The sequence below is a fragment of the Amblyomma mixtum genome, chromosome 2 (genome assembly GCF_055824585.1).
Source record: "Amblyomma mixtum isolate Tamu chromosome 2, ASM5582458v1, whole genome shotgun sequence".
Classification (NCBI taxonomy): Eukaryota; Metazoa; Arthropoda; class Arachnida; order Ixodida; family Ixodidae; genus Amblyomma; species Amblyomma mixtum.
In genome coordinates this window covers 60,571,248-60,692,187 of record NC_143013.1, presented here as the reverse complement: position 1 = coordinate 60,692,187, position 120,940 = coordinate 60,571,248, and the positions used below count along the sequence as shown (strand labels likewise).

General features: G+C 47.1%; 5 protein-coding genes across 6 annotated transcripts in view; 1 reads left to right on the top strand and 4 right to left on the bottom strand.

The window, feature by feature from the left end:
- LOC149359491 (sulfotransferase 1C4-like) overlaps positions 1-3,518 on the bottom strand; it is a 10,095-nt gene extending 6,577 nt beyond the window's left edge. Inside the window, exon 1 of the mRNA XM_089569060.1 lies at positions 3,144-3,518. The gene's annotated coding sequence lies outside the window, so the exon portion shown is untranslated. The remainder of the gene's footprint in view (positions 1-3,143) is intronic.
- A 12,763-nt stretch (positions 3,519-16,281) lies between these two features.
- LOC149359488 (sulfotransferase 1B1-like) lies at positions 16,282-64,132 on the bottom strand. Of its 2 annotated transcripts, none has more exons than XM_089571700.1 (2): positions 64,038-64,132; positions 16,282-17,382 (listed from the first exon to the last, which is right to left on the bottom strand). In XM_089571700.1, the coding sequence occupies exon 2, from the start codon at positions 17,320-17,322 to the stop codon at positions 16,375-16,377; it is 948 nt and encodes a 315-aa protein (XP_089427826.1). In that variant the 5' UTR covers positions 17,323-17,382; positions 64,038-64,132; the 3' UTR covers positions 16,282-16,374. The 2 variants fall into 2 exon arrangements, with proteins under 2 accessions (XP_089427826.1, XP_089427825.1); XM_089571699.1 differs by lacking the exon at positions 64,038-64,132 and adding an exon at positions 30,620-30,722.
- Positions 23,775-30,729, bottom strand: LOC149359490 (amine sulfotransferase-like). Its single transcript, XM_089571698.1, has 2 exons — positions 30,620-30,729; positions 23,775-25,458 (listed from the first exon to the last, which is right to left on the bottom strand). Exon 2 carries the CDS (start codon positions 25,403-25,405, stop codon positions 24,458-24,460), a length of 948 nt encoding a protein of 315 aa, XP_089427824.1. The 5' UTR covers positions 25,406-25,458; positions 30,620-30,729; the 3' UTR covers positions 23,775-24,457.
- On the bottom strand, positions 39,996-40,949 carry LOC149359489 (sulfotransferase ssu-1-like). The gene has a single exon (XM_089569059.1). It carries the CDS (start codon positions 40,947-40,949, stop codon positions 39,996-39,998), a length of 954 nt encoding a protein of 317 aa, XP_089425185.1.
- On the top strand, positions 58,939-101,399 carry LOC149359487 (neprilysin-1-like). The gene is made up of 4 exons (XM_089571696.1): positions 58,939-59,106; positions 60,662-60,784; positions 64,060-64,369; positions 99,589-101,399. Exons 1-4 carry the CDS (start codon positions 58,939-58,941, stop codon positions 101,397-101,399), a joined length of 2,412 nt encoding a protein of 803 aa, XP_089427822.1.
- The last annotated feature ends 19,541 nt before the right edge of the window (positions 101,400-120,940 follow it).

Here is a 120,940-nt window from a genome sequence, read left to right as displayed (position 1 = left end):
TCAGTCACCTTAATCGCATCTTTTCCACTCAGGCTTCTATCGGTGGCCTTTTGGTATCCCAACTTAAACTTTACCTTTTTTCATTTCTTTAAGTTAACTTTCGCATCTGTACTATGATGTGTACGAAGAATCATCCAGTTTGGTAGGAATGACTAGAGTCACATCGAACTAACACAAACCCAAGTTTTAAAAGTCACGTACGATACGAGTTCATATTAGTCAGTTACTTGCTTGTTTCACTTGCTTGCAGTAAGAAGCGTATTGTCATTCAATCATACCAGAAACTAAATATGTCACTGCCTTTCTTTTAACACGTATGCTCGTTGCATCACGGCAACTTTACTTACTGTCCGCCCATGCTTGAAACAGGTGACTGGACGCGGAAAAGAAAGTGAAAATGCTAAGAACGGGAAGCCCACGACGTGTTCCTGTACTTTGGCCTCAGTACTGTCGACGAACAGAAAGCATAAAACTAGGAACTGGACTCTAAACAACTTATTCTTTAGCATGCAGCCTTGTATGAATATCACGCCTGAACATGCTGGTATTTTACAAACTCCTTCAAGCAAAGGTGGCTAACAAGAGAGGTTTCGGGATAAATAGGGGAATTTTCGGGTATGGTATGGAACACCGAAGTCAACAACATGTTTATGAGATCGTACCGGCATGACAAAGCGCCAGCATAACCCATTCGTAAACACGCGAAAGAACATTTTACCCATGCTGCGTATACACCATGCAGTTGCTGAGTCGGTTGCCAACCCGGGAGAACTGGGAGGCGACCCTGCTCGGCTGCCACGACTTACAGGCCAAACAAGCCTTAGTCGGGCGCGCCCGGGCAGAGGCCACCGCCAATGGGGTCCCATACTAGGGACCTCCACCTAGTGCTTGTAAGGATCGGTCTCTTACGGGCTTATCCAAACATACCTCCTGTCCCTTCTTAATAAATGTTTTCGCCACCACCACCAGTTGGTTCCGATAAGGTGAAAGAATTGAGGGAATCATCGTAAAAACTCGAGTTCCGGCAATTCATTTCGTTTTTGTGCACTTTCTTCGTTGAAATAGAGAGTCCGGACCTAGGGCAAGCTGTGCAGATTGGAAACGTTGTGCAGCCATGCCGCTATATGTGGGACTTTTCTTCCAATAAAAGGCGCCGGCCACGACTGCAGTCGTCTAATACGGTAACCTGAAACTACCACATGCACATACGAGATAATGGGAACGTTATTCTGCTCGGTTCGCCCCACATGTACTGTACAGTACATGTTCAAATACGAACGCGTCAAATACATGCGGCCCCAAGGATTTGCTTTCTAGAAGTGCAGAGCGGCTCGTTTTTTATCGTCAGCATAGAGGAGAACTCGTCATCGCCCTTCTGTAACTGAGGACCTCCATTCGTGTATAGAGCCTTACTACAGAAGGGCTGAAAAGCAAGCCCTACGGGCCGTCTATTTTTGATGCAGACTGAGCCATATTGACAGAACAGCCGCCTCAGAGAATGCGCCTTTTGTGGTCATGTGAAGCGGGAAGTCTAGGGGGGGGGGGGGGGAGCTTTGTGCGGGCTGCAATACAAGTATTGTCGTCACCTCAACGCCCATTGATATTGCTTGCGGTTTAACGTTCACAAGCTGCACACGGAATATGTGGGGCTCCACAGTGGAGGGGTCCCGATTCGTCCGGAGCTCGTTAATGTGCACTAACATCGCACATCACGCGTAGGCCTTTCGGATCTCGCCTCCATCGAATAGATGTGGCCGCCGCGACCGAAATTTCACCGCGCGAACTCGTGCTGAGAGCCAAACACGAATGTCACTGAGCCACAGCGTCGAGTTCATTGCCTTTTGGAAACGGCGGAGAGAGTTCTCACCGAGGGATCTCCGAAAGTACGTGCGTGACAATCTTCTTCTTCCGAAGCAAGTTCATAAAAAAAAATAAGGTATACTCAATAGCTGTGATGTAAGCGGAAGGCGCGGCAACACTTGAGGCACTCGCTGTGCATGCGTAATATTCTGCGCGTGCGACAGCTGCTCTCGCACGCATTTGTAGTTACAGCACGTGGCTATGAAGGTAATTTTCCGGTAATAGCATTCCGAAAGCGTCGTTATGTGTAAAAGTAACAAAGACATGTCGTGGTAGAGGGTTGCTTCAGCTTTACGGCGAGCCTATTTCACCCTGTGACACGCATATAAATTGTCTCAGGAAGCAGTTTGTCGCATTGATTTCCGGTGCAGGGTGCCGACGAGGTCACGACAGGAATCTTTGACCCAGTGCTCAGCAGAGGAAAAAGAAGGGTTGGTTGGTTTATGGGGTTTAACGTCCCAAAGCGACTAAGGCTATGAGAGACGCCGTAGTGGAGGGCTCCGGAAATTTCGACCACCTGGGGTTCTTTAACGTGCACTGACATCGCACAGCACACGGCCTTTTGGCTAAGATCAAAGTGTGAAAAAGAAGGGATCAGCTGGTAACACAGGCTGCAAGCAACCTGAATTGTGTTGGGTATTTATGTGATTGCTCACTGATGTTCGCTGTTATGCTGAACACTACTGAAAGTCTAAGCGCCACCAAAGAAAACAGTGGCGTCGCGGCCGCACTAGTCCTCTATGTTTTTATTTATTGTTTTGTGGCGACAGCTTGAAGGTGAGAGCGAGAAGCCCTTTAATAAAAAAAAAACGGAATTTAGCTGGTGTCTAAAAGTCGCTGGCATGCTACTCTGCGGGGACATGAATACATGTACTACAGCGCTCTGAGTGCTACGTACAATGCCAGATAACGAGTGCTGATGGGCATTTCTGTAATCGATCGGCTCCCAAGAACAGAGTAGGAAACGCTTATCTGAGCGGCTTATTAGACAACGCTTATTGAGCAGCCCTTTCTGCAACCGCTGCCGCCATCTTTCAGGCGTACAAGTGGGCGGGATTCAGTCGCGCGCTCAATGGAATACTTTCTTTTTGATCATATGCGCTGCGGTTTTGGCGTTAATTGATGCTGCATAGCACTATACGCACGGGAACCATGCAACGAGCACATGCCACATCACGACTTCCTCCCCGCAGATGCCAAGAATAGGCAAAATGCTCACTGCTGTCTCTTTTGCATTTATGCAGTCGACAAGGAAAATGCCAGCCAGCCGCCCTTGAACTCACCTTGTCGGAGTATAGCACGTCCGGCGGACGTCCTCGGTGAGCTGGCTCCAAACAAGCCCGTTAAAATCGCAGATCGCCGGCAAACTTCTCGCCGCTTCGTCGAGCGTTAGACGGCGTTTAGTGCCTGCTCGTAAGCCGCCGAATGGAGGCCGCTCCAAGTGCTTATGCACGGCGGCTATCGCCGTGTGTCAGTGGGAGACCGGAGGCGGCGGCTTGGGAGAGGAGGAGTGTGGAACGCGGTCGCTGGACTCTCGCGTGTCTGAGGAGGTGCTGTTACGACAAGTGCGCCCTCTCCTCACATTGGAAGGGGAAAAAGAAAGCAAAGCATCCCAAGGAACGCAAAGGCATGTGCAAGTAGTGCGCGCACTGCGCGAACGAAAGCATATCACTCCGCCACGTAAAGCTGCGCAGCCCTGGCTATCATGCCGCTACCTCTCGGTGCCTCGGTGAAGGGTAGAACGAAAACGCGGTGAGGTGCAAAACGAAACGGCAGACCTTGCTGATCACGGTACTTAGACATCAACGCAAATAAAGATTGGTTCATCTATATCGCGGTGGTGTTCAGTTATTGCTCATTGTGATTCAAGCGATGTATAAGTTTTCCTGCTCGCACACTTTCTGAGCGCGAATGTAGAAAATGATGGTACGCATTATAGCTTTGACAGCGTTGCATGCTACGTTGTGAAACGGTCGTGATTTATGACGACGTACTGTAACGCAAGAGAGTGCGCTGAACGTTCCGGGGCGCCATTTGAGCCTCGTTAAAGGCTGAGTGGCGGGAAAGAGAGGCGAGAGAGGGGTAGCGAGTTTTCGTTTTTCGCGCAGGCGACTCTCACTTTCTCAATACCTCTTGCATGCACCGATAGGCCCGCGCACCGCGGCGTGCGGCGGTGAACCACGACCGTCGACCGCTGCCGTTGTTGACCCAGTTGGTGAGAAACAGGAGAGATCAGCTCAGTCATCCGTGCCGGACAATAAACCGATTTCCCTCCGCAATGGCTGCCGCAGAGGATGCAAGTATTTGTAGTGTTTACCTGGGGTGGGGATAGTGGCGACCCTTCTAAGAGCAGATGTAGATTAACGGTTATTCAAGATTAAACGTTCTCTTGCATGCCAAATGATGCATCCCTAATGAAATGAAATGAAATGTTTATTGGGCCATGGTTACAATATGCCCCCGGGGACAGGCAAAAGGAGGCAGACAAAGCATGCCTCCTGACGAGGCCAACACCCCCGCTAACACATCAGGACAGAGGTGACTAAACGCCAAATCACATATGCAAAAAAAAACACACTTTACAAGAAAAGAACAGCATACATTAGTGTAACATGCGTAATCTCAAAGAGAAAAAAAGAAAGACACTCCTAAAATCTTGAAAAACAGAAACATCACACCATTACGCCCGAACTGTCTAACGAGAAAAATACAACACAACTAAAACTAGCAAACTGAAAATCTTTTGCAAAATTGAAAAAAGACACTGGAGTACAAATATGCAAGAAAGAGAGGAATCCACAACACTGATAAAACAAACAAAAACAGCAAAAAACAGTGCCAACTTACTGAAATAAACTCAAAATTACAAAACAGGGAAAAGCAACTTCAATTTCTTTTTAAAGGCAATACAACTCGTAGCTTCTTGAGCTATTTCTGCTAAAGATGGGTGCGCATTACATAAAGCTGCAATTTGATTATTTACACTTTGCGTTTCATAATTTGTTCTGGATCTTATGGTAGATAGAGAAACCGCGCGCAGTTCGTATTTAATGTTTTTAGAAGACACATATTTCGGAAAGAAGTGAAATCCTCTTTAATTTTATGAAAAATATGAATCGCTCAACTAAAGTTGTAGGAGTTAAGGAAACTGCGTGAATGAAATGTTTCGAAGAGGTTTGTTTCATTATTTGTACTTGGACATAAGGCACGTAAGGCTCTTTTCTGGAGAGAAAATAAACCTGGGAGTCAACTAGGAGTACGCGAAAGCGTTTTACAATAGCTTTAAGAAAGGCTTTCTTTGTAGTCATAGCGTCGCGGTTAGTTTAGGGAAGAGTGGGGCATAGTGCATAAATTTTTGTTAATTACCGCATATTTTTTAATATTCGTAGGTATCAACAAACAAATATGACAAAATTATTTGATGCCCTACTGGCATCCCGCTCAATGTGAAACGCCCAGTCAGAGAGGCACACAGTTACAATATTAGAAAGTTCGAAATATCGAATTTTGCCTGCGAGAAAATGCGAAAGTAAGGGGTGCAAACTGAGAGGCCCTTTAGAAATCAAAATAATATTATTATTTATTTATTTCATACTTCAGATCATGTTACAGATCCAAGCAGGACAAATACATATTAGATAACACAGATACACGGGCGACAAGTAAAATAAAACAAAAACTAAAAATAAAAAACGCATAGAGGTTGACTATGCGCTTACATTTTATCGTGTCAGAAAATTCCACTCGGTGATGGTACACGGGAAAAAGGAAAATTTAAATGTGTCAGTTCTAGCAAAGTAGGGGGTAAGTGAACCGGGATGATGGTGACGCGTGATGCGCGTAGCTAAACACGATAAATAGGGTGCAGGATCAAGCGCCAATTTGTTTTTTATGAGCAAGGAAAAAAATTTGTCGAATATTTTTTCTTCTTGCCTCAAGAGGTTGGATATGGTTAGATTTCATTAGGTCAGACGGAGAATCAAAAGGTGAAAATTTAGAATAAATAAATCTTACGGCTTTTCTTTGGATTCTTTCAGTTATCTTAATATTGGTATTGCTATAAGGATCCCACACCACGCATGCATATTAGAGCTTAGGCCTGATTAGTGAGTGAATATTACTCAGTGTTGGATGGAATGCACGCTGAATTGGCTCCATGGGTGTTTGCACAATATTTTTTGAGCGCATCGGAGTGATACCATGTACTTTCAGAGAGTTTATTGCAATGTTTTGTTCCAAGATTCGCAGTCTATCCAGAAGTGAATGGGCTTGGACATGTTGGTAATACATTGTTACACGGAAAACATAGAGCGGAATAACGACAGAACGAAGACTAGACAAGTGACAAGACAGGCACTAACCTTCAACTACGGTTTTCTTGCTGATCTGGGGTGTCTATATACACATTTAAATCTGCAACATAAATAAAGAAGTCCAAAAAAAAAACCCGCCGAAACACTGCAACGTGCCGTCTATGCCATGGAATCAAGCTCTTTCCTTGAGCTTAAAATATCTTTTTCCAGACTTCGGGGTTTTGGATATCCTCAGGATATGATGGTGACGATAGATTTTTATGGCTTAAGGGAATCTGAGGCCAAAAAGCGCCATGGCACATGGTGTTTTCGACCGCTCAAGGTGGGGTCGACGACCCATTTTTAAAGCATTTCACCACAGATAAGCCGAGCTAGAGGCAGGGGAAAACTTGTACCCATCTCAATAAATATATCCTGAGGGCAGGGACAGTCACATCCAACATACGCAATCATTGCCCAGTCTTCGTGACACTTCCCTGTTCCCAAAAAAGCGTTTGACATATGAATTTACTTAGCCTATTTCTGGAAGTCCTTTAGAATCATTTAGGCCGATATTACTGCGCACGACTGGAAAACTGCAGTGGAAGAGAATGGTGCTAACAGAGCCTATTCGGCATTCCTTCCAACTTTACATCTCACCTATAATAAGCATTTCCCGCTTAAAGCGGCACAGCAATCTCGCAAAGCTAAGAAACCTTGGGTTACCTGAGAGCATGTCAAGGGTATCAAAGAAAAGAACAGCTTTTATCCCGATTTTTTTTGCGTTCGCGATATGAAGAGGAACTGAAGGATGTTAAGACCATGAGAACTAAACTTGCGACACTTAAACAGGCAAAGTGTTTGGGCTACAAATTCTTTTCGCTTAAACTACTGCTAAGCACAGACTTCCTCTTTGCTAATATAGCACCGACAGCTAATTTAGGCCCGCCAAACATAAGCACTCTGAACTGCAGTCTCACTATTAGTTTTTTTTTGAGTCCAATAACACCGAGGGAGTCTACCATTTATTCATTAGCATGAAAAATATTAAAGCATTAGATGCCAGTAACACAAAAATGGCGCCAGTGAAAATTGCAAAACAATACATTGCACCTATTTCATCAGAGATTTTTAACTTAGCGCACGAATTAAGCTTTTTCGCCGATGACATGAAAAAGGCTTGAATTACTGTAGTGCACAAAAAACGCGATATAAATGTCGTAAATTATTATAGGCCAATATCTATCCCCTCGGTTTATTTAAGAAGCCTTGGAAAGGCTATCTTTCATAGATTTTATAGCTTACTTGAGAAAAATCATGTAATAACTGACTGCCAATGTGAGTTTAGAAAGGACCGATCAACAGAAGTGGCCTTACTGCTGCTTAAAGCACCGATAGCTCAAAATATAGATACTGGTCTTCTTGCTCTTGGTCTCTTCATCGCTTTTCGCAAAGCCTTTGACCCCCTTAACCATAGTCATTTGATAGGTAAGCTATCACTTTATGGAATACGGGAGCGGCTCCTCAATTACATTGTTCCATACCTGAACCAGAGAGTCCAATGCCTACGTGTAAATACTGTTAAGCCGTCTTTACTACGCCAACACAGTCGGGTACCGCAGGGTAGTGTACTCACCACCTTCAAAAGTGTCATCTGAATTTGAACACTTTCTTCCATAACATGTTCTCACGACTTGCACAGAGCGCTCCCCAAGGAAGAATGGAAAATGTTTCTCTTTACCAACTTTAAATGCACAGAGCTGTACGGCGTAAGAGGCTTGCTGACTCTAGGCTCGTAGAACCAACGCTCGTGAACACCTTTAAAAAACGCAGGTGCAAATCTAGAAGCCTAATGCTGTACTGATTGGGAAATTTTCAGATAAAAGGGAGCGGCCTAAAACCTGCGTTAAAAGTTCCGAAAATACGCGAGACAACAGGTAAGTAAAATCCAACGAACAGTCTTAACATGTGCTGAATATGGAGTCAATAAAAACAGATCTATCTAAAACAATTCAAAATAGTCAATGAATCCGAAGATCTTTATAAGACCACCTATCAGCTAAAAAAAAATCCTGATCCCATGGAGCTAAAAAGAAATCACTTAAAATGGGCGCAATACACGGTGCTATGTGAACACCTTGCTTGCGCAGGTAAGTGTTATTGTCACAAACAACAAAGGAAGAAGTCATATAGAACAATAAAAACTATAAAAACCACCCTAAATTGCACTACAGGCCTTCTTAAAATCTACTGCGCCATACTCGTCAATCTCAGCCTCAACGCAGGACAGCAGACCTTCATGCAGAAATCCGTACTACAGATCTTTTATGCTAACAGAAAAAGCTGCGATATATTTGTGGTCACTAACTCTTATAAAGTACTAATAAAGTATTTCTTTGAGGGACAGCGAAGGAAAACGTGTGACCCCACTCGGCGAAACTTGGGCCTGCAAAAAGCCCCTTTGGTCACGATCACGTTTGTCTCAAGGCTAGCACAAACGAGAAAGAGCGTTTATAGCTACATACTTTACTTTAGACCACCATACAACCGGTATGTAAGAAGGTGAAGATTAAAGAAAAAATGTACACTCGTTGGAAACAGTTCTGATAGATAAAATCGTAAGGAGAGGCATTGACGCATGCCGATGACCTCAAGCGGGCATTTTTTTTTTTAGTAGTAGCAGAACCTATTCCAGTTATAGAATGCAGACTGAAACAGACCTTTCTTGGGGCGTTAGAGTAGAGCTATGTAGGGTTTAACGCCAAAAAAGCTAGACATAGTATATCAGGGATGCCGTAGTGGGGGGCTGCGGAATAATTTGAACACCTGGGTTACTTTAAAGTGAGCTGAAGTCGAGAAGAACAAAACCAAAATCCAAAATCAAAATCAAAAATGAAAACCCGGCCGCCGCGACCGGGTTTTGGTTTAGGGACCTTGGAATCATTAGCCGAAAGCTTCACTGAAGCCACATCACCCAAAGTCATCTAGACTAGACAGGGCCTGCTCGCTGCTCCTCTCCACAGGAGCCTACGCCAGACTAGTGTGCCCGACCGCGAACGACGGTCAGAGTTCTATATTGTTCATATATATGGCCCTGTTTTTGATCTATGTATTGTTTTTTTTTCGCTGTCCCACCCCCTCTGTAATGCGAAAGCCCTGAGGGTAAAATAAATGAATGAATGAAACGCAGAGGGAGGCAATACAGATGCATCGCACCTGGGAGGCAACGCAGGAGGTTTATTTTTATTTATTTATTTATTTCATACTGCAGATCATCTTACAGATCCAAGCAGAACAAATACATATTAGATAACACAGATACATGGGCAACAAGTGAAATAAAAAGAAAAACTAAAAATAAAAAGGCATGCAGGATGGCTATGCGCTTACATTTTATCGTGTCAAAGAATTCCACTCACTGATGGTACGCGGGAAAAAGGAAAATTTAAAAGTGTCACTTCTAGCAAAGTACGGGGTAAGTGAAACGGGATGATGGTGACGTGTGATGCGTGTAGCTAAAAACGATAAATAGGGTGCAGGATCAAGGGCCAGTTTGTTATTTATGAGCAAGGAAAGAAATTCTCGTCGAATATCTTTTCTTCTTACTTCAAGAGGTTGGATACGATTAGATTTCATTAGCTCAGACGGAGAATCAAACGGTGAAAATTTAGAATGAATGAATCTTATGGCTTTTCTTTGGATTTTTTCAATTTTCTTAATATTGGTATTAGTATAATAATCCCACACCACGCATGCATATTCGAGCTTAGGCCTGATTAGTGAGTTAAACGCGATAAGTTTAACCTGAGGGGGAGCTTTGGAAAGTTTATTTCTTAAAAAGCAGAGTTTGCGGAAGGCGGACGAACAGATATTTTCCACATGTGAATTCGAGGACAGATTGTTAGTTAATGTTACACCCAGGTATTAAAACTGGAAACTTCCTGTAGTGGTGTTTGTCCGAGATGATACCTATGCTCAAAAATATTTTTTTTACGTGTCACGCGAAGGAAGTTTGTTTTTTCTTTGTTTAAAGCCATGTCCCATTTCCGGCACCATGCAAGGATGTTAGTTAGGTGTTTAGGTCAATCTGGTGATTATAACATGTAATATCTCTGTACAGCAAGCATTCATCCGCAAACAATCGAATCTCAACGCCCGGAACAGTTGTGTCGACGATGTCATTAATATATAGTAAGAACAGTAAAGGTCCAAGTACACTCCCCTGAGGCACTCCAGAAGTGACTGCAAGAGCGCCCGACTCCTCTCCATCAATCGAGACATACTGCTTACGGTTAGTTAAATATTTTGAAATCCAGATATATCTCAGGAAGGCCAATAGATAGGTTCTTGCCACTCTCTCATGCTGCAGTTAGGTTTGGCAGCGAACGTTCTGACATTTATCTTTTCCGGCTTCTCGGTTTTTGAGCTGCAGGATGTCAAACTGTTTTCTCTTGCTTGTGCGCGTTGAAACGATGATGCGGTGCTGAAGAAAAGCACACTCATTGTGTAACCGCTGCAACATGGGTCGATGCTGTGTGCCTGGGTGCTTGCCAAACAGAACTGCTTAAAGACGGAAGGACAAGAGGCACAAAGACGCACACACAAAGCGCTGAATTACGACGGTGGCCCAAAAGCTGGTTGTTTGTTTTTCCTAAGAATGAAGCCCACAGAAAAGCTTCGGTGAGAGAAGTTCCTCGCAAGGATTTTACGCTAACTATGCATTCGAAGGTAAGAAACTAAAATTCAACCCCTTTTGATAGCCTTAGCTTATGTACCATAAAACCTAACATAAAGCAACAACCTTCTGTAAATTTAAAAGTTATTGAATAGCGGTTTGGAGAAAGCTGGATGGTATTGTAATTAAGTTTCCTCGTACAGGTATGAGAGCGCTCCATTTCCATTTCAATCACCAAGCCCTGACATCATAATAAACAAACGGGAATAACTCTAGCCCTCAAGCGCGATCGTGTTCAACTTCTAAAGGAAACAGTGCCGTCAGTGTTTCCCAATTGACCTTCGTACTTTTCTTCTACACCTTCATCTCTCGAATCCCTGGCAAGAAACAGAGCACATCTGGAAAATAACGCCATTCAGGGAGAAGTAGCGAATGCTATCAAGACAGGCGAGATAGAAAAACGCAAAAATTGAGTGTCTTCGTTTGTTATTTCAGGCCACCCAACCAATCAAGAATTGCAAAGCACGCTAGTCAACCTTTTCGAACACCAACGAAAATTCATCGTTGGTTTTTTATGTTGGAAAAGTGACAGATTGTATTTCTTGAATACTGGACATATTGTTTAGACGAAAAAAATTTTTCGCAGTGTAAACAGTGATAATTGCCAAGTAGGGTTAGCCCAATAGGGACCGGGGCCCTTTTTTAGGTGGTCCACTGGTCGATTCATAAAATTATACCACCTGCGAACGGAAACACGGAAACGTTGACACGGGACTAATGGGCCGATTCGATGGCAGTGCGTAGCAATACAATTTTAGTGCTGTATGACACGACATACCACATGAATTTCTTTGCATCCAACTTTACATCACACTCAGTAATCTTTGTACTACTTTACACTTGAATCCCTTGCATCCTTTGTGCACTTGGTCTTCTATTCTGTGTCGGATCTCCAGTATCCATCGACACTCGGTACTGCATGGTGGCTGACACACGACCACTTACGCGGAACAGTAACATCCGGATTGCAAGCGCCGTTCCTCTACCTCCGTTCTTCTTCTCAGCTCACTTTCCTCCTGACCTCCCTCTTCAGTGGAAGCCATCAGCCGGTTGTTCGTGTGGCACCCAATCTCAGGTTGCGTGTTTATCTGCCCCCGTCAGAACCTCCTCCGTCCACGGTAGCCCTAGGCAGCCACCTTCCAGTCTCTCTCTCTCGCTCTCTCTCCACTCCAGTAAAAGTGGAGGGGCGAACCCTTTTCCACCTGCCACGTGTGTCAGGTGGCTCACGGTTATCGCAGGCTTTATAGAATGCCGGACAGTATTTCCCGACATGAAGGCACCAATCATAATGCACTAATAATTATCCCGTTCCACTTCAATTTGCCCCCCCCCCCCAACCTTGAGCAGCTAATCCTAGGTTTTTCTTAATTTAGTGCCAATGGGTAGAAGTTTCAAGGTCATAGATACTGCTTAGCTGCAAAAGTCTTGGAGGCCACGAAAGGCAAACTGGGATGTGTGGGGAAGGTATCCGTTGTGAGCCCATCTGCGGTATGTGGTTCTGTTTTCTTCGAGCTTCTTCTAATTCTCTCGTGTAAAAAAATTCCAGGGGGATTATGATACTTCATAATGTGAAATTGGTTTTGATTTCGCAATATACTGAGGTGAGGAATATGAGAGATACGTGTATGTATGTGCTGTTACAAAGCACTCTATTTTCCACGGACACTCTTTCTTCAAGTAACACTCTCCTCCCACTCTTTGATTGTCATGAAGGTGGCTTTTTGATCGGAGAAATGACGATACTCGTATGTTCAGCGTGATACACCAGTGCATGGGACCATAAGAAGGTAGTTTATACTAGGAAGACAACGCTATGGAGGGCGTGGCCCATGCGGACAATCTATCGCATGCAAAGAACGCCTTTAGGCTTCGAGATTCAAGTTCTTTTTTTTTTCTGCACCAGGGGTGGCCAGTTGGAGACGGCTTGTTGACTCGAAGGCTGAAGGCGATCTTTGCACCGCAGGTACCCCGTCAGGGATGGTCCAGCAGAGAATGTCGGGCAACAGACCACTTGCCGGGGATATAAACTGACACTTAATGTGCATGAATTTGCATATTTACAACAAGTTCAGCAGTGAGCACAACAACCTGGAACTGGCTAACACTAGGGGAGGCCCCTACTCGGCATAGTGGAAGATGCATGACATCTGACCAGTAGCCCAGAACCCTTTCCCGGGCTCCGGGACCCAGTTTTAAAGACCTATGGCCCCTACCCACATTCTTCAGCATCCATGTCAATCATGTCAAACCCTTAATACGATTGGTTATCAGCCGTGTGGCCCGGCCTCCAATTTCCGTAAGGCACATAACCCTCTCTCAAATATACATAGTGTAAAAAGGACATCAGTTTCACTTCAAAAATCGTACATTACGATAACGGGCGCAGAAAAAGATTGGCTCTCTGGGTTACGTGCCACGCCCCACACTTCCACTGTAATAGACGAACTCTCTCCTTTATGAAGGAAAAAGCAAAACACATAAAAACACAAGGAAAAACACTTCCACGGGTGCGCCGGTTTCCCCAGGACCCGTGACCCTGAATGCTCTCGGAATTATGGTAGTTATCGTCCCAAACACGAGCTGCGACCGTCGCGAATAACAATCGGGAGCGCCGAACCGTGTTCCCATGCGAGTCGGATTACCGCTGACTGCTTACCCAGCAGACGCCCCCGGAGTCTGGCCGGCGTCATAACTCAACTGGCCGTCACTGTCTTTAAGCGAGTGGCAGCATTCGCTCTGTCCGGTGGTGTCTCCTACGCAAGCTCGTTTCTCGTGAACTGTTGATGTTCCGGCTTTCGAGCTTTGGCGCCATCACCGAACCCCAGCTAGCCGCACCGTTGCCGACAACTGCCATTTATCTCTCCCCGTCCAGAGTGAGCGCCTGACTCCGCTTCGTCTGGCAGTGTTCCGTTTTCAAAAGATTGTCAACGTACGACACACTGTCGGCGCAAAACTCTTACAGCTTTTTGTACATCTTGCGCGAAGCGGCCCTGACGAGAAACAAACCCCGCGACCCCGCCACTCGCGTCTTTACCGAAAGGGGACATTCGTAGCCTCAGGCGAGCCGGCCACTCCCTGCCTGCTTTGCTTCTCGCCTCCACCCGCCGGGGCAGGGGTCTCCGGCAGCGGCGGTACTTAACAGAAAAAAGGACAGACTCTCGTAATGATCCCGCGCGCATTCATAGATCCCTTTGTGGCCAACCGCTCAACGGCGAAGTTGACTTCTCTTATACAGAAGGAGGGGAGAGGGGGGAGGTAAATATGCATAGTGCATGCTAGCCCTCTACACGCCCCCTACAAAATTTATCTAAGGGTTGCTCCGCGCTTTGATAAATAAACATAGTGCACACAAAAAGTGCTAGTCACTTAACTACAATGCCAGCAGTCCTGCAACACGGCTACAGCTTACACGTCACGTCATATTCCCGCTGCTACAGTCAGACGGTCCCACCCGCGTGGCCAACAAACAATGGCGCCTAAATACATGGCACGAGACAAACAAGAAACGGAACTTTCACACTTGTTGTCCATGCCAGCAAGAAATTGCCATTCAAGCCGTGCTGATCAACGTGCATACAAACAAAGAAAGCTTCCTCCCCGTCCACCACCACGGCCCGTACACCACTGTCCAAATGCCAGCAACAGTTATGCAGCCGAGATAATGCGTCAGCGTTGCTGTGCGAGCTACCTTTGCGGTGCTGCACCGCTACATTGTACCTTTGTAGCGCTAGTGCCCAGCGTGTTAGCTTAGCCCCGTGTGGAGTGCTGAGCGTTAGAAACGCAAGGGGTTGTGATCCGATGCAACTGTTACCGACGCGCCGAAGAGCCAGATGTGGAACTTATTTAGACCTCAGATTACTGCAAAGAGCTCCCTCTCAATAGTGGACCACTGGGTTTGCGTCAGAGAGAACTTGGGGTTCACAAAGGCTCTCGGGGCCTCTGAACCATCCTCATCCCGCTGAGAAAGGCACACACCGGCGGTGAACGCGGAGGCGTCGGCGTAAAGCCAAAATGGCATGCTCAGGTCCGGCGTCCCAAGCGCAGTGACCACACTAAGCGCAGCCTTAAGGCGCTGAAACACGCTGTCGGCCTCGCTAGACCATGTAGTTTTGTTTCCAACCCTTTTTCCCGTCAGTGCTGTCAACGGCCTCGCCATCTCAGCGTAGTTGCACACATCCTCTCGATAGTAGCCGCACAAACCGAGGATGTTGCGGAGCTCTTTCTTTGTCGTCGGCTTAATCGTCCCCTGCGAGAGCCCGCGCGCCCATCCCGTCGTCTGCGTATCCAAACGAGATGGCAGCCTAAGGTTATGCGTAGACTTCCGCATGTTGAATGCGGGTATGGTTGCCGACGTCTACCCTATGAAACCACCGCAAGAACTTAGAATGAGAGTAGGTAGGGCGAGATTTATCACACTCCTAGACCTCCGAAGGGGGCACTGGCAGGTGTCGTTTACCCCCTCCGACCAGTCCCTGAATAAAGTATCACTTTATATCCCCTGTAAATCCTCTGTTGTTGCCTGACATTGTCTCCTAGACCATCCCTGGCGAGGTACCTCCGGTCAAAGACCGCCTTCAGCCTTCGAGTCAACAAGCTGTCTCTGACGGGGCAACCCTGGTGCAGGAAGAAAAAAGAACTTGAACTTCACTCGCACCATTGCCGAATTAGATGAGAGGATATAGCAGAATGTTCTGTTAAAGAATATGCAAAATAAAGTTATTGAACAATGCTAAATCATTCCACCTTATGAGACACAACAGGTGTCATTTTGTATTTAAACTTCGTGTTCCCTTGTCGCATAGAAGCTCTGTAACACAGTGCACTTGATGCACTGGCTAGCCGTTGACGATGACGCCGCAATCAAAGTATTCGGTATCCTATGCCATGCGTACCAAGGTAGTAAATGAATCCTCTTTGTCTTTACGCTTCGGAGACTGCCTATCCTAATTGTCCTGGCCCTCGATAACCAGATTCAGTGAAGTACCACGAAACATGAGCGCACAGTCAAGGTTGGCAGAAGTCAAAAGAAATTAATCACTAAGACATGGCTCATAAGAGTATACACGCAGCCCTCACGTGTTTGTTCCACTTGATGGAGCTCGCCATTTCAGATCACATAATTAGAAAACCAATGTTTATTAATCTACTTCCGCGTATCTGATTAGCCTTCAATTTCCGTGTCCTTGCATGTATTAAAAATGCATGGCACAAATGGATTTAAACTCCAATATGAACCAAGAAAATCCAAGCTGTAGTCAAATTTGTTAAACTTCGCACAGCCCGAAATAATGACAGCAAGAGACCATTTTCCTCGTCGATTACATTTATTTTTCAGGATAATATAATAGATCTCGCACTTCTGAAATGCAGCAGCCGATGTGTCCTCTCCTTACACACGTTCACTAATCTACCATGCGCACCTACAGGCTATGCACTGGAATAATAGCCAGGTGACAAAAAGGCCTACACAACACACTGTTATGGAACTCACAGAATGCCATAACTCTTCCAGATGTCAATGAACTCCGTTCCGGAAAGCTTATCATAAATCTTTTTTTCCATTCTTGCGCTCATATCTTCCGTGATGTGGTTCTTCCAGTCTCCTACGACACCTTTTCGAACGAAATCCCCACTTCTAGGGTACTTCACCAAAGTTTCCATGTAGTGCCTTAACCCAGGACCGAGGTTCTCAGTGTTCCCTGGTGGCTTGTCGAAGAAAGAATTTAAGGTGCTAGCTGTCTTATCCTTCATGTAGTTTATGGCACTGAACCTGAGGACGCGGTCTAGAATTTCCGGCTCTTGGGCGAGTCTGCGGTGGTACTCTTCCCCCAGAAAAGCCGCAAGTCTCATCACCTGACTCCGTGGGTCAGCCTTGATCTCCTCGTAGTGCAGGAGAAGCACGTTGGGGTCGTTGCGGTGGGCGTACCATGAAAGCGTGTAGTCGAAGTAGTCGCCGAAATCGTTAGCGCCTCCCATGAAGATCTCGAAGTAGTCTTCAAATTTTCCATCATTGTAGTCGTACGCTGTGAGAGCCTTCGTGTGGTAGAAAAAAGAGACGCATACATCTTTGGGGTTCCTGCAGACACATACATACTTTGCTCTGGGGAATTTCGGTACCAAGCCGTAGTTAAGGTGTGTCGTGATGAGGCCAGGGCGCACAATTTTCTCCACGTCTTCGACCCCAAACATCTCGAGCGACGGTTGGCTCCTGTGCAAATCGAGCACGCTGGGAGGAGGCAACCCGTCGTGAAGAATAAGGTAACAGATGTGTTGCACCCACACCGTTCCGCTTTTGGGAAATGTGGCGAGAAAGATGTCACCAGGTCTCGGCTCGTACTGCAACCCCGAACGGAAGAGTCCGACAGAGAAGTGCCGGTTAAAAGTAAGGCCGTCTATGATTCTGTATATGGGTCCACGAGGTGTCCTGACGTCCATGGCGAGGCTTTTCAAACTATTCGTTCGTTCCGACCTTTGCCCAGAACCAAAGCGATGATCCTGCGAAGAACAGAAGTGCACGGAGAGAGTGTTTCAGATATGCCGTATATTCTAGATGGGCCTTTTTGGGAAAACAATGACATAAACTTAGTCTCTGCTTAGAGATGTCGACATGCTCCTAGAAATTTTTTTTCTGCACGGAAATGCATAGGTCTTATATCTATAGCTATAACTCAGGTAAGGGCTGGCACACACCCTGCCTACAGGTATAACAGCGGTATAAATTAGATACATGTGTCGCCATTTTCCTCCAGGAGAGAACAAGGAGTCCGAAATTTCATGCAGCATTCAATTTTCGCAATTTAACGTTATATTGGCACTTTATTGGCAACTCATGTGGCCTAGTCAGAGAAAACGTGCATGTCCAGCATTTTGGAGAAAAATTCTGATTATTGGAATATTCTAACGCACTTTACGGAGATATTGAAATTAATCATTTATTAGTCGGATGGCTAGCAAAATTGTTCTTTTGAAATTTTACCAACGCTCGCATCAAGCACAAAATAACGGCCGCTTTCCAGTGTTAGATAAGCCATTGCAGCAGAGGCACTCCATCTTGCTATTCTTTGAGCAAACCATGACGTTCAGGTATGCAGCAGTGACCCTATCTGTTTGAGAGCCACACCCAATCTTTTCGCAGAAGATGCATAGATATGGCAGCGCAAGTCAGACAGTAACCTGAAAACTCCGATTGAAAATTATAATTGTTCTGTTCGATATTATGCTCTGGATATGTTATTATCTGTCACCAGAGGGTAAAGTACGTCGTGTTCCATGGGCATGACATGGATATGGCGTCACCAACGCATTTATATAATGGTAGCTCTTTTGGAAGTGTGCACGAGCAAGGAACAATGTGTAGTTATCTGTTTATGACAAGTCAGGATGCAAGACAAATTAATATCATTTGATAAATGTAGCAACAGTATGTGCCGATCTATCTGCAAATGGAGCAACTTTGCAAACCTTATGGGAATGTTAAGAGCGGAGCTCAGAACATTGGCTCAGTTCAGCACGAATTATAAGGTGAAAAAGCTGCGCTTTTTTAATCTGGTGTTTCCAAGGGGAACCTTAAAAATTCTCATCTTCCCGAATCCATGCTCTGATCAAATGCTGGAGCACTTGCGTTGCACGTTCTGTGGGCTGTGTCGAAAAATTGAATCACAAGAGGCTTCTCAGCGCGCTAGCACGAGCGCCCGCAATTTTGGGACAGACTGCGGCACGGATTTTGCCGCAGTCCGTCCGAATCGGCGCGGTGACCTTGAAGTGCGACAGAGAAGCACTCGGCGAAGCATGCCTCACGTGGATTAGCAAATAAGGAGCAAATACTTAAGAAGCCTGTTTTTGCAGAGCAGGTGTGCTTCTTCTTTTGGCCCCTATATATCTGTCTAATGCCAACTAGAATTTTGCCGCACTGTTAGTGTACTTCATGGTAATTTGGCTTGGGATCATGTCTACAAGGCTCTTAAGTAAAACTTTGGCATCCTTTTGATCAAGCATACTCCTATAAAGATGCTTAGACCAAAGGTGCACGATTAAAAGAAGGAAAAAGTTTAATAAACAAATTGTAGTTGCTTTCAATTGTAGGCGTATGCTGGTGTAATACTCCAAAATGCGTCATTAAAGCCCCTTATTGCCGGAAGTATCTAAATTCTCTGTGTATGCCAGCAAGCCACAACCTGCTATGTTCTCAGAAAGTGCAAGCGCTGGCGAAGCGAGTTAATTACAGTATAGTCTCGTTATGACGAAATGATTTATAATGAAATATTCGATAGAACGAAGGATTCCCCTTTGAAGCTCGGCCAACACGGACTATAACGAAGCTGAGCGATAACGAAGTAATCGCAGGGCCACTTCCACATCGTTATAAGGACGTTCAACTGTATCGCCGGAGACAAATTTGAATTCAGCAGTCACCGCGAGGAGTTGAGGACAACTTGACAGTCGAATGATATATCGCGTAAATGGTCTTACTTTTTCACTGTATAAAAAATAACTGGCTGAGATCTAAACTTTACCATCTAGATCTAGAATACTTAATTCCATAAATATATATGCATATATAAGGAAGAGATATGAAAAGAAACCAATATTTTGCATTTTACCTTGCTGAGTATTCTACACTTGAGTTTTGAAATGCAGAAAATGCGTGTCATGCGTCATGTGACAAAAAAAGGCCATAGCTTGGGCATGATTTGCTACGCAAAATTATTTCACGTGGAGATTCGCCATTATTTGTGATGATTTATCTGGCGAGTAGGCACATGCGGGAACTTGCTCTGTAAAGATCAAAACGCGGCTTTACGCCCACATTTCGACTGGCATGCAATTAGTGATTTTGAGGAAACAAAATGGCGCAGCAACTGTATCACTTGTCGGTGGACTCCTCAACCAGGCCCACTGATATGCGAAACCGAAAGAAACTTTTGCCAATGACTGGGCTTCCGCTCAATTTAGGAACAAATATTAGTCGCACCAGATCTAATACAAGGAATGTCAAACTACAAAGCTGTGTTTACGGAGCCAACACATGATTAAACCGCGTACGACGGCAATGGAAGGCTAATTAAGAACTGGGCATCTCTGTCGTTTGTTAATGAGGGCCTAGAAAGCAACAATGGCATCCAAGCTGCCATCGGAACAAAGACTAAACATTATGAGCATTCAGTGTCTTCGTCACAGTAAGCTTAGCTATTCGTAGGACAGAATAGAAGAGTGGAAAAGGGCAAATAAGGTGCCTGAAAAGCACGGTTGCCATTAAAGCACGGCTGAGGTGTACACTGTTTCAAGAGGGCAGTTAGGCGCCTTTCCTTTGCTTTCCAAGCTCAACGTCATTTGAAGGTCAAAACTAGGCACACGGTGATTGAAGCACGATGTCCCGTGAAGCTTTCGCTTCAGAACTGACCGCAGGCATCCTTAGTTTTAACAGATGGTGGTGAAAAACTTTAATACTCAAAGAGAGTTTGGGGTTGACAGAACCCTGCTGCATGGTTGGTATCCTTAGTCCGGGACACCGCACGACGAGGCCCCGTCTCGCTCCCGCTTTACTAGAGCCCTTTGGTACTCCACTGTAGAGCAGTTGAGGAGGGAAATCTCCCATGCCTCTCGGGTGGGAGAATGGGGAAGCGGGAAGGTGAGGATTCTGAGTACATGCCCACACCATGTGAAAGATGTTGCAGATCTCTCCGCAGTGCAGGCAGCGCCCATCTATGTTCGGATCAAAATGTTTTCCTATGGCAGGACCGAGAAGAGTTCCTGTCTGCAGGCGCCGCAGAGTTCGCTCCTCCGCCTTACTAAGCCCCTTGGCAGGTGCTGGGTAGAGGCGGTGGCTGTCGCAGTAATGAATTAAGATTTCGCGAAGCCACAGAAACGGTTTATGAGCTTCTGAGCCAGGAGAGCTAGGATGAGGAGCCCGGTGTGTGAGCGCTCGGGTGGCCGCATCAGCGGCCTCATTGCCTCGTAGACCCTGGTGGCCAGAAGCCCAGATTACGTTTGTGCAAGTTCGATCGGTGGGAGCCCGTCTTAGAATTTGGGAGGCAAGAGGTGATATTTCTCCTGCACGAATGTTCACAGGCCCGGCGAGAGTCTGTGATTACCGTTCTCGATTTTGGATCGGCAGCAGCGAGAGCTGTTGCAACTTCCTCCGCTTGTGTTGAATTTGGGGCCCGAAAAGATAGCCCATTGACATTCATCCCGCGGTGGACTACGCCAGCCGTGTAGAATCCCGCGGGCGACGGCCCCGTGATGTCGACGTAGTAGACGCCCTCTTTAGACCTATATTACCGCTCAAGCGTGCGAACCCGCGCTTGTCGTCTGCCTTCATGTGAAGCCATGTCCATGTTACGCGGGAGCGGAGCGACACAAAGCATCTGGCGCCACAGCACCGAGATGTTCTCCGTCCCCTCTGGTATGCATGTGTGTTGGATGTGCAAGCGGTTTGGCAGGCGGCGCCCAGGAACCGTCTGTGATAGTCGCGTATATTGGTTCACGAGGTGGGCCTCCCGCAACTTCTGATAGGAGTTTACCACTCCCAACGCCTTCAGTTTGGCGTTGGAGGTAGTCACTGGGAGGTACAGTGCTCGCTTTGTTGCCTTCCTGATGATGACGTCAATGCACTCGTCTTCTTGTTTGGTGGTGCGTAGGTACGGCACAGCGTAGAGGATCCCGCTGGTCACGAAGGCATGGGCGAGCCGTAGCGCGTCCCTGCCCCGCAGACCACCCCGCTTGTTGGAAACGCGGCGGATCATGCGCCCTACCTGGTCACCTATGCGCTTGAGTTTCAATATAGTAGAGTCCGGCCTAAGCTTATTATTGATGAACAGACCCAGGATCCGGAGCTCTGCCACTTCTCTGATGGGACCGCCCGACAGAGATATGTGTAGAGTCGTGATGTCCTTGTGGTTTGTCCTGACATGTAGAAGCTCTGATTTGGCGGGAGCGCATTGGAGACCACAGTCGGCAGCATATGCATCGACTATGGAGGCGGCCTGATGAAGGCGGTCCTCCATCTCCCCAAGGATCCCCTCGGTGGTCCAGATTGTAATATCGTCTGCGTAGCGTGTTTTCTGCCCTCCACCTGAGCCAGTCGGCCGGGCAGGTGCATCATGGCGATGTTGAAAAGGAGCGGTGATAACACCGCCCAATGTGGTGTACCTCGTGTATCCATAGAGTACGGGCCGTATTCCTCGTCCTCGATCCGGAGGAATGCCTGACGCGCAGAGAGGAAGTCTCTGACATAGGCGAAGACCTTCGCCCCGCAGTTAGTGGACGCCCCCTTAAGATCGAGGGCGAGAATGGCCTTGTCGTTTTGTTGCATGGTTGTGGGTCGTATTATGTTCCTGTGTAGTTGGAGTAGGACATCCTGTGCAAACATGTGCGGGCGGAACCCGAACATAGTGTCTGTAAAGAGGCCCTTACCCTCCATGTATGGAGAGAGGCGATCCCGTACCATCGTCTCCATAAGCTTTCCCACACACACGAGGTCAATGAGATGGGTCTCAAGTTGTCCGTAGTCACGGCTTTACATGCTTTGGGGAAGTTTTAACAGAGTGCCTAGAAGGTTACTAGGTGTAATTTTACCAATAAATGAGTGCCTTGCTGTGACCCACAGACTCAGTTTACCTTATCATACCTTTAATATGAATAATGCAGCATTTATATCTACAAGTTAGTTGGTTCTTTCGGCTTTTCACTTCTAGCCAATCCAGCTTTCTGTGCATTGTGGAAAAGTAAACTGACTCATATTACGCAATAGCGACACGAGGTAGTTTATCACAGAAATGTGCGCGCAACGTTTTGCGTTATTTTTGCCCTATCTCCTTGTAATATACGGTATTTTTGTTGTTTTAATCTTGCTGCAGTTTACCAGAACTTTGCAAAACACAGCTGCGAAGAATATGCATTGGATTTGCCCTTCCTTAAGATGTAAGCCATTTCTCTAAACAATAATTATTCGTAATGGTAAAAAAAGGAAGCGTATTACCATTCAGGTTGGCCTCCATATCTGAACTATCAGAAGAGGTGTACAATTGTCCTGTTCCCTTCTTCGTCTCAAGTTGTTGAGAACGAATGTGGCCAAGATAACATATCTTGTTCTCATCCCCCAGTGCCGCGGTGGTGCTTTATAAATTTGCCGCGAATTAGCGGGCTCTCCAAATGCATTCTCACATGTTCTTCTTGTCCTGAATAATCTTAAATAAAGCAATGACACTATTTATGCCCTTCATCAAGTGCTGTAATTATAGTTTATAGCTGCTTTTGCAAGACTGTGCTTAGCCCAGAGCTAAGCTGGCGCTGTAAAGATTTCCTAAAATTCTATGTATCTGGGCAATTTTCGAGTGCAGTCAGCTAGGTGCCGTTGCCCTGCAGACAGACAGTTTTTAGTATGGTGATCAATAGTTGGTGCTTAGGTTGCTCTCTGTGAGTTACGAATAACCGAGCGCAACCATGAGGGTTAATTTAGCTCGAGTTGCCAAACTGGATGTCATTTATTACATGTAATGGATTGAGACACTGACCGTGTGGTTTAAGAATTACAGAACATTTATTCCTAGTGCCCTTTATTACAAGCATACTGGTGATGTCAACAGTTGCGAGCGCCGGCGGGAGAATAGAAACATAAGCATACTCTTCCACTGCCGCGTCACCATATTACATATGCAGAATAACCACGCATACGAGCTGAAGCACGCATATAATTAAAAAGCAAACAAGCTGATACCTTCAATTGGAAATTCACTTGTCACGCTGTAGCTGTGCCATGGCTCTGCCTCTAAGTATAGTTTGAGGCCAAACCCACCAGGCCAAACCCATCAGGCCAAACTCAGTAGGTGCTAATGCGGAGGAATAGGGAAGGGATGAGGCTGATGCCAGGATTTTGGATTTTCGTTTACCTTCTTCAGGAGCTTCGTGCGGTACCATACTCCACTGTCGTTCGCCCGTTCACTTCGGCCTGCACTGGCAAAAATGAAGTTGAAATTTATATCTGCAAGAGCCATCAGCACAATGCTGAATGTGCCCTTGTAGATGGGGAACTAAATTCTGTTTTTGAGAGGTGGGGTGCTGACAACTGCTTTCCCGTCAAGGGCGACAACGCATTTGGGGAACTGCCATAGCTTCTCAAAGCCTTGGGGTACTGTTTGTCTTCTGCATGTGTTTCTGGAGTCTGTAAGAAAACAGATCTTTGGTAACACGAATAAAAAAATACTCCGGAATAAAAAATTTGCTGTAGCTCTCAAAAAATTCCAAAAAATCATACGAGCCCTTTGAGACGTCTTCAATACATCAGATCGATACATTGGTAATCCAATGCGTATGATAACTATATTTTTTATACATTAAAACATTTTTAATATTCACGCGGCTTCTAAATAAACCCCATCGGAGACTTTTCGCCCCTCCACTCAATTTTATTTCTTGAAAAAAAAAATACCATTAAGGAAATCTTCGAGAAGTAAGCGATGAAGGGTACGTTCTTGTCTTATTTCCGCATACTGGTATACCATGCCGACACGAGAGTGTGACAAACGGAATAGCCTCGTTGCAAGATGGCCTATGCCACAAAGTACTCCAGTGCTCACAAGATGCCGTGACTCTTCCAAAGATCAATAAATTCCGTCCCAGAAAGCTTGTCGTAAATCTTTTTTTCCAGTCTTGCGTTCATGTCGTCCGTGAAGTGATTCTTCCAGTCTCCTAAGACACCTTTGCGGATGTAGCTTGAATTCCTAGGGTACTTGGCAGCAGTTTCCAAGTAGTGTCTTATCCCTGGACCGAGGTTCTCGTCGCTACCCGCTTGACTCTCGAAGAAAGCCTTGATGTTAGCAGCTGTCTCATCCTTCATGTAGTCAATTGTGCTAAACCTCAGGACTCGGTCTAGAAGTTCCGGTTCTTGGGTTAGTCTTTGGTGGTACTTTTTCCCCAGAAAAGCCGCAAGCTTTAGCACCTGACTCCGCGGGTCGGTCTTGAGTTCCTCGTAGTGTATGAGATGCACATTTGGGTCGTTGCGGTGGGCATACCAGGAAAGCACATAATCGAAGTAGTCGCCAAAATCGTTGGCGCCGTGAAGGAAGACCTCGAAGTAGTCTTCAAATTTTCCATCGGAGAAATCATATCCTGTAAAAGCTTTGGTGTGGTAAAAGAAGGAGACGCATACGTCCTTAGGATTCCTGCAGACCCACACGTACTTCGCGTTAGCACTCTTCGGGATCATACCGTAGTTGAGGTGCGTCTTGATAAAGCCGGGTCGTGCCATTTTCTCCACGTCTTCGGCCCCGAACATCTCGAGGAATGGGGAGCTCTTGTAGAATTCGAGCCCACTGGGAGCTGGCACACCGTCATGAAAAATTAGGTAGCCGATCTGCTGAAGCCATATTGTTCCGCTTTTGGGAAAAGTGACGAGGAAGATGTCATCCGGTCTGGGCTTGTACCGTAACGCCGACCGGACGAGTTCGACAGAGAAATACCTGTCTATTGTGAAGCCATCTATGACTCGGTAGACGGGTCCTCGAGGTGACCTCACTTCCATGACGTTCGGTGAAATACAGCGTGCGCCTGTGGCAGAGAACCAAACCGCTGAGCCTAGAAAAGAAAGAGACAAGAAACCGACTGTTTAGGGCATTGCTTGGATCTGATGAGGGATTTTTGCTGCATGACAATATGTGACCTTGGAGGCTGCTTAACCTGTTCAGCTTGTGAACTTCAAGTTTTTTTTTTCTGCGAAACATTGCAGGCATAACCTTAGCAGTGACATGCCAATTATAACAAATACAGCTGGCTTAAGAACACGAAATCAACGTCGTTTGTGATGTTATTCCATGCATATTGTAGTGGACAAGCAATGACTCATCAAGGAGATTGCAAGAAGTTGTTTTCCTTTCTTCTCACAACTTGAGGCTAAAGCGCAGCAAATGGAAACGAATATTGCTTTCCTAGCTCCCGCTTCATGTTCTCTAGGTAGGAATAAAATTTTTTAGTGTGTTCATATTTTTTTTGGGCAGCTATACTGTGTTGTCCGGTATGGAATAATCTGAACATGACTGCACCGTAGAGTAGTGGCAATAATTTTAGGCTTACATCCTCAAGTAATGACTAGATATGCCGCTGAGCACCAATGGCTAGACTGATTGCCCCTCATCTTAAAGAAGTCCCAGTGGCCGCCTTCATAACGATGGTCGGTGGCTCAGTGGTTATGGCGCCCGGCTGCTGATCGGAAAGACGCGGTTTCGATCCCTGCCTTGGCGGTCGCATTTCTATGCAGGCGAAATACAAGAGTCTCGTGTACTTTGCGATATCAGTGCACGTTAAAAAACCCAGGTGGTCAGAATTTCCAGAGCGCTTCACTACGACGTCCCTCATAAACTGAGTAGCTTTCGGACGTTAAGCCCGCATAAACCAGTTATTGTTGTATCGTAGTAATGCTAATTAGCAATGAAACAGTACACGTAGCATACGGTCGAGCCGATCTGTATTCTGCTACTTCGTCGTCTTCTCTACTCCCGTGCGCGCGAGTGCGTGCAGCGCACTTGCCACACTTCATCTTTATCACATGTCCGCCGCACTTAGAAAATAATGTCTATCGGATGTGATAGTCTTTGAACCACGCGGGCCGCTTCTTTTTGCGAGTACTTCGGCGAGGCGGCGCAGGAAGTGAAGCCGCAGTTGCCGCAGTGGATGCACTACACGAGGGTTGAGGAGCGGCTGCCGATTCCGGAGCGGGCGAAACCAGGTGCGATGAAGGGCCCGGGCAGCTAACTTGAGCGGCTGGCATCAGATGGATTGAAGGGGCGTCCGAAGAAGAACCCTGGACCACGGTTCCGGACTGTGGACTGGGCGGCGGCATCCTGTTGCCGTAGATAGGCGGCGAAATATCAGCGAAAAGGGCCGCTGGAGCTAGGGAGGGCAGTTGCTGCTGAACTACTTCTGGGCGAACCGCAGAAAACTTGGACGAGTGCCACACTCGCCCATCATCCAGCAGATAAGATGCAGGTCCACGCTGCTCCACAACCTTCCGAGGCTCCGAAAATCGAGCTCACAGTTTGCCTCGCACAGTTGGTTTGCGAACACGCACGTACTGACCAATCTGAAAATCACGACACTTGGCGCCACTCCGCTGGTCCGCATAAAGCTTGTACTGCGCTTGCTTCTCCTGAAGCCTCTGCCGCAAAAGCTTAAGCGCTTTTGTCAGATCCGTTGAGAAGCACTGATCCGGCAGTCCTACGACGTTCAGTCTTGTGCGGGGCAACCGGCCATGAAGTAGGATGGCTGGTGCAATTCCTGTCGTGGCATGGGGCGTACAGCGGTAGACACCGAGGTAATCCACAATAGCTGTACGTAGGTCGCGTCGCTCGCACATAGCTAACTGAATATAGGACTTAAGCACTCGATTGAATCGTTCCACGAGTCCATTAGCTTGGGGATGGTACACTGAAGAGTAGCAATGGCGTATCCCCCGTTCGCGGAGGAAAGTTTGCATGGCCATCGATGAAAATTGAGGTCCGTGGTCAGAGACAATCTCTTGAGGGTAACCCTCACGAGCAAAGAGGCCAAGCAGGAATTCTTGAACGGTTTCAGTTGTGATGGCATCAGCGAAGAAAACCTCTGGCCACTTACTATAATAATCCATTAGAGTAATCGCGAAGCGGCAGCCACTGGGAGCTTGATCGAAAGGCCCCACAATATCAATGGCAACCTTATCCCAAGGTTTTTCTGGGAAGGCGACAGGTTGCAGAGGAGCAACTCCGAGTTCCTTGGAGAAGAGATGTTCGAATTGTGGACGTAGCTCAGGAGGTAACAGAGGCGTATCAGGTGTCATGGAAAGACATTCCAACGATGCACTTTTGATCTTCATTTGTAGGGCTGCAATGGAATCCAGACCCAGCAGCGTTGTGCCTCCCGAGACAACGTGGCAACAAAACAGCCTTGGACTATAATTCGAGACTTAGAATAGTCCAATAGTTGAACTGCAGTTGGTTTAAGCGGGAAAATTGCAGCGAAGAATCGGTGGTATAGGTCTTCAGAAATAATTGATACAGATGAGCCGGTGTCAATCAGGAAGCGGATGGACTTGCCTTCAATCAGGACCGAGGCGAAAATTCCGTTTTTTTGACTTTCAACATTGAGAATAGATGCACTGCTGAAGCCATCCGGCATCGACGATGTGTCAGCAGTATCTGCAACTTGCTGAACTTGAACAGGACGGTCGGACGACTTGCAGAGAGAGTCGAAATGGCCCATCTTGCCGCACCGACGACACTTGCGGTTGCGGGCTCGGCATGCAGGGTTGTTCGCCAGGTGGGCCGTAGAACCGCAACGGTAGCACATGCGCTGTGGTATTGCAGCAGCAGGTTGTGACGGTTGACTTTGGCACTTGCAGCAATGGACCTGAGGTGGTGGTTGTCTCGATCCGCGCTCGCATCCCACACGATGTACTGGAGCGTCCTCCTCAGCCAATTCCCTGGCTTCACGGGAAGCTTGCTCGCACTGTCGAGCAAGGAGCACGGCGCGCGACAGAGTCAAGGAGGAGCCTTCCATGAGTAGGCGCTCACGCAGATGGCAACTCGAGGTCTTCTCCACCAGCTGGTCCCTGATCATATCGTCCGCCATGGTCCCAAACCCGCAGTCGCCGACAAGGCTGCGAAGGACAGTGACGTACTCACCGGTTGTATCTCCTGGAGCCTGAACTCGACGGCGAAAGCGATGAAGTGCGGCGATTACATTCACGGACGATTTGTAATGCGCCGACAGGATGGATATCGCCGCATCAAATTCGTCAAGGCGCGGCGCCTCGTCACCGGAGTGCGATGCAGCTGCTGTAGGCGCTGGAGTGGACGACGGCGGCGCCAAGGTATAAAAAATGCGCTGACCTTCCAGTCCGATGCAGTTCAGCAGGATGGCCTTCCGCCTGTCCGCGCCCAGAGTAGAGGCACCAGAGGCCAGCATGTAATTCCGGAACGCCAGCTCCCATTGCTCCCATGGAAGGGCAGGACGACCAGGAGTCGGCAGGAAGGGCGGTGGTGGCTGAAGCCCAGAAAAGCTCATGACGGAAGGTGAGCAGGCCACGTGAAGGTCCCGAATCAAAACAGCATCCTCGTCGCCAAAATATGTTGTATCGTAGTAATGCTAATTAGCAATGAAACAGTACACGTAGCATACGGTCGAGCCGATCTGTATTCTGCTACTTCGTCGTCTTCTCTACTCCCGTGCGCGCGAGTGCGTGCAGCGCACTTGCCACACTTCATCTTTATCACAGTTATAACGATGTAGGTTTGTTGCCTGCTACTGTAATGCCGGACGCGTTGGCATCGATGTTGCCCGTCTTATTTTGTTTTTGTTTATATCCTTCGGCATTTAATTGCGGAATTTTTGCTTCGGCGGCCTGATATACTTCAAGCGAGGAAAGCCTGCGGTTAGTTGGTATTTCGTATTTGGACCGGAATTGCGCTAAACTGCAAGAAGGGACAAGGGGCAGCGGAAACAAACACAAACACCTGAGGAGCTATGGTGGCCGTGTTTCTTCTCTCTATTCTTTGTCGCTTTGTGCAACTTAGCGCTATTTCGATTCTGAGACGATTATAGTTCATTTTCACCGACGCATAATACACACAGAGACCAGGAGAAAGACATAAAGCTGGCATCAGGGGAGAGAAAAGCGCCATAACTTATACTAATAACGCTGTAGTAACGGTCCTGTATGTGCTGTCAGTAATGAACTATAGGGGTCGCGTTCCGGAGTACTCGGTGGTAGGCGTAGAGTATTATTGAGTTCATGGGCAATATAACTAATGTGTCGAAGAACGGTGCCCTGATGAAATTCTTGATTTCTTGCATGCATCACTAGACTATATACATTCACAAGCGTCGTATGCCGGAAGTGATCGATATGCTTCCCGCGTTCTGAAAGGCGTTGCAGGGAAGCACTACCTTCACGCAACTGTTCGCGCATATGACGAGGAATCTTGTACGCTTTCAGGCGCCTGTCAGCTTTGGGGCCGCAGCTAGAGGCTATCGCTCGCTGATTTGACGGCCGATGCCGCGTCCTCGCAAAGTCCCTGGTAGCAAAGAGCGAAATTATGCACCTCGAACCGTGGGGCCAAAAATTGGAGGGGGCACTTAAGCTCTGTCTTAAGGGTATAACGCGATAGGTAATGCGTTAATTGTCCATATATGCTGAATTGGCCATTCTCTACTCAACATTCATAGATTCCTGAGTGCCCCCATAGCACTACTGGCGCAATGGTGCAGCGGTTAAGCGATGCGCCACCGCCTTGCGATGGCAGGTGCTCCCAGCGGTAGGCCTTGTGCGAATCAGGTTGCTGTTCCCAGCTACCTCTCGCGACCAATCATTGCCTTAACTACCACCTGCAACGGTGGGCAGTTCGCTCACAGTCCGGGTTCGCTCACAGGTTGGGATGACTCCACTAGGTCAGGTGACCTAGCTGCCAACCTACACCCTAGGTTGCCTCTATGGAGATTTTTCAGAGATTTTTCGCTCACGGCCATCGGCGCCGAGGCCAGTTTCTCTGCGACACGAGCTTTCGCTACCGAGCTAAAAATCTGCGTTCTCTCATTCTTTTTTTTTTCGGTGCTGACGTCTTAATGCCAGTGCTGGGCTCTTATCTACCAAGAACGGTCCTAACCAATCATCAGACAGCCTCGAGAATTGCAGTTATTGCGCTCTCCAAGCGGCGATCGCGATCAACAAACCGCCGAGTGGGACAAAGCCAAGAAAGAAACGTCTAACCTGTTTTGAAAAGGAGCTGCCGCCGCCACTGCTGCCAGCGCTGCCGCGTTCAGATATCTGAGGTAGACGGCTGCAAGCTCACGCTCCGCTCCACGCCTTGCTCCTTGCCGGACAGGAGAGGGGACAAAATGCAAATTACGACACCGCGCAGAATACCAGAAATGCGCAGCAAGGAAGCGGCACCTGTCGTTGCGTTTTGGAAGTAACGATGATAAGAAGAGCTGTAAACCGGCGGTCCTTGAAAACTCTTTGGGACCGTTATAAAAGATAACGCTCTTCCGACAACCACTTTGTTCGGCACTAAAGTGCATGCTCCTGTCTGTAGCGGGAAACATGCTTCGCAGAGAAATGCTAATCTAAAGCAGCTTTTTCGTGCAACCCTTTTCCTGGACACCTTGAGGGCAGGTGGTTAATGTAAATCCCTAAAGCTATGATGTACCACTCCGTAAGGATAACGTAGGACCACGTAATTTGTTGAATTGCCCGAGCGTCTTCGCAAGCTTTTAAATTCGCCTGCAAGGAAAGTCAACGGAAAAGTAAAAAGTCCTTGGCAGCGCACAGGACGAAAGTGAAGGTTTTCTGTAATACGCTTAAAGTGCGTGCTTCGATCCTGAATTACATGCATACAGACACGTACTACATCGCAAGGTATATACTTTTTTTCAGCCTGTGTGCGCTGGGTTTAACTCGAGCCATTCTTGCTCGAAAGAAAAAGAAACACTCCGATGCGTGGTGCACAATGTGTAGTGAAGAAATGTGCGTGTGGAGCTCTATTCTCACACTAATTCGAGTATGGAAATCATCTAATTCAATCTCCTCATAAAGGCGTAAAATGAAATTGCACGCCTTCCTTGCTGGCTAGTTGAATATTCCAATCAATTCTCTTCGCGATTTACTTCTTAAGACGATGCGATAAATTTTTGTCGGGCAAGAACAAGTTACCTACGGCGCACCTTCCGTCGCACAAAACGCAGATTTGGTCTCACCCTGTAACTCGCTGGTGATAAGGATTCGCTGTCTCTGTGCATGTTGCGACAGGAAGGAGGACGGCAGGAGAATGGCTGTATATAGCACGCGGTGTTCTTACTGCATTATCAAGAGGCTTAAAGACCCTAGATAGCCAGGTTTGCACACGTGGGCATCATTCTAAGGAATAAACCCGCTTATCCTGGGCAGGTTTGAGAGGCCGAAGAAGGTCACCCAAGAAACAAATTACTTGCGCTAGTGAGCGTAAGGCTTGCTCACGCATCCTGGACTCAGAAGCGTAATATATGGTAAGCGCTCCGGAGGCAGGCTTCGCGTCCGGACGTTGTGGACGCCGAAGTTGTGATGGTGTCCGCATTGAGGAAAATAAAGGAGCGCTTTATAAGCAGATGTTAGTATATCACGATGTTTAGAACATGACGTCAGAGGAGAGAAAAGTGTGCTAGTGAATGCATTTACACTCATTAAATATTGTTCTGTCCAGGGTGAGGTTATCTATCTGTATTATCGTGCAGCGTCCGCGAGAAGCTTTCGTGCGGATCTTTACTGAAAAGTCGTATGAGGTCGGGAGGTCCATGAGTGATTGTACGACACCGCAGCTGCCCTAATGAACACCAAAATCAGGGAGGGCGCATCTGTCGATTAAAAAAGCAGAAAAGTAGCCAGGCCTTTTAATAGCCAGCACCGCTGGAAGGTGAGGATTTCGATGTCGGTTGATGAGTCTCGACAGCTACTACACCCAGGTACAACAGAAGCGAAAAGGCTTCGCGGCAGCCACCTCCACTGTCCATTAGAAGCGCAAGAAGTCCTTCATTCGCAGGATTATGTAAGCCGGGGAAAGTTCCAGGTTTCATATAGCTACAGTGCGGCGTCTTCGAATCATACTGTAGTTCATGGTCACGTCCTCGACCGTTCTCCAAAATACTTTCCGTCCGACGTTGTGGTCGGCAGAGGAGTAGGTGAGCCCGTGATACCTAAAAAGAGGCGTTCACTGAGGCTCAATTTCTTCCATGCTAGAAAGAACATAACAGCCCGTCGACAGCCGAGAAGACACCGCAAAGTGGTAGCAGTTGCTCGATGTGCTACAAAGGGCTGTCTGTCACTAAAGCCGTCGTGCACACGAAGTTGCGTGGATTAAATTATGAATTTTGAAGAATATTTCCTATAGGTCTCTCTACTGGCTTCTGAATAGTTCTCTAACTTAAATTAGCACGAGGTTAAAAGGTCTGCTTGCTTTGGACAGCCAACAACATTTAGATGGTTTCGTACCAAGTCCAGGCCGAAACAGCAACTACCGTTGAATTACATGGAACAAAAAGAACATAAAACGGATCCCCTTCTTCTTGCGTTGCTATAATTCTACCAAATATTCTGCTCTTCAATAGTTTGCTATCGTACTACTGCTCTTCGAATTTTTGCAGGAACACAAATATATATAACGAATAAGTTAGATATACGGAAAAACGGAACATCACTGAGGAAGGCCAGAAAGTTTCTTTTCCACCAACCTTCTTGCAGTGGTGCTGATATGTGAAGTTTCAATTCGACCCCAAGCTGCACGCTGTCTATAAGATTAATTAGCTTCGACCATCTTCGCATTCAATGACCTCGTACAATTCACTTATTTTGCCTCAGTGATATTCTATCGTGCAGTGGCATTCGATCCTGCTGTCTCACACCCTAGTCACTGCGCACCACCACAGGTCTTTTCTTTCACATCGGCGCCGCGGTGGCTCAGTGGTTATGGTGCTCGGCTGCTGACCCGAAAGACGCGGGTTCGATCCCGGCCGCGGCGGTTGAATTTCTTTGGAGGAGAAATTCGAGGCCCGTGTACTGTGCGATGTCAGTGCACGTTAAAGAACCCCAGGCGGTCGAAATTTCCGGAGCCCTCCACTACGGCGTCTCTCATAGCCTGAGTCGCTTTGGGACGTTAAACCCCATAAACCAACCAACCAATCTTTCATATCGTGCAGTAACCATGCGTTAGGCTATGGTGTGGGAGTACTGCTTTGTTCTCGCTCACACGGATAAGCAAGCAGAAAAGGAAACACGTAATCGCAGACGCCGATGCGTCGGTTCTAGACTTACCAGGAGATTTAATGAAAGGAACGCGAACCTTCTGAGAGCCCACGTGAAGCGCATGCTCAACGCTTCTGCGCTCTTCCGACGCTCCGCGTTTCTGTATGTCAGTTATGAGGCCGGGACCGCCCAGTCTATGTCTGCTAGGTATGTGTCAAGTTTTTGCTTGGGCTTTCGTCACGTGCATCTAAAACTCATTTAATGTAATATATACTGCACTGCTTTTACGTGAGCGAAATGGCCAAAACGGTACTGATGTCAAGAAAATGGACGCCACGTTAATGCTTATCCCCGGATTAGGCTATTCCGGCAGCCTGAGGCTGATAAAATAAGTGTGTCCAATAAAATTTGCAACTTTTCAAAAACTTTTTAGATGAAATTCCCAAAAGGTGTCGTTATACAGAAATTTGTTCTCAAATTAACCACTATTGTTTTTATAATTAAATATTATGAGAAGGTTTAATTAGATTCGCCACTGAATTATGTGTTGATATCGAAATTTTCAGGGAAGTAAATGTCGATTCAAATAAAAAAAGAACTGCAATAGAGAATAAAGCTTGCAATCAAAACCCAGCTACCTACCCGATAGGGAACCCTGCAAACTAAGCTGCATTGTGGCTTCACTGCATTACAAGCATGGACCAATCTTGAATTGCTTTCTGCAGTGTCGTCGTGAAATATTTCTGCGTAAAAAAAATTTATAAAAAAGAATGGAGAGCGCCATTTGTGAGGGTTAGCAGAATAAGATGTAAAATTGAACAGAACCCCGCTGAAGCAGAGCACTTCACCAAGGTTCTTCTGCCTCCTTTTATTGCTTTAGGATTTATTCGTCCTCCTAGACCTACCTGAACCGGATCCTTTGTTGGAAAAAAGAGGTAAATACAGTAGACTTTTATCACCAAAACGTCAATGGATGAAAGATTCTTCTTCGAACAAGCAAAACTTCAAATTATTGAAGTCATTGAAAAGAAGCGCAACAAAGCAAACAGTAGTGTAGTGCATAACTGCTTTCGCATTCATAGCACGTAAGGAGAGTAAAGCGACGCCTTTAATTTTTTGCCCTCCCTAGGTCAGAGGCGATGCCAGCATGCATTGCTATTGGGCCGTACTGCACACAGCTTTTTCTGAGCTGAGGCCGCTATTCCAAAAAATACCGATTGCACACTATATATGAGGTTTGTATCTTGTGTATAAGAGCTTGATGGAAACTGCAGGTTTTATAATTGACGATATTTTTCTAATGTTTCAGAGACTACCCGTGGAATTCAGGTGAAGATAGGACTAAAGTCAAGCAATAACTCGAGAAAGGTAAACAAGCAATATGGCAAGTTTTACGAAGCTTGACGATAAGGGCAGAATACGGAGTTGGTTGTTTGCCATAAAAAAAAATGGAAATGTGTCCAGAAACGAACGAAACAGGCACCTCCGAGCATCTGGCTCGAGAGAACTTCAAGCAATTGTGGTGGTTTTGCACATTAGATTAAGACTGATTCTTTCTCCCTTTTCCGGCGGTTACAAGGATCGGTGATAAAACATGTCAAAATAACGTTTCCATCTTCTGTCTGCATATATTTAGTCCTTTTTGCTTGTTTCGATTGCTGATCATAGAAGAAGAGGAAGTACTCGGTTCAAGTTGAAAGCTGAAGTAGTCTTAGGAACATGACATAAACAAATTACCGGTTCAGGATGAGAACAATACGCAGTCATGTGATGCATACGCCCTTTCAGCTGCGACGGGCTTAAAATCAGCAGAGAAACCAGCTTTATTACCACACTGTGGAATACATGTCTAGAGCATGATAATTTAAACTTTATGTGTCCCTTGGAAACCGCGATTTCAGTAGTTTACTGTTTAGTGTGTAGCATGACTGCATAGGTGGTAGAAGAAGAATGGGGTTTAGCCACGGCTTGGTCGGGTCAGCAACGCCGTCATTAAAATCGGTTGATACTATCATCTGGAGGGCATCCTTTGAAGAGCCTCGACCCCTTCGTTCTTGAGTTGTGTCCGAACATATATATACGCGCCGCGCTGTTCGCATTTCTTTTTATCGCGACTGTACGCACCCATTTACAGCGGCACTGTGAAACTGCATGGCTGTGTTCCTCTGTTTCTATGAAAGAACAAGGTTCTTCAACCAGGGCTCACATTTCTCTCATTCAGCTTTCTTATTCCTTTCATATGAAAACAGGTATTCCGCGAGAAAAATGCAAAAAAAACTGCGAACGTAAGGATGTGCACGGCTTTTTACCTTGAAAAGCGCAGCAGATGCCCGACTTCCGGGGCAAGCCGTCTCATACCTTTGTTACACGGTCAGAGTTAACCGCGGTTAGTGTAACTGCGGTTACCGAACTTAACTGTGGTTATCTCAAACCGCGGTTCGCTGCTGTTACACGGCTCGCTACCGTTCTCGGTTTCGGCATCCACCGGCCAAGTGCAACGAATGAAGTGAAGCGATGATCGGCAGAGGGACGCAGCATTTGAAATACTCTATAGAGTGCCGTCCGACGGCGCCGTCCGGTGGCAGCACTGCCTCCACTGCCGTAGTACATACATCGGCGCACCTCCTGCAAGCCGTCCGCGCCAAGCCAACGCCTTTGCGACGGAGCCCTGGCGCCAGCGTCTGAAAACCGTGCTAAGCTTTCATGATGTCGCAAATAATAAGCCCTAGGAAATGTCAAACATGATTCCTCTTCGAGGATCGCTGATCTATACCGAGTTGACGGTAGGAGTAATAACTGCGATACAAGCTAGGGCGTAGCAGCTGCCCCTGGTGCACCGCGGCTCACCCGATCTCTTGTACGCTAGCTCCGCTGCTAAGCCGTCGCTGAAATCGATCATATATTTTCTTTTAGCATGAGACAATGGGGTAGTTAGTAAGGCAGTGCAATGAATAGACCGTTTACTGTAGCGCTGGTCAATGCAAAAGCGCCGTTCGCTGTGGCTTCGATGCAAACAAGTTATACCTAGCGACGACTAGGGAGTAGCACACTGTCAGAGCTCCGTCGTCCGCCGCGCTCGCAGGCGGCACCACCGCAGTCAGCTCGCGAAATCCGGTGCAGCGAGCGTTGCGCACTTCTCGCCTGCTTTAAAGATGCGGCGCAGGGAGCGATCCTTTTTCGATATTACGGCGCTAGAATGTGCAGCAATCATCGCGGGACGGTGCTGCAGTAAGATGTTGCTGCGCCGTCGGACGGCACTCTGAGGCTGCCCCAAAGCGCCGTCGGACGGCACTCTACGCACTGCCTTATTTTAATGTGTTGCTCTCAAAACGTGATTTCGCGCGAAAAAAGTACGTTGCTGAAGTGCGCCAGCTCGTACGCTTTTCGAAACTCGGACGCCTACGCGCGCTTTCCGTCCACAGACGCCGCCATATTCTCGGTTAACGACGCAAACCGAGGTCGCCAAGCTCGGTTCGCGATAACCGCAGTTAGTCGCGTAACTGTGGTTTGGTCCGCCGAGTAACATACGCTAACCACGATTACGCTTGACCGCGGTTACGCTAACCGCAGTTAACTCTGACCGTGTAACAAGGGTAAACTTCCGGTGGGTTCCCGTGCTTCGCTGTAGAGGTAGTTTGCTGACACTAGACAGGAAGCCGAGAATTGAGCCCATGCATTCCAGAGGACGTCGAATCAGCGCGGTTGCGTTCATACTGTTTTGTCGCGTGAGTGCGCGTTCGCGTTTTGCAAACCTGCTCTTTCGCTGGCAGTGCAGCTGTAAGCAGCGTTTAAAGAAGTGGAACATCGTGTTTGCAACATTTCAGTGAGGCTTGTTTTTCTTATTAATTTTTATGCCTCATTATAAAATATATGTAATAGCGGCTAATGAAGTCGCATATCCGCTCTAAAGTTGTCGGCTAGTATTTGATTGTTCTGTAGGCGTATGAAGGCAAATATAAGAGTAATCTCCCCGTTATATGGTCTGCACTTCGTGTATCAGTGGAGCGCTCATGCATGAACTGCTGCAACGCAGCCAAAGCGTCTCCTAATATCGATCTTTGGCGCACGGCACGAGGGCGTTATCAAAAGGGATCATGTCAGCCACCTGAGCAATGTATCCGGCGTGTGCGCACACTGGGCGAACTAATTTTAACGTCCAAAAAGCGTCGATAGCCGACATACTGTGGCAAGCTGCATGCAGTTTATTCTGCGTCGGGAAAGTGAGCAGAATATATATATATATATAGCGCAGGAAGGGCCGATTGTACGGCTAAAAGAACATGCAAGGAGCAGTCGTGTGTATCACGTGTTTATGGAGAAAGTACGGAGACGACTTTAAAACGGCGGCATTAGAACTCGGAACCTGTAAATGCTAGCGTTTTCCCTGTGTAAACGTTCTTGGCACGGGATTAGGCTTGAACGCTGGTGCTAAGTCCCGCAGAGGAATGAAGGAATTGACAGGGCCTCGAATAAGTTTGATTCACTGACAGTCGCTTTGCCTGATTTGGTTTGGTTTATGGGGTTTAACGTCCCAAAGCGGCCCAGGCTATGAGAGACGCCGTAGTGAAGGGCTCCGGAAATTTCGACCACCTGGGGTTCTTTAACGTGCATTGACATCGCACAGTACACGGGCCTCTAGAATTTCTCCTCCAAAGAAATTCTAGCCGCCGCGGCCGGGATCGAACCCGCGTCTTTTGGGTCAGCAGCCGAGCACCATAACCGCTGAGCCACCGCGGCGGCGTGACAGTCGCTTTGCACTCAGCTACTTGTTCAGTTTTTTTTCTTCTCTGAAAAAGGTTTCTCAGTGTATGTCGGCTGGCATGCCACTCTCACTTGGGAATGGCGGTCAAAGCAGACCCGGCAAGTGACTGTTGCATTGATGTCACCTTACTCATCCCTGTTCTTCGCTTAGCTTACGAAAGGGAAGGAGTCGCCTGTTGAGGCACCATAAGAAAGAATGCTGCACTGAGAAGAAGAAAAAAATCAGAAACCGAAACGCCAATCCCCCACCGTTAGGATGTGCCATCGTTTTTGAAGCGACAACAACAATTGCAATTGTATCCGCTGAGGCGTGCGCAGTGATTACGTTCATAGTACAGTTAGAAATAGAATTCTTAGATATTTTAGGCACATAACTGCGTTGCACATTTGTTTTGAACTCGTTTCGCTATTACAGATGCTCAATTTCTGCACGATATCTTCAGTAGGCAGGGTGTAAATTCCAGTCGTCCTGAAAAAAAGTACTCGGACCACAATCAGGATTGCAAGATATCAGCGCGCCAGCGTGGACCACTTGTCGGGCTCAGCTTTACCCCTCCGGCGTTCACCTCGAAAAGCGGGAATGCGCCATCCAGCCACCTAATAGATATCAGGGGTACACCCTTCTGAGGCGCTTTATTTCTCAGTACAAGGATGTTTTTCGCGAGCAGATGCAGTTTCCATTAACGGTGATCACCAGTCACGTCCCCGAGAACAGCGTAGACAGAAGCGTCACGTTCCAAGTGATGCTCGCGATTATCTTCCGTAGAATAATTACGCTATTTTTCTATTCGCAAACACCGCAAGGTAAAAAAAAAAGGGTAGAAACATTCCCCTATGCTTTCCTTAGTTTCCGCGTCTGTTGTCTTCCTACATTTGTATGTCAAAACGAGCCCCTGATTTCCCTGCAATAACACTGGTTTGCTGTGCGGTGTCAGCGTATGTTAAAGAACTCCAGGTGTACTAAATTAATCCGGAGAGCTCTACTACGGCGTTTCTGCCTATTCATTGTTTAATGACATGGAAGCCCCACAGTTTCCAAATTTTGGAGAATCTTAACCTCTTGGTCTAGCTTTGTCCTTTGCCGTTGCTATTCCAGTTTGCCCCTGCAGTTGCCCCAGTTTGGGTGTGCTTTATAAACACTATTCCTTTCGTTTCAACCCAAGCAAAAACAAAATTTAAAAAAACGGTTGTTAAACTTTAACTTGCCAAAGGCGATGGATACCTTCGCCCGTTTCACTCTTTCCCTTTCTGACGAACGCCACACCTTGTTCAAACAAACCCCAAAGATAAAGTCAGCTTCCACTTTCGACTGCTACTAAACAGCGAAGCTCACAAATCAAACAACGATGGACGCAATGCTACGCCTTTAGCGTGATTTTCTTTATTCATTGTGAAGGGATTTTGAGAGCCACAGAAGCCACGCAGTTTACAGGTGTAAAAGGAAATTTTTGCTTTTCATATTCTCGCTCCGTCATGCGGCTTAGATAACCAAATGAGTCAAAGATTCAGTGAACGTACTCCTGGTGCCGAGACAAACGCTGCTGGGCAGCTGACGTCTTAGACATCAACAGCTGCACTTTAAGAAGGCCTATGCGACATTCGATTCTCGTGGCTAGAGAATTCCGTGCCTCTTCCAGAGATCAATAAACTCCGTACCGGCAAGCTTCTCGTAAATCTTTTTTTCCATCCTTGAATTCATATCTGGCGTGAAGTGGTTTTTCCAGTCCCCTAAGACACCTTTGCGGATGAAGCTCGCATTCCTCGGGTACTTCACGGTAGCTTCCAGATAGTGCCTAATGCCCGGACACACCTCTTCATCGCTTTCGAGGGCTTTGGCGAAAAAAGCCTTGATGGTATCAGCTGTCTTCTCCTTCATGTAGTCTATTCCACTAAACTTGATTACTCTGTCTAGAACTTCCGGCTCTTGGACGAGTTTCCGGTGGTACCCTTCCCCCAGAAAAGCTGCAAGCTTTAGCACCTGACTCTGGGGGTCGGCTTTGAGCTCCTCGTAGTGTATCAGAAACACGTTTGGGTCGTTACGGTGGGCATACCAGGAAAGAATGTAATCGAAGTAGTCTCCAAAATCGTTGGCTCCTTGCATGAAGACCTCAAAGAAGTCTTCAAATTTTCCATCTGTGAAGTCGTACGCTGTGAAAGCCTTTGTGTGATAAAAGAAAGACACGCATACATCTTTGGGGTTCCTGCATACCCACACGTACTTCGCCGTGGCGCTCTTCGGTGCCAAGTCGTAGTAAAGATGCGTCTTGATAACCCCAGGCTGCCTCATTCTGATGACGTCTTCGGCGCCGACCATTTCAAGAAAGGGTGAACTGCTGTAGAATTCGAGCCCGCTTGGAGCCGGAAACCCGTCGTGAAGAATGAGATAAGTGATCTGCTGCATCCATATTGTCCCGCTTTTGGGAAATGTGACAAGAAACGTGTCATCCTTTCTCGGTTCGTACCGCAACGCCGAACGGAACAGTTCAGTGGAGAAGTACCGGTTTCCGGTGAACCCGTCTATAATTCTGTACATGGGTCCTCGAGGCGATTTCACGTCTACGGCCATGGTCTCAAGAGTATAGTTTCCTGCCGTTCGATGCGAAGAACCAAACTGAAGAACCTGCAAAGAAAGCGGCGCATGAAGTTAATACTTGTTCGCGACTGCACGAGTTAGATGCAGCCTTTTCCAATATGACAAGCGTTGAAATTCTTCGCTTCTAAAATTTCTCGCCTAGTTGAATTCCGGCTTTCGTTAACTGCGGAGCATAGTAAAAGAAAGTAATGCGTAGTAATGCGCTTTAGATATGTTGCTTCATCGCCAGGAAGAAAATGTGCTAAATATGAAAAAGTTCTACGTGACCACGCGCGCCGCGTTCCGCCACAGCAGCGCTCACAGACACGGAGTTCGTGAACGCCGCCGCTTTCAAAGGTGGCGTGAATATGACGAGGCGAAAGAGGCACTAACATTACGCGGCTACCTTCAAGAATTCGGCGTACGAGGGCGCTACTGCCTCGGCGCGCGAGCACGTGGTCAAATGAAACTCCCATATTTCGTGCGCTTCCTATGCAGCGCAGAACAAACTACTCTTTTGCACGTATTTCTTTTTGGATAACTCTACATTTAGCCATTATAACTTTCGCTGGAAATGCTACTACTATAAAGAGATTGTTGGCAATTTATCAAAATGAACAAAATACGATAATTAGGCAGTGGCTTAGCTCTGGTTAAGCTTGGTTATACAGGCGAAAAGCTTCAGTTATGCTTGGTTTGGCGTCATGGCTGTCGCAGTTCGCGCATAATCCACTGGGAGCACCACGATAACGGTGGAGTAGTGATGCAAAACTATCGAAGATTGACTATCGATAGTATCGATAGTTTTTCTGAAACTATCGATAGTGTAAAAAAACTATCGATAGTGCTACTATCTATAGACTATCGATAGTATTATCGATAGTCTACTATCGATAGCAAGACTATCGATAGCAAGACTATCGATAGCAAGACTATCGATAGCAAGACTATCGATTGGGAAACTCTCGATGGTAAGACTATTGATAGTAACAATATTGATGTGCATTTGTTGGCCAGCGATATAACGAAACATTTGCGATACCTGATTGGTTTCACGGTCTCATGAGGCTTCACGTCCCAAAGAGACTCAACCTATAGGGATGCCGTAGTGGAGGCCTCCAGGTAAATTTCGACCAGCTGTGGTTCTCTAACGTGCACTGGGACAGCTAGGAAAAATACCTGGAACTGCATCCGATGAAAGAACATATACAGCACAAGTTGTGCTGGCTTACACGACACTATCGTGCACTGCAGACGTCGTCTTGCTGACGTAACCGCTGCAGAAATGCTTTTCGCACACATGCTTCGAAACTAGGCCATTCGCACGCTAACATTTTATCCAGCAACTTTACGTAGGGAACGTCTGCAGCGCTCGGTGACGCGTAGGCCGCGAAAACGGGCGAGTCATGTTAGTTACTCATACCATCACCTCAGTACCACACACTAGGGAAACCAAGTTTAAGATGCAGTGGGCACGCGTGGTTGATTTTATAGAAGAGGTAGTATTATATATAACGAGTAGTATTGATGCGGCTATCAATAGTACTATCAAAAGAAGTATCGAAAGAAGTATTGAAAGTACTATCGATAGTACTACCGATGCTACTATCGAAAGTACTAACTATCGATAGTACTATCGATAGTCTTTTTTACCATCGGCAGTTCGATAGAGACTCAACTATCGATAGTATCGATAGTATTATCGATAGTTTTGTATCACTACGGTGGAGGCGTTCGGCCATCCACACACTGCCTGTACGGAGGCAGAGGAGGAGACGAAAAACGACGCGGTTAAAACTGCCCGCAGGAATGCGGAGAGGAGGGTTGCCGGGCTGCGACGCGGGCAATACGCGGCTGCAACGAAAGATCAAACGGTTGGCGAGGATATAGTGTACTAGAATATGGGGTAGTGTGTTCAGGCGCCGCCGCTCACCATGCATTGGCGTGTCGCGGCGCGCGTCGAAAGTGCGGCGGCGCTGCTGTAGCATGGGCTGTCGGGAAAAGGCGCGCTTTTCGTTGTCGTCTGCTAGTCAGTGACGCGTACGCGTGCATTGACGCTGTTGCGTGGTACGCGGCTCACAGAAAGTTTTTCATGTGATCCCTTTCTCGTGCTATAATTGCCGCTGGCCGTCAGACAGTGAAGAAATGCCGAATCGTCGGCGGCAACGGCACTGCTTTACACCTGGGTTCACAACAGGCTACCATTGGACTAACGGTGAGCAGCCGTCGCTTTTCGCTGTTCCAAAAGATGAAGCGCGCAGGAAGATCTGGGAGCGGAATTTGCACTGGAAAGACAAGACCCTGAATGAAACGTACTCGGTATGAAAACTGCACTTCGAGCCATCGTGCATTCTCAGAGATTACGTTCACGTTATAAGCGGAGGAGTCCGCATACCACGCGGGAAACCAGAGTTGACGCCGGACGCCGTGCCGACGTTGCTTCTCAATAACCCAAGCTACTTGTCATTTTTTTGTCAAGGGCATCAAACAGTCGCGAGAGGCAGGGCGAAAAGGAAAAACTGCATGCGAAAATCAGACGATGTTCTTAAGTATGCCACCACGGCCGTCTGATCATGAATTGGTAACGATTTCGAGGTCGCGTTTCCTGCTCGCTGCAGTATGCACAATAGTTTGTTCATTACCCTTGTGTTCAAACTTTCCTCGGCAGCAGTACCCGCTGTAAGTTCTCTGCGCTTGTACACAATGCAGCTATTGGAAGAGAATTTGGAGCTGCTTTTCCGCACTTTTGGCTGTTTCGCGGCCGTCTGCTAGTCACTACTCTTTTTTTTTCTTCCGTGTGCGACTTGTCCTATCGCATTTAATTTTATTTGTCGCGCATGTACAATAACAAACATTTACAGGACACGTTATTGAAGTGTTGGCTTTTGAAAGGACCAAAAATACTCTGTGCGATGTACAGAACGCACCGCCGCGTATCGGGAGGAGTGCATGCAGTGACAGCCCATGCTCTGGTGGCGCCATCTCGTGGCTTTCGACACCTTCTGAACAAAATACAAGAATTAACAGATCTGAGTGCTAATGTCTCTAAGAACACGCTTAAAGCTCTGCTGCTCGAAAATAACTTAGAATTCAATTAATCTGCGATGTTTCTGTCCATAGTTTTATTTTCTGGGAGTGCATTATCGTTTTGAACCTTGCTGGCTGTTGTGTGTTGCTATTATGATTTTGCTATGTTGCTAAACTTGCAACGCCCATGTTTCAGAATTGTGTACTTGCTTGTGCTTCTTTGTACTAAGTATTCTGTTTTGGCATGTACGGTCTATTGTTTGCTACGTACGCGTTTTTTTTTCTAACATAATTTATTTACCCTTTTTTTCCCTCAGTGCTGTGACTTTTTCTTATTTCCCCCCGAAGACCTTGGTGTGGAACTTTTCGTGTAAAACTATGTTAAATGAATGTTTGTGCCAAACTGTATGCGGGGCAAGAGCCATCGTCAGGCGTTCCGCCTTTTGCTCTTGCTCCTCTTTCTGTATCAGAAAGGAAACAAATAAATGAAATAAAAAAAATCAAACAGCGACAGCCGCGAGTCCCCCTGAACACACTACCCCATATTCTAGTACACTATAGCGAGGAGGCTAAGCGCGCTGTTGTAGCTGCGGTGAGAAGGCGGCGCACATGCGCAGTAGCGCGCGGCTGCACCTGCGCTGCGCGTGACGTCACTCGGTCTTGGCATCGGCTTGCGCGAACCTCGGCTCCGACCCTCGTATTGAAGCTTTTCGCATCAAAATACTCGGACTTAGAGCATACAGTGGTGAACAGCATGGTTTGAAGTTGCCGCTAGGTATTTTTTCCAGGTATATTTTTATTCTTTGGCTAACTTAGCTAGGAAGCCTAATGAAAAAATAGATGGGCCGCCTGTTGAGTAAATGATTCCTTCAAATTTGCAGCACAAAATTTAAAGCTGTGCGGGTTGGTAATAAATTCATAGTTTTTGAAAGCAAGACATACAATAGGACCCTCTGGCCTGAAAATGCAAGGAGGCAAGTAAAAGGCACACTGAGGGCAGCCTCATCAAACACTTGGTTTGATGAAGTTCTATCTGGGTATGTTAACATTTTTCCGGTACCAGAATGTATTTTTTTTTTGCCGACAAAATTTCAGTGAGAATATTTCATGCCAATAGATTAAAATTCCTCATACATACACCGAAAAGGACTCCGTGACCATAGCTTTTAAGTTAATGGCGGTGTTGCCTATCTTCTGGAATATGTGCTCAAGATACTGCATGCAGTGCAATTTAATTTCTACCAATCCTGCGTGTCATTTTCCTATTGCTCACACGAGCTCTAATTCAAGTCAAAAGTAGCGTCATTGCCATTACAATTCCGTCATGTACCAATGCAGTTCAGTTTCAATTTGTCATCAGTCTCCCTTCAAGTTCAGGTAGCTGAACGGTAAACAGTGAGAACAGCTTTGGGCCCTTTGTTACGATTATTTTGTGCAATGTAGTCCGTCTTCGTGCACCATGAATTACTTAGGCAGAAAAGACAAGTTTGATAATAGGAAAAGCGGAAGAAGAATGAATTGAGATAGTATATACATTATCATTTTTCTCCGCCCGTATCGCTCTTGCGATAGCTTTCCGGTTGTTCTTTAAACTGGTGTCGTTTTAAGCACGACGTTCAACGGATACTATTATCGCGCTCACAGAATCTTAGGGTTCCTGACGATTCGTCATGAGACTACTTTTTAATTTTTGTTTTGCTGTTTTGCCGCTTCCTACCGTCCTTGCTGCGTGTCGCTGATTTTCTTTTGCTTGTTGGTTATCACGTCCCAATAAAGTGCTGCGACAGTGCTTTTTTGTGTGCTTTTGGCATTCCTGTTTTTTTTTTCGCGCTTCCATAACGTATGTACTGTCGCGATCACAATATTGCGGGACGTGGGAAAGCGTGGCAAAACTGCGTTTTGCGCCACCTAACGGCGCACTCCCTCTCGTTCTTTCTTCGCAGGCATCTCTGTACACTCACTGCTACGTTTCGCACAGCGAACGTAGATCGGAACCGGCGCCAGGTGCCGCTTCGACATCCGGCTAGTGTATGTCTGCCCCAGCCGCTGAGAACGGCGAAAAAAATTGTTGCCGCCTTTTGCTGCGTTAGCATTATGAGCGACACTTCCCCAGAACACCGACTCGTGAAGCCTCCATCATCTCCGTAGATCAACTACAACCAGTAAGCAGCGTCGACGCCAAGTTCACGGGGCATTATCTTGGCAGAGTGCTGGACACGCGGAACACGCCAGAAGGAATTGTTGCCGAGCGTTGTTATACATTTAGTTTTTTGTTTCGCGTTACTGCATTTGTCGCGGAGGGTTTGGTGTACAAACGGTTTTCGCGACCATAAGAAGTTGGTCATCCCGGCATTCGGAACTTTGTGGCGCGTGCGTTCAGCGCTTGCGCATTGCAGTTGCTGCGCCGCGAAAGGCGATACGAGATGTGCATCACCCATCAGCGGCGCTTGACAGATATCAATGCGGCACCTGGCGCCAGTTCTGAGCTACGTACGGCGCGCGTAAGGTAGGAATGGCAGTACAGAGACGCCTGAAAAGGGCGAAAGAGCGAGGGTGTGCCGCTGGATGGCGCAGAACGCAGTTTTGCCACGCTTTCCCACGTCCCGCAATATTCTGATCGCGACAGTACGTATAAACCAGGTTTTTCAAGGTAGCCTGCCACTAGTGTTTAAAACTTGGCTTTGAGTTAAAAGGATGGCTTTTTCGTAACAGGAACAATAGTGTAGAGCACCCCGGACAACGAGTGAATCGTGTTAACTAGAAAGCCGATTACCTAAATTGTAATAATCCTTTCTTGCCTACAAAATCATATTTTTAAAAATTGGTGGCGGACTTCCCTGAAACGCACCGTATATTGTTTGGGTGCGCGGGCACTCGTAGACACCAGGATGCTGTACTTATTTCACTCACTTTCTACGTAAGGGCAAGGAATGATATCGGGAAGGCGGTTTTTTGGGGGTGCGGCATTTGATCGCCCTCTAATATTTCGGCATTTTGTTCCAGATATCTGTTCCTTTTTGTGGCGGAATGTGCAGATTAGGTTAGGAAGACGCCTGCACCTTAAGTAGCGAAAAGGCATTAGTATAGCGACCGCGAAATTGTTACTGATTTTCGGTATACAGTCCGGAGGCTATACACGTCTAAAGGCTGAAATTTTGCACTTGGCGTGGTATCCGTGGGGGAGTGACCGTAGAGTATCTTTTTTTTTTAAATATTGCCGAATATAGCAAGAAATTCCCAACGCTTATTTTATTGCTGAAGTTTTGTGATACTTGAGCTTTGTGCGCACGTATATTTTTGCGCATAGATTGCACACGTGACTGCTGCTGGCTTTGTACTTTGTGCGGGCAAACAATATGAAAAAAAAACGGAGCCTAAATCGAGCCCTGCGGACTTCGGATTTTATGCCTGAAGTTACGGAAATAGTCTTCCCACCTTGTACCAATTTCAGCGTATTTGCTGGCAAGGGGGTCATTTTTTTTTTAATTTCTAAGGTTTGGTTGTACGGACATTAGGCTTACACCGAATTTCCAGTGCTGGTGGGACTGAACGACTTCCGAACCTGCTTCTTGCATAACGACAGCCGTTGCACTCACGGTCCACACCATGCAGCTCTATGCCCTAACCGTGAAGTAGGAACGATATAAATCACAAAGTTCACTTGCTTTTGGGGTGGGCGTGGCAGCACGCTGGGCGCAACAGTATTTTATAGAGGCTCGTGTAATTGAAAGTCTGCGGTGCCGCTTTCACACTGCTTGGTCGAAGTTTACGTTAATAATTTTTTTTTACTTCAGCAGCCAGCGCCTCAAGAGCCCACAAGCTTGATTTGGAAGTCGCAAATTTCGTTGCTGCCAGGTTCTCGTAGCGTTCGCGACGTTGAACGTCACAGCGGCGAGAAGTGGATATTTTTAAATAACCATATGTTCATAGCGAGCCCTACACTAAACACCATGTGTGAAAAGGGGAAAAAAAACAGGAGCCTCACCAGTTGCGTAAAGACGCATCCGTGATCCGTTGTCTCTCACTATAGCCCAGTGTCACCAATCTGGCAGTGCGCGTTGCTGTTCACAGATCGAATGAACAGGAACAGGAAGCGCTACATACAAATAGTCGTCTGAGTCAGCGCGATTTACCAGGCATGCGCAGCACACCAATGATATCTATCGACCGGTTTCACGAATGACTGCGGCGCAGAATGCTAGAAGTAAAAGCCGGCGTTACGAAGTGGCTTTGTGTGCCGTTATCGATGGGAACGCTATTGTAACAACGGACGGATTTAGCAGGAAGGTATAGGTTCACGCATGCAAGGCAAGAGCTGTATTGTAGGACAATACTGAGCTAGGGTAAGGTTTCTGGGGTTACCTGAAAGGCCGACCGCTTGAGGGAAGGGGGATACTGTCTCTTCCAAGAACTGCGCATTCCTCGATCGTGATGACAGCGTAAGGTCGAAAGACTTTATCCATAGTGACTCATGCCCTGCTCTCTACTCTTGACCCCGTTTTAAATGCCCCACTAAATTACAGCCGACGGAAGGGTGAAGGATCTCAACCTTTTATCGAGACGGAGGTTAACATTGTTTGCGGGTGGGAGATGGCCGCGGCTAGTGCAGGACAAGGTTAATTGGAAAGTTATAAAAGAAGCCTTTGTACTGCAGTAGGCGTAGTCAGGTTGATAATGGTGACAAGGTATGCTTTGGCAGGGTCACAACCCGAACTACCTGGATGTACGAAATTGAGAGTACGGCCGGGGCTTTAGGAGAAGAGAGTGTTTAATTGCATAGCTAGATGTGAGGAAAGTTGCCAAAAAAAGTTGACACACAAGGTGATACAAACACATCGGCCCTTCTTTTAACCACATTCTTGCAGAAGTTGGCCCACGCTCAAATGTTTCAAAGGACCCCCCAAATTTTGGAGATCAGTCTACCCTTGAACACAGATTAAGGTGGATTAAGGTAGAAGAGTGATCGCTTCAGTAAAATTGTATATGATACCACATAGAAAGGCACTCGAACATTCTAGTCCTCAGACTTTCAAATATGGCGGTAGTGACGTCACCACCCTCTGGACCTATCAGGGGACTTCATTTAGGAGAAATCGGGTGGTTTTTTGCAAGACAACTTAATTGCTATCGCATAAGTTTTAGAATTATTGGGTATAGCAGGTGAATTATTTCTGATTAGTGGCGAATTAGGATTAGGGTGGATTAGGGTGTACGAGAGGGTCGGTTTAGTATAATCCCGTATTATAATCAAATGGAAGTTACTCGAGCATTCTAGGCCACAGATTTCAAAATTTGGCGGTGGTGAAGGCGTCACGACCCACTCGATCAGTCATGAAACTTTGTTGCGGAGAAATGCGGTAGCTTTTGCAAGACAACATAAGTACTACCGCATCAGTGAATTGGTGGGGATTGAGAGGATTAAGGTGGAGACGTAAGGATTAGTGGGTGGTTTAAGGTAGAAGCGTGAGCGGGGTTAGTATAATCCTATATGATAAGCCAATAGAAGGTACCTGAGCATTTTCGTACTGCCCAGATTTCCAAATTTCGTGATGATGATGACGTCACAACCTTCCCAACCAATCAGAGAATTTCATTATGAAGAAATCTTAGAATAAATCCGGCAGAGCTATCTATGGCAATCGATAAGCGCGAGATAGCCACCTTGTATACACAATTACTTGTGACCTCGAGAGTACCAGAAGCTTGCAAGAACACTAACATCTTAATTCATACGAAAGGAGACGTCAAGGATTTGAAAAATTACATACCGATCAGCTTACTGTCTGTTGCCTATGAGGTATTTACTAATGTAATCGCTAATAAAGGCTGGACAACCCCAGACTTCAATCAACCAAACGATCAGGCAGGCTTTCATAAAGGGTACTCGGCAGTATACCATATTCGCACTATCAATCCGGTGATAAAGAGATGCGCAGAATATAATCAACCACTATATATAGCCTTTATTGATTACGGAAAGGTATTTGACACAGTTGAAACTCCAGCAGTTATGCAGGCATTGCAGAATCATGGTCTAGAAGTGCCTTATGTAAAAATACTGGAAGATAGCGGGTCCACAGCTACCATAGTCCTCCATAAAGTCAGCAATAAAATTCCAATAAAGAAGGGCGTCAGGCAGGGAGACACAATCTCGCCAATTCTATTCACCGTCTCTTTACATGAGGAATTCAAAGCCGTGGATTGGGAACAGTTAGGGATAAGAGCTAATGTAGAATACCTTACTAATCTGCGATTCGCTGATGACATTGCCTTGCTGAGTCACTCAGGAGATGAGCTGCAAAAAATGATCAATGAGTTAGACATGAAGTGCTTAACGAGAGGTTCGCATGCAGAAAACCAAAGTAATGTTCAACAGTCTCAGAAGAGAGCAGCAGTTTACATTACAGTTGGTAGCGAGGAGCTGCAAGAGGTAAGGGAATACGTCTACTTAGAGCAGGTAGTGAGCGCAGAGGCGGATCACGAAAGTGAAATACCTAAAAGAATAAGAATGGGGTGGAACCGCATTTCGCAGGTTTTCTCAGATCATGAATTTACCAATAGCCCCCAAGTAAAAGTACATGACAACTGTTCTTACCGATGTTTACCTGTGGGGCGAAAACGTGGAGGCTAACAAAAAGGGTTCAGCAAGGACAGCGCAGCGAGCTATGGAAAGAAGAGTGGTAGGTGTAACGTTAAGAGACATATATTAGTGCGGGCAGAAGAAAAAAACAAACAAATATAATGTTGCCCTGCCCTCAAACGTTAAGAAATAGGAAGAAGGCAGAGTGGGTTAGAGAACAAACGCGGATTAATGACATCGTAGTCGAAATCAAGAGGAAGAAGTGGGCTTGGGCAAGGCATGTAATGCGAAGGCAAGATAACAGCTGGTCCTTATGGGTAAAGGAGTGGATTCCAACAGAAGGGAAGCGTATCAGGGTGCGGCAGAAAGTTAGGTGGGCGGATGCGATGAAGTTTGCGGGGATAAGGTGGCCGCAGTTGGCAGACGACAGGCTTATGAGAGAGATTTTGGAGAAGCTTTTGCCCTCAGTAAGCGTAGTCAGGCTGATGATGATGATTGTAGGCTTTACTGTTACTGCATGTTACTGCAATAAAAGTGTAGTACGTGCGGTGCATATAGTTCTCGGGAGCTTTTTTTTCTGAGCTTAGGAAAAGTAACGAACATCTCATGCAGGTGCGAACGATGAGAAACTTGAGCAATTGTCGGCTGGGAACAAAACCGAAGTTCCAAGCCAAAACAGTCTTAACGCATCTGCCATACATAAGTAAAAGAGCAAGCTGCGGCCTTGCAAGCTCGCTATCAAAAAGGTTGACGCAAATCTCCTGTGCATAGGGTCAATGCGCTCCTCTCATCGCGCGTGTTCTCTCTTTATCTCGCTCGCTCGGATTAGCTGCTGCACGTGTGGCAAGGAAACGTTATCTGCGCGTAAAAAGCAGGACGCTATTCAGAGGACTATGTGAGTGCCTTGCCACGCAGTTCCTATTGTGAACTCGATGGCCCCATTGTGTTGCAAAAAGTGAGCGATTAAAGCATTCATGAAGAGGATCCTGTGAGGAACATGTGGAATTATCATATTTATTTGCGCTAGGGCGTCTGAGCACCAGAGACAAAGAGCGCCAGAGACTGAAATATTTTATGGCACGGAATGAGTATTATTAAACATTTAGTGCGTTTGATTCTGTAGTCAAAAGAACAATGAGTTGTCTGCAAAATAGGACAACTTCATAATTATGCACTCTGTATAAAAATAAAATTCCAGGTTCGTGCAAACTGCTCACCTAAAAGGGACGGCGTCTAAAATGGAATTTGGTTTAAAAAGTTGAATGGGATACACTGTTTGCACAGTTCAGGAAAACATGCTTTCTGATTGCTCTCTCCTCGACTACATTCAATAACAGCATGCACAACAAAGCCAAATTTATCATATACAGGGTGACAGTTTGACTTGAGTAGATACGGGTGCATCCGGTATGTAGGGCTCATCCTCAACTTGTGAAAGCCACTTCAGCGGACCGATTTTGCAGCCATTCTTTTCAGTAACCGACATGAGGCATGATAGCATGAAGTTTATCGTCTGTGTCTTTGTCCCATTCAATTTTCCGCATTTTGTTATCCTATGTTTAATGCATTGCATGTAGACGTGGTAAGGAATGTGAGTAATATCAATAGCTATTCTCATATTTTTCAACGTTGATTAATTCAAAGGTGAGTTCGGATCCAAAACACTGTTTTTGCGCAACCTCTATTCAGTGGCGCTGAAAGGGCTCAGCCAACGCGTTTCATCCTTTCCCGTTACTCTCGGTATCAAAGTGTAAGAGCACTGAAACTATCACTCCATCTCTCGCCTCTGGTCATGCGCAGAAAATTCAGCCGTTTATCCTTTTTCCATACTATCTACGACAGCAACACACCATTTTCAAGCTCTCATCTTCTCCCGGCACCGCACACATCGGCTCGTGTAGATCACATGTAGAAGATTAAACCTATTTTCGCTCGGACAGAACGATACAAATACTCACCTTTGCTCTTGTCTATCGAAGAGTGGAATTCGCTTCCTTCTAGCATTGCGACTATCGCTGAAACATCATCATTTCAAACAGCTCTTTGGTCCTATTTAGAAAATTCTAACATATGTTGATGTGCGTTCTTTTTTTTTTATCACTGTGTGATTCACTTCTTATGTTTTGTTTTTTTTTCTTCGTTGCTCCAGTGTGCGTGTGTGCTGGCCGTAACATTCCGCGAAATGTTAGATGCTGTGTTTAGTAACTTTCGAAGCCGGAATTTTTCTTGATTTTTTGTGGGGTTTGCTACATGTGCATTTTTTCAAATTCCTGATATTAGCCTTTTTTTTCCTTCCTCTTATTAACTTGTACCTGCCTTCTTAACTTGTTTACTTCTGTTTTCAGCCGTTTGTATTCTGTGTTGTATATCTGTTGTTTTCTTTGATGAATCCCCCCCTGTGTAATGCCCGCATTGGGCCTTTAGGGTATTGAAATAAATATGAAGGTTTTGCTGTTCAATTTTCTAAAACCTTAGAAACTGTCATGAGCATCGCGCCCATTTCAGTATTGAAGGCAGTGTTGTACTTGTTTATGGTTCCGGTTGCCACGAAATTTGACTTTCTCGACTAGTTATGTCCACTGGAGGGATTGCTTTGCCTGCATTCTTTCGAAAGTGCAAGCCAAATTTTGTCGAGCCACAGCAGCGAGGCTAATCGCGTTTTCGAAAATTTAAAAACTGAAATGGCTATTAATAACGACCGGCTACAAACATCTAATTGAAACTAGGCGCCTAACTCTAGAAGTTAAAAGTTAATTACTAAAAATTAGTTAGCTCGCTTACTAGTTAAGACGGTTCGTTGGTTTTCTAGTGTAAGTCAACACTGGTAACAGTATGACGCAAAAGCCACATTCTTACCCCAGAAAAGCCTAGTGTTGAAAATTTTTGACAGTGTTTGCTGAAACAACCGGTACAAGCTCCGAACTAGGCTAGTTCGAAAGGCTGCAACGGAAAAACGAAAACCCCTGTGATGTACTGGATCGACAACGATTATACGCACAAGGGGTGAAATGCGGGCCAGTTGGTACATTGTAAACGGACATTGTAAAACAGTAACACAAGACGACGGACAAGAAGAGTGGACACACCACAACGACTGGACTGACAAATGAAGTTTATTAGAAAATACATAGTCCGATCAAGGCCAGCAGAGCATGCGCAACAGCATCATCACAAATCACTGAGCATCAGAGACAAGAGACAAGAAATCTCATCTATCGTAAACGACCTAAAAAGGCAAATTCTTTTTCGAGTAAGCGCACCGAGGTTGTGCTAACCCAATCATGGCCTGACAAACCGATATGATATGCTTCCAAGATTTCCCGCTCCTGTTTTGCCTTGCCTCTACCAAGAATCGTTACATTGCGCGTGCGTGCGCGCGCGCGCGCGTGTGTGCGTGTGTGTGTGTGTGTGTGTGCGCGCGCGTGTGTGCGTGCGTGTGTGTGTGTGCGTGCGTGTGTGTGTGTCTGCGTGTATGCGTGCTTGCGTGTGTGTGTGTGTGTGTGTGTGTGTGTGTGTGTGTGTGTGTGTGTGTGTGTGTGTGTGTGTGTGTGTGTGTGCGTGCGCGTGTGCGCGCGTGCGTGCGTGTGTGTTATAACTAAGGCAATCATGCGCTAAGTTATTAAAGGGAGAACGAAAGTGTGTTGTGCAAAAATTTACATTAATATGAATAATCAATGGCGGTGCACATGCAGGGCATAAAAAGTTAGTTTGTGCTGTATAGTGATGACTAACACCAAATATTTTAGAAAGGGCTAATAGTGCTAGCTTTAAAGGAAGTCGGATAACCTCTGCAACAATCCATGGCTGGGCAAGGAAGGTTGTAGTGCCTAAAATATGATACACAGATCTTGCGTGGCGTGGCATTCCGGTTAGCTAAAGGGTGCATGACCTTCATACCTGTCTCAATGTTGGGGAACGCTTTGAAGGACTCCGGACTCCCTATCTCGCGCAAATGTGAAGTGAACGCTGCCTTGAACGTTTATGCTACTTGCATGTTACTGAGCTCGAGAATCTTTGACGGCAATCGATTTTAGCACACAGTGTGATTTTAGACGTTTTGTTGTCGTAATAATACCCATTTAAGGCTTTAATATCATAGGCAACAGAGCCGTAAGTTCTATGTCACCTGTCATGGTCTCTTATCTTTCCAGATTCACGATGCTTTTATGCTATTTCAATTTGCGCATTAAAACAAAGCTCTCGGAGCAAGTGCTTGCTTGAACGTTTCCTGCTACTTCAAGCCCAGTATTCGCATATTGTCCATCTCCCGTTCCTACTCTTGCTGTTGCATTGATGAGAGTTTTATTGTACATTTCATTTGGCCGGCTAGCTTCCTGTCCTGATATTGCAAATCTCTGTCCTCCATATCATCTGAAAAGCAAACGTGATTGCACTGGGAACATGCAGGACTATCTACAGCACGCTTACGTGATTTCTGCAAACCAGGCAACTAGCTTATAACATACTGTACGTATAGATCTTAAAAACATCTGTCCTGAGCTAGTTCAGGTACATCTTGTTGAGTCGCTATTTTGACTTTGGATTGTGCGTCGTAGCTTTCGGATAATAAAAAAAAAAATCAGGGGAGCACTTTGCCGATCTAAACTGCGCAGAGGCGAAAGCCTTTAACCATCTCTGTCGCTGCCCTTTACCTGTCAACTGTTGAAGATCGTTTGGCGACTCTTGCTGCTGACTCTGTCCGGAACGAGTCCTGTTTCGAGACTGTATCTTTATCGACACGTTTCTATTGAAAGGAGACGTTTGGAGACTACATCTGCGACCATTCCTTTGTAGGCGATTCTGACGCATCTGCTCAGCATTCTGGATCCTCTCGGTAGGCGTGGTGTTCAGACTCTTCAAACACTTCCGTTTGGCATCGCGAGCGCGTTTCGTAGCGGGAATATTGGAGCGCGCCCGGGCGGCATCCTTCCTCGACCAACGTTCAGAGAGCAACTGAGAAGACAGCTCTGGATGGTACGACCATTTCGCAATTTTGTGACGTCATTGCGCATGCGCCGTTGTTAAACCGCCTGAGGATTGCGCTTGGGGCACTGCGCAGCGTGATCGTTGAGTGGGTTTTTCGCGTTAATTAAGGAATTACCATTAAACAATTAACTATATATCACTAACTAATTATCATTAACTACTATTCTTACATCTACTACTACATCATTAACTATCATTACTGACTTTTCAAGTAACCATTAACCATTCTTACCATCATGCTGATGAATGACATGTGCCGCGGACTCACGGACGCAAGGACGGACGGACGGACGGACGCGCTGGCGAGTCATGAGTCATAGAAGGCTTTCGGCTTAACATGACTTTTAATAAAACTTTGCACTCTTGCTATTTTGATCTGAGAAAACCCGATCAAAACAATTTTCCTTAGCTCGTAAATCTCAGGAGCTCGAAGAAAGCTCCCAAAAAGGAAGTAAGCGGATTAGAACTTTACCTCTCGGGCATCACTGGAACTAGCAAGGCATGTTCGTATGTTTACCGTTTTCAATTCAGCGTGACGCATGAGGCGAAGACGAAGGAAGAAGACACAGCGAGCGCTGAGTGTGTGAAAATTACCTTGGTAGTCAGCACTTGTGTCTGCTGTATTCGTCCCTGCTTCGTGTGTCACGCAAGACATGCGCTAAAACCTCGCGCCATAACATCAGCTTACAAAATGGCGCTGGATGTGCACCACAAGCCGCAAATTTTGAACGGATTCACTTGTATGAAAGCAACGCTACCACCATAGAGTTAAGACGGCATGGCGGCGGCGATAAAGAAACAACATAACCAGAGAACAAAGTAAACAAATGTTTCGCGGCAACACATCAGCCTCGAGGAACATCAGCCCGACGATGACGAAATTAGAAGGCGCCGACCAAAAGAAAGGATGAGATGACGTTTCGGCTCCCCCACGGGAGCCGATACGTCATCTCATCCTTTCTTTTGGTCGGCGCCTTCTAATTTCGTCATGTACCATCCCGACCAGACGGGTTTCCGTCAAACACTAGACTTCAATCAGCCCGACGAGTGCGTAGAAAAATAAAAGGCAGTTAAGAGAAACAAGGGAGCAAAGAATTGCGTTTCTTGGCATGTGCATTAGGCTTCGGGCGCAAGACGTGCACTCTTCCTAGGGGTGCGCGGTATCGCTGCGATACCGTTGGTACATCAGGATATCGCAGGTACGTCGTCGTTTAGCAGGTTTAGCCAAATCGCAAACGCCAAATTACGCGTACGGTACGCATGCCATAATGCAGTCGCTGCAGCATCCCTCGCCATAGCAACCGCAGCACCGGTGCTAAATGTTCCCAATCCAGATGAGTACAGGAACGATGACTGCCACCACGTATTACTCCGACGGTGTCATAAGCGTAAGGCGCACCTACCATTTAATCTTCCGTGGGTAAAACAGGCAAAAGTAGTTAAACACAAGCCAAGAGGCATAAAACTCTCTTTGCAGGATGACCCCCGAAACGCCACGTAGAGCGGCATGATCACAGTTCCTTTAAATTTCTGCAACCTTTATTTTTATGCGTAGCATATTGCAATCACTCAGTTCAGCCCTTCGGCGCGGCCGGGCAGCCACCAAACCACGTGACGTCACGTCACCACGTGACGTGACGTCACCAAACCGAGTGAAAAAAAAGATAAAAAGAAAGAAAAGGGGGAAAAAGAAAAAGAAAGAAAAAAAGGACGGCTGAGCATGGTGGCGGTTGTCACCGCCCCGTTTCAAAGGGGGCGCTCCTATCCATCCATCCATCATTCCATACGTCAAGGAGGAAAAGCTGCTGAGAAAATCGAGTGCCGCCAAGCAATACGTCGCGCAAAAAGACCGCGCAATATGCAACGCATTCTTGGCTTAACTAAGCTAAGCCTGGGCATATTTTTTTTTACTTTTCGCGGTCGTTATGACTTACTTCAGTTTTTTTTTTTCGAGGTTGTTTTATCGCTATGCTTTATGTGTAACTGGCTCTTGCCACCTGCTAATCAGTAATGGCGTAAAAAAGAGGCTATCGGTTGTATTTGCTCGCCTCACTCTAGATTCTTCACATCAGGCCAAAACACATCTCCTCATCTGCCTCTGAACTGATTAGCGCCCATTTTACAAGCCAGGTAATGCGACTGGCCACAACTACGACCGGCCGCCGGGTCTTAGAAGACTTAAACATTAGCTTTCCGCAGCAAGCGGCTGAGAGACAAGATATACCTAAAGAGTGGAAGAGCAAATTTCTTACGCTTCCCCTTCCCAAAAACATGCACCCTCAGCATCATCAGGCTAGACGAGTCGCGAGGAGCAAGAAGATGAACGAGTGCTATTCAACAGAAGGAGCCTTCTTCGTGGACGCTGCGGGTCCTGTACAAGGCATATCAACAATCTCAGTGGTGCACCAAATGCAAGTCGTGGACGGGCTTTCAGTTCGTAACGGAGATACACAGGCTATGGAGGAAGTAGCGATAGCCCTAGCCGCAACGCACTCCGCATCGAAATACATAGTTACAGATTCCCAGGCGGCTTATAGAAACTATATGTGTGGCAGAATCACGCCGCTAGCCTGCAAAATTCTTAGTCAATGTAGGACTTCAGCTGAACAGAAGGAATTAATATGGGTACCAGGTCACCAGGGAGTTGAAGGAAACGAGCGCGCACACGCTTCGGCCCAAGCTTTTCTTCCCCGGAATCCTTTTACGTCCTCCCTTACTGATTCAGGCTCCCCCTCTCCATTAACAACATATTCAGAACATTTGCGCCTTGAAAGGCAGACACTCCCGAGGCCCGCTAAGGGTCTCAGTAAATCAGAGGAATGTCACCTTCGCAGGCTACAAACTATGTCTTTCAATAATCCAGCTACGCTTCACGCCATCGAGCCCGAGTCCTTTTCGGCACAGTGCAAATTTTGTGGCCAGAAGGCAAACTTATACCATATGGTATGGGCTTCTCAGAAAAATTACAGCATTGACATCATAAATCAGCCAACGCGGGAAGGCTGGGAGGCGGCCCTGTCCAGCTCGGACCTCGAGGAACAACGAGCCCTTGTCGCCAGAGCACGTACAGCGGCTTTTACCAACGGGACCCGATCAGCCTTCCCTTCAACTAAGGCATTGTGGCTTTCAATAAATGTTTTCATCATCTCATCGGCCTCAGTATCATTAACCTATCCCCTGATCTGGCGGTCCTTCGGAGGCGAGAAGAAAGAAGCATGCTCGTGCTCTCTGCCACGAGCCGCAGCGTTCGGCTCCCCGTGCTCAAGCGCTGCGACGGTACGCTGCCGCAGCCGCTTCTCTGATCCCTTGCCAGTTTCCCCCTGTCCTGGATCTCGAGGGCGTCGCCCTTCCTCCGTGAGCCCTCCTGCTATTGGGCTGACCTGGACAGTCATGGCGACATCCGATGAAAGAAAGGCCGCTCCTTCATCGTCCAGCCTCCAAAGGCAGTCCGCAGTAGAGGTGACCAACACGTCCAGGAGGAGCCAGGGTAAGAAGACCGGCCACCAGAGGAGGCAGAGCCATCACAAGGACGACAGAAGTCAGGACACCAGCACCAAGGTACGCAGCTGGACAAAGATGGCATTTTGAAGCGAAAAGCTTCACTACGCGGGTCAGAGCCGAGCTTCGCGTGAGCCGCACTGGTGAGTTATGCGCATGCGCCAAACCGAGCGACGTCACGCGCCGCGCAGGTGATCGCTCCTCGTCGCTGCTGCAGCCGTCGCCTTACTTTTCGGCGCAGCTGTGCGCTACTACAAACGTGCGTCGCCCCCTCGCTGTCGCTACATCTGCGTGCTTCGCCTCCTCGCCCACTCGTTTGACCTGTCGTTGCAGCCGCGGGCTGCGCGCGTCGCAGCCGGCAACCCTCCTCTCCGCATTCCTGCGGACAGTTCTAACAGCGCCGATTTCCGTCTCCTCCTACGCCTCCGTACAGGCAGTATGTGGACGGCCGTCAAAGCAAGCATAACTGAAGCTTTTCGCTTGTATATCCAGGCTTAACCAGAGCTAAGCCGCTGCCTAATTTTTTATTTTGTAGATGTGGCGATACTTGGATGGGGCGCATTGCATCCCGGTCTATCCCAGTTGTTTTCTCTTCCTTCGTTTCATTCTTTTCATCCATTTTCTCGCACCGCGATTCAGAGGTGCTCTTAGAGTGAGTACCGCGCCTTTCCTTTCCCCATAACCTCATCCTATATATCTGCGATGCTCGTACGCACTTACGAATGAACATCACAAATCTGGACGGGGATGGCTCACACTTGCTTGTAGATCTCCCCTACTTGCAGCAGAGGCTAGCGCGAAGTAGCTGCTGTTAAAGCCTCCGTGAGATCCCCTTTGTTAGCGTGCCACATAGCGCGGAGAAGCTAATGGCCGCATAATCTTAAATCCACATAATCTTATACATAATGCTGCTTGTACTGTCTTCCTCCAATTAAAACCTTTCTGCTTCCCTACTGAGCCACTACTTTCATCGCCTTGAGACGGTCATATACGACTCAGTGCGGCCTAACGCTGCCTTGTGCCGCACGAATTGCGCCCCGTACAATTTTCTCTACACCCCGACATCATCAACCGATTGCGTTCACTGGAAGACACATGCAATGCCGCTTCTCAGTGATCTCCATTCAACCTCCTTTTATTGCGTGGTGATTTGGTGGTTACTCACTGCCTGACCGAACCGGTGCTTTTCCTTGAGCGCTATGGACACAGTTTCAGCACAAAAGAAAGCAGGCGGGCCTCTGCATATACCTCGGGCCACCCAAGTGTCTGAGTAGTGACAACTACCATATTGCTTTTGACACAGTCTAGCGCTACCAGGTGATTGGCAGTCTTCCTTTTCAGCTCACCTCACTGTTACCTTCTCCGGCTAGCAATGGCAGGCGGGTAGGAGGGGGGTCCGCGTAAGGGCCAATACTTATAGCTCCTTGTGCCAGAGGCACCACACGGTACGGCACGGAACTCCTCTGTTGCGAGGACAGTGTTTGTTGTCATCATTATCATCATTTGCACCGTTCTCTCTTGTGAAGCGAACGCCCTTATGGCCATCTTCGCTAAACTTTTACTGGCATGAGCCTATAACCGTCGAATACCTCTCTTGATCTCGCCTTCCTCGCAGGGCACGCCATGTAAAACAGACCAAAGTGAAGTCAGCAAACGAACGCATGTCTCCGAACGCAGTTTTCGCAAGAAGGAAGGCACATCCATCGACGCCGAGCACAGCAAGTACTCCAAAAAGAGCGTGAGTACTTGATCCCAGAGTCTGGCTTCCCTTGTCTGTTATGATAAAACGGACTGGTCTCTTAGGAAAACGAATGCTTTATTTTGAATTCGTCAGCGATTTTACCCCAGGTTTGAATAATAATTACGTCAATGTTTACCATCGGGTAAGTCAGTGTCAATACACTAATACATTCGATGTAAACTGCACCTATGAAGGAACAAAAAAAAAAGGCAACACTCCTACCCTATTTATAGCAGCTTGGTTGGGGGAAGACATGGTGCAAACTGCGCTTAATGGCGAATAAGAAAGGGCTACCCCACTGTTCAAGCTGAAAGTTGCTGGTTGCGCTGCTGCCGTACCCCTAGAAAACACGGGCCATCTTCGCCGCTTAGAAGAGCGATAGATCATTGCGCAACGTATTTTGTACCACAGCTTAACTCTAAATGACAAGGGGAATAAGTACAGGCCATGCGCAGTAGGTACCTCTTTAAATAGCTGCATCTTTCGAGCGTATCCTTCTTCCCCTTTTTCTAGCACTTAATTCTACATTTAGTTTGCCTCCTGCACCGGCCAACTTATTTCGAGGTACCAGCGCCAAGCTAGACGATTGCAACGCGACTAGCATCCTTCCTTTCAAATATTTTGCTGAATAAATAACCTACCAAGGGACAGTCTTCGCCAAAATTAAACAAGCTGTATGGTTTGTATCTCAGTTGCGCAATGGGGCACTTAGGCGCCCTTTAAGTTCTGAATCTCAGTAAAGCAAGGAGAATCCTATTCCTCCTCTTCCAGGGCCTTTTGATCTTTAGGGAAGTTGCAAGGGCTCGACTAAACGAGTGAAATGCAAACCATGTAGCCTTGTCACTTTTGGTAAAGACGGTAAGCCATCACACGCAACAGAATTTCCAGCCTTAATAACGGTTTCCGCTCGCTTTTGATTTATGAGGTGAAGAAATGTATCTTGGTGTCATGGACTCGAAGATTTCATCAACTCAGTGTCCTTAGACTTCTCCCGAACCAGGTTTTCAAAAGACGTCTTTCTCATACAGTGTGTCCGGTAATATCATGCACCGCTGTCGAGGCAGTCAGTGTAGGTTGAGTACCGCTGTTTATTATTTACAAGAAGAAGAGGCGACTCAACGGTTTGAAGTGAAAGGAGAGGGTTAAACGAACGGTACCGGTTTACTTTCTGCGCGCGAATCAGAGACTACTGGTTTTGCGAAGAAGCCCTCTTATGGAATTTACATTCTCTCCGAGGCAGACAATCGCTTGTACTGCTCACTGGAAATTGCGGACTGCGTAATATGACTTCGATTCTACGTCCTTATTTTGCTTACATCTCAGTAACAATTAGAAGCGATAGGAAGCTTATTGTTTGCGCGTCAGTTTTAAAGCCAGCTAACAAGCTTACCTGATGCGTCGGTAGATTCCTTCTTTGTAAGAATGCGTTGTTCGAGTTAGCGTGTCAGGTGAGAAGAAATTAAAAACACCATAATTAAGATACTCCGAAGAACAACATGCATAGGAGGAGACCCTTGATACAATGCCTAGTCTTCTTCACGACAAGTAGAAGTAGACGAAGAAGACAGCCTGCACAAATTAGTTCCGAAAAGATGCTACCTGTAAAATTGCGCCCTCAAAAATAGGGATGAAATAAACAGTGAGATAGAAAAACGCACCAGCTAGCCCAGCAACAAGTTTTACTAGAATACTTCTCGGTTGCAATTTTACTCTCATTTTGCTGTTCAGGTCCTGTAGACCATATAAACGCTAAACGTTTCGAGCACCCTTGAAGCGTGCAAGTGTAGCAGGAGGCGCCAGAAAGTCACGTGGGCGGATGACATTAGGAAGCTTGCTGGGGTACAGAGGCCGAATCTTGCCCATGACTACTGGATCAATTCTAGAGATATGGGAGGGGCATTTTTCATGCAGAAGGTGTTGTCGTGCTGATGATGGCGATGTTGATGAAGTTGACTAAATGGATAGACATCTTTTTTTCTTCCGGGTATTTCCCCGATGTTACCATTGCTAATGACTCAACCTCGCAGCCAAGTAAAGTACAATCCGGCGTACCTCAAGGGTCGGTACTTGGTCCTCTACTTTTTTTAATTTACATTAATGATCTACCCTCTTGTGTTTCCTCTAACATTCATTTATTCGCAGATGATTGCGTCATCTACAGGGAAATAATTTGCGACGATGACATATATTCTCTTCAATCAGACCTTAACGCTATCTGTATTTGGTGCCAATCATGGTCAATGGAATTAAACATCAAAAAATGTAAATTTCTGCGTGTATCAAGAACATCCGGCCAGCTACCTTCCTATCACCTTAATAATGTCCCTCTAGATCCTGTTTCTTCTTACAAATATCTTGGTATCCATATTACTAGCAACCTCACTTGGTCCATTCACACATCTTACGTAATTAATAATGCTAATCGCATGCTGGGATATCTAAAACGTAATTTCTCTAAGGCACCTTCTTCCCTAAAACTACTTCTATATAAGACACTGGTCCGCTCAAAGCTAGAGTATGCTGCAGCAGTGTGGGATCCCTTTCAACAAAACCTAATTCACTCATTAGAAATGGTCCAGAATAATTCTGCTCGTTTTATTGTATGTAATTATAACCGAACTGCCAGCATCTCTGCAATGAAATTAAATCTCAGCCTGCCATCTTTAGCATCTCGCCGTAAAGCCCTTAGACTATCACTTTTTCACAAGATATTTTATCATCCTTCACTTTGCCACGAACTGATCTCCCCTCCCCAATACATTTCATCAAGGCTTGATCACAATAACAAAGTCGGAATTCCATTTTGCAAAACCAATGCCATGTTTCAGTCATTTCTTCCGCGCACAGCTGCTGAGTGGAATCACCTTCCTGCATCTATCGCTACCATTACTGACAACCAACGCTTCAAAACAGCATTAGAAAACTTTGTATAAGTAGGAGCATCATCTTCTTTTTTTTTAATTCTATATTCTTGTTGTTTTTTGTACGAGCGTTTTGTTTATTTGTTTTTCACTGTATTGCTGCGCTGTATTTTGTGTATTATATACTATTAACCAGCACACCAAGAACCCAACAGCTAATAATGTATAACTAGGAGCAATCATTTTTGTATTACTAATTAGTTTGCTGCACTGTACATTTTTTTTCTTAAATTTTTGTAACCACTCCCCTCTATAATGCCTCTGGCCCTGAGGGTACACGATATAAATAAATAAATAAATAAATAAAAAAAATTGCGTTCCGTTCGCACCAAACCGTGTCTCTTCCTGCAGGTTGAGCGAGAGGGTGGTGCCCGCGCTGCGCGTGGTCTCGAGCGGGCTCGCACGAGCCAAAAGTCCCCGTGCCTGGGACTTATTCTCCTGCTTTTCTTCGCGGTGCTCTTCGTGGCTCTGATCATACTGGCGCTACTGATCAAGAAGCAGCGGCCCCGGGACCCAGTCACCGTGTGTAGCTCGCAGGACTGCCGCCGCCACGCACAGGAGCTGCGCGCCGCGCTCAATCTGTCCATCGACCCGTGCGACGACTTCCACGCCTTCGTCTGCGGCTCCTGGGAGCGGAGCGCCGCCAACGGCTCGGCGGCGGGTAAGATTGCCTGCACCGCTACCGCTATTACTTACCGCGTACCGTTCACCGTCACTGCACGCGTTGAGTGGTTCCGACGCAGCAGTCGGGCTCGCTCTTGACGGGAATGTAGCGCCACCTGGTGCCCTCAGGATGATCTGCGTATGCACAGTGGCGGGGCACGGCATGCGGTAGCGGTACGCTCTATGCTAAAATATCTATTCAATAGCGAATTTTAGCACCGCGCGTGCCGTTACCGCTCTCCTCCTGGCGCGCGCAGTCAGTGCGCATGTGCAGGTCGCCTTGAGGGCGGCAGATGGCGCCACGTGCCGGCCAGTTCTGCGCACGCTTGCCGCGTTGGGACAAGCATAGCGGTACGCACTGTGGTAAAATCCCTATTAACCTTACCCTGCAGAAAAAACAGCCCTCATGCTTCCATGCGCACACTGTCCACATTCTTACTAACCGTGCTGGCAGCTATTACCGTAATCAGCCGTTAATCTGAGGACAACGCACACGGTTTACTGATTTGGAAGCATCCATCTTTTCAAATCGCGTGATTCTAACCGGTACCATGATGGCCGCCATTGCCATGAAACAGAAACTTGAACAACATTCCTGCAACTTTCTCATGGATCAGGTTGCTGAGAAGTACAAAACTATTCTCCTTAAACAAATCTAAACGCTTTCTGAAACAGTGCAGGCCATGGAGGAAAGAAAGAACTAAGGAGAGGCCCTGACGTCACTTTTTGTGAAGCCGCCCCGCAACCGGAAGTTGGCTCGGCTTTCCTCACTATCTTCTTTCTCCACCGAGCTACGGGGCGGGTATCGCGCGCCGTCGCGCGCGGCTCGCAAGCGCTTCGTAAAAGAAAGGTATGAAAAAAACCGCGCCGCTCGCCGCTACACTCCTACACCTCCCTCCCCGCAAACACGCACCTAGACACAGACCGGCGCACAGGTGCGGTGAACCTTTTCCGACGCCAGGCGAATAAAGACGACATTGCGCGCCGCTTATAGCTCAGCTCACCATCCTCCTCGGGCTACCGTACACCCCAATGGTACACCCGCCGTGTGGCCTTCGAAACGCAGCTCAGCATCGCCGAGAGCGGCTTCATGTTTCTGTGCTGTTTGGTGAGGTGCGAAAGTTCGCTGATCAAAACAATCAACGCTTCTTCGCGTGTCGAAGCGCGGTTCCGGAGTGCCACCTTTTCGCGAGATTCATTTCAATGCATCGATCGCTCCGCGTAACGACACCAAGTTTGACGAACAAAATATCAAATGAGCGGTTATTTGCCGCATTTAAAAGCAATCCTAGATGCGTGCGTAACGTCACGACGCCAGGCATGTAGACTTTAACACGCAAGGCCGAACACACCGTGCCGAAAGCCCGTCCACCGCCACCGAGAAACACTCGGGCCCCTAGCAACAACGACGCTAACGACGCCGTACGCCGTTGCTAGTGGCCCGAGTTTTCTTAGCAACAGCGACAACGTTGCTAATGGCCCGACTTTTTAAGCCTAAATTTTGACGTCACTTCCGCCACATTCTTGCCAATGCATTGGGAATACGAAAGGCCTCTCCTTAGTTTTCCTTCCTCCATGGTGCAGGCTTACTTGAGTGCCTACTTTGCGCACAGATTCTTGGCAGAATCACGAAGGTGTCCCAGTGGATGAACACAACCTCCTCTCCATTTCTTTGTCCGCCTGGAAACCGCTGCGAAGCCATAGATTTAAATGGCGTAGACGTGCCAGAACTTTCATTGCTTGTTTTCTTTGGATTGGTGCACAACACTGCAGTAAATTTGGCTCTGCGTGGAACTCTCTCCAGTCTGGTATATTATCTAGAATCCGATTTATTCTCTCACCGTTTTGGCTTCGGCTGCAAACGGCGCCTGTGATGTCACTAATACAATTGAAGTCGTGTGTTATGGAACACGAAATGCTACATAAAGGCACACTGTCTTTGGTGAAAGGTAGAAAAAAAAAGCTAACATTTGTTTGGTTTCGTGGTGTTTAACGTCCCAACGCGACCCAGGCTCCGGATAATCTCGACCACCTGGAGTTCGTCAACGTGCACAGACAGTGCACAGTATACGGTCCTCTATAGCATTTCACCTGCATCGATATGCGACCGCCGCGGTCGGGATCGAATCCACGTCTTTCGAGTCAGCAGCGGAGCACCGTAACCACTGAGGCACCGCGCGTTTTAATGCTGCACTAAGCATGTCGGTATTCGCAGCTACCGTATATGCCGAGTGTCTGTTTTAGACATTTTAAGATTTTGTTTTAAAAACCGCTAGCAAAGCGTCTGTGCGTTAGCTGGACGGACACATTGTACTTAATTACCAAACAACTCTTTATTTCGGGTGTTAGAAAGCAAGATTATGTCGCGAAATTGAAGGCCTTTAACAAAGAAACCGAAACCAGATTCTAAACTCTCAAAATCCGCAATGTGTTTTGAAATATCCTGCGTCAAAATATGCATTTGAAAGCCCGTTGTGTTGTTTCCTGCGTTTAATATAGCATCACTCGCATTTATAAAGCAAAAAATATAGACTCCATTAATGTATTCGATCATATAGAAGGAGCAACCTTATTTCGGCGACGTTACCAACCGCAGCGATCCTATTTTACAAACACACGATGCGGAAAAGCGAACTCAACATGCTTTCAAAAACGTATTTTCACATCTGTCGCATCTCTCATTTTCGCATGGCGATTCAGAAAAATTAAAAAGATGGCTCGTCTTCGATGTTCACATTTCTCACTTTCGTGATATAATTAGCGCCGCACAACCGAGAACAAAACATTTCAAAAAGTAATCTTTTATTACCTAATCTTTTTATAGCGTACGCCTAGCTATGTAATTCACATGCAAAGACCACACAAACGCATCTCACGATTTAAAAAAAATCTGTAGAGATATAAAATACTTGTCCGGTATTTCCTTCAGACATGTGTTTGTAGTCCCAAACTCTATTTCAGTAATTAAAAGTTTTCACCACCACCACCACCTACCGACAGACGTACGTTTTGCTCCCGACGTTGACCAGCAGGCCACCACAAACTCCCACCGACCCGCTGAATATAAGGGTAAGCACCTGCCGAATCTGTCACGATGGGGACCCGCAAGACCCACTCTTGTCGGTGTGCGAGTGTGCGGGCGGCGTGGGCCTTGTGCACAAGTCCTGTCTGGAGGACTGGATGAACGCTCGCAACATCGACGCCTGCGATCTCTGCCACTACCGCTTCTCGACTACGACAATAGTGCGGCTACCTTCTTCACGTGGTTCCTGCAAAGCGAGACACAGGTGCAACGGACCTTGTTCGTAGACCTGCTTATCTTCACGTTTCTGCCACTGATTGCAGGCGCTGTGCTCTTACGTGTCCATATACGCCGCCCTGGCTAATGAGCTGAAGGACTATGTCTGGGTAGCGACGAGCCTGCTCGTGCTGACTACCTTCTTAGTGACGGCGTTCGTCGTGATGCACATGGCGTGGTCACTTCTTTCGGTTCTGTTCTACTACTTGTCGTTCCGGTCCTGGCAGTCCAGAAATCCGATGTGCAAGCTCCTGGTGGTTCCTCCTACCAAAGGAACTGGAGCTAGCCACATAAGGGCGCGCAAACAAACGACCAGCTCGACTGAGGCGACAGACTACGTCGCTGAAAGCTTCCACGGCAAGAGGCGACGACGGGCACCGCTCCAGCGAGCTTTGAGGCAGCGTTATCGAGCACATTTCTGTCAGAAGCCGTGGTGCTGACTTCGCCGGACGATCTGCCATTCGGCTACGCTTGTCTAGTCCGTACATCTTGACAAAAAGGCGAAATTGTACCTTACTGCATATAGGTGGCAACTTTCATGATGCTCAGAGTTCTTTTAGCGCACACAAAGACGACACGTGATGAGAAGTCAGGACAGCGCTTGTCCTGTCTTTCTTGTTTTCACGTCTCATCTTTTTTGTGCGCTAAAACAACGCGCTAGAAGAATGCAATGGAGTAAATAGCCCCTTAACGCATTTTACTTGAATATCGTTTGTGATGCGCCACTCTTGTGGAGGCTCTTGTGGAGTAAGGCATCGCAGCCCTTCTTATCAAAGATCTGATTTATTGATTTATTGGGGTTTAACGTCCCTCAGCGACTCAGGCTATGAGGGACGCCGTAGTGAAGGGCTCCTGAAATTTCGGCCACCTGGGAATTTTTAACGTGCACTGACATCGCACAGTGCACGGGCCTCTAGAATATTGCCTCCATCGAAATTCAGCCGTCGCGGCCTGGATCGCACCCACGTCTTTCGGGCCAGCAGCCGAGCGCCGTAACCACTGAGCCACAGCGGCGGGTCCTTCTTATCAAAGAGGAATTCCTTAGCGCTAAATAAAGCCCCTGTTCTGGTGTTTTTCTTTAGTTGCTGGTTTTCTGCGTCGGGCATGCTGAGCTTTGTCTGGCCCGGCTTCATGTTGTGCCTGTCATAGTTGCTATGTTTTGATAGTTGCTCTGGACCCGCCGGTTCCTACACGTGGGGCTCTAGTATCTGTACACATCAGCTTTCTTTGCTTCTTAAGGTCGTGGTTCGTTTCTGGAAATACAGTTGCAAGCTTTTGCTCGTGTGTGTGTGCGTGTGTCTAAGTCGTGGCCCATCGTGTTTCGGGCAATGTTTTCTTGAATATGTCGCTTCACCAACTGACCCACTTTTCTGCACTACTATTCTTTAGGCTGCGTCGTTGTTTTCACTAGCCGTGCTTACAAACACTGGCGCATGTTCTTGGAGAGTGCGAGACATGTTAGCCAGCTTTTCGCCATGTCCCGTTTTACCGCCAGAAACTAAACCGGGGCGAGTACTGCAAAGCGTAAAGAAGTAATTTTTTGGTCCATTCACCGTGTTGTGGGCCGCTAGTGCATTTGTGTGGTGGCACAAAGTCTCGAGACGAAGTAAGAGAAACAGCCGTACCTGCGTATTCCTGCTATGCTAAGCAACCCAAGCAATGCAACGAAAAACACAACAAACGCTAAGAAACACAACGAAAAAGATGTATCATTCAGTCCTTATATTCAATAAGGTTTTCGCCTCCTGGATCTTCACAGCCGGCCTCAGTAAAATTTTTTGTTTATTCTTGCTTATTGTGTGGCCAGTTACTAATAGGTGATAACGACAACAAAAGATGCAAAGAATAACAACGAAAATGCCCCAGTTGCTATTCAAAAACACGGCCGTAATTAGCCAGCCACGTACTGTCTTCGCCAAAAGTAACCAGGCTGTGGTGGATTCTTAGCCGCGTAGTTAACCACTTATCGCAGCCCTTATGCTCTGAATATGTGTAGAGTAAGGTGAACCCTAGTCCTCGCGCTTTGACACCTTTCGGTCTTTAGGGGTGCCGCGAATGCTCCGTTATGCTGTCGAGAAACAAAAACCTGTCGCACGGTTACTTTTGCCAAAGCTTAAAACCGACTCCTCATAAACCATTAAACCGAACCAATCTCCTGGGAAGCAATATTTCTCTGGGACATCTTGCAACAGAATTTAACAAAAGACCGGCCAGTTGCGCCATAGGGTCCTGTTCTTCGTCCTCTTTCATTTCCCCAGGAAAGAGCTGCAGGCGAGATAACCATCTCTAAGGCCTACCTCTCCACTTTGCGAATAATGCTTCGTTCTCTATATCGTGCAACAGTCCCGACAGTAAGTAACTGCGCGCCGCACCCTACATACACGCGACAACCGGTTTCAACCTGTCGGTCTTCGTTGCACTGCAAAGGGGGCTACAAGCCTAGCGACAACCGAATTTTGTGGCAAAAGTTGCATCGGCTAAGTGTGCGGGGAGGGGAGATTTTTCTGCGGACAGAAGTAACGACAGCATGTGAAGTTGTCACAATGGTTGATAGAGTTTGAGAAAAAAAAAAAAGAAGAACGAGGAGTATCGTTTTTAAAATAGTGACGCAGATGTTTATCATAAAATTAGAAACTAATGACGGAGGATAGACTAGGGTGAGTTTTATAATTCTGGAGTTCTTGCTGTTTTGTGCCAGCGCGTGGTTGTTGCTGAAGTTGATACGTCGGTTGGCAGGGCAGCTAGCTAATCTGTAGACGCGGCTAAACCCGTTCTTGTCCCTCTTACGTAGCGGCCGAATCTCAGGACGTTGCGGCCACTGTTACTATTGTCGGGGGGGGGGGGGGGGGGAAATCTGACTGTGCAGCCTGCTCGTGCCCCCCCCCCCCCCCCCCCCCCTATTTTTATTTCCTTTTCGGTTGCCCCAATCTATTCAATGTTACTATTGGCGGCCGCACCACGTGTGCAGTTCACTACATCACCTCTCTTTTTCACCTTCTTCCTCTTTCTCTCTTTTCTTCTTCCCCTCACCCCATCAGGCCCGGCCTGTACGGCTTTAATATTTTAGGATCTTTTATCATTTTGCATGCCGGTCATAAAAGTTATTCCCTATCATTTAGGGTCATATATCTTTTAAGGCGAAAGCCTTTAATGGCTCATTCTCCCGTCCGTCCGTCCGGCATTACATTCAACGCCGGGGGTGACTCATCGACGAGCGCAGCTGCCAAAAGGTACCGTCATCTTCGTCGACAGGTGGAGCTGTCGGCGGGGCGGCGTCGAGCGCTGCTCCGTCTTCAGTCGGTGTGCGGCAGCTAGTGGAGGAGGATTGCTCCCAAGTGGTTCAGCCGTAACAAACATAGGCAGACGTTGGCAGTAGAAGTAGCGCGACAAAGGCAGCCTAGCGCACTTTAGGCTGCCAAAGTGCCCCCATAGTTTCTTAGCGTTATGCTTCGCTTCTGGTTAATTTCACCGGTCATAATTTCCTGCTAGGTCACTTTTAATTACAGTCGATACACTCGTGCTTTTTAAATCGCGTTTGGCCTTCCCGTGCAACTGATGGCTGTCTGAGTCGACGCAAGCGGGGCAGACACGCAAGGCAACGCTCAGAACGCCTTAAGAATTCGCATGGGGGCAGCTACACGACTACCGCCTATATGGAGTGAAACGGGAGTAAGCTATCCTCTAGCGCACACCCTTTTATAAAAGGAAGTTCGCTCTAGAATACCTTACTCAATTTTTATTCTCTTCTGTTCGCAGTGTGCTCACACCTGCAACCCTTTGCAAAGAGGAGAGGGAGTTCCGGTCTACTTCCATTCCTTACTCTCGTTTTCCGCTCTTTCGTCTCGCTTAACACATTTCTGGGCAGAAAATATTGCTGACCTATTTGCAATATGAAGAAGGAAAACTATTTCACACTGAGTCAAGCAATTTAAGAAGTAACTTATCGTTAGAAAATTATTACTTTTACGACATGTTTAATGCGAGATTGTCTGAATTTCCTACAAAATTAGTCCTGCGCGAGCCATCGTGCATTAAGAGTGCCCGGTAGAGAACCAGTGCGGGAAAACCTTGCATCGTCTTATTCAGCAGTACCCTCGCAGCCATGCATGCCAGCTTCGTTATTCTCTCGTATGCACCTGCCTTTTTTTCTTATCGTGAGACCTCGCAAATAAGCACGCCGGCGATTCAAAGTCGTTTCTAACGGTTTTCCTCGAAGGCTTTAAAGTCAAATGATTGCGATAAAAGCATCACGACTGGTATTTTCATCTCCCTATTCTGCCGGAATTAACAAACCCTGAAATGAAGGACTCCTCCAGTGGTGCAGACTGCTACGCTTTATCGGCACGCTAGTGCTAAGCTATGGTTCAAGGTCATTAAAGATCATGCATAATCACCCTGTAAATTCACTGCCATAACGCAAAGGCTCGCCTTGAAGTCGGCGCGGTAACAGCACAAGCTATTTCCCATTCAAAATTCCTTCGTTACGTAAGCGTTTTGCGTGGCAGCTATACGTGCGCCATATACCTTCCATATGCACCATCTTCTAAAAAGCACACACTTGCATGCTTTAAACTAATTTTAGTGCAGTAGTCATATTTAACTCGAATTACAAGGATTGACGTTCTAAAATAAAACCAAGGACCCAAGCGATATTTCATGTGTTTTGGTTTCCATCAGAATTTCGCTACCCATATCGGTTCGCACGCCTTTGCTGCATGTATGGACCAAGTAGAATCAGCAAGAAAAACAGATTTCTCAAGCCAACTGCGAGCGATAATCAGCTTCAAAATTTCGTATTCATGTCGATTGCTGACGCCACATTAAATGCGAGAAACTCAAGCTCGGATCTCACAGTATCAGCTCACGATAATTCTCGTACGCAGCTGCTGGCCGCTATAAAGCAGTGCTATATCATGAAAAGATTTCCGCCACGCATCAATTGTTTTTCAAAACGACGCAACACTACAGCCTGTCTTTTTTTTTTTCAAACTAACTGTCGCGAGAAACAGTGACGAAGCACTTCCGTTGGTTCCGCGTCCCCCTGGATTCAAGTACAAAACCCTCGGTGCGACGGTTTCGTTCTCACTCTGGCGAAATCGTCACAGCGCGCTAAAGTTTGTTCCCCGAGAAGGAGCACTGCTTAAGGGAACCATGCAGAACGGTCATCCGCAGACCCTCACGCACGATGCGCACCAGGACGCGCGTCTGTCTCCGCAACCCTGCCAGCCAAGTGGTCCTAACTTGCATCGAAACGGTATTCACAGGAATTCAGTGAGCGGCTCTTCGCTACGACGAAGGAGCATCACGGATAACGAGGGCGGAGCTTCAGTTTCAGAGGCGGAAGAGAGCTCCCAGGCTTCTCCGTCGCTATCGGCTTCTTCGGAGGCAGAGCAGAAAATAACTTCCCGTCACTCGCACTCGGACGTCGAGCCCTCATCTTCATGTACGCCTGAGCACAGCCTGCTTTCAACGGCCTCGGCCACCGAACATGACAGCGAAAAGCCCGGAGAGACAGGCGTCAAGCGACCAAATGACGCTTTGGCACCACCCCCTAACCCTGAGGGGCCTCCAGCAGAACCGCATCCGACGTCTACCATCAGGCCACCGCAACCCCCCGTCGGCACCCCGAACGTAACGGAGAGGAGCGCACCCATCTGTCGAATCTGCGAAGTGGGTGAGGAGCAAGAGCCGCTGCTGTCGATGTGCATGTGCGTGGGCAGCGTAGGACTCGTGCATGCGCGCTGTCTGGAACGCCGGCTGAACGCTCGCAACGCTGACGACTGCGAGTTCTGCCACCACCGCTTCCCGACCACAACCACTAACTACGGCGGACGGGGCCCCTTCTTACACTGGTGCGGGCAATGCTGGCCGCAGAGGCGGTGTAATGCGACTGCAGACCTGCTGTTCTTCACGCTTGCGTCGCTGTTCGCCGCACTGTTCTGCTTTTCGTCAGTGCAGACCTTCTCGATGGAATTGCTTCGAGACGGGGTCTGGATGCCCTGGTTGCTCGCTATCTTTCTGACGATTTTCGTCGTGGCTTACGTTGTGGGGCTGTATCTGAGAGTTCGAAACTACTACTTGTTGTTCAGGGACTGGCAGTCCGAAAACCCGAGGATTAGGCTCCAGGCGGTGCCTCCTACCGCCGGGACAGGAGCTAGCCACAACGGGGCGCCCGAACAAGCGACGAGCTCCTTATAACCGGCAGACGCCGTCGTTGAAAGCACCAGCGGCGGGAAACAACCCGCATCGCTTCAGTGTGACGTGTGAAGCAATGTATAGAACGTGATCGAACACCTTGCTGTCGGCAGCGCAGTCACTTCTTCGCCGGACGTTCTGCCTTTCACCTATGCTTCGTGAGCACTTTTTTAGCGTTTTGACGTAACTGTGAAGTTGTACCTTTTTATAGACTGTGCCACTGTCTCTTTTAGCGGTGCTCGTGAACAGTGCGAGACACCTGCTTTGCGCAGTGTGTTGTTTTACAACTAGTCACTAAGCCGGAGCGACCGCCGGAGAGCGTAACGAAACTGTATTTTGGTCCACTGATCATCCTCTTACCTCCTATAGTGCATGCAGGCGGTGGTGCGACACTTCACGGCGAATAAAAAGCACAACCATGTCTGAGTATTCTTCCAGTTCTTGTGTGGGTAGCTGAAAAGCTAAGCAACATATCGTCAAAGATAAGATTCATATACCTTCAGTTAGATTTCCCCTCTTCCTTCTTCGCAGCAGACCACAACAATATTGTTTTTTTTTTATATTGTGGAGCGCACAGATAACGTGAAAAGGTGTAAAGAACAGCGAGAAAATAATTGTCTCGGTTTCTGTTCGGAACCTTGGCGGTTGAGGCTTAACCGTACGGTTCTTTTAACCTTAAGCCTCCAGGCTTCAACGGTTTAAGGCTCAAACTTAAGTGAAGAACGCTCCCTGTGGTGGATACCGCAACGCTTTAAAGGACACTGAGGAGAAATTGAAGTAGTTTAGTGTCGATAGAGTACCGGTACCTAAACACAAAAAAATACTACTTTTTAGGGAAACAAAGCTCTTTTAAGGTATCGCCGCCACAGGCCAATCTCGCAAGTACACGCGTGATGATGAAAGAGGAGAAAATAAGCACAGATCTCTGAGGCTGACAAAGGTATCTAAAGGTTACGTGTTTGATTGATATTGAAGCATACAAGTTTTGTTTTGAAACCACTAGTTCACTTTTATCAGACGGGGAAGACGGAAAAGAAAGAAACTGACTGTTGGAAGTCAGCGAAAACCAGCAATTTGCAGCGCAACAGGCTGCGAGCTGAGTTTCGGTACGGCCTGCTGCTTCGCGGCCACGCGTTTTGCATGCTCGCATGGTTTCGTTTTTGACACGCCTCGATTTACAAGGGCGGAGCAGCAGAGGATCTCCAAGTGCCTCTCTAAGTGCTCCTCGGACGAAGTTCGTCCTACGGCACGCAAGTGCGACAAGGAAAAGGAGCTGTGGCTAGCTGATGCTGCACGAGCCCTCCCGTTAGCAAACGCACTGCTCGGCGTGTCCACATCGTCAACGAACCAAGACGCTGGGCTGCATAACCAGCCCTACGGGGACTGTTATTACAGAATTTAAATATGCCCGCACGTACCAGTCGCTACACGTCAGTCGTGACGGTGGCTTGGCTGCCTACTCCTCGGCGCTAGGACATTTTTTCCAAACCCGCTGTCTCAGTCCTGAGGTGGCTGAATGCAGGCCGCAGCCCTTTGCGAGAGCTTCGTTGTCGGAATCGGTAACGGGTTTCATTGTAGCGTTGCTGCAAATGTAAACGAAGCGACGACGGCTGACAGAGGCCTTCAATGTCCGGCTGTCTCTGGGCTGAAGCGCAGCCTCATGCGCTCGCTGGTTCGTTCCCGTTTCCGCCGCTTCACGTCACTCTTGTCCTATTTCGTCATCAGAGAGTCCCGAGTTTGAATCGTAGCGGCGGGAGAAAGTTTTATGCGAGGCATACTAGCCTCACAACCGAGCTCTTCCTTGCTGCGCCGCGCACGGCCGCGTAGCTACCACTTGACCTACATCGGCGCACCACGTGATATGACATCGCAACAGCTGTGAAAGCTGGGGCTCAACTCGTGCGCTCGCTTGCGGACGCGCAGCCTCCACCGGCGGCCTAACTCCCGTTCCTTCCGCTAGGGGCGCTGACGTGACAACAGCTGTGAAAGCTGGGGCTACACTCGTGCGCTCGCTTGCGGACGCGCAGCCTCCGCCGGCGGTATGCTTCGCATCCTAGGCTTAACCATAAGCTAAGCCAGGCCATTTTTCGACTTCGAATCCAAATCTATAAGCCACAAACTGCCCACCTATCATATTTTACTAACAAAAACGATTGATAGCGTTATCCTCTTATCCTTGGTGTCCCTTTCAACCGCGCAAGTTCTAAAGTACAGTTCCACGAGGCTGTTAAAGGTCATGCATAATTACTCTATAAAGCCAGTGCAGTAACAGTGCAAGCTTAATCCCACCTTTAATTCGTTATACACAGACGCACCTTTCGCAGTCAGCGATAGGAGTGCGCCTGCCATATGCCACCCAATATACGATCTTAACGAGCACGCACTGGCCAGCTGCAAAATTAATATAGTTTTATGCCTATATGTGTAATTAGTAGGATGTACGTGCTATAAATACAACCAAGCGCACAGTTGATATCCGTCCACTTTACTTTTAAGTCAATTTCACTTTGCTTATACGTGCCCATGTCTTTGTTGCATGTGTAGCGGAAGTATAGCACCAAAAAAAGGCAATTTTTTTTTGTGCTGACTGCGACCTGTAAGCACCTGACAAATTTCGTAATCTGCCGACGACGAGCGTCGCTTTAGGGAGCCGGAAAATTTATTCGAGCTCAACTCTGATAGTATCAGCTCGTGATTGTTCTCGTCGCTCTATGGACGCCGCGACACAGTAGCGCTACGTCACGAAAAGCTTCCGTCACGCGCTAGCAAAGCTTATATCTCATTATTATGCTAAATACGCGACACCGCGATGATTCCTTCTAACCTGCACTTGTAAGGAACTGCGACGACGCAGTGCCGTTGGTTCTGCGGCACCCTGGAGACAGCTATGAGCCCCTCGGTGCGTTGGTTTCGTCTTCACTCTGACATTCTCGTCGCGTAGGCACGCTGATGTCTGTCTCGCATAAAGAAGCATTGCCTCGAGGAGTTAACCCTAACGGTCACTCCGAAACCTTAATGCATGATGCGCCACAGGGCACGTGCAAGCCTCCACAGCCCATCCAGCCGAATGGCCACAGCTCTCATCAGTACGGGATTCAGGAGCAAGCAATGCCAAGTTTGTTGTTACGAGGAAGGAGCATCGCTGATACCGAAGGCAGTGTTCCAATGTTTGAGGCGTTACGGAGCTTCCAGTCGTCTCCGCTGCTATCGGCTTCTCCGGGGACGGAGCACATGGGAACTTTCCATCACTCGATCTCGGCTGTCGAACGTTCACCTTCACGTACGCCTGGCGACAGCCTCCTTTCGACCGGCTCGAGTACCGAACACGAGAAAGAGAAGGACAGTCCCAGACATGCAGGCGTCGTGGAACCAAAGTACGCCTTGTTCTCGCCTTCCTCCCCAGAAGCGTCTGCAGCAGAACGAAATCCGTCGAGGGCCAGCGGGCCGCCACAAGCCCCCGTCGGCCTCCCGAACGTGACGACAAGGAGCGCGCCTATGTGTCGAATCTGCCACGATGGGGAGGAACAAATGCAGCTCTTTTCGATGTGCAAGTGCTCGGGCAGCATAGGCCTTGTGCATGCGCCCTGCCTAGAACGCTGGCTCAACGCCCGCAACACTGACGACTGCGAAATCTGCCATCACCACTTCCCGACCACGAAAACCGCTCACCACAGCTCACTGGTCCTGTTCTACCGCTGGTTGCGCGAGACAAACACGAAGTGGGCTGTGTTTGCAGACTTGCTGCTCTTCACGCTTCTGTCGCTATTTCTCGTGCTTGGCTGGTACTTGTCAGTGCGCCCCATCTGGATGCAAGTGTTTCGGAGTCACACCTGGTTGGCCGACTTCTTGAAGACGGCGTTCGTCGTTGCTTACACTGTGGGGTTGTTTCTGACAGCTCGCTTCCACTACTTGGCGTTCAGGGACTGGCAATCCGAACATCCGATGCGTAGGATTCTGGTGCTGCCTCCTGTCGGCGTAACTGGAGCTAGCCACGACAGGCCTCCAGAGCAAGCGACGAGCTCGATGCAGCCGGCAGACGCCGTCTTTAGAGGTAGCACCGGCGAAGAACTACCCGCACCCATACATCGACAAGACGTGTGAGGCAGAATAGAGACGTTATCGGCCACTCCCCGTCGAAAGCGGCGTCACGTACTTGAACGGACGACATGCCCTTTCCGCTATGCTTCCTCAGCCCTTTTAGCTTGACAAAACTGCGAAGTTAACTTTCTAGATTTGCTCGTAAACTTTCGTGATGCATCCTTTTATACGCTGTGCCGTTGTTCCTGTTACTAGTTGTGCTTGTGAAAACGTGTGTATGGTTTTGATCAGTGCGCGACATAACTTGATTTTCGCACTGTGCGTCTTTATAATTAGCAACGAAGCTGAAGCGACAGCAGGGAAGTAAAAAGGAACAACTTTTTGATCTACTGATAATCTTGTGGGGCGTAGTACAGACCGCCAGTGGCACGAAGCCTCTCGGCTAAAAAAAATTCACTCATATACACGTATTTTGTCTATATATATGTGTGTGTTTAGTCGGATACAACTTAAGTTTGCAGTGAACCTCCTTAAAACAACGCAAAAAGACACGGAGGCTGACAAAAGAACCATCGACTAAGCCGCACTTTTAGCCTTGTAAGTGAAGTTTCGCCCACATTCAGAACTGCCGCATACAATTTCTCCGCCACAAAAAAGTAGTCCATAGTTAAAACTTCTTTTGCTACCTAAACAAGAAGCTGATCACAAGAAAAAAAATATAAGGTCTGGAATTTTGGTACCTGGCTTTTTTGTACAGTGAAATATTAAAAATCTGATTTCGTTTACTAACACAGGACGCCGTGGAACGTGGCCCAGTGTTAACTGCTGTTTTTTTTAAGTTATATACAACTGTAGCTAGCTAAGCAACACGACAACGCAGAGAAGATTCATAGCTTATCTTCAATGAGGTTTTCACTTCCTCTTCCTCTATAGTAAACCTCAGTAACATTTTTTTTTAATATTGTGCGGTGCGCAGTCGGTGATAACGGCAACAAAAGGATGTCAGCAAAAGCAGTGAAAAACTAACTGTTCTAATTACTATTTAAAACCTCAGCCGCAAGAATCCTGCTCCGTACGTCTTTCTTTCTTTCTTCCTTTCTTTCTTTCTTTCTTTCTTCCTTTCTTTCTTTCTTTCTTTCTTTCTTTCTTTCTTTCTTTCTTTCTTTCTTTCTTTCTTTCTTTCTTTCTTTCTCTCTCTCTTTCTCTCTTTCTTTCTTTCTCTCTTCTTCCTTTCTTTCTCTCTTCTTTCTTTCTTTCCTTCTTCCTTTCTTTCCTTCTTCCTTTCTTTCTTCCTTTCCTTCTTCCTGCCTTTCCTTCTTTTTTCTTTCTCTCCTTCTTTTTCTCTTTCTTTCTTTCTTTCTTTCTTTCTTTCCAGCCTTCTGTTTCAACCGTGCGAAAAATTTTGCGCACACCTACAGTAACACCCTCGCTGTTTAATGAAGCCCAGCCCTTCCGCATTCAATGCGAAGACCGCTTTTTTTTTATTTGCGCCAGTTCGCCGTTTGGTCTAAATTTAAAAAAAAAAGGTGCAGGCTCGTCTTGGGGATCGTGGCCAACAGGGACTGATGCTAAGGCTCATGTGCCCACATGTGCGCTTGAGGCGGGCGGCTCGGTTGTAGCACTGGGTACGGAGACGTCGTCCGCGCGCGGCACAAAGCCTGGCTCACTTTCGCAAAAAGCTATTCAGCGTTGCCCCCGCAGCGGAAGGAAGGAAGAGAGACATGTTAGCAATTTGGGGAGGGGAGGAGGAGGAAAAACTGTTAAATGCGAGCAGTAAGCCTTCGTGAAAATGAGCGCTTCTTCCGCTAAGGTCTGTTTGTCATCTGCCGAGCCAGAGCGAAGCCAAGTGCTCCAGGAAGGAAGGCGACGGTAAGGAAAATAAGGGGAGGTGATGGCAGTATTACATGAGTACACAGAGTGTTTTTGGATAGCGCGTATCGAATCCAAGCCCCTCTTGCTGTATTCATGCGCGGCGTGCAAAGGCGTGTTCTACTAACGCGACCAGGCGTATCATTCTGCGTAATCGCTTTACCCGGCCCAAGCATTTACTATTTAGTCCCCAGCATGTTATTTTCTGCCTGTCGCCCATAAAAAAAAATTTGCAGGGCTTAGCTTTGGTTAAGCCTAATAGTTTGCGAAAGCAGGTGTTTTAGACTGCATATGCAGCGCCTATAGTGGGAAGAGCGCGGCGCGCCGTGCCAAGCGGCCGCCGCTACCCGACGAGCCGAGTTGGTAGCCCGTCTCTCACTCCTGGTATGACGTCACGCTGTGACGTCACTAGGCATGGTATGACGTCAGGGGTCATTTTAAAGGTCAAACGGGCCAAGCGGCCGCCGCTACGCGAAAGGCCGTTCTTGGGAGTAGTATTGCTGTCGCAATAGAATAGAACGTGCCTATCGTTGAAGGCATATAGCTTTCCTAATCGCTTCATTTCGTTTTCGCTTCACCGTTCATCATTTTCTGCTGGGGCCGCTTCACTTTCCTCTTGACACACGCGTGCTCGATACAAGGTTATTCCCATTCATAATTCCTTTTTTTTTTTTACAGACATACCTGATGCGGCAACTATATGTACACCCGGCGGCAAAATAAGTCGGGGCACGCGAGAGACGGCCAGAATCAGACAAAATTGCATCGCCGCGCTGTCTGACGTTGTGCTTCTGGTGTCGAGACATCGCAGTGCGCGTGCGCGTCCTTTCATGCTTGCAGCCGTGTCTTTTTTCTCGCTCGCGCCTTACTGGCTGATTACCTGCGGCGTTTGGCAGTAGGGGCCGCTTTCTCTATTTGCTACGTCAGGCGCGCAGTTCTGGGTGGGGTCTAGGAGAGGGTACACGGCGAGGGTGAAGCGTGCGCTGCTCGCTTTGCCCTGGCTGGACAGATAACGCACAGTTGCAAGATTTTTGTTTTTTTGAACAAGCTATCACTCATCACTGCTGGCACGGGTCCTTCTTTTTTCGTTATCTGTCCAGCCAGGGCAAAGCGAGCAGCGCACGCTTCACCCTCACCGTGCACTCCCTCCTACCGCCCACCCAGAACTGCGCGCCTGACGTAGCAAATAGAGAAAGCGGCCCCTACTGCCAAACGCCGCAGGTAATCAGCTAGTACGGCGCAAGCGAGAAAAAAATCCACGGCTGCAAGCATGAAAGGGCGCGCACGCGCACTGCGATGTCTCGACACCAGAAGCGCAACGTCAGACGGCGCGGCGATGCAGTTCTGTCTAGGGTGCCTCGATGCCAGCGCCGCCGTCGCAGCGCTGGGCATCGAGGCACCCTACCCTAGTTTTGTCTGATTCTGGCCGCCTCTCGCGTGCCCAACTTATTTTGCCGCCGGGTGTACGCCCCCATATGCCTCCCAATATACCATTTTCTTAAGGGACAGCACACACTGCTCGGCTGTACAGGGCCGTCCACTTTTAATACGAACACGGCGCAGCGTGGCCGTGCTCAGCCGAGCGTGAGCTCAACCGACGCGGCCACGCAAGGGCCTGGGGGTGGTGCTTCATGCCTTCTGTTACAGCGCGGGAGTGCATCGTCACAGCAAAGCAAACGCTTCCACGATGTAGCGCCTGCCACGAAGTACCGCCTCCAGGCCTTTCCGCGCATACGCCACTGTGCTTTAAATAGAGGCCGCTTGTAGAGCTCGCGCTGTGCAGAACGTGACCATGATGTGCCGTGGCCGTACTATGAGTGGACGACCCACGGTATTAAATTTAGTGGTATGCGCACATTTGGTGCTATTTAATAACATGCATGCGCTTTTTGAAAAGCACTCAGTTCAAAACGGCGTGAGTAGCTCATACCTCAAGAACTTCCTTTTGCTTAGGTTCGCATGCATTTGTTGCACGCGCGCCGTGATTTGAAATGTCAAGATGTCTTTTTTTATGCTAACTCCAAGCACAATTTAACAGCACAATTTTAATATCTCGGACGACTGCTGGCATCGCCTTAGTCACGCGGAAAATTTTTTAGAGCGCAGCTGCGGTTTAGTACCTTCTCTAGTTTCTTTCCGTCGCTCGGTGCGCGATAAAGTAGCGATACATGACCAACAGATTCCATCGCGAATCAAGTGATACGTGAGCCGATGACATGTGACGATACAGTGGCGTTAGTTCCGTGACCCCCCGGAGGCAAGTAAAAACACCGGCGTGCTCCATTTTCTGTTCACTGTGAAGTGCTCGTCGGGCAGCCACGCTCCTGTATCTTTCGTGTGAAGAAGCCCTGCGTCAGGCAGTTATGTCTAACGGTCATTCCGAGACACACACGCCGAATGCGCCTCCGGTCGCGTCTATGCCTCTGCAGCCCTCCCTGCCGAATGGCCACGGGCCGCACCTAAACGGGATTCACGCCAAGGCAAAACCACGTTCGCTACGACGAACGAGCGTCGCCGATACCGATGCCAACATTCCAGTGGACACCCAGGAGCGGAGCTGCAAACTTTCTCCTTCTTCACCCGCTCCTCCTTGCGCAGAGCACCAGGGAACTCCCCAACACTTGTTTTCGGACGTCGAACCTTCACCTTCATGTACGCCTGACGACAGCCTCCCTTCAATCCCCTCGAAAACCCACCATGACATCGAGAACACCGGAGGGACAGACTACGTGCGAACAAAGAATGTTTCGGCCCCGCCTCCAAACCGAGAAGAGTCTGCTGATGAACCGAATCCGTCGAAGACCGACAGGACACCAGAAACTCACCACGACCTCCAAAAGGTGTCGGCGAGCGCCCTACTCGTATGCCGACTCTGCAACGTGGGTGACGAGCAAGAACCGCTCGTGTCGATGTGCGAGTGCTCGGGCAGCTTAAGCCTTGTGCACATGCCCTGTCTGGAACGTCGGCTGAACCGCCGCAACGCTGACCACTGCGAGTACTGCCACCATCGCTTCCCGACCACAGCCGCTCACCACAGCTCAATGGTCCGCTTGTACCACTGGTTCTTGCAATGCGACAGGCAGCTGCAGTGGGATATGTTTATAGACCTGCTGCTTTTCCCGCTGTTGGCCGTTCTTCTCTGCTACGTGTCACTGTGCGCCGCTTCGCTGCAAGAGTTTCAGAGCCACACCTTTCTCGTGGGCCTCTTCAGGACTTCGGTCATGGTATTCATCGTGGCCTTCACGACGATATTTTTTAGAATAGCGGGCGGCTACTGGTCTTTTTTCAGGATCTGGCAGTCCGAAAATCCGATGCGTAGGCTCATGGTGGTGCCTGCAACTAGCGGAGCACAATAGCGCGCCCACGCAAGCGACGAGCTCGATGTAGACGGCGGACGCCGTCGCTGGAAGTACCAAGAACGAGGAACAACGCGAATCGCTTCAGCGTGAAGACGTAAGCCGGAGCTACGGCCGGAAAGTATAAAGAAATAGCTTTTTGCTCCACTGGCCATGTTTTCATCTTCTTGTGCATGCAGGCGATGACACGAAGCCTCTCGGCGAATAAAATGTAGGACTATATCCCCGTGTTGTTGTGTTTTCGTGGCGGCTGATAAGCTAAGCAACACAATGGCGAAGATGAGATTCCTTCCTTATTTTATCTTTCACCTTCTTCAAAGCAGACCTCAGTAACATTTTTTTTTTGGCATATTGTGCAGCGTGAAATCTGTTATAACCATTGTTAAGAAAAACGGCGAAAAAATGGCAGTGTTTTCCCGTGGTTAAACTGAGTAGATGTGCGAAAGCATGTGTTTAGCCTGGATTGCTCATGGTTTTGCTTTGCTGGGTCGTCGACACATCTGGCGACAATATTAGCTCGATAGTAGTATTGGTTGATGTAGACGACGACGTGCAATGCAAATCGCGAGATTGTGTTGCAGTTAAGAGGCGTGATCGGCTGCGGCGACACTCATGGAAATCTCCGGGGGTGCATTTCACCATCATCGGCCTGACTGCGCCCACTGCAGGGCAAAGGCCTCTCCATGTCTCTCCATTTAACCCTGTCCTTTGCCAGCTGCAGCCACGATATCCAAGCAAACTTCTTAATCTCATCCGCCCACCTAATTTTCTGCCTCCCCCTGCTACGCTTGCCTTCTCTTAAAATCCACTCCGTCACCCTTAAGGACCAGCGATTATCTTGCCTTCGCATTGCATGCCCTGACCAAGCCCATTTCTTCCTTTCGATTTCGACTACGATGCCATTAATCCGCGTTTGTTCCCTTACCCACTCTGCCCGTTTGCGGTCTCTGAAAGTTGTTAACTTAAGCTGAACCCTCTTTGTTAGTCTCCACGTTTCTGTCCCGTAGGTGAGTACCGGTGAGATACAGCTGTTGTATACTTTTCGCGTGAGGGATATTGGTAAACTGCCATTCATGATCTGAGAGAACCTGCCATATACGCTCCACCCCATTCTCATTCTTCTAGTTTTTTTCCTCCCACTATCCGGATCAGCAGCCACTACCTGCCCTAAGTACACCTATTCCCTTACAATTTCCAGCACCTCGCTATCAATTCTTGCGAGACGGTTGAACATTACTTTTGCTTCTGCATGTTAATTTTAGACTCACCGTCCTGCTCTGCCTATCTAACTCATTGATCATGCTTTGCAGCTCATCTCTTGATTGACTTAGCAAGGCAATGTCATCAGCGAATCGCAGATGACTTAGGTATTCTCCATTAACTCTTATCTTCAACTGTTCCGATACCAGGCTTTGGAATACCTCCTGTAAACAGGCAGTGAACAGCATTGGCGAGATCTTGTCTCCCTGCCTGACACCCTTGTTTATTAGAATTTTATTTCTGACTTTTTTGAAGTATTATGGTAGCAGTGCAGTCGTTAGATATATTCCAGTATTTTCACATAAGATTCTTCTACACTCTTGTTACGTAATACCTGCAATGACTTATGAGGTTTCAACTGAGTCAAATGCTTTCTCGTAGTCAGTGAGCGCTATATATAGGGGTTGGTTATATTCTGCGCACTTCTCTATCACCTGATTGATAGTGGAAATATGGTCTATTGGCGAGTATTCTTTACGAAAGCCTGCCTGATCATTTGGCTGATTGAAGTCCAAGGTTGTCCTGATTATATTTGCGATTACCTTAGTCAATACCTCGTAGGCAATAGACAGTAAGCTGATTGGTCTGTAATTTTTCAAGTCCTTGACGTCTCCTTTCTTATGAATTAAGATAATGTTAGTGTTCTTCCAAGCTTCTGGTACGCTCGAGGTCTCTTAAGTCTGCAGATATGCAGCAATGCAAAAGCATTTCGCCTACTGCTGCCCATTGTGTTGCTGCGTGTTCGTTTCTTTATGCCTTTGCCGTTTCTAAGCCGCGTTTTCGCTCTAACTTCGGCTCTACCGCATCCGAAGACGTGGGTCTCGTTGCTGGAGCAGCTAGTAAGCACAGCAAAGTATTCATTTATTAATTGGTTTAATTAACTAATTCGGTAATGACGCACTTCGTCAGTTTGATTAAATTTAACGATGAATGTGTGAAGTAATTCACCACTGTACTAATTTATTTATTAGGTAAATCAGTTGTCTGCCTAATTAGCTATTTTGATGACCTGATTGAATAATTGAGCAAATTACTTATTGGTTTACAAAGTAATTAACTAATTAAACTAATTAACTCGTCCATATAATAATTAATCGCCGGTAGAAGTCATAATTTTGGTGACTTCATCATTAAATCGTGCTAATTATACAATTATTTCATCAACTATTCTATTAATTACCCAATAAATTGATGATTGACAGTTCGTGCGTACACGCTCTCATAAGACAAGTAATGCTTTCGCGTTAAACCTAGCACCGCAGTAACCGGGCAAAGGCGTTCGATCGAGTGTGCATTCATCTCTTTTTCAGCTTTTAAATCCCGTCAATATTGCTTTCGCTCTTTTTTCTGTGATACGGCTTTGTTACACAAACTGTTCCGCGCGCTTGATCGTAAATGGCTGTCTGCCACAGCCAGTCGGCATACAGTCCTCTGTGAAACAAGGTTGTCCACTGTCCCCGCTCCTGTCCGCAGGATACTTGGAGCCTCTTTGCATAAGCGTTATAAACAGATGAGCTGTCAGTGGTTTCCGTATTATGGGCCACGAACTGAACGTATTAGCTTATGCAGATGACCTGGCGTTTTTCTGAACTGATAAGCGAAGCATCGATGAGCTTATTTGTCTAAGTGAGGACTGCGGTTCAGTGTCGGGAGTTAAGATTAATCGTTCTGAGACTTGCGGTCTCCGGTTTGGAATGCGGGGATCGACACCTGCTGAATACGCTGGTATGCAATGGACACGTAGGCCACCCAAGTACATTGGTGTCCCTCTGAGTGCCTATTAGCAGAGTGCATGCTACTTTAAAGGCTGCGTGCCAGCTCTTCAGCGCTATGCTCAGGCTTTTGTCACCTATGGTTTTGTCACCTATGGTTTTGTCACCTATGGTAGGGCGACCGCATGTAGCTGTTTCTTCCGACTAAAATTTATTATGTACTCCAGATTATTCATTGAACAAGTTCCAATATCCAGCGTTTTCACCACTTTTGTGTGGGATTCGGTTTGGTTTGGTTTGGTTTATGGGGTTTAACGTCCCAAAGCGACTAAGGCTATGAGAGACGCCGTAGTGGAGGGCTCCGGAAATTTCGATCACCCGGGGTTCTTTAACGTGCACTGACATCGCACAGTACACGGGCCTCGAATTTCTCCTCCAAATAAATTCAACCGCCGCGGCCGGGATCGAACCCGCGTCTTTCGGGACAGCAGCCGAGCACCATAACCGCTGAGCCACCACGGCGGCGGTCTTTTTAATAAATCTATGAGGCGGGATAACATTTTCCGGCCTTTAAGCGCTGCCAATCTTGGTTGTTTTTTTGTATGTCCGGAAGATAGTCTCACGTTTCATGTTTTTTACGTAACTACGCAGCCAATAGTGCGTGCATTTTTGCTAGTCAGTTTAATTCATGTTTTACCGAACCTCACTGTATTTTTTTTTTTAATTTGTACCGCACATATTTGCGGGGCTTCACTCATGAGGTGTATTTGGCTGTTTGTTTCCTCCTTGTTCGTTTCTCCCTTGAGTTCCTGTTTTCAGTGCCAAGGAAATGGTTTAGATTGTGTTTAAATTGTACAAGGACTTAATTTGTATGTTCTTCCATCCGCCCATGTACCGCTCTGTGTATTTTGGTTTACCGGGACATCAAGTACTCAAAAGAATACGTAAATGCCCCTCTTGCCATGTACCAAGGCACTTTTCTATAAGCAACATAACGAGACATTGCCTGTTAAAACATGGTTAGAAACAAAGGCATCTTTGTGTCCAAGGTTAATTGCCACCTTTGTGATGCTCCGGAGACAACTGAGCATTGTTTCATCGATTGCAACGATGCAATACACTTTTTTGATGTCTTGGAACGGGCATTGAAAAAAAGACTTAATTTGGCACTGCATTATATTGCCGCGAATGTTTGTAGTGTTTGCTCTGTCTTCAAAGCTGCCGGCACGCCGTTTTATCGCCTTGTTTGTGTTGCAAGACGCCCCTAGATTTATCTCGATTGATCGCATCCAGGCGGAGCCGGTTCTTCGTTGTTCCAGAATGTTTTAGTAACTTTCCACGCTTTATCTCGAAAGTTCGCTATCAGCCGGCATTCTGCTCGACGACCGCCGAGCACGCTTGTTGCTACGCCGCCGCCGAGTGATTCAGTTCTTTGCGGGCGCAAGTGAGCCCAAATAAAGAGTTTCGTTTAGAGGCCATTCTCGCTGTTTTCCTGTTCGCCGGACTGCAGTCACCACAACGTGACAATACGCTATATCTCACTGCACTGCCATTTGTTGGTGAACCTTTAGACATGTTCTTTCTGATTGAACTACGCAGCCTCTGGAGAACGCGCATTGTGGACCGACATTTGAATCTGTTCTTTCTACAAAAGAATGTTCTGGTTCAGAGTTTGAACCAGAGTGGCAACCACTTCTAGTGCTGTGCTCTTCATCGCCATTTTTCTAGTGCATCGTTGCTTAGGTGTGTCGTATTCTGGCGTAGTAGTGATGTGCCCTGTGTTGCGTCTCTTCACGTAGGTGGTTATTCAGGTGTGTCATATTATGCATCGTGCTAATTTTAGATTGTTTTTTTTTATGGTGTGTACATCGTTCGTGTATATAGAACATTACTACAGTGTAATAAATACTGCGTTTAAAAATAAAAAAGCGGCGATAGCATAGTGCTCTCGTGCGCAGGCCAGCGATGCTGATCTGTTCGCGCGGCCGCGGGTTCGAACCCAGAGGCGGCGCTCCATTTAGGCTCACAAGGTCAATTCAAGGTCAATTCAAGGTCAAGCTTCAGCGGTGAAACGGCCTTTTAAGCTCTGGCCGAGAAGTCGAGCTTTCGCTCTAAAACATTTTTTTTTCTCTATCGAATACGTTAACCTTAATGCGCCTGCAGCATAGGTCTTTGTTTTTTATTAGACCTGCTGCTTATGTTTTGCTCACAATCCGGTGGGCAGGTTGTGATGACGTCACAGGGGGGCATGACGTAGCTGGCCCAGCTCCGGTCGCTTTGGCTCCGAGGCTTCAAGCGGCCTGCCACGCCGAAGCCGCCTATGCAGGATTTTTTTTTTTCCGACATGGGAGTACTACTACCCTCAAGAACAGGCTTGAACGAATCAGACTGCCACGGTCCGCTGTCGCGTTTGGAATATATTCGGTAGTGAAAGACGGAATGAGGCGAGATGGGGCAATTTGTGCGCCAGAACGCTACCTAGCCCCCCGCTCGTATTCCTTGGTTTCCTGGGGGAAAAAAATGCTAGGCGACCGCCGAGGAATGCGCAAATTTCAGTGCTGAGTACGCTGAACGCTGCCTGGTAGACGCGGGCCCACGGTTGCGATCGAATGACGAGCCACGCCAAAACTCGGAGTAGAAGCAATAGCAGGCGCTTTTTCCACGTTTCGCCGTGTTCGCACTAAGAGTGGACTACCCTCTGCATGAAATTTAAAGGTATGCGCATAGCCGGTGCTATTTATTAGCATGGATGTTCTTTTTGAAAAAAACATGAGTTGATAACCATGTCTGTTGTTCGTGCCTGAAAATTTCCTTTTGCTTAGATGCGCACGCCTTTGCTGCATGTGGCTGCGATTTTAAACATCAAGTTAACTTTTGTCGAGCTAACTGCGGGCTCAATTTGCGACCAAAATCTCATTTATCTCGGTCGACGGCGGGCGTAGCCTTAGTCACGCGGAAAATTTTTTCTTGCTCAGCTGTGGTTTAGTACCTAATCATAATTCTTTCCGTCGCTTGCTGTGCGATAAAGTAGCGATACATGAACAGACCTCATCTCGAATGAAGTGATATATGAGCCGGTGATATGTGACGATAGATTCCCATTGGTTGCGCGACCACCTGGAGGCAAGTAAAAACCCTAATGTGTCAAAGTTCCCTCTTCACTGTGAACCGCTCATCGCGCAGCCACGCTCCCGTCTCTTTCGCGTGAAGAAGCACTACATCAGGCCGCCATGTCTAACGGTCATTCCCAGACACTCACGCAGGATGCGCCAAAGGACCCGTCTATGCCTTCTCACCCTGCCGAGACGACTGGCCACAGCTCGCATCTAGATGGGATTCACGAGCAGGCAGCACCAAGTAGTTCGCTACGACGAAGGAGCGCCGGCGATAGCACTGCCAGCATTCTAGTAGCCACCCAGGAGCAAAGCTGCAAATTTTCTCCGTCTTCACCCGCTCCTCCTTTCACAGAGCACCAGGCAACTTCCCATCACTCGTTCTCGGACGTCAAACCTTCACCTTCTTGTACGCTAGGCAACAGCCGCCCTTCGATCACCTCGAGAACCCATCATGAGAACGAGAACACCGCAGGGGCAGACTGCGTGCGACCAAAGGATGCTTCGGTCCCGCTTCCCAAACCAGAAGAGTCTGCTGAAGAACCCAATCCGACGAGGACCAGCAGGGTGCCACAAACTGACACCGGCCTTCCCAACGTGACGGTGAGCGCCGTACCCGTATGCCGGATCTGCAACGACGGTGACCAGCAAGAACCGCTCGTGTCGATGTGCAGGTGCTCGGGGAGCACGGCCCTCGTGCACGTGCCCTGTCTGGAATTTCTGCTTAACGTCCGCAACGCGTACGACTGCGAGTTCTGCCATCACCGCTTCCCGACCACACCCACTCACTACAGCTCAGTAATCCGCTTATACCAGTGGTTGCAGCAATGCGAGAGGCAGACGAAGTGGGCTATGTTTCAACAACTGCTGATGGTCCCACTGTTGGCCGCGCTGCTCTCCGACCTGTCAATGCGCGCCGCCTCGTTTCCGTCGCTTCAGAACCACTCCGTCCTCATCACCTTCGTCGTGAGGACTTTAATCATGTTTTACACAGCATCGTTTCTTGCGTTCGCTTCCCACTACTTCTCATTGTTCAGGGACTGGCAGTCCGCAAATCCGATGCGTAGGCTCCTGGTGCTGCCTCCCAACCGGGGAGGTGGAGCTAGCCACCACAGGACTCCCGACCAAGCGACGAGCTCGATGTAGACGGCAGACCACGTCGTTGGAGGTACCAAAAGCGAGAAATAATGCGAATCGCTGCACCATGACGATGTGTGAGACTGCGTAGAAGCGTTATCGACCACCGCCCTGTCGGATGCGCTGTCACCTGCTTCGCCGGATGATCTGCCCTTTCGGGTGCGGTTCTTTATGCATTTTTAGCTTTTTTACAAGGGGGCCAAGGTGTATATTTTTGCCTGCATTTAATCTTTCGTGATATATCTTATACGCTCTGCCACGGTCAATTTTAGTAGTAGTGCAAGCGGAAATTCCCGCATGCTTTTCAGCAGTGCGAGTCATGTTGAACTGTTTTTAGAAATGTTGTGTTTTGCCGCCGGAAACTTACCCTGAGCGACAAACGGAAAGCATGAAGAAAACTTTTTGTTCCACTAGCCCCCTTTGCACCTCCTACTCCATGGGGACGATAGAACGAAGCCCCTCGGTGAATAAAGTATACAGCCATATATCTGCGTGTTCTTGTGTTTGGCTTGTAGCCAAGAAGCTGAGCAGCACAACGGCAAAGATAAGATTCATTTCTTGTCTAAGATTTTAGGCCCTCACCTTCGTCTTCAAAGCAGATATTAGTAACATTTTTGTTTCTTCTTGGATGTTGTGCAATCAGTTATAACGGTGTCGGGAAAAAAGGCTCTTCAAAACCTTAGCCTTAATAAGCCTGCTGTTTAAGTCTTTTTTTTTCTTTTTTACTTATGTATTTATGGTGTTTAGCAAATTTTAACTTTTCCGCATTCGACACGATTAATACCAGGGTGTCGAACCGGCATTTTTTCGGGTTCGGTTCGGGTTCACGCCTTTCGGGTTCAGTTCCGGGTTCGGCTCCAGAGGGCCATTTCGTTCCGGTTCGAACCGGTTCAGACCGTCCCGAACCGGTTCGAACCGGTTCAAACGGATTCAGGACAAAAAAAAAAAAATTGAACGCAGATGAGTTTGTCATCCCTGCTATGCGTTTTCATTTTTCCGGCACATCGGTATACATAATAAAAAATGCAAAGATTTGTTTACAAGAACATAAAACTGGGCTAGCTGGTAAGAGTTCATGCTTAAGCAGCGCAATAAACAGGACAAAGGAAGACTGGAGACGACACAGACGTTGACTAACAACTGGTTGTTACATTCTAGGAGAAGTGTATGAAGGCGCAGGACACAGTGAACAATGCAAAAAACAGAAGAACAAAGATTAAAACTAAAAAACATACTGCGCATGCCCAGCATAGTCGAGTCGTGACATCTTTTTCAACGAAATACGAAGACTATATTCCATAGTAGACAGCAATTCCCTATCTTCTGAACCTCACACAGTTGCCAAGAAAGCCTGACTCCTTCTCTACAAATTGACGGATGGTGAAGCAACACGCCCATCTGCTTCCTTCCCGATCATAAAGGCCTCCACCATGTCCCTACAAATTCGATCTGGGTGAATAAGCAGGAGACTTGTCTTTCTAAATGGGTAAGCAATGAGCATTTGTTCGAACATCACAGATGGGTGAAAAATAGCGGTGTCGTACAACTTGGCTTTGCATTGCAGCGAGTGCAACGATTGCTTACCCCGCAGATAAGACAAGTGTCGTGTTAATAACCCTGTTTGCATAAGTAGGGAGTTGGTCGAGGCCTATATGACCAGAAAGGAAGCTGATGAGTGTGTTGCCTCACCATCTATCAATTTGGCAGATAAGGAGTAAGGCTTTCTTGGCAACCGTGTGAGGTCCAGGAGATAGCGGATTGCTGTCTATTATGGAAGATAGTCTTAGAATTTCGTTGAAAAAAACGTCATGACTCAACTGTGGTGTGCATGCGCACTATGGTTTTTAAGTTTTAACCTTTGTTCTTCTGTTTTTAGGGTCGTTCCTTGAGTCCTGCGCCTTTATATACTTTTCCCAGAATAAAATAACCAGCTGTTAGTCAGCGCTCGTGTCGTCTCCCGTCTTTCTTTTGTCGTGTTTACTGCGTTAATTAAGCATGAAAAATTGTTTAATGCGAGATGTTCTCACTTTACCCATTTTACTTATTGTCCGCAGCAAAGACGAATTTACGGCAAGAGCCGCAAAATGAAATGAACTCGAAATTGATGAAAATCGGCTATGTATATATACGCTATAATCCACCTTATGAGGTGTAAGGCGAAAAGCCGGTGGATTTTCAATCTACAAGACCCTCCTGCTTGAGCAATTTGGGAGACGCCGTTGCGCGAGTAATAGGTCTCTCTTGAAGCTTGAGTCAGTTGGGACTTTCTCGTACGCAGTGTAATTACGGGGCCCCAAGATTGCCGACGCACGGCCCTCTACGTTCCCGCGCACTACTGAGAAAAGAAACTGCCATGTATCGGTAACTACATACAGACAGACACACTTCCGTCGCCCCGAAACCGACTTGCCAGTCACCCCTCCTTTACTAAATGGTAAGAAAATGTGCGAGAATCCCTCCACCGTCCATCTGCCGCCCAACGAGAGCCTCGTGGGAGCACAGGCTCTCCCTAACTTGCAGAACTTACCAAACATATTTTATTTAAATCACCTATTCGACATCACCTTTGTGACTCACGTTATATATCCCGAACCCATATAGCTCAGTATCTTCAAAAACACAGCTAATCGTGGCTTCTCACTATAGTACAGTAAGAAATTACGACATTGACTTATTATGATGACGTCAACCTCCTCTCTTCTGATAAAAATAGTAACATAAAAAACGCACTCTTGGATGGGTTGAGAACGCTTCGTTTTTGCACGGACACAAAATGTCAACAGCCCCGCCGCGGTGGCTCAGTGGTTACGGCACTCGGCTCCTGACCCGAAAGACGTGGGTTCGATCCCGGCCGCGGCGGACGAATTTCTATGAAGGCGAAATTCTAGAGGCTTGTGTACTGTGCGATGTCAGTGCACGTTAAAGGACCCGGGTGGTCGAAATTCCCGCAGCCCTTCACTACGGCGTCTCTCATAGCCTGAGTCGCTTTTGGACGTTAAAATCTAATAAACCAAACCAAACCAAAGAAATTGGCAACATGTTTGTTGCGACGTTGAGCTGCAGCATTCTTGCAAGTGCAGCATTGTGCGAGGAAGGAGATATACTTACACTACATTGAATGTTTGAGACTTTTCCTGGGGCGCTATCAAAGGGAACCTTTGCGTCAACAGAATTTTTTACGCCCTTGATAGAGTGATAAAGAGTGGTTAATCTGGCGTGCACCATTTGTCCACCAATTTGTTTCACGCATTTGTTTTCAAAACTACAAACAACCCCTTTCTGGCAGCTATGCTTTCTGGGCGTGATCACTAACGCATGCCAGCGAGCGCATATATTTCCGCATTGCCCTTTTGATTATCCGGTATTTAATTTTTTTTTCTTATTAGTGCATCTCCACCGTTGCCAAGAACCCGCCTTTCGTTGCTTATTTCCGTCGCTGCAAACAAGAATATGCGGATTCCAAAAAAAAAAAAGAAGCTGCACCAATTTATACATCCCCCTTTTGGTAATACTAGTAGTAATATCGCAGGTTTAACGTGTCGAGTAGACATTGAGGCTATAGGATAGACGGTGTAGTGGAGGGCTCCAAATTAACGGAGATCAGCTGGGGATTTTCGGCGTGCGACAGAGCAGCCGAGCTCCACAGTCATTGAGCCATTTTTTTTCTTTGTTGCCCTGCATTGTGAGGGGTTTTATTTAGAACCTGCTGTCTGAGACAATGAGCGCCTACAAAAGTATATGTTGCACTACCCACTGCGGTGGCTCAGTGGTTACGGCGCTCGGTTACTTATTCGGTGTATCCGGGTTCGAACCCGGCCCCGAGGGACACGTTTCAACGAAGGCGAAGCGCAAAAGGCACCGTGTGCTGCGCGATGTCATTGCACGTTAAAGGGCAACTGCGCCACTTTTTGAGAATATCGAGATACTCAAGAATTCAAATCTATATAGGCTGTAGGTAAAACATGCTAAGTTTTTTTTGCACTACCATTTAAAATAGTGACGTAATCGACGATTAAATTTTGCAATTTTCAAAGCAACAGGGGAGTGCGGGGAAGTTTAGTGTGACGTCACGGAAGGTATGCTTTCGAATTACCGCTGCCGTCAGCCACGCCCTGCCGTGTCTCGTTGGACGAGGCCAAACAACGTTCGGCGGGCTTTGCCTTCGGTGGCATTGGTTTTTTTTCCTTCAAAGCAGGCGTTTATGCGTTGGAAATGTACCGATACCTTCGATGACGTCATCATGTGTCCCCCCACTTAGCGTTGTACGCTGCGGAGAAGCTTGAAGGCCGTCCCAATTTTAATGGTGATTACGTCAGCGTTTCAAATGCTAGGCCAAAAGGATTTCGCATACTTTACCTGGAAATTTCACACATTCGACCCTTTTTAGCTCGTCGATTTCTAAAACCTATTCAGTTGCTCTTTATTAAGGATCCCTAGCTGGTAGAAATTATTCCGGAGGCCTCCCCTACTGCACCTGTTTCTCTTTTTTCTTTCACTCCCACCTTCCTCCCTCTCTTACGGCACGGTTGAGGTGTCCATCAAGAAGTGAGACAGGTACTGCGCCATTTCCTTTCCTCAAAAACCACCATCACAACGTTGTTGGATCCTCGCGCTAATATTTCATCTATTTGTGAGAAATGACGCAAATAAGAGGAAGGCATTCTCGATCGGTGCTTAAATGACTATGATGATGATGATAACGTTTATTTAAAGCCACAATGCCTTAGTTGAAGGGAAGGCTGATCGGGTCCCTAGTCCGGGACGCCGTTGGTAAAAGCCGCTGCCCGTGCTCTGGCGACGAGGGCTCGTTGTTCCTCGAGGTCCGAGCTGGAAAGGGCCGCCTCCCAGCCTCCCGAGTTGGCTGATTTATGATGTCAATGCTGTCATTTTTCTGACAAGCCCATACCATGTGTTACAAGTTTGCCTTCTGGCCACAAAATTTGCACTGTGCCGAAAAGGACTCGGGCTCAATGGCGTGAAGCGTAGCTGGATTATTGAAAGACAAAGTTTGCAGCCTCCGAAGGTGACATTCCTCTGATTTAACGAGACCCTTAGCGGGCCTCGGGAGACACCCAGTTTTATTGCGTGTTTCTCCTTTCAAATGACGCCATAGATATTAGAACACATGGATCACCGTGTGGTATTCGCCTACTGCCACTAAATAATTTCGAAACTAATTTTTTCTTCTATGCTGTCCCGGTTTCATCAACCGAATGATGGCTGTGATGTGAATAAAGCTAAGAAAGGCTGTGATACCAAGGCTGTGAAGAAAGGCTGTGATACTAAGAAAGCTAAAAACTGCCCCAGCACACATGAAAAAATGGGCTTACGAAACTCGTGTGCGGTCTTTACTTGAATATGCATCAGTCGTGTGGGACCCGTACACGAAAAAGGACATAATGGTCCTTGAAAAAGTCAATAGGAAAGCGGTTAGGTTCATATACGGAAAATACAAAAAGGAAGACTCTCCCTCGCAGTTAATGATGTCAAATAACATTCCTACACTAGAAATCCGCCGAAATATTAATAGATTGGTATTCTTGTTTAATAGTTTAACAGGTAAAAATAAACTGAAGCTTCCGGAGTGCATTAAGCGTCCTCTAGTGAGAAGGACTCGGAACGTTCATGAACATTCACTTACTTCCCTTTTCGCCAAAACTCACAGTTTTAAATACAGTTTTTTCCCTAGAACAGTGCAAGATTGGAATTCGGTACCGGAATCTGTTTTTTCCTCGGAAAATTTTTCTGATGCGTTAAATCGTCTACTTACCTGCTAATATTGCTTATATGCATGTTTTGTATCCGTGTGCTGCTAATATTGTATAAGTTTATTCTCTTGGTTTTATTCTTTTGGTATCCGTGCGCTGCTAACATTGTATAAGTTTATTCTTTTGGTTTTATTCTTTTGGTATTCGTGTGCTGCTAATATTGAATAACTTTATTCTTTTGGTTATGTAACAATGTAAGTTCACTCCTGCTTGGGCCAAGCAGTGGCTTGCAGTATTCTGAAATAAATAAATAAATCAACATTAGGTCACGTGAGGCAAGGGAAAACTAATACAAACACTGATGTGTTGTTTTGACTCACTCTAGCACTTAAATCAGCTGGCTTCAAGACCTATAATCACAACGAACGACGTATCAGCAGTTGTATTGCCATTTTATTGCACCTCACGCGACCTCATTTCCTCTACACGTCACAGCCATCGTTATGTTGGTGAAACCGAAATAGGGTCATGAAGAAATTCAAATATAAATTATTTATTATGTGTTGGTAAAATACCACGCGGTGCTCCGTGTGCACCAATGTCTAACGCATCGTTTGAAAGATGTGCACGCAAGCAAAAATTTGGTGTCTATAGTCCTTCATTGAGTTACAGCAGTGCTAACAATTTGATTAAAGATTTACGCAAATATATAAAAGGGGAGGAATAATAGCTCAAGATTTCACATAAACCTGAAGTACAAAGAATTGGCGGTAGTACATTACAAAAGCGTCAATTAGGCATCTTCCCAGGCCCCAGACTTCCTGCAAGTTTGCTGTCGCATATAATGGGTACCATTATCGCACTTCCCAGCGCAGACAGCTACGGGTGGTTAAATCTATGCGCCAGATCATCTCATTTTGTCCGGAAACAAGAAGTATGCCGAGATGCAAAAAAAAAATGGGGCTGAACCGGGTACCGAACCGGTTCGGAACGGTTCCTTTGAATCGTTCCGGTTCGGGTTCAGTTCCAAGATGGCGAAAAAATTATGGGTTCGGTTCGGTTCCGGTTCCGGGCGAAAATTCGGGTTCGGTTCCGGTTTAGGGTTCGGTTCCGGTTCGACACCCTGGTTTGTTTGTTCGAATACGTATTTAATTTGGCGACTTCAAGCAGGTTTGCTAGCGCAGTTAATTTCCGCCTTAGTTAAGCAAGCATTGCTCCCACTGTAACTGCGTTCGGACGCAAGCAATACGCGGCTCCGAGTTCTACGTTCCGCCAACGCAGACCGCTCTTGCATCGATGCAGCTAAAGCACTTGTCTGACAAGTGCTCTTGACGCCTGGTGCTTAATTAACACGTACGCTATTTTAAGGTTGATATTTGGAAGCTTGACATTTGAAGAAACCTGCGTATTTAATGCACTTAGAAACTACGCCGATTTCACCTCAAGGTTTCAGCAGCTGTGGTGGCTCAATGGTTATGGTGCTGGACTGTTGAACCGAAAGACGAAGGTTCGATCCTAGCCGTGGCGGTCGCATTTCGATGGAGGCTGTGGGGTTGAAATTGGGGAGATAAACACGTTCTCCCCGCTTAAGCACGGCTGACCCAGTTGAAAACCGCCCAGACCCCACCCCGTGGTCGCGAGCGCTACGGAGCGCTCGCCGGTATAACATTGCTATAACAAAAATAACGCCAGCTAGCAACAAAATACACTGAGGAATCGAGGATGTCCGACTCACCAGCACGGTTACGAGCGAACGTTCGCCCACGGTAGGGCAGGAGGCAAGCTCCGAGGCCGGACGGGACGAGCTGAGGGGAACATGTTTCCACACGAGGTCGCCCGCGGCGAAGAGCGGAGCGGCTCGCGAAACGTCCGCGAGCTTCCCGGTCCCAAGGAAAACAGACCCCGTCGTTCCCCGCGAGCGCGCAGCAAAACGCCATCCGTGGCGCTGGTATCGCTGCGACGCGAGCGCCCACCCCTGTTAGTTAAAGTAACCAAACTGAGAAGAGTGCGTTTCGGGGGAGCTAACTACAGGGAACTAGTGCGTTGAGGGAAAGCGAACGCAGGGACGAAGGCGTTCCCACAAGGCGAAGTGCTAGAGGTTCATGTACTGTGATATGTTAGTGCACGTAAAAAAAAAAAAACTCAAGTTGGTCGAAATTTCCGGAGCCCTCTACTATGTCGTCCCCCATAGCGTGAGTTGTTTTGGGACTTTAAACGACATAAATCATAAACTATCCCTAGGTTTAGCAACTCGCGGCCATGTCGACGGGCTACAGCACTCGGAAACTACTTTCCCTGGCATTACACTAGAAGCGCCAGACGTCAGGTTTGAGACCGGTGGGATTAGCTAGTTGGCGTATGTGAAGAGTGCGTTTGTGGACGTCATTCCCTCGCACTCATAACTTCTACGGTTGTGCCACAGAAATTTACCCCATTATGGCATTCTCGCTGAGCGGCTTAATTCCCGACTACGTTAAATCATTTCCTTCTGTTTCGAGCTGTTGTATATCTATGAGATGTACTGTGCAGGGAATGGAATTCGCTTCTTCCTGTAGCTTTCAATCACCTTGGTAGGCCACTTAATAGAACTTTAAGAACCAAAACAATTTATCTAATATCATCATCATCATCAGCCTGACTACGTCCACCGCAGGTCAAAGGCCTCTCCCATGCTTCTCTAACTAACCCTGTCCTTTGCAGGCTGCGCCCGCCGTATCGTCGCAAACTTCTTGAACTCATCCGCGCACCTAAATGTCTGCCGCCTCAGCCCAGCTTGCCTTCTCTTGGAATGCACTCCATATCTTTAAGGACCAGCGATTATCTTGCCTTCGCAACCCATGCCCTGCCCAAGCCAATTTCTTCCTCTTCATTTCGACTAGGATTTCATTAAATATACCGAGTTGAAACGGTGACGAATATTGAATATTTTTTCTCTTTTCTGTGTTAAACCACGTACTTTTGCCTTCCGGTGGGCTGTTTTGATCTTTCCTATGCAGAACGTGGGCTACTTAGAATGACAAGGACAGAGTTAAAGACAACATGAACGGTGGAGCGCGATCTACCAACTGAGACTTCCAGTGGAATAAATAAAACAAGTGAATGCGACAAAAAACTTGATAAAAGCTTGAGAAGGGATGAGAAGACAGCAGGGAAGCGCACTACGCTGATAGCAAAAATGGCGGGAGAGAAAAATGCTTTCTTTCAAATGCTTAAGCTTTTATCAAGTTTTTATCACGTGCCCATTAACTTTCTTCAACTGGGATGGAATAAAGTATCAGCTGGTAGATTGCGCTTAACCGTTCGTGTTATCTTTTAACTCTGTCCTTGTCAATCTATAAGCACCACACGTTTTGCATATGATCACGTTCCAAGTGGCCCAATCCCAATCACTTTTTATCTTTTAAAAGGCCGCGAAGCTGTAGTGTGCCTAAAGCCAAGCGAGGTGTTTTAAGCTATCTGAGCCACTGACACTTGCAAACAGTTGCCATGATCCCAAATTAACAGCCGCCTCTCTTTTCCTCGTGGCGGCAGGGGTGTACCGGGACCACCTGATGGTAGCATCCGCTGAGAGGGCCATTGGTGAGCTGCAGTCGGACCTGGTCCTGCTGCAAGGCGCGTCCTCGAAAGACTCTAGTCGGACCGCACATCTGGCGTCTCTGTTCTACCGCAGTTGTACAAGACCCAACGCTGATAGCGATCCGGATGTCACAACAGCTAAGGCCAAGCTCGAGCGGTTCCGTGAGCTACGGGCTAAAATGCGACTCTCGTGGCCAGAAGACCTACGTTCCCCAACCCTGGAGCCCATAGACGTGATGCTAGACCTGGCCATCAACTGGAACGAAAACTTCCTCTTCGACGCTCAACTCGTCAACGTGAGCGGCAGGCCTGTGACACTTTTCTTGACTAGGGGAAAGCCTCTCGCCGGATGGGTGCACTACGTGGAGCCCCGTTATTACTCTACGTATGTCACCACCTACTTCCAATACCTGGGTCTTAACACATCTGCTAGAGATAACCAACCTTCCCCTGACACCCTGAGGAATTTGACACGCGACTTTCTCGCTGTCAAGATAGACACCGCGACGGGCGAGCCCAATCAGACATGGTTTCGCTTGGACCTCTTCGACAATCCAACCCCGTGGATCGAGCCAGGTCTCTGGCTTAGCCTTCTCAACAAGCACTTCTCGCCGGACCTGAGTTGGTCATCGGACCATTGGGTCGTCGTGGAAGACTCGAGGCTTATTGAAGGCGTCCAGAGCCTGTTGAAGAAGTACAACAAGAGACAATTTGTAATTGGCCTGTCCTGGATCTTCGTTCAAACACACCTTTGGGCCATTCTCGACTTGCCGCGAATAAGGTTTGGCACCGACGCCACCGACGAATTTGTCTCTACGATCAAGAAGTACAGCTGTCTCGAATATGTTCAGTCACGCCTCGGGGCTCTGGTGCTGCCAGGCTTGAGCGCTTTGTCATCGAAAATGCCTGACGCGAAAATCCTTGAAAGAGTGGTGAACGCAACTCACGGTCTCATAGAGAAACTGCCGTGGATAGGGAATGAACGGCATGCTGCGTTGCACAAGACCAGATACATCACTAGCAGCCCGTTCCCTCACCAGGCGTCCTTGGACGTGGAGGGCCGCGAAACGCTCTACGCCACGTTCCCGCATATTGGGATCGACTTTGCCACCGACTTCGTCGAATCATCACTGTGGTTCCAGTCGAAGCGTAAGGAGCGGAACCTCCTGGGGCTGTACGGTCGTCGCACGTCATCAGGTCACCCACAGGTTTCCTACATCTACGCCCTCAACAGCGTCCGTATCTCGATGGCTGCGTTCGAAGCACCGCTTTACTACGCCAACAGCACTTACTCCGTGATTAGCTCGGGTGTGGGCTCAATACTGGCACGAGAGGTGGCCCGTGCGTTCGACCCCACGGGAAGCGAGATAAACGAAGAAGGACGCACCGTGATCTGGTGGGGACCATCCAGGTCACGCCGATATCTCGAGCGCGTCACGTGCGATCTCAACGCTACCGAGTGCTGCACATCCATGAAGCTCTTCCCGTATGTTCCGGGCCTTGAGATCGCCTTCCATGCGTACAAGTCACAGGTGAGCTTGGACAAGGACAGTCCCTCCGACTACAGGCTACAGGGTCTCGAGAACCTTACCGATGACCAGATATTTTTCATTACGTACTGTTACGTCATGTGCGGCAGCAACACGGCCGAAGGAGGAGTCAGCTGCAATGCGCCGCTCAAAAATTTTCAGCACTTTTCGCAGGCTTTCGGCTGTGCCGTCGGTGCCCGGATGAACCCGCGTCACAAATGTGCCTTCTTTTCATGAGCTTCTTTCGTATTTTGCCACTCTTCTGCAGATTCATTAGTCGTATCTGAACAGATTTTTTATATTGAACAGAGAATACGATTCGCGTGTTAATGCATTTGTGTTTGTGGTTTCGGAGCATTGTTATTCACATCGCGTTTGGTTTTATGGTTTTATGAACCCCTTAGCAGTGATTTTTATAGATTAATTTTGTAACGCGCTTAATGCTATATTTGTAGTTCGTTCGCAGCCATGTTTTACTGCGGTGATTGTTGTATCTTTGGTTTTTGGAAACGTTATTGTACTTAGCAAGGTTCTGCCTTGAACATACGGTCGCTTCCTTCGCATGGACTCTGCATTTTTCTTTATCATCTGTGAGTCATTTTCGCTAGCTTGCATTTTTACTGTTCTGCATAGCCACACGGACGTGTGACCCGTTTTCTTACACAATGTGACGACAACTGAGCACTTCGTGTGGAGCAACTGCGTTCCACGTCAGCTTGCATCTTTGGTGCTGAAAGACTCTGGAAAGAAAAAAAGACGAGAAAGAATCTTTCAATCATGTGTTTTTCCAGAACCGTCATAGCACCAGAATGTCTTCTGTGACGGAACTGTATTTCCCTTTACCTAGCCTGCGCAATGGGCTGCGTCCGGACACATGACACCCACAGTGTGTTTTCTGGAAACACGGGCTTCTTGTAATAAGCGCACAAATATGACAGCTTTGCTCGGCTGTGGTGCATATATGGACCTCTGTCAGGTATTTCACTTTTACTTTGTCCATGTTTCGTCAATAGCGGTACCGTGTACGTAACTAATAAAAAAAAGCTTTGCCATTTCCACTCGATAACCACAACAGCCGTGTCGTACCCCCAGACAGTCCGCCATTACTCGGGAGAGGAGCGGGGAGGTGGAGAGGGAATGGTGACAGCTAATAGGAGTTGGTTGTCCCAGCGGTCACTGCAAAAAGAAATGGAGCCTACCGCAGGTAAAGTATACGAGCCAGCCAAAGCGAGGTTGCGTTGCCACGCTGATGACATCCGTCCTAGGTGGCGAGTAATTGTTCAGCAGCATGTGCGGGTATTGGCGTGGTAAGGGCCACAGCTGAAGCGAGAAAGCGAACTGAGCGCCTTAATTTGGCCTTTTCTGAAATACGCCACGTGCTCACCGATCCGTTGTGAAAATTTCCGTGATTGAGACGTTGTCCGAAATGACGTCCAAAGAGAACTGACAGCGTAGGATTTTGACATAGTATTCCGTGACAATGCACCATTCCCTCCTTGGGGCTCCGAGAACTCTATTGCACAATGAACTGAATACAAACCGGATCATTCATCGATTGTTGTTGCTTCAGCTGTTGCCAACAATGGAGATATGAAAGGCTGTTCCAGCGGAAACTGAGCAAATAGCGTCCTTTCTTAGGGTGCGCAGGCTATTCATCGGCGATGCTTAGCCGTAAAAACAGCGCCATGTCATCGCTGACCAGTATGTTGTCCCACTTGCTACCCCATCAGTTCACCAGAGAGCATTCCTAGCAATATTCCTTTTTGCTACGCTTTGTCATCGCGAGACAAAAAGACGTCATTATCCGCAAGTATACGAAGGCAGTCACGCGAAGTACATATCCTTGAAATATATACTGCCAACAACCTTAGGCCGGCTCAGTTTCGGAGAACCACCTTCTGCGGACCAGAGCGAGCCGTCCTGTTCGCGCAAATGCAACTAGGCACGGGGCCCAAGAAACCGTAGATCGCATGCTGACAGTCCCGATAGGTACATTGTGTCTACGATTCGACCGCAGGCAGCTAAACCAAGATAAGTTACCTCAACCAAAGGCTGCTTCAACGCGCTTCGTCACGCAGCGTTTCCGGTGTGTGTGCTTATCCTTTCACTGTCCTTCGAAGGAGACTGTGCCTGAGCAAGTACCCGTTATTTTAGACACAAAGTTGCTTAACTGCCTCCTTCCACGTACGTATTGGGACGTTCTTCTGCTCTCCGACCACGCAGCCAAGTTCTTTGCATTGTTCATCATGAAGAATACTCGCATTACGCTCTGTATCCTCCTCCTCTTGGTAGTGTTCGCATCAAGAGCTGCTGCAGCAGGCGGCGGCGGCGGCGGCAGCGGCCGCAACCTGGCGTCACAACCGACAAGCAAGACTAACAAACCCAAAGCTGGTGGTCCGGACATCATGACCAACAACAACAACGGGGACGGTGGCGACAAGTGCTCTCAAGGAGGTCACAACAAGGACGAAGAGAAGCAACAGAAGACAAAGTAAAGATCGCTATATTTACTGGTATCGCGGGTGGCCGCATGACCTTGATATGAGCGCACAGCGGCAACATGAACGGAGATGTTCTGGGTAGCGTTATTTGGCAAAGGTTAAGCACCTGCGAAAGACGCTGTCAGCGCATCGCTCTCTGCGTGGTTTATGACTGAGAGGCCAGTAGACATGCAACAAAAGCAACAACAATGAGTACTATGCCGCAAAAGCAACAAAAATAAGTACTATCTCACAAGGTCGTTGTTTCCTTCTCTTAAAGGTAGAGAAATACAACTCCGGGCGCGGGCTTCGTCGATGTTAAATTCTGCTTTTGTTCTCAAAACTTCCTCCAGTTAGTGTGCGTATGCCAGCATAATCTGTCAAAGCACTAAGGTAGTCTAGTAAAAAAAATAGTGCTATTGACTTGATATGGCTTTGTTTTGTCGTGCAAGTCGAGGTCCCGGCGGAAGGCAGTTGCTGGAGTGCAAGGATCATTGGTATGAGGCTCCTTTGGCATATGCTCCAAGAGCATTCTCGTCGACTGCGCTACCGCTGCGATGAGAAACGCAGATTGCATGTGGTAGCTGCAGCTTTGCTTTAGTCATCACAGGGCTGTTATGCTCCAGATTGTTATTTCTGCTCGAATTTGTCTACACTTCACTTTGGCTCGGACTTCCGCATAGATTTGTAGCCGTTTCGGATAAAACCTGCGCAGTACCAGCACCACAAGAAAACAAAACCATGCATGCTTGTGCAGTTGATTACCTTGAAGTTATTCCATATCTCCGTTTATGTTTGTTATTGCACATTTTGTATTCTAGTTCATTTTTCTTAAGTTTTGCAATGTTCAGTCACTTAGTGCTGTTTTATACCTGATACTAAATCAGTGGGACTTTTTTCTTGTTTGCTTGTGTAGAGTTTTTCATTGCCGCTGAGCAATTTATTTACACTCGTTCGTTGTTTTGAAATATTAGTCTTGCTGGCAACCAGCCTTTGTGCTTTGTTTATTTCGCTTGTTTTGCTACTTCTTCATTTTTGGTGCAGTGTTAGTTACGATCTTGGACAATTAATGGTGAAATAAATTATGATGATGGCAATTATGGCTGCCTTTATATTCACTCCTTCGCTATGACAGGGCGCGTGTCATCATTCACGTGGTAACACGTGAAGAAAAGTTGGTGTGAATTTAACTGTCTTATTGCGCATTTCTGCAACTATCACTTTTTAACTGTCGTGTTAGAGCTTTAAACCAAAAATCGGCAAGGTTTGTTAGTTGCCAAACAATGTTTGAAGGAGGAACTGTACAAAACAAATTATTCTGATTTGGCGGGCGCATAATGTTAACTTTTACCACACTATCTCTTAAACTGTGTTTTGCAATTTTTATTTATGCTGAAATCGTAATTATAAAGGCAACAAATATACGGATGCAGACTACTCTCCACAAACCTGCCGCGCTGCCAGTGTCCAAGTCCGAGGCCATCAAGCAAGCACTGAAGAACAGTGCCAGTTCAGAGCCAGTCGCTCATTTACCGCTTAGGCCCTGCAGTGGCTCAGCTGCTGTGGCGTTCGCCTTATCGGACCACCAAATTCGCGCTTTCGTACCCAAGCCTCGGTGGCCGCGTTTTGCTTTGGAGGCAGAATTCTAAAGTTCCCGTGAGCTGTGCAATGCCAGTGCAGGCTAAAGAGCGCTCGGCGACCGAGATTAATCTGGAGTCCGGCACTGCGGCAACTTAATCTGCCTTCTTTCAGCGCCTCCGACATGTCTTCTCTCATGGGCGCGGCTTAGATGCCTCCGGTGAGTGAGACGGTCACCGACCCTTTGCATCATTCGTACCGGAACAACCCTACAGTTTCCAAATGAAAAGACCACATGCTGTTTTTGTCACGCTACAAACGCGTTTCAAATCCTGTACGGGGATAGATATCTCCGTTTTCGGCACACCTCATAAAAGGCTCGAGCGTTTTACGACAGTGTCAATGAGAGGAAGCTTTATGCATACTCGTGAAACGCCGCCTTATGTCCGATGAAAAAAAAGCTACATTCCTGACGCTGTCTTGAAGGGGTACAGGCACAAAATTTCCAAAGCAAACAAACAATGTGCTTTGTTTCATGCACGAAAACAGATGCCTTCTAGCAAGTTTCAGCCGCAGGCGTTCAGTCGGACCCAATTTAATATGATTTTGAATGTTATTCAAGGAGACGCGCTGTATTTCTACCCGCATCGAGTGACATCATGGTGCACTTGTTCCCATCATTATGCCGTCAACGAACCCAGTGGTTGTTCACAGGAATAACCAGTGCTTGTCGACGGCGAAGACGTCATCAGGAATGTGGTAGCGCAGGTTTGCGGGTAGACCGTTTTCAAGGTGTACTTCAGAGCTGGCACCGGCCGACGCCAAGCCTGGCGGCGCAAAATCGTTTTTAATAAATTATTAACACTGAACACTGCAGTTCTGAGCTCATTTTCATGATTACTAAGCCCGTAGGCCTCTTTCAAGTAAAAAAAAGAAAGCAGACACTCAAGAACTTTGTCTGTACTCTTTTAACTTCGGAAATAATTGGCAGGGAAATAATTTATAGCTATCAGGAACACTTTTACCTTTGTCACATGTATGGCTAAACCATTACCACCAAGAAAACGTGAGGGTCATCCTCGCATACCCTTTTATAACGCCCTCGTACAAATTCGTTTCTTCCATAGAAAGCTAGAACGTCTTACTGCTAGTCAAAAAGTATATTTTATTCTTGAATAAGTAATGAGGAATAACGAACTATCGGGATGCAACTACTCTGATCAGATCGCTTTCTTTCGCTGTGGCGTTTTAGAAACAGCGTCTATACTACATCCAGACTGTGCTTTCACGTGGAATTAACGGCTGGCCTTTCGACTGTGCTTTCTATCACGATTTGAAGGCTATCACGTTCGTTAAGGCCGAATCGGCCCCGTGAATTTTTCCTGGATTGAAGTTCACCTAGTCCGCAACAAACATTACAGTGAAGGATCGGGGAATTCTTCAGTAAGCTAGGTTATTGTATTAGAAGCGAAAAAAAAAAACCGCGGTAGAACGGTTTAATCTGAGTAGGTTAACCTTGTACTGATCCCCTTCAAATAGCGTTAGACTGTTCACCGAGAGTGCCGTCCAAAGCCACCAGACGCTTCCCAGATGCAGCTGTATGTTTCTAAATTTGAATGTGCCTTGCCATGAGCATATACGTTTACTATCGGACCATGCTCTTTCACTAAGGAGATAGGTTCTCTATTGGGCCCTCTCGTAAAATACAGAGTACCTGTTTAGGTGGTGCGAATGCTGTGGACGAATGGCTGTGTACGGACGAGTGTAGCGGAGCGTGAGTGTCGGGACAATTGAGGCTCGCTCCGGGTTTATTGGTGTCCATCAACAGGAACGCTCCGTGGAGCACGTTGCGCCCGCTCGCCTGGCCATCGGTTCTGCTGAAGATTTACCGCGAAAGGCATGCACTCGCAGCGTTCGCCTTAGTGACATCTTGTATTAGTCAGGTTCTGTACCAACTAGCGTGTTCCTCGCTGGAGGAGTGTTCATGTATGAACCCCCAACGGACAGGCCAATGCCAGAGTGAAAACAGAAATAGGGTATGCCTTGCCACAAACACACGGCGGGAAGCATTTGTTTCTATGGAACACTCGGCCTACAGCGGCGTAGGGCCAACTCTTTAGTTTCATACGAGCGCTGATGATTGTGATATATTGCAACGTACTGCCTAAGTATATGCAAACAACTCTTGCATCCATCGTTGTCCTTTCTGATACCTTAGTCCACCTTAACACAACCATGGTATATACTGCGCGAGCTCTGCAAATGGCCGTCTGGCGAGCAACTGGAGACCTGCCGGAAGAATCCTGTTGGTGCAGGAACAAGACGGGTGTTCTGGCGGAAAACCTAAAGGAAGAGGGACGGCTCTTGAGGCGACGATGGCCGAGTGCTTCTTGATGAGGTGACGAGTATTCTTTTCATGCCAGCCAGGGACAAAGGCGTTAAGGCTTTGACTTTGAAAACCCTACAACGCCATCGGAGCAGGAACAGTGCATGGCATATGAGAAAAAAAAGTATTCATATATTCATTGCAGGCAGGCTAACTTCGAAACGACGTGTTCTCTTTTTACGCACACTGGTAATTTGCCGTACGTATGCAACCTAGAGCTTGCGCTCGCTCGATCATGGATTGCTTTCGACGTCATCGTGTCTTGAAATGGCTTTTAATTGTACATTCAAAGCCGCAAATTCCTGCATTCGCCTACGGTTCTCGCTACCAGGCGGCGAGGTAGGGATCGTCGCAAACCACATCGAGCGTCGTCTGCACGAGCAGACGGGCACTTCCCATGCGGTCTAAAATTGAAGTATTTGGACAGTAAGCTGTATGAAACCTCCTCCCTTCTCAGAACGTAGCGGTTAAATTCAGAAAACAGGCGCCTATTAAGGCTATGGTCGTGGAATGCTCACTGAGGTGGCAACTTTTCCGCTCGTGTGCTGCTGCCCCATAGGAACGCCAGCAGAGTAGGTAAAGAGGATAGCCCCCTTGACATGTGCTGCCCTAGCGGCGGCCGATTCCTTCACGCCCCACTAAGTGGCCGTTCTTTCGCCACAATACGGCCGCACCGTCAGAGCACTTCTCTTTCATTTTGGGCGAAAGAGAGAACTTTTAATCAAAATAGATTAATTCGCAGGAACCGGGCGGTCGGGACCCCTAGTTCAGAGCTCCGCTGGCGGCAGCTGACTTGCGGACAGCTCGGACTAGCGGACAGGTGAAGTCGCGCACTTACCCGCCTGTAACACATTTTTTAACCACACCCTGCCTGCTATGCTGGTCAATAATCCTAAACAATTTTGGAATTTAGTTAACAAGAAAGACGCTTCCACAATTCTACTTACTTCTTCTGATGGTGTTGCCTTTCCGCCATACGAATGCGCTTCTGTTCTGAACAATACATTTGCTGCGGCATTTTCTAGCAATGTTTCTCTTGTTCATCGCGTGTACTCTGTTTTTGATGCTCTTCCTATGGATCCAGTTATATTCGACGCGTCAGGCATCCAGTGCATCATAGAAAATCTTAAGGTTTCCTCTTCCTGCGGTGTTGACAACATTAATTCGAAGTGTTTAATTAATACAAAGTTCTATTGTTCCATAATTCTTACTAAATTGTTTGAACAGTCTCTTGCAACAGGTTGTATTCCCAATGATTGGAAAATTGGTAAGGTGATTCCACTGCATAAGTCCGGAAATAAACATTCTCCTGATAACTTTAGACCTATATCGCTCACTAGTATTCCGTGCAAGATCATGGAACAAGTCATATATTCTCATCTCATCTCTTTTTTAGAATCTAACTCCTTTTTCAGCATTGCCCAGCATGGTTTTCGTAAGTCTTTTTCATGCGAAACTCAGCTAATATGTTTCACACATGACCTTCATTGCATCCTTGACCACGGGTCTCAGGCAGACTGCATATTTTTGGACTTCTCGAAAGCGTTTGACACTGTTTCGCATGACCTTCTCTTTCTTAAATTAAGCAATCTTAACATAGACCCTAATGTCCTTGCATGGCTACAATGCTTTCTTTCTAACCGTTCACAATTCGTAACAGCGAACAATATAAACTCTCATTCTTTGCCTGCCCGTTCCGGAGTTCCTCAGGGGTCAGTTCTTGAGCCCCTCCTCTTTCTCATCTATATAAATGACTTACCGGCTAACATTTCTTCTTCAATTAATCTTTTTGCCGATGATTGTGTTATTTACCGCGAAATTAAAGATGATAATGATGTCTCTTGTCTTCAATCCGATATTAACAAGATTCTTGACTGGTGTTTTATTTGGAACATGCAACTAAACATTAATAAGTGTAAACATGTACGCATTTCTCGTCTCTCTAATGCCCCTTCCTCTTATCACATTAACAACGTGTCTCTCGAAACCGTGTCATGTTATAAATATCTGGGTGTTTACGTTTCTTGTAACCTGTCTTGGAAAACTCACGTTGAATACATAATAAATAACGCTGATCGCATGCTTGGGTACCTTCGCAGAAATTTCTCACGTTCATCTAGTTCAATAAAATTATTACTTTATAAAACATTGGTACGGTCCAAGTTAGAATATGCTGCATCTGTCTGGAGCCCTGGCATCGATTCACTCGTTTCAGATTTGGAAGCTGTGCAGAACCGCGCATGCCGTTTAATTCTTTCTAATTATCACCGAACAAGCAGTGTAACCGCCATGAAATCAAGTTTGTCCCTACCACTTCTTTCCCACCGCAGATCAATAGCCACATTGTCTCTTTTTCATAAAATTTACCACAACAGCTTTCTCAATCCTAAGTTACTGTCAAGACCATGTTACATATCAGCACGCTTTGATCACCGTCATAAAGTTGGAATCCCCTCTTGTCACTCTAAATGTTTTCATGACTCTTTCATACCCCGAACTTGTGCCAGCTGGAATCACCTTCCCCACGACATCGCAGGTATTTCTGATAACAATGCATTTCGTCAAGTCCTTAATGTTTCTTTCTGAGTATGTGTCGTTTATTACTGTATAAAAATTGCCTTTCACTGTCTACACACTGTTTTAATACATCCCCACTGCATTCTAATCTCATTGCCTTCTTGTGTTTTCAATTTGTCATGTATTCCTGGTTTATTTTTGTTTTCTCTTGTTGTTGCTGTTTAGACTGAATTTTTTATGTATTCCCACTCCCCTCTGTAATGCCTTCGGGCCCTGAGGGTACAATAAATAAATAAATAAATAAATAAATAAATAAATAAATAAATAAATAAATAAATAAATAAATAAATAAATAAATAAATAAATAAATAAATAAATAAATAAATAAATAAATAAATAAATAAATAAATAAATAAATAAATAAATAAATCTCTTGTTTCGTTTTGATGCGCGCTTCCGATAGAGACTAGTGACGGTGACCATACTTTACATTGTTTGCGTCGTAAATAATGAAGGCTGTTAAAAAGAATTTTTCGAGTTGTCCTATTTCTCAAAACGACGCAGATGTTCTGTAGGCTGAGAGAGCGAACGAAAATTAAAGAACGTCTTCGCCAATCCGCTTTTTCTTCTTGCGTATGTGCACCCACATACCGTTTCAGTGAAGAGCGGATCCATGAGCTTCTATAGATGATAAGCGGAAGTGCGTGGTTGATTTATGAACTGCTATCGATCTGGTTCATTTCAGCCATGGATGGAAAGAATTGGAAAAGTGCTTCTTCCCTGTTTGCCGCGCCGAAGCATTTTTTCAGTATCGATCACCAACTGTCCTACAACACAACCTGTTGCGTCAGTCAGCATGAACTCTGCCGTCACTACGTCTGGTGGGACAGGTTTCCGCTTCCTAATTCAAGAATTTAATCGCAAAATCCGTAAGCGCAGCGCCAGGACATCGTGATCAGAGCCGGCACTTTGCACGCGTAAGCAAGTTTCTCATTGAAGGGGGAGGGTTCGGGCAAGTCTCTCATGAAGCGGAAATGTGGCGCGAACTCGTAATAAAACGTTTCTACTTTTCAAACTTCTAAAAGAGAAGTTACTAAAGTGTACTATTTTAAAATTGAACAATTTTTCAAAAGTGTTTACGCTGACAAATATGTCCGTAAAACGAACAAATTGATTTCACCATGGGCAAATTCGGTGCTCATTTACACCAATCTGCTTTTGGGCTCATTTATTTCAACGTATATGAAGCAGATTTAATTACAGGACATTTTGATTCTAAAAAAATATTTACTTTGGGCTAAAATTAATATTTCTGCCGTGGTAGTTATGTTTTAAGGCTAACACTGTAGCCAACCCAAGCAAGAAACCTCGTCTTCGCTTACTAGCTAGCTAGCTTCTTTAAGAAACTCGCATAGACGGTGGCGCAACATTTCCCTCTTGATATTAATTAGAAACATTATGGTTGTGATCTATCCTCTTCACGATGATGTCAAGGCGGCGGTGCTTCGGCGTTGGGAAACCGAGAACTCTGCGATACGCCGTGAGCATCCGAAGCACGATTCGCTCACAGTTAAGAAGGTCCGCACATAAAAAAAGTAATTTTCAAAATTTCTGGTACGATTTTTTTAGCGACACAGATGAAGACTTGAGGATCACGAATAAAGAAACTAAACTGAGGAATGAAAATTTTTTACTGAATGGCCATTTTATTTGCCGTGGACCCGCATAAGCGCATGCTTGTGAAAGCAACACGACGAAGGTTACAATTGTCCAAAGTTGCACCATTTTACATATTAAACAAACGAAACAACTCTCAAGCATGTTGCTTCCATGTCCATCATTCTCGGAGAAAAATTTGGAAATTATAAAATTATCAGATACTGTTCTGGAATCGTTGAAGGTAATGGTCTATTCTTCAAACATGTAGCAAAATATTTCTTTTTGTAGAGTTTCCATCGATCGCAACGGACAGTTAAAACTGCCATAGAAAACCAATTTGGAAAGCTATTGAGGGTGGAAAAACGTTAATAGAATAAAAAAATGCAAGCCGGCCGTCTTATGTTCTGGGGATATGTTTATTGTTATACTGATATATCACTTTAAATGAAAAAATTGCGCTCTTAAACAGTTTCCTGCTCAAAAGTGCTTTTGTATTGCGTATGCATGGGTCAGAAAGCTCGTGACTACGTGGCCGAAATAAAAGAATAAATAGCCGAAAGATTCCGGCATCATACCAGGAAGCCGCATTGCGGACAACGATTCCACATGAGCCTGGTTAGCCAAAGAGGTTTTAAAGAAAACAAGAAAAAAAGTAAGGTAAACTGCGCTTCGCTGCGCTTCCATGGATCCTCGGCTGCCATTGTTCAGGCAGTTGCATCCGCCGGCTGCAGCCCTCGCTCGCGTGTGACTAGCTGCTCGGACAGGGTAGCCGTGCGAGCATGGGACGAAACCCGTATCACGGCTGAACCAACTTTCATTGTTCAGAGCCATTGAGAACGAGCTCCGCGTGCGTTTTTTCTGTCCCCTTTTCAACGGGAGCGCAAGGTCAAATGGAAGGATTTCCATGCAGAACGCATCTGTCCTGCCGCCTTTTATTGTTTCTCGTGCCTTGTGTGTACGCAGGAATGACAAAAAGAAAGAAAAATTGTCTTTGTTCAATCAAAGCAACAAAAAATGTACCGTTTTTTTGTTATGGTAAAAAAGACGAAGCCTCTCTCGAGAAGCTCCATGAGCGTGCAGCGAGACGACATATGACATCTAGATAACAGGCTCGCCGATTTCAATGTCAAATGCGTGGCTTGATAGTCGCTGGGTTAGATTATGGGGTGGCTCCTAAATGAATCACTAAAAAACACATCGGGTAGCGGTAAACTGCTTCAGCTGTCGTGTCAGCCCGGCTTTATTTTAGCTCATTGTGGTCGGTCACGCTCCGTTTTTTTTTCCCGCGCTGATCAGCCTGAAGACTCTCCTGGCGCCTCATGGGAGGAAAAATTCCTTTCAAATACTTTAAGAGATATGAATTTTCACACTAATTTTATTTTCATTCACGTGTGGCAGGCAACACTCGGTCATTAACGGCACTTCAGAGTCCAAATTCTCGCACAGTTTTCACCAGATGCAGCGCACTTTGATGTTTATGGATAGGTTTAGCATACCGCGTACCCCTACCACTACCGCTTGCTGCGCTCCCTACACCGCCACTGCGCACACGCTGATTGGTCGTGACGCAGTAGGCAGGTCCGTTGTCGACGGGAACGTGGAGCCATCTGGCGCTCACAGGGCAGTCTGCACATGCGCAGTGCCGGCTCGCGGTATGCGGTAAGCAGTAGCGGTACGCGCTATGCTAAATCTATCAAGTACTTAATAGTAGAGAGCTGGAGGGTTCGCTCCTATGTCATGAATGTGGCGTGTTACGAACACACTCTAAACACGAATACGCCTATATGGGAATAAAAAGGGAATAAACTCCTCCAGCACACTCTCTTTTATAAAAAGGAGTGCGCTATAGAACAGCTTGCTCCATTTTTACTCTTTTATTGTTTAGAGTGCAGGAGGGACTTTTTTGTCCTCTTCCGAAAGTTAAAACTTCTAACAATGTTTAAAAAGCCCCGCTACGTGCCTTGCAAATTACACCGCGAGGGTCTTTACTTTTGTCAGTGGCTGTACCTCAGCGTGCTACTAAACCCGTACAGGGCTGGAATATGTGTCATTTTGTTCCGCGTCACTTTCATACTAAAATCATGCATGAGTATTTGGTAGAGCAGGAAACTGGACGTTGTCACAGACGTCAAGACTCTGTACCTCTCACATTTTTTGCATAGCTGAGCCCTGTGTTCAACGTTTCCTCTCGATAATCACCGCTGTTCGTGGTCTTTTTCCCCTCAAGCTGAGAGTCGTGATCATTCGGTCTGGCTGGTGGACGTTATACTCCGTTTCATACATGAGGTGCAACGGTGTACAAGCTAGCGCTCTTGTTTACGCTGCCTACATCCACGACCCAAAACTAGTGCGTTCCTTGAGGTTAGCGAAAAACTGTAAATCCTTTGCCTGTAGTCTTACTTTACGATACATTTGTCGTGAGCATGATTAAAAGTATTCTTATTGCTGACTACACGCGGTCGCTTTCTCGTGCCTTAGACCATCCTACAACAGAACAAGCACGGAGTAACACACTTCCCTTTATTTTTTTATGCGGACTACTTTTGTGCCCTTCGCAGCATGCAACTGATGTGTGGAACGGGGTATATTAATTATCTTATATGTGTAAGTAAGGCAAATATTTACTCCTTTTTTTTTTAGCCTGATAGTCCTGAAACACTCCCTTGTGAACGCTGCGAATCCTTCGCTGTGTGTATGATTATTATTGTGGCTTCAAGGGGATACCGAACGAAAAGGTTTCACCTGCAGTTTTTGATTCAATCAATCAATCAATCAATTAATCAATCAATCAATCAATCAATCAATCAATCATTTTATTTCCTTAGAAAAGGAGGAGTACGGGACTAAAAGATCGAAAAGCTTGACGAGGTCCCGACCCCTTGTTAGTTGGCATGACAGCAGGATGACGGCCAGTCTTACACAAAAATGAAAAAATATCACAAAGCAACGGGTAATACAGAATGAAACAAGACGACAATCAATCGGAGAAGCAACAAAAGGTAATACAGATAAATCAACACACATAAGCAATAGTGGTGAACAAAATTAGGCGAATAGAAAGGCATGGTTTAGTCTTGCAAATGAAGAAGTTGACAAAAACGTTTAATGCGACAGTTTCGGTTCCGGATTCTAACGCAAGTGCTCCTACTGTTAAGTGCAACAACGTTTTGCCGAGAAAAAAAAAAACGCCAAAGGCATTTTTTTTCTTAGTATTTCTATCGTACCGCCGCACCTGGCGGCCGCCTCTGGAAGTTGCTTATGTGACGGGACAACACCCTTCGTTGCTCCCGCTCTATTCACATCGTTAAAGAAGCGTGATGGACAGGGTGCAGTTATTCGTGTATACGTGGTGTCTGACTCTTCGCTTAGTAATGAATCTTTCAGTGCAGCGAAAAAAAAAATTAAGAAATACTGCTAGGCCCAGGAACGTCGTAACGCAATAGGATCTTTGCGGGATGAACACCTTCCCATAAGTTTTGGAGGCGACTCTACGATTGTTCTAATGTGGACGCCTTTTAGTGGCGACTTTTTTCGGAGCTTGCCTTCCCGTGAATTATGCCCCTAGTGTCTCGACGTTGACAAATCTTGGCAGGGCGTCAGAAAGACAACGTCTAAAGACTTCCAGTGTTGCCTCCATATTCTTAAGAAAACATAAAGTAGATAAGATGGACAATGCGAAAGTCGCAATAGCAGACTTACTCAAGGAAGCAATGAAGTTTATTCCAAACTTTGAGAGCCAAGTCGACACGAAAGACCGTGCTCTCAACCTAAAGCAGAAAATATCTTAGAAAATCAACTTAAAGCCACTATCGGCCGCACAAAACGCAATTTACGGCAGAGAAGCATGTCTAAAATCGGTTTTGGTCTGGTGTTCCACCGAAGGGATATATCGCTCCTGGTAACCACGGACCACGGAAAACTTCTACTCAGCGCCGACGGCGGCCAAACTGCGTGTCGACGCCACCCATGAGCCTGATTGCGGGTGGCTGGAAGCCGATGCCGAAGCGTCCCAAAAAGAAGAGGGGAGCCAGGGTAGTGCTTGCCGGAGGTCGAGCGGGCGCGGCCGCCGATCCTGATCCGCAGCAGGCCGGCTGGATGACAATGACGTCGGACCTCTTACGCGTCGTTCTCGGTACGTCGCCGGCCATCGTCGTATTTGCACGCGTACGATTAGCTGGCATTGAATCCAGTTCGACGAAAGGCAATAGCGCCAGGAGAAGGCAGGCAACCCTCGGCAGTGCACTCTGGGTCGCTCCCCGGTGTCCAGTAGCCATGGTCCCGGAAGACGGTAGAGAAGCTTTTTGAGTGATTGCTGGAACGACGCGGAACACTGCTGTATGTCAGCCACCGAAGACAGCTCTACTTTCTGCCGCTGTCGGACACTGAACAGGAAAGCTACGGTGCCGACAGCTCTGCTAATGCTCAATAAGATGACTCTTATATACAGCCCCGGTCTACTTTTACGCATGTCATCGGTGGTACGAGCCCTCGATATGTTTGCGTGTCCCATCATCGTTCACTGTGAACTTTGCATATGTGCACCCATTTGTTTCTGAACCCAATATCAATGATAATAGTTGCTCGGGCGGTCACTGCCCCTTTTGGGTGCCCCCACTGTCCAAAGTGTTTTCACTTTAAATTTCCCTTTCAGCAGAAGAAAGCAAGAGAGTTTGACAATGCGAAAGCGTGTTCTTGATTGTTTTCAGTGAAGCCGTCTTTGTGCCCAGAGGGCTTAGGCTGACAACGAGAACGCCGCCAACAAAGCGAGAATTCTTTCAATTCGGCGCATAATTTACAACGTCCGCTGTGTCGCGCGACTGCGCCCCTCTTACCGGCCCTGAAAAGGAAAGTATGCATAGCGGACCCGTTTCAGACTGCCGCGGACAAAACGCGACACTGTTTTGGGGCAAGGCCGTAACTGCGGCGAAACAAGGAGGAAGCGGTATTCGGCACGAGGTCGCCATTTTCAGATGAGCTGTCCATTCGCTGGGCAGGCTTTTCGCGGAAGAATGCTCATAATGCGATGAAAAAGTATGTGAGCGCCTTTCCGCTTATGGCGGTCACGGCAACAGCTAGCGTATAAGCCCTGTCGCGATCCCAAAACCTGAGTAAACACGCCATGTCCGATCACGGACTCGGGTGTAGCTGCGAACGGTGTTCGCTGCAGTTCTGCCTCATTTCACTTCCTACATTTGCGGCTGTCAGCGCCAATCATGCGTCCGCCCAGCGGAAAGGCAGGACGGATGATTTTGACGACAAATATTAAGGTTAATTTACCGTCACCCTTAGCTACGGTTTCTGTCGTTAGTATTTGTAAGCGTTGTTGTGGCAAGAGATGGTTTTTACATGCATAGCGACTTGCCACTGTGCGAAGCTGAACGGTTGGATCCCATTCGCAAGGCTGGCTTTCCGTACACTAAGAGCACAGAACGACTTGTTTCTGAGCTAGTTGGTGGTTCATGATGCCAGAAAATTACAGCAGAAAAATAAATGCCACACAGTAAATAGACATGTACACAGGACCAACTGAACTTTAATGATGCAAGAACACTATACTTGAGACTTTCCACACTTGGCGTTCTGATCTGGCCTGCACTGCACATCAGTTCCCCCACAAGAACAGAGCATCCGGTTCCTGGAATTAGTGCTGAGTTTCGGTCATAGCAACTTTTGTTGGAAGTATTAGCCCCGCGCAAAAAAAAAAAAAAAACAGTTCCTCCCATACGAATTCAAGCACTCGTAGTCTGTCAAGGAGAGGTTTTTGCGGCACTATCATCTGCGCTAGAGCGTTCATGTGAACATCAGATGGGCCCTAGTTTCGCCACAGAGACAGCCAGACTGACACAAGCTGGTTATCCTGCAAAGATTTTATCAGCTCCGTGCGAAAAGTTGCTGCGGTGGTACAAAGGCGTTTCCAACGGCCGAACGTCTGGCTAATCCACGAAAGGGAGTGTCCGAAAGCCATAAGTCGTCATTCCGTACACACATGGGCTTGCGAACAATGCCCAGAAGATTGCCGCAAGGTGTGGTGTGTCCGTGCTCTTTTTCACACTTAGGAAAGCTATATCTATGTGCCCGAAAGTGAACAAAGGTGATGCGGAGCCCAAATGTGACACGTGACATCAGACGCTCTACACGTCGTGCGAGGTCGGTGTGGTCTACAATTTTCGTGTTTTGTGCGCGAGGGTGCATATTCGACCTAAATGTTTCAACAAACCGGTGATAGAACACCTGAGGTCAGTAAAAAACGTTTCGGAGAGAAGCCTGCCTCATCATTGTAAGCATTGACAGCCAACTGGATGCAGTCCCCTCTCGCACGAATCTGTTTTCTTGGCCAGAAAGAATGATGTGTTATCACGAGAGGTTGTGGAGGCAGTGACGATTGTTGATCACAGGGAGGCTTGCAGTGCCAGCCCGTCTGTCGCGCATACGATAAAGAATTCAAGTATCTTGGTAAATTTCATCATTTTTAGTTCTAGACCACCCTTCACATGACTTGGGGTCGCATGATTGCAACTTTATCTCGGTGTTCTCTTGTTTTTATCTTCGCTGGTTTTTTTAGACCCTTTTTTAGCATGTGTCTTCTTGGTGTTTCCAGAGTGGACCTTTACACGCTTGGATTTTAGAGGTTTTTTCTCCTTCTTCTATGCCATTTTACCCTGTGACGCGACTATTTCTGATCGCTTGCCTTAACAAAGCATACCTTCCCCCTTTGTTAGCCTCCTACCCCATATTCCACTATATATGTGCCTGTTTTGCATCAATAAAGCTCTACTGTTGCCTTTGTGCGCGTGTCTTATTTACTGTGTGGTGTTTATTTGTCAACTGTAGTTCCCTTGCATCACTAATAGTACCACACGTCACACTTCGAGCTGCATTTAGTCATTGTATGACGAACCTCTCTCTCTATGCTAGCATACACAGTATGAAGAAAGAGGTGTCATCTAAAGTTATAATGACATCCCACAAAATGAATGCCATTTTGTGCATTCTTAGGTGATCCTTAGCGCACTTGGGAATTTAAGAACACTGCTAACATGAGCAGGCACGCCTGGAAACTAATTCGAGGACGTTAGGAACACTGTCGAATTATCTCAGTTCTATTGCTGTCATGAGCTGCCCTTGAATGATGAAATCAAGATTTTACAGCGTCGGTAGTACAATTTATTCATAATAAGCGCTGCTTGGAACAACGTTTACTACATTAGCTTCATCATTCATGATCAGATGTCCACTTGTCCATGTCTATGAGTTAAATTAAATTGTTTCTTATGCAATAATTGTGGAGCGACTGTGGTGGTAAATGTAGTTAATTTATAAATAAACGAAACCAGCCATTGCATATTTCCTAATCTAGTAACCAGATAAACACGGTCAGTACCTAGATGGCAGCATTCATCATGCTGTCGATGGGACGTGCCGGCGCTCCCACCATCAGCACTGAAAACCTTTTGTGCCAAGGTTTGCGGAAAAATCAAATTTTCAACCATTTCCAAACCTCGTCCACCCTACCAGTACCTTAGGCCGTTATTATATTACGCGCCCTGTGCGGCCCACCGCTGGTTTGCGCAAGGTTGTTTCACATTTTCTGAGGTGGAGCTGGCTTAAATATGACGGGAAGACTTGCTCGCATTCATGGCCAGCGCTTTATTTATTATCATTTATTATCGCGAGGTGAGTCTACGGCCACTCGAGAAAAGTAGCACTGCGTGCAAATACTTTGGAGCAGCGTATAGTGTATTCTTTATTGAGGTGGTCGCACGTGTATGCGCGTGCGTGCATGTGCATTTATGTGCTTGGGGTTCTAAATTGATGGAAAATCTGCTGCATGCAATATAACGGTCAAGAAATGCAGGTAACATCTAGACTATCTAGAGTGATTGGGCAAAGGGACATAAGTACGGAGAAAGTGGACAGAGAACTGCAGCGAGATGCGCGGCCGATTTCTGTCCAGTGGGCCATCTCGGTCAAGCCGTCTACTAGTCATGATCAAGCCGCAGTACTCATCTGATTTCACTGTCTCACAACTTCCCGACACCAAAGTGGAATCTTCTGTCGCTATCAGGTGCTCAGGAGCTGAACGCTTAGACCTGCTGGCACGTTTGAAGAGTTCTCTCTTTCTCAATACTTTGTACCCGACCGCAACCGTGGGCGGAAAGAAAGTGAGTTGTAGTGGCACTTTTTTATTATAATGCATCATGTTTCCGCCAGAAGAAGAGGTATGCCCCTGCAGCTCTAACGACAACTGGCTGTAAGCACCGGAACAAAAACCAGAGAGGCATTCTCGAAACCAGCGCATCCTTACTATCCTCACGCGGATCCCCACGCCCGCGATAACAACGCTGCCTCTCGGCAGCACTCCCTCTCCGAAAGTGGTGGACTGCAAGCGTTTCGCCAGGGCCCTTCCCCGGGTCCTCTTTCGCCGTGTTTCCACTGTCCACAGCCATGGGCGCGAGTGAGAAACGAACTGTTCACACCCGCGAAAAGCGTTAGCAGTTAGTACACGAAACTGCTCGCTGTTAGTTGAAGCCTCCACTTATCGCAAGAAAACGTGAGACAGAGTATAGGGTGGCATGGGTAGACTCTGCCTAGCAGTCAGGGGTTGCCACGGCACACCAAATGCCTCCACGTGGGCGTCTTCATTCGTAAGAGCTATTATTGCTGATCAGGCAACAGCGCAGTAGAAAACACAGCAAAAGGGTACCTTGTATAGCTAGTCGATACATACTCTAAAAAAGGAACAGTCCAACAAGGACGAGAAAACTGCACAACACGTGCGTTAGCAAAGCATCTGCCGTGAAGTCACGTCAAGAAATTCTATATCTCAACAATCAACACAGCCGCGGGGCGTGCGTCAGTTCCTGGCGTTTCGGTTTTTTGGTATGTTGGTACGATGTCTTGTTTACTCTTTGGTCTTGAGTTTCTGATCCCTTTTCCTTCACCTCCTCCCCTAATTTCTGGTTGCCTTTCGATTGCGTGATTGTAATAAAGACATTCAGTCGCGAATCAGCGCTGTGTCCACAGCATTCTTACTCTTCCTCCATCCTTACTATGCTGTCGCTTTCTTTGAATAAAGCAAAGAATCGTGCTCTGCTATTGAACGTCAAAACCACTTTCCAGGGTATTTCTTTAACTGTAAATTTGACCTTCAGATTTTC

Bases quoted from the DNA above. Each gene is read 5' to 3' on its own strand.
- LOC149359487 (XM_089571696.1), top strand. From the start codon at position 58,939: ATGGCGACATCCGATGAAAGAAAGGCCGCTCCTTCATCGTCCAGCCTC. The intron at 59,107-60,661 runs GTACGCAGCTGG...CCTTCCTCGCAG, and splicing joins GTCAGGACACCAGCACCAAG to GGCACGCCATGTAAAACAGA. The intron at 60,785-64,059 runs GTGAGTACTTGA...CTCTTCCTGCAG, and splicing joins GCAAGTACTCCAAAAAGAGC to GTTGAGCGAGAGGGTGGTGC.
- LOC149359488 (XM_089571700.1), bottom strand. From the start codon at position 17,322: ATGGACGTCAGGACACCTCGTGGACCCATATACAGAATCATAGACGGC.
- LOC149359489 (XM_089569059.1), bottom strand. From the start codon at position 40,949: ATGGCCGTAGACGTGAAATCGCCTCGAGGACCCATGTACAGAATTATA.
- LOC149359490 (XM_089571698.1), bottom strand. From the start codon at position 25,405: ATGGAAGTGAGGTCACCTCGAGGACCCGTCTACCGAGTCATAGATGGC.